This window comes from Aquarana catesbeiana, linkage group LG10, assembly GCF_042186555.1.
Source record: "Aquarana catesbeiana isolate 2022-GZ linkage group LG10, ASM4218655v1, whole genome shotgun sequence".
Taxonomy (NCBI): domain Eukaryota; kingdom Metazoa; phylum Chordata; class Amphibia; order Anura; family Ranidae; genus Aquarana; species Aquarana catesbeiana.
The window spans coordinates 164,129,206-164,273,384 of NC_133333.1; the positions used below are offsets into that span (position 1 = coordinate 164,129,206).

The following is a 144,179-nucleotide window of genomic DNA, read 5'->3' on the forward strand; positions in this document are numbered from 1 at the left end:
CAGTGGCTGCATTTTATGGGGCACAGTGGCTGCATTTTATGGGAACAGTGGCTGCATTTGATGGGCACAGTGGCTACATTTGATGGGTACAGTGGCTGCAATTGATGGCACAGTGGCTGCATTTGATGGCACAGTGGCTGCATTTTATGGGCACAGCGGCTGCAATTGATGGCACAGTGAAGCTGCAATTGATGGTGTTTTTTCAGTATTTTTAAGATATTTTTCAGTTTGTTTGCGCCCCCAAAAAATTTTGAGCACCAGCCGCCACAGCCTGCCTGCCATACTATTTTTTCTCCCTTGGACATGGCTCCCTTAACCCTCGTTTCCTGTTATGTCTAGGGTTGGGCACAGGCTGCATATGATGGGCACAGAGGCTGCATATGATGGGCACAGAGGCTACATATGATGGCCACAGGCTGCATATGATGGGCACACAGGATACATATGAGTGGCACACAGGCTACATATGATGGGTCACAGAGGCTGCATATGATGAACACGCAGGCTGCATAAGATGGGTCACAGAGGCTGTATATGATGGGCACACAGACTACATATGATGGGTCACAGAGGCTGCATATGATGGACACACAGGCTACATATGATGGGCACAGAGGCTACATATGAAGGACACACAGGCTACAGATGATAGGCACACAGGCTGCATATGATGGACACACAGGCTACATATGATGGGCACACAGGCTACATATGATGGGCACAGAGGCTGCACATGATGGGCACAAGTTGCATATGATAAGAACAGGCTGCATATAATGGGCACAGAGGCTGTATGATGGGCACAGGCTGCATATAATGGGCACAGAGGCTGCATAGGATGGGCACGGAGGCTCTATATGATGGGCACAGGCTGCATATGATGGCCACAGAGGCTGCACATGATCGGCACAAGCTGCATACGATGGGCACAGAGGCTACAATTGATGGTCACAGAGGCTACATATGATGGGCACAGAGGCTGCATATGATGGGCACAGAGGCTACATATGATGGCCACAGGCTGCATATGATGGCCACAGAGGCTGCATATGATGGACACAGTGGCTGCATTTTATGGGGCACAGTTGCTGCATTTGATGGGCACAGTGGCTGCATTTGATGGCACAGTGGCTGCATTTTATGGGCACAGTGGCTCCAATTGATGGCACAGCGAAGCTGCAATTGATGGTGTTTTTTCAGTATTTTTAAGAATTTTTCAGTTTGTTTGCGCCCCCCCAAAATTTTGAGCACCAGCCGCCACTGCCTGCCAGCCATACTATTTTTTCTCCCTTGGAAATGGCTCCCTTAACCCTTGTTTCCTGTAATGTCCGGGGTTTAAACTCCGGAATTAAGTGCTCCTTGGTGTTTAGTTTCCTTAAAACATACCTCCCAGATATTTGCTTATTACAAGAAACTCACATCACTGGTAGCCGTCCCTAGGTAGGACATTATTACCATGACACTTACTCTTCCTATGCCAGGGGAGTAAGTGTACTTTCCATAAATCCCTTTCTTTTACACTGGTGGATTTGCATCTGGACCCCGTGGGACAGTTTGTGATTCTTCATGCTGTCATTGGGAGTGTGCCTTTGGTGATGGTGGGACTATATATCCCTCCGCCAGCATCTCTGGCGGTGTTGCACAGGATTTCTCAACTCATAGCAAACTTTTCTACTGATAATGTGGTTTTGGCAGGGGATTTTAACATGCCCCCCTGTCCTAACTTGGATAGGCTGACTCTGGACATGGTTGTGGAATCCCCGCTCTCCAGATGGGTTCCTACATTCGACCTCACGAATGTCTGGCAATGGAAAAATCCCCTTCTACGGAGCTATACTTGTAAATCTGCCATGTATGCGGGCATGTCTCATATAGATCTTGTTTATGTCAGTGGCCCTGTCTTAGCTAAGGTACAAGAGGTTTCCATACATGCCCATTTTGTTGCGCCTCAATGTTCTACTGTCACGGTACTACTTACGGTGAGCCCACAGGCGAGCAGGAGACACGGGATCCCCCAGGGCGTGGAGTCTAAGGGCCAGTCGTTATTCTGCCAGGGACCCCCTCACGAGGGTTTGGGCTTAGCTGCGTGCTGACCCCAGGTCATGACCCCCGGGTTCTCCCCGTTCGCTAGGAAGGTACCAAAAGACACTGTCAGACAAGGATGGATGGATGAAGCAAAGGAGAGCTGGATAGCGAGCCAAGGTCAGGGCGGGCTGCAGACAAGGTAATCAGAACAAGCTGAGTCGGTACACAAGAGATCAGTTCACGAGAGGTTAGATTAAGGCAGGTTACACGAAGGGAGCTCAGAAACAAATGTTGCTCAAGCAACCAGAACTAGCCTGAGAGGGATTTAAATAGAGAAGTACATGAGGGGCTGAACAGGAAGTAGCAGGAAGGAATCCTATATTAAGCAATAGGTGAGGCCGGCGACGCCCATAACTGCAGAGTGCAGCAGAGCTGAACACAAGCTAGTGGAACAACAGGTGCCAGCCGGCCTACAGCAGGAAAGGTGAGACACAGATCAGCTCCGCAGCTGATCTGTGACAGTACCCCCCTTATAAGGTCTCCTACACGTCTGGGGGCTGGCTTGGAGGGAAATTTCAGATGGAATCTGTCACCAAACGTGGGGCTGAGACATCGGTGGCAGGAACCCAAGACCTCTGCTCCAGACCATAGCCCTTCCAATCAATCAGATAGAGTAGCCTCCCTCGGGAATACTTGGAGTCCAATATTTCTTTAATCTCATACTGATCTGTGGTATCAGCCACAGGAGCGGGGTGAGAAGAAGGGCAAGAGAAGCGATTGAGGACCAATGGCCTGAGCAGGGAGACATGGAAGGCGTTGGGTATCCTGAGATGAGAAGGCAAACGGAGCTTGAAAGCAACTGGATTGATCTGACGGAGAATAGAAAATGGACCAATGAAGCAAGGGGCAAATTTCATTGAGGGCACCCGGAGTCGGATGTGCTTGGTAGAGAGCCAAACTCTATTGCCAGGCAGGAACTTAGGAGCCGGACAGCGATGCCAATCTGCTGCCGTTTTATGCCTGGGAGCAGCTAAATGAAGATCTCAGAGACTTCTTTCCAGATTGAGTTGAAGGACCTTTGAGTTTCAGCTGCTGCTGGTACAAGTGGAGAAATGGGAACAGGAAAGGGAACAGATGGATGCTGCCCCTAAACAGTGAAGAAGGGAGATTTTCCAGAACTTGCATTGGAGTCATGGTTTAAGGCAAACACTGCCCAGGGCAAAAGGTCCACCCAGTCATCTTGGTGGGCTGAGATGAAGGCAAGGAGAAAACATTCTACATTTTGATTGACACGTTCCGTTTGCCCATTGGACTGGGAATGAAAGGCAGATGAAAAATCCAGTTTAATCCCAAAGGAGCTGGCCAAGGCTCTCCAAAACCGAGCAGTAAATTGAACTCCTCTGTCAGAGACGATATGTGAAGGCATCCCATGAAGACGAAAGATCTCTTTAATGAAAGTTGTGGCAAGACTGGGAGCAGAAGTTAGGCCTGGGAGAGGAATCAAGTGATACATTTTGGAGAACCGATCCACTACTACCCAGATGACAGTAGAACCTGTTGAGGGGAGCAGATCAGAGATAAAATCCAAAGAAAAACAACGCCAAGGTATATTGGGAACTGGTAAGAGCAAAAGCAACCCAACAGGGGTGGACGTGGAAGATTTGGAAAGTACACAAACTGTACAAGCTTGAACGTATTCCTTAACATTCTTACAAAGAGAAGGCCACCAGTAATGACGCTGAAGAAGGTCATAAGTACGAGGTATGCCAGGATGTCCACAGAACTTGGAGTCATGTGCCCAAGCAAGCAGTTTGGGACGAAGTGCGGGAACTGAGTAGTGGCTAGAATACAATGCGGAGGGATGATGGGACCAGTATCTAGGTGATTCTCAGAATTGTTGACATCAAACAATTTGGACAAGGCATCGGCTCAAAGGTTTTTGGCACCTGGATGAAAAGTAATGTTAAAGTTGAAGCGGGTGAAAAAGAGGGACCAGCGAGCTTGACGTGGTTTCAAGCGTTTTGAGGATTGTAAATACTGCAGATTTTTATGATCAGTATAGTTGTTATCACAATGGGTAGAACCCTCTAGAAGATGTCGCCATTCTTAAAGAGCTAGTTTAATAGCGAGTAGCTCACGGTCCCCAATGGTATAGTTCTTCTCCGCATCAGAAAACTTATTGGAAAAGAATCCGCAAGGCTGAGACTTGCCCTTCTGAGCTTGGAGTAGGACGGCACCTACTGAAGAGGCATCAACCTCCAAAGAAAAGGGTTTTGTAGATGTAGAAGAATTGGGGCGGAGAAGAAGGCTGCCTTGAGTTTGAGGAAAGCGTCAATGGCTTCAGGGGACCAGAGCCAGGCATTGACACCCCTGCAAGTGAGAGATATAATAGGGGCCACCAAGGTGGAGTAGTTACGAATGAATTGGTGATAGTAATTGGTGAAGCCCAAAAAGCGTTGGGTGGCTTTAAGACCAGAGGGCTGGGGCCACTCAGAGATGGCCTGAAGTTTGGCTGGGTCCATGAGGAGGCCCTGTGATGAGATTATGTAGCCCAGAAGTGGAACTTGTGTTTGTTCAAATAGACATTTCTCCAATTTTGCATATAGACAATTGTCCCGTAGACGCAAGATATTCATAATATCTCCCGATATCCAGGAAGTAGCAGAAAGGAATAATTTATTAAGCAACAGGTGAGGCCGGTGACGCCCATAGCTGCAGAGTGCAGTAGAGCTGAACACAAGCTAGTGGAACAACAGGTGCCAGCCAGCCTAGAGCAGTAAAGGTGAGACACAGATCAGCTCCGCAGCTGATCTGTGACATCTACCCCCACTGACTGCCTATGGCACCTGTCCCGGTTCTGGGTCTCAGACGATCGTGTCGTCCCAGATGCAAAATTGTCCCTGTGAGAGTATTGGGAGGCTAACCTGCCTGCCACGTATCTGGCCTCTAGTTGGAAGGCCTTTAAGGTCCATGCTCAGGGCCATTACCAAGCTCTGACCCAGGCTGAGCAGAGGGCCACCCCCTTGGAAACAGAGTATTCTGCAGACAGATGAGATCACACGTGGGGATTTGCGCTGTGCCCTGCGGGAGGTGATGCTGCTTCGTGTTGCAGCTGCTAAGAAATTGTTGCTACATGAGTCACAGAGCGTTTTTGAGCAGGGTGACCGAACCGGGTGCCTTCTGGCGTGGTTGTCCAGAGAACAGGGGACAACAACAAGTATTGCCAATATTAAAGACGCCACGGGAAATCTGCTGTCTGATCCCAGGAATATTAATGGCCTGTTTGCCTCCTTCTACATGGCTCTCTATTCCTCCAGAGTGGGGTACTCTGTGGATGAATTTTATGATTTTGTGGATGATATTCACCTTCCATTGCTTTCTGAGGAGGCACACCGGGGGCTTGACGCTCCACTCACCCTGAAGGAGCTTCAGTGTTCTATTAGTTCCCTGCAGTCAGGGAAGACCCCGGGGGATGATAGCTTCCCTGCGGAATTTTAAAATACCCTGGCCAGTAGACTGTTAGAGGTTCTCTCTGCCTCCTTTGAGTCTTCCTCCCTGCCCCCTCTTTGTCTAGGGCTATTATTGTGGTGGTGCCTAAGCCTGGCAAGGATCCAGAACTCTGTTCTTTGTATAGACCCATTTCACTCCTCAATGTGGATGCAAAGATCCTTGCAAAGGTTTTGGCGACCCTCCTCAATAAAGTCATCCTGTCCCTGATCCACGGTGACCAAATCAAATACAGTGATTGTGGGTTCGATGGCCGGGGGGGGCTTTGACTCAGTGGAGTGGGAATACTTATGGCTTATTCTACACAAATTTGGTTTGGGGCCCAACTTTATCTCTTGGCTACGTTTACTCTATTCGGCCCCATCGGCCAGAGTCCGTACAAATAGTATGTTGTCAGCCCCCTTTACCCCTCCATCAAGGCACCAGGCAGGGCTGTCCCATCTCCCCGACCCTATTCTGCTGGCTATTGAACCATTGGTGGTGCGTCTAAGAATTTCAGGGGAGGTGCAGGGCATTTCATTCCCCCCACTAGTCGAAAAGGTATCCCTATACGCTGATGACACGCTTCTATATCTCAGAGATGCCCAACAGTTGTTGAAGGCGGCTCTTGCTATCATTGACCCTTTGGCTCCTTCTCAGGGAACAGGGTGAACTGGGACAAATCGCATCTGTTCTCCCTGTCTGATGGGACTCCACCAGCTGATTTACAGGTCCCCCTTAAATGGTTGTTGCGATTTAAATACCTGGGAATTTACATTCAAAATGACCCACAATGCTACCTAGAGGATAATTTATATCCAATCTTCTAACAATTCCTTTGGTGCTGTTCGGTGTGGAAAGCTTTGCCACTGACTCTGGTAGGGAGAGTAAATTTAATTAAAATATCCTTCCTTCCCGAAGTTCCTCTGTCTTCTGTCACACCCCGGTCCCTATCCCCAATGCCTTTTTTGTTAAATTAGATCAGGTCATCACCTCCTTTGTCTGGGCGGGCTCGACCCATAGAGTGGCTAAGACTACACTGCAGCTTTCATTGACGGAGGGTGGGCTGTCTCTGCCTAACTTTAAGAAATATTACTGGGTGGCGGTGCTGGTTACTGTGAGGTGGTGATTTGCCCAAGACCTATTCAATCCGGCGGTTAATTTGGAGCCGGCGCTCCTAGGCTCCTATTCAGAACTTAGTAATCTGGTATACAGAGGCCCGAGATATAGCTCCCAGGTCACTACCCCCATGAAAGTGACGATTGCAGCCTGGAAGCGAGTTACCCTCCATCTACAGGACCCGGGAACTGTCTCTCCGCATACCCTGCTGTGGGGCAACCCACAGGTCTGGGCTAGATATGAGTTTCGGACGTTGCACCATATTTTACCTGAGGGACATCTTCTTAAGTTTGTAGGGATGAAACGTCAATTTAAATTTCCTCCCTGGATGTTCCTTAGGTACTTGCAGCACAGACATGCTGCCCGGACAGTTCCTTGATGGGGTGGTTCTTGCTACCCACTCGGTTGAATCCCTTCTCACGGCTAATAATATTGATCGGACTTTGTCCTCCATTTATCTCAGACTCACATGCAGAGACACCTCTAAAATGCTTATATTGTTTAAATGTGGCAGCGGGACGTCCCTGCCTTGACGGAGGAGGATTGGATTGAGGGTCTGCAACACTGCATTCCACTTATGATATCTGCCGGAGATCGCTTTGTGCAATTGAAGTTCTTACATAGGGTGTAGTATACTCCCCACAGGCTGTTCATTATTTACCTGGAACAGGGGACACATGGCATGCCCAAAATGCAGGCAGTCAGTGGGGACCTTTATTCACATGGTGTGGTCGTGCTCTCTCCTTCAGATCTATTGGCGAGCAGTATTCGCTGATGTTAACAGGGTTGCTGGGCTTCACTTAGATATGTATCCGCTTGTCTTCCTCCTGGCTATCACTGATAACCTGGCCACTACTAAACATATTAAGTTGTTTGTGTTTTATGCTGCTTACTACTCCAGGAAGGTAATTTTATCAAAATGGAAGCTCCCTGACCCTCCTATGCCTTCGGCTTGGAAGGCCCTAATGAATCCCGTACTACCTTTATATAAGATTACTTATCTGGGACACAATTGTCCACAAAAATTCAATAAAATTTGGTCATCATGGGCAGAGGCTAGGCACATTACCATATAAATGGTTAATGGATCTTCGTGGGTTGTACTTTGATCCTGTGCTAATTTAAAATATTTGGGCTCCCACTCTCCGGGGCTTATAGATGCTACTTATGTCTCCCGTTGCTCTTTATTGACTGTGGTTCTCCTGTTCCTTTCCCTTTACAACTATTTTCCTGTCGGGTTGCCACCCCCCCACCCCCCACTTCTCTTCCTTCAGGATATCCCTATTTTATCACGATTTTATCCCTATTCTCTGCTGGTTTATGGAATATCTGCTGCCCAATATTTGTTGAAGAACAGCGCCACAGACGGGATTGCATACAACCAACCAGTCGTACGGTTTACTTTACTTTTTTTCCTATTACATGAGTTGTAATCTTGTCTCACTGAGCTTCTGTATACTTTACTTATGCTCTTATTTACAAGTGTATTGTACTATTATTTCAATAAAGTTTCCCTCTGTTAAAAAAAAAAAAATCACCTATCCTTTTTAATCTGCAGCTCTGTAATTTTTTGAAAATGCAATGCAATGTAGCTACCTGGGGGTGTTCTGCCTCCCAGAATCTTAATTTCCTGCTTGTGTGATTGGCTTACTGATTTTTACAGAAGTCTGCACTAAGATACAAGTCAGATATCAGGCATCCCCTAAAACAAAAATGTCATTTTTGGTGAGATACTCCCAATAGAAAATCACATCTAAAGTAATGCAGGCCCAGCAGCTTTCCTCATTAGTGCCCTGCAGGTGCAGCAGCTGATTTATAATTATGAAACTACTCCCTTTAGACTTACTTTCCCACATGGATACAGACAAACACACAGGGATTTCTTCAGAATAACAAAAGGTAGAAATTTGCAACAAAGTTTGTTAAAATCTTTGCAATGTACATAGATCACCCAGGGGGAAGGTTTTTTCTCAACAAAAGTGGAGTTACGCTTTAAAGGATAAGTTTAGTTTATGCAGATAAAAAAATTGTGCATTTATTTATTTTGGAGACTGTAAATCATTGTACTGGTGCCATGCAGCTCTCCTGAAGATATGTAATTGTATCTGTGTGCTTGTACCTCCCGTACGGACAAGCAGATACACTGACAGGAAGAATCAATTAACTACCATGGCGCTCCACAGTGCCATGTTAGTTCATTGAGAACTACAAGCTGACAGCCACAAAGGATGTTGGGGCTTGTAGTTCATTCACACACAGAGCTGAGTGAATGAATTACGTGGCCATGTGGCTCTGTGGCCGCTGCGATTATTTCAAAAAGTGACAGCTAGTGCCGGGAACTTCTCCCCGTACTGCTGTCACACAGAGACAGCAGATCCCTGAGCAGTTGCAGGAGGGGGAACGTGTTACATGTTCCACTCCAAATACAAGTGGAACATGTAACATGTTCCCAAAGGTGAAACTTATCCTTTAATCGGGAAAATAATTAAGACCATTAGAAGGAGCTGACAACCATAGAAAATAAACGTATTAGGAAAAGTATGGTGAGAATTGGTGATGGCTAAGCAAATGCTTGTGAAATTTGTTCAACTTCATCCCCCTCTAGACATATAACCCAAGTGTTAACCAGGACAGGGGTTTTCAGTGCAAACATCTTGGCATGATTAAATATTAAAGTATAATGAATGCAAAACAAGGCACCCTTTAAAATTATGCACAATCTTGAAGCACTCCATTCTAAAATGTAAAAAACTAAATGAATAGTTTTACAGTCTCTATCACAGCAACATCAACACACGGGCCAACCAGCATTAAAGGTGATTTTTTTCCTCCACCTTTGCAAGCTGGTATTGTGGCCACAATGTGGTATTTTCCTGACATACCTTCAATGATAAGTTCATTTTAAAAAATACAAAATAAATGCACATTTTCTTTTGCAGGTAAAAAATGTGCATGTATTATTATTATTTTCTATTATTATAATTTGTGGAGCCTGTAATGCGTTGAAGAATGCTTGTGAAATTTGTTCAGCAATTTTGTATAAATAGACCCCTTGGTCTTAAATTGTTTTAACTGTGCAGGTGTACCCATCATTAATTTATATACGCCCCCTTATTCAATGTCATTTACTTATCTGTGTCTAGCAGCTTGATTCAGGAGGACAGAGGCAAATTCTGACCATGACTGCTTTCTCAAGTGTCACCGCAGAGTATATAGTGCAGTGCAGAGTATACAATACAGTGTAATGCAGTGTGAATAACACAGTGTAGTGCAATGATTATAATACAGTGCAGCGCAGAGTATATAATACATTGCAGTGAAGAGTATATAATACAGTGCAGTGCAGAGTATATAATACAGTGTAGTGAAGTGTGAATAACACAGTGTAGTGTAGTGTGAATAACACAGTAAAAACAGAAATGGCAGGCGCACACACCTAGTGCATTACCAGAGATAATTTAATAACAAGAATTTTTTGTATAAAAGTGGATACTCACAAAATGCAACTGAAAAAAAGGCCATAAACAAAGTGCATAGAGATGCACAGAACACGGGGGTACAGCTAACGCGTTTTGGGGGCGCACCCCCTTCCTCGGAGCTAGGCTAGCTCTGAGGAAGGGGGTGCGCCCCCCCAGAAACAGGTTAGCTGTACCCCGTGTTCTGTGCATGTCTATGTGCTGTGTTTATGGCCTTTTGTCAGTTGCATTTTGTGAGTACCCACTTTTATGCAAAAATGTCTTATTATTAAATTATCTCTGGTAATGCACTAGGTGTGCGCACCTTCCTTTTCTGTTTTTCTTGTAGTTCCTTTCAGATTACCCCATCTGAGGAAGGCAGCATCCACATAGTTTTGGGATACCATATATATCTTTCACACCACCATTTTATCTGACATCTGTTACTGCTCACCTTGGAAGACCTATTAGCACTGGAAATTACTGTGTTTTTTGTGAATAACACAGTGTTGTGGTGCTACTGAAGTGTTGGTGTGTACAACACTTCTGTGTCACCACTGATCCCATGTTTTTTTTCCATTAATCTTTTATTTTTTTCCTTTTTTTTTTTTTATAGCAGTATCAGGTTCTGTTGCTGCATTATTAGTACTCCCCCTTCTGTGTCACAGGTGTTATTTCTTCTGCATCAGCACAGCTGTGGTATACATTTTTTTTGTATTGATTTTTTTTATTTGGCGGCGCAGCAGCACTAACAATATTAAGGGCATAGTTGCTGTTCCCCCTTCAGTGCTGCAGGTGTTTCTCTTTCTGCGTCAGCAGTGGTTCCCTTTTTTCTGGGGCTTTTTAAAAAAAAAATTTCAAGGGCAGCAAAAAAAAAAATGTCTCCATAATTGCTGTTCCTTCTTTTGAGTTGCAGGTGGTCTTCCTTTTCTGTGTTACCACTGTTTGTTTATTTTTGGCCTTTCTTCATTTTTTTGTACATTTATTTTATTTCCGTTTTTTGCAGCAGCAGCAGTGAAAAAAAATCCTCCACAATTGCGAGACCCTTATTTTATTTAGCACAAAAGTATTGCACCCAAGCACCATATTCCCTTCCCACACTCTATAACAAAGAGTTTTAAAAATCCCCCCCAAAAAATAAAAAACAATAATAAAACGGTTTATAGTGCACCAAGCACAAAAGTATTGCACCCAAGCACCATATGTTAATCCTACACTCTAGAATAAAAAGTTATGAAAATCCCCTAAAAAATCCCCATCATGTCCAAAAGGCCAACAAGGAGAGGCAGACGCTCACAGGCCACTACTAGTTTGCCTTCCACAGCAGCTGCCAAAGCGGCCAATTCCACTGGCTCCTTGTTCACAGCTACTCCTTCCGTAGCCCCACCATCATGCACGGAGGAGTCACCTGAATTATTTGATCATAGTGTCGGTTACATGCTGCTGGAGGATGCGCAACAATTTAAATGCTCCAATGTTGGTTCCCAGGTTGAGGAAGGGAGTAACATGAGTCTTAGAGAGAGGGGGTGCAACATAAGGACAATAAACTAGCAATCATGTTCCCTCAGCTGCAGCATATTGCCAATTTGCTCCAGTGACGAGGACAGAGGTTATGATGAGGTCACTGACTGTAGTTGGGTGCCTGAGAGAACAGAGCAAGAAAGTGAGGAGGAGGAGGAGGCACAACTCCAATGAGGCAGGATGTCCTCCAGGGGCTGGCTTAAGGGAAGCCACCCTATTGCATCACACCACAGAGCTCCACAGGTGCAGGGCGCTGATGACTCCCCTCTGACTTCCAAAAGTTCATTGGTAAGCTTTTTTCAACACATGTGCAGCAGACTGCAGCGTTGCTGTTTGCAATCTCTGTCTGAAGCGGATCAAGCGTGGCAGAACACCAGCCGCTTGGGCACCACATGCTTGACAAGACATACGATGACCTGCCATGCAGTCTGTTGGCAACAGCCCTTGAAAGACCCACATCATCAAAAAATGCACCTCAGATGCTCCTCATCTGGGATCCCTACCCTTACTATACCTCAAGTCTTCTCAAAAACCTCCACTGAGAGGAATGATGGTATAGCAATGGGTGCCACAGGTACTTGCACCCAATCTGCTAGCAGTACACCACCTGATGATTTCTCCAGGCAAATTTCTCTACCCCAGTTGCTGAACCGTAAAAAAACAATACTGTCCCAGCCATCCACATGCGTCTAAATGCTAGCTAGACCAAATTGCTAGCACTACAACTGCTGCCTTTTCATCTGGTAAACTCTGCCCCCTTTTGTAAATTTGCAGAATGTGCTGTACCACCGTGGCAGGTTCCAAAAAGAAATCTCTTTTCACGTAAGGCCATTCCAGCTCTGTACCGTCATGTGGAAGCAATGTTTTGGCCTTGTTGGACAGGCAGTCAACAGCAAGGTTCACATTACTGCTGACTCATGGTCCAGCTGGCATGGTCAGGGACATTACATTTCCTTCATGGTGCACTGGGTAACTGCTGGCAGCTGGGAAGGAAGCAGGATGGGGTTCAGTGCTGGAGCTTGTTCCACCACCATATCTCTAAAAAGCTGGTGGTGATTCTGCCACATCTGTCTGCTCCACCCCCTTCTCTTCTTCTTCCTCTATGGCCTCTTCTGCTGAATTGTCCTCTGAACCAGTAGTGCTCCCTAAGCGTTCAAGGGGCTAGGCAAGCAATCAGGCTAAAAGATGCCATGTGGTGCTTCAGTTGGTCTGTCTAGGGGACAGGAGCCACATCGGGGCAGAGATTCTGTCAGCTCTGCAGGGGCAGGCTCAGAGGTGGTTGACGCCATGGCAGCTGGAGCCAGGAATAGCTGTATGTGACAATGCCACCAACCTTCTCTCCGCCCTCCGACAGGGACACTTGACACATGTTCTATGCTGGGCACATGTCCTGAATTTGGTAATGCTGTGTTTCTTGAACAGGTACCCAGGCTTACAAGATCTTCTGAGGCAGGCCAGAAAAGTCTGTGGCCATTTCCAATGGTCATACAATGCTAGTGCTCGGTTGGCTGACATTCAACGGGAATTCAACCTGCCCACCGACCGCCTCATTTGTGACATGCCCACCAGGTGGAACTCAACACTGACAATGCTGCAGTGGCTGCACACTCAGCAGAGGACCATCAATGAGTACCTGTGTGAGTATGTCACAAAGACAGGCTCAGGGGAGCTTGACTTCTTTTTGCCACGTCAGTGGCTACTGATAAAGGATGCATGCATTGTCATGTCACCATTTGAGGAGGCCACAAGGATGGTGAGCTGTGACAACGCATGCATCAGTTACACTGTCCCTCAAGTCTTCCTGCTGGAGCACACAATTTGGGGAATCATGGACAGGGCACTACTCTTCCTCCCACTACTTTTCCTCCAAGGGGAAGAAGAGTAGAACTTCCTTTCCTCTCAAGGCCCCCTTTATGCAGATAGCATTCCTGCGGGGCCACGAACACACAGGAGGAAGAGGAGGATGATAGTGTCAGCATGGATGTAGAGGATAACATACAGCAGTCTTCAAGGGACGGTTTTCAGTCCAGAGAAACCCAAGGAGTTGTACGTGGCTGGGAGGAGGTAGTTCCTGACAATGTAATCCTTAGTGACATGGGGGCTCCCAGATCCCAGCCCCCCGATGTGAATGGGTATCAGGTACATTGTACCCCTAACCATTCACCAAAAAAGTGTACAAAAATAAGAAACACAGTAAACAGTCTTTGAGAAGTCCTTTATTAGAAAAAAAAGTAGTGTCCCTCGATGTATCCATCGTCAATCACACAACATTAGAAGGGGCGGTGCCACCAGGTGACGTAGTCGAGTGGCCCCGCACCTTGCCTATAGAAGAGCTGTTAAAGCAGGGAGGAGGCAAACAGCTGGGAGGCCTCCCAGCGACATGATTGGTGGTGTATTACATCGAGGAACACTTTTTTTTCCTTTACTAATAAAGGACAAAAACTATTTACTGTTTTTCTTACTTTTTGACACTTTTTTGGTGAATGGGTAGGGGTACAATGTATCCGCTACCCATTCACATAGCTGGGGATGGGATCTGGGTGCCCCCTTGTTAAAGGGGGCTTCCAGATTTTGATAAACCCCCGCCCGCAGACACCGACAACCACAGCCCAGGGTTATCGGGAAGAGCCCCCCCTGCCCCAAAGCACCCACCCCCCATGTTGAGGACATGTGTCCCCGTATAGATCAGGAGGGGGGCGCTCGCTCGTCCCCCCCCCTATCCTGACCTGCCAGGCTGCATGTTCGGATAAGAGTCTGATATGGATTTTGGGGGAGACCCCACGCCATTTTAAAAAAAAAAAATTGGCGTGGGGTTCCCTTTAAAATCTATACCAGACACGAAGGGTCTGGTGTGGACTGGGGGGACCCCACGCCATTTTTTAAATTTTTTTAATCTGTATTGACAGGAGCCAGCAATAGATTACAGCTGGGAACAACTTTAATTTAAATTTTTTCCTTTAGATATGTCATTAATACAGCGGCATGTTCTATACATTGCACAGATGCACTACTTTATAAGCAGACTAAGGGGATCCCCCAGACATGATATTTAAAGGAATATTTAATTTTTATGGTTTCACTTTAAGCACCATTAAAATCACTGCTCCTAGTCCCAACTAGATTGGCTAAATTTTACCCACAATCCTCCCCTCTATGTTTCAGGGGATGTGGCCACCTGGGCTCCCTCCTACACACTTTTTAGGAGTGCCCAAGAATTAGAGGCTATTGGAACAAAATCTTCTATCTAATACGCAAAGTCACTGGCAAGGCGGTCCCACAAACCCCAACAATAGCACTCTTAAACCAAAAAGTCCCCAAAATTCCTAAATATGACCAAATTCTAATCCACTATATTCTCACTGGAGCTAAACTTACCATAGCCCGGGCATGGAAACTTCCTAAGGTCTCCTTCCACTTAACCAAACAGAAAGTCTCCTGGATCATGTACCAGGAAAAAATTTCCAGCATTATCCTGGATAAGACTGAAAAATTCAAACACATATGGGAACCATGGGCCTGTCATATTGGCGTGACCCTCTAGTCCCTAATTCAACCATAACTTTGTCTTTTAAGTTCCCCCACACTGATGCCTCACACCTAGGGATGAGCCGAACACCCCCCGGTTCGGTTCGCACCAGAACCTGCGAACGGACCGAAAGTTCGCACGAACGTTAGAACCCCATTGACGTCTATGGGACTCGAACGTTCGAAATCAAAAGTGCTCATTTTAAAGGCTAATTTGCATGGTATTGTCCTAAAAAGGGTTTGGGGACCCGGGTCCTACCCCAGGGGACATGTATCAATGCAAAAAAAACTTTTAAAAACGGCCGTTTTTTCGGGAGCAGTGATTTTAATGATGCTTAAAGTAAAAAAAAAAAAGTGAAATATTCCTTTAAATATCGTACCTGGGGGGTGTCTATAGTATGCCTGTAAAGTGACGCGTGTTTCCCATGTTTAGAACAGTCCCTGCACCAAATGTCATTTTTAAAGGAAAAAATCTCATTTAAAACTGCTTGCGGGTTTAATGTCATGTCGGGTCATGGCAATATGGATGAAAATCAGTGAGACAAACGGCATGGGTACCCCCCAGTCCATTACCAGGCCCTTTGGGTCTTGTATGGATATTAAGGGGAACCCCGCACCCAAATTAAAATAAGGAAAGGTGTGGGGCCACCAGGCCCTATATACTCTGAACAGCAGTATACAGGCGGTGCAAACAAGACAGGGACTGTAGGTTTGTTGTTAAGTAGAATCTGTTTGTAATTTTGAACATTTTTAACGTGTTTAGCTCCAGCCAAAAAATCTTTTCTAAGCTTTTTGGAAAACATAGGGAAGGGTTATCACCCCTGTGACATTTGTTTTGCTGTCTTTCCTCCTCTTCAGAAGATTTCACCTCACTTTTTTGTCCCAATGAAAAATGTTTTTTGAAAATTTGGGTTTTTTTGTGGAACAAGGATTGGAAAGCATCAGTGGAAAGGAGAAATTGTTTTCCCATATTAACTCTTACAGGAGAGAATTTCCCTTCCTAGGGGTAGATTTCATCTCACTTCCTGTTGTCTCCTTCCGTTTGCAAGTAGGAGTCGTTTGTAAGTTAGATGTTTGAAAGTAGGGTCCTGCCCTATATACTCAGCAGAAATTTGGGCCTTAGGTGTTGCTGTGGCCACAACACTGTAAGCCCTCACAGGGCCCTGCTGTGAAATATTAGATCAAGAATTGTAATTACATGCCCCTGTTGAACAGGAGCTGAAAAATTAGGCCTTAGGCACTGGTGCTGGTGCCACAACACTGCAACCCCTCACAGACACTCTAGTTGGAACGCAGGAACGAGCCCTGCTGCAAATTATTGCTTCAAAAATTGTAATTACACGCCCCTGTTAGACAGGGGCAGAAAAATTGGGCCTTAGGCACTGGTGCTGGTGCCACAACACTGCAACCCCTCACAGACACTCTAGTTGGAACGCAGGAACGAGCCCTGCTGCAAAGTATTGCATCAAAAATTGTAATTACACGCCCCTGTTAGACAGGGGCAGAAAAATTGGGCCTTAGGCACTGGTGCTGGTGCCACAACACTGCAACCCCTCACAGACACTCTAGTTGGAACGCAGGAACGAGCCCTGCTGCAAAGTATTGCATCAAAAATTGTAATTACACGCCCCTGTTAGACAGGGGCAGAAAAATTGGGCCTTAGGCACTGGTGCTGGTGCCACAACACTGCAACCCCTCACAGACACTCTAGTTGGAACGCAGGAACGAGCCCTGCTGCAAAGTATTGCATCAAAAATTGTAATTAAACGCCCCTGTTAGACAGGGGCAGAAAAATTGGGCCCTAGGCACTGGTGCTGGTGCCACAACACTGCAACCCCTCACAGACACTCTAGTTGGAATGCAGGAACGAGCCCTGCTGCAAAGTATTACATCAAAAATTGTAATTACACGCCCCTGTTAAACAGGGGCTGAAAAATTGTGCCTTAGGCACTGGTGGTGGCGCCCAGAACCAAAAATGTTCTTACAAGCTATCAGCGTGATGATTGAGGAGGAAGAGGATAATTACTCAGGGATAGTCACTCAGCATCAGCATAGGCAGTCTTTGAAGGGATCTGAGATTTCAAAAAAAATTATTCGGTTACATCAGCATCAGGTGCTTGGTAGCTGGTGGTGATCCAAGACTCATTCATTTTTATGAAGGTCAGCCGATCGACCGAGTCGGTGGACAGACGCACCCTGTGATCGGTTACCACGCCTCCAGCAGCACTGAATGTGCGTTCCGAAAGAACGCTGGATGCAGGACAGGCCAGTAGCTCAATTGCATACTGTGCAAGCTCTGGCCAGTGATCCATCCTCAAGACCCAGTAACCCAGAGGATTTTCGGTGGGAAAGGTGTCCAAGTCTGATCTTGCCCCTAGGTATTCCTGCACCATGTAAAACAGACGCTGGCGATGGTTGCTGGAACCGATCATACCTTGGGGCTGCGGACCAAAAAATTGTCTGAACGCATCGGTCAGACGGCCACCTTCTCCACCGCTCCTTCTTTGACTGACCGAAGCCTCAGCAACACGTTGTCCAGAAACAGGAGTTTGTAACCTCCCAGTCTCTGGGAACGCGTTGCACAGACCTTTCTGCAAGGCCTCCCGAAGATGTTTCATCCTCTGCTCCCTCTGCGATGGCAAGATAAGGTCCGCAACCTTACCCTTGTAACGTGGATCAAGGAGGGTTGCCAGCCAGTATTGGTCCTTCTCCTTGATACCACGAATACGAGGATCCTTACGCAGGCTTTGCAGGATCAGGGAGGCCATGCAGCGTAGGTTTGCTGAGGCATTCGGTCCGGAGTCCTCTGGGTCACTAAGAACGACATGGTCCGCAGCCACCTCCTCCCAGCCACGTACAAGTCCATGTGTTTCTTGGGACTGATCCCTTAAAGACTGCTGCTGATGCTGAGTGCCAGGCTCCACCTCCATACTGACACAATCTTCCTCCTCCTCCTCTTCCTCCTCGTCCTCTTCCTGTGTGATCGGCGGGCACGCAGGAACACTGTCTGGATAAAGGGGGCCTTGAGAGCTAAGGAAGTCCTCCTCTTCCTGCCTCTGTTCTGCCTCAAGTGCCCTGTCCATTATTCCACGCAGCGTGTGCTCCAACAGGTGGACAAGGGGGACAGTGTCACTGATGCATGCACTGTCACTGCTCACCATCCTCGTGGCCTCCTCGAATGGTGACAGGACAGTGCATGCATCCCTGATCATGGCCCACTGGCGTGGGGAAAAAAAACCAAGCTCCCCTGACCCTGTCCTGGTGCCATAGTCGCACAGGTACTCATTGATGGCCCTCTGCTGCGTGTGCAGCCGCTGCAGCATGGCCAACGTTGAGTTCCACCTGGTGGGCATGTCACAGATTAGGCGGTTCTTGGGCAGGTTAAACTCCTTTTGGAGGTCCGTCAGCCGAGCACTGGCATTATATGACCGGCGGAAATGCACACAGACTTTCCTGGCCTGCCTCAGGACATCCTGTAAGCCCGGGTACCTGCCCAAGAACCGCTGCACCACCAAGTTAAGGACGTGAGCCAAACAGGGCACATGGGTCATTTGTCCCTGTCGGAGGGCAGAGAGGAGGTTGGTGCCATTGTCGCAAACCACCATTCCTGCCTTAAGTTGGCGTGGCGTCAACCACCTCTGAACCTGCCCCTGCAGAGCTGACAGAACCTCTGCCCCAGTGTGGCTCCTGTCCCCCAAGCACACCAGCTCAAGCACCGCATGGCATCTTTTGGCCTGCGTACTTGCGTAGCCCCTTGAACGCCTACGGAGCACCGCTGGTTCCGAGGAAGAGGCCATGGAGGAAGAAGAAGAGGAGGGGGTGGAGGAGAGAGGTGTGTCACAATCAGCATTTTGGAGGCGTGGTGGCGGAACAACCTCCAACACTACTGCACCTTGTCCTGCATCCTTCCCAGCTGCCAGCAGAGTCACCCAATGCGCCGTGAAACTTAGGTAACGTCCCTGTCCATGCCTGCTGGACCATGAGTCAGCGGTAATATGCACCTTACCGCTGACCGCCCTGTCCAGCGAGGCATGGACATTGCCTTCCACATGCCGGTAGAGAGCCGGAATCGCCTTCCGTGAGAAAAAGTGGCGTTTGGGTACCTGCCACTGAGGAACCGCACATTCCACAAACTCACGGAAGGGGGCAGAGTCTACCAACTGAAAAGGCAGCAGTTGAAGTGCTAGCAATTTTGCCAAGCTAGCATTCAACCGCTGGGCATGTGGATGGCTGGGAGCAAACTTCTTTCGGCGGTGCAGCAGCTGGGGCAGGGAAATTTGCCTGGTACAATCTGACGTCGGTGTACCAAAAGCAGATTGCCCACAAGTACTTGGCTGTGACACACCTAATTCTACACCTTCATTCCTCTCACTGCAGGTCTCAGAGAGGACTGAAGGTCTAGTGGGGTTGGAAATCTCAGCTGATGAGGAGCAAGGAGAGATCCTCTTTGTTCTTTGGTGTGGGTCTTTTAGATACGCTTGCCAACGAACTGCATGGCAGGTCAACATATGTCTGGTCAAGCATGTGGTACCCAAGCGGGAGATATTTTGGCCACGCGAGATACGCTTGAGACATATGTTGCAAATAGCAGCGGTGCGATCTGATGCACTCGTCTCAAAAAAGGCCCACACCAAAGAACTTTTTGAATAACGCGCAGAGACTGCAGCGCCCTGCACATGTGGAGCTTTGGGGTGTGATGCAGTCAATGTGCTGCCCTTAGGCTGGCCCCTGGAGGGCATCCTGCCTCGTTGGTGATGTGCTGCCGCCTCCTCCTCCTCCTCCTCCGCCTCCTCCTCCTCCTCCTCTCTCCTATCAGGCACCCACGTTGAGTCAGTGACCTCATCATCCCCTCCCTCCTCATCACTGGAGCAAACCTGGCAGTATGCTGCAGCAGGGGGAGCATGACTGCCAGATTGCTGTCCTTCTTGGGCACCCCCTCTGTCCGCGCTCATGTTACTGCCTTCATCGAGCTCAGTATCGTCATCAGAGCCTTCCAAACGCTGGGCATCCTCCTGGAGCATGTACCCAACACTGTGGTCAAACAGTTCGAGGGAATCCTCATGAGGACATGGTGGAGCTAGGGAAGGAGTCACTGATGACATTGAGCTGAGGGAAGAGGCCGCTGCTTTGCCAGACAAAGCACCCTGGGCATGGGTGAGAGAGGATGAGGAGGATGAGGACGGCTTGGTCATCCACTCGACCAAGTCTTCCGCATGTTGCGGCTCAACATGGCCAGCTGCCGAAAAAAAGGCCAAGCGTGTCCCATGGCCACGTGCTGATGAGGATGCACCGTCTCCACGACCAGCACTAGACACAGAGCCTGCTTGCCCTCTCTTATTGGCTTGTGACTGTCTGCCTCTCCTTCTTGGCCTTCCAGACATACTAATGGCCTGTAGCTGCACTAAGCTGGGATAGAACACCTGTAATTTTCTTCAAGTAGCTTTATATACTGTAACCAGACAAGCCTGCCTGTCAGTAGGAAGATAACAGGAACGGATCTAGCTGAACACTGTGAGCAGGACGCACTGTACTAAATGTAAATAGTCTAGCTGCCTGACCGTGGTACTAATAGGATCAAATAGAACACCTGTAATTTTCTTCAGGTAGCTTTATATACTGTAACCAGACAAGCCTGCCTGTCAGTAGGAAGATAACAGGAACGGATCTAGCTGTACACTGTGAGCAGGACGCACTGTACTAAATGTAAATAGTCTAGCTGCCTGACCGTGGTACTAATAGGATCAAATAGAACACCTGTAATTTTCTTCAGGTAGCTTTATATACTGTAACCAGACAAGCCTGCCTGTCAGTAGGAAGATAACAGGAACGGATCTAGCTGAACACTGTGAGCAGGACGCACTGTACTAAATGTAAATAGTCTAGCTGCCTGACCGTGGTACTAATAGGATCAAATAGAACACCTGTAATTTTCTTCAGGTAGCTTTATATACTGTAACCAGACAAGCCTGCCGGTCAGTAGGAATTTAACAGGAACGGATCTAGCTGAACACTGTGAGCAGGACGCACTGCACTAAATGTAAATAGCAGGAACGGATCTAGCTGAACACTGTGAGCAGGACGCACTGCACTAAATGTAAATAGCAGGAACGGATCTAGCTGAACACTGTGAGCAGGACGCACTGCACTAAATGTAAATAGCAGGAACGGATCTAGCTGAACACTGTGAGCAGGACGCACTGCACTAAATGTAAATAGCAGGAACGGATCTAGCTGAACACTGTGAGCAGGACGCACTGCACTAAATGTAAATTGCAGGAACGGATCTAGCTGAACACTGTGAGCAGGACGCACTGCACTAAATGTAAATAGTCTAGAAGATAACAGGAACGGATCTAGCTGAACACTGTGAGCAGGACGCACTGCACTAAATGTAAATAGCAGGAACGGATCTAGCTGAACACTGTGAGCAGGACGCACTGCACTAAATGTAAATAGCAGGAACGGATCTAGCTGAACACTGTGAGCAGGACGCACTGCACTAAATGTAAATAGCAGGAACGGATCTAGCTGAACACTGTGAGCAGGACGCACTGCACTAAATGTAAATTGCAGGAACGGATCTAGCTGAACACTGTGAGCAGGACGCACTGCACTAAATGTAAATAGTCTAGAAGATAACAGGAACGGATCTAGCTGAACACTGTGAGCAGGACGCACTGCACTAAATGTAAATAGCAGGAACGGATCTAGCTGAACACTGTGAGCAGGACGCACTGCACTAAATGTAAATAGCAGGAACGGATCTAGTTGAACACTGTGAGCAGGACGCACTGCACTAAATGTAAATAGCAGGAACGGATCTAGCTGAACACTGTGAGCAGGACGCACTGCACTAAATGTAAATTGCAGGAACGGATCTAGCTGAACACTGTGAGCAGGACGCACTGCACTAAATGTAAATAGTCTAGAAGATAACAGGAACGGATCTAGCTGAACACTGTGAGCAGGACGCACTGCACTAAATGTAAATAGCAGGAACGGATCTAGCTGAACACTGTGAGCAGGACGCACTGCATTAAATGTAAATAGTCTAGATAGAAGATAACAGGAACGGATCTAGCTAAACTGAATACAGTGTATATATATATATGCAACACCTGGGATGCATATATATACACAATACACTGTAAGTGCAGCTAACTGACTGACTGTTCTGCCTAATCTATCTAACTCAAATCAAATGACACTGTCTCTCTCTCTCTCTATCTCTCAGCACACCGGAACACACACTACACAGGGCCGCCGTGCAGGCGGCCTTATATAGTGTGGGGTGTGTACTAAATCCCCTGAGCCATAATTGGCCAAAGCCACCCTGGCTTTGGCCAATTACAGCTCTCTCTACTGACGGCGCTGTGATTGGCCAAGCATGCGGGTCATAGTGCATGCTTGGCCAATCATCAGCCAGCAATGCACTGCGATGCCGCAGTGAATTATGGGCCGTGACGCGCCACACGAATTTAGCGCGAACGGCCCATAACGTTCGCAATTCGGCGAACGATCGAACAGCCGATGTTCGAGTCGAACATGGGTTCGACTCGAACACGAAGCTCATCCCTACTCACACCCCACTCCAGCTCTCCTCGAAGCAAAGGCCTTCCTCCCCCACCCTTCCTATACCCCCTCTTCTTCTCTTCCTAATTCTATCTCTCTCCTTCTCCTTACCTCCTCCTCTATACTCCTCTCTCCCACCGGATCAGAATGGTGGGATGTGAAGCGGAGGTTACAAGATTTATCTCTTTTATCTCTAGGATTTGTTTGGTTCTCATACAATATATTCTAACTTGGTCACCCACCTTAGTTTAAGCTCAGAATTTAGCAGAACAGATACTGGCTCAGAGAGGATGACTTCTAAGCTTTTTTGTTATCATAAGGAACCCATTTGTGCTGCCTCATACTTTACGAAGAAACTAGGACATACTTATCATCCAGGGACCAGAAGCTGTTGAAGCCCGGACACAACATGATCCCAAAATAGGGTGTCTGGATTTCAAGGCGGATGGTAGCTTAGTTTGCATACCAAACAGGGTTCCCACCTTGTCTATGATTATCCTTGTTGCATAGAAGCTATATATATGAATACTTCCTTGGCATTGTATCTCTTGTTAATTTCTAGTTCATTGTTTTCTACATGAACAAAATCAGTTGTCTTTTTGATCCCCCTGCGTGGGAAGAGAATTGTTATTTTTATTATTTTACTTCAATAAACACTTTAAAACTGAAAAAAAAAAAAAATGTTTTTTGTTGCATTGATACATGTCCCCCAGGGCAGTACCTGGGTCCCCATACACTTTTTATGGCAATAACTTGCATATAAGCCTTTGAAATTAGCACTTTTTTTTCATGTGCACTAACGCACTTCACTATACTGCCGGAAACATGCACTAACGCACTTCACAATACTGCAGTAAACACACACTAATGCACTGCAATATACTGCCGTAAACGTGCACTAACGCACTGCAATATACTGCAGTAAACATGCACTAATGCACTGCAATATACTGTGGTAAACATGCACTAACACACTGTAATATACTGCGGTAAATGTTCACTAACGCACTGCAATATACTGCAGTAAACATGGATATCGTTTGTACTGAGTTGCAGCGGAGGGGGGAGGCATTGGTGGCTAACCCATTGTAAACTGCTCACAACAGCTGAGCTGAGGCCCAATCTATGTATAATAATGTGGTTTTATCAGTGTCAGAGAAAAAAAATATACTTTCTACAGTGGAGTTACTTTGGGGAGGGAGAGAATACAGGTCACCTATTGGTCCTGGTGGCTAGAGCGCAGCGGGAGGATTCCTCCATAACTGCGATTCAGTCTTTGACCAGAGAAACATGCACAGTTAACTCTGACATTTTGGATGTATTTCAGCACTTTTATACTGATTTGTATGCCACCAAAACTCATGCTACACCTTTTGATCTAGATCGCTTCTTGCAGCCCTGCCCCTTTCCTCGAGTATCTACTGAGGATAGGGAGTGTTTGAATTCCCCGATTACTGACCAAGGCCTTGGCGAGTGCACCTGCTCACAAGTCTCCAGGCTCAGACAGTCTCCAGTACTCCAGGTATGGGTCTGTTCTTCTCCCACCACTTTTGCGGGCTCTACACCAGGCGGCTAAAACAGGTCGGACGCTCTGACGTCACCTCGTACTCCATTCATATGCCCAGAGGACGGGTTGTCTGCTTGTGCTCCGGCCGGCACAGCAGTCTTCTGGCTCTTTTTAATCTGCATCATTGTAAGTGTGTTTTCTTCATTTTAATCTAATAAACAATACCAGGTTTACACTATGGAGTATTTATATTTTTTTATGCACCGTGGGATCCTCATGATGATCTGATTGGTGGGAAGGGATCGCCTGGCATCTCTGACTGTGCCTGATGTCCTTGGAGCCATTGGGTGTTTCCTTACACGCATTCCCTGATCCTCTGTTATGGGGGATCATGGAACTCTGGTAAGAGTTAATTTCTGCTGATCTGGTGGTGGATTCAACACAGCTTTTTCATCCAGTGTCTTTGAGGAAGGCTTGCTTGAATTATATGGACTTTTTATTTTTGCACAGGTGTTTTTTTTCCTTTTTTTCATTTATTTGTTAACTAGATTGCTTTTTTCATAATTACAATCTAAGTATATATTGTGGATTTATAAATTTATATTAATGTATATTATTTTCCTAATCCATTACCTACGAACTTATCAATGTTTGGTTTTATTATCAATGCATCTATGCACATTCAAGTTTTGGGGAGTTCTTTATTAATTTATTTTTATGAATTTTTCACCACTATTAGATGCATTTATTAGATCAGTTTGATTTTTTGGTCAATAATTTTTGGATAGCGCGATTCTAATTTTCCAATCTTCTTTCTTGTATTAATGTTATACATGAGAATTGCAGCTTCTGAGGCGTCACAGTTTTGGATACAACTCCTCTCAATTTTTTATATTTTATTTTATTTGTCTTTTTGATATTTTTTCCATATTCGGCTAAAACAGGTCACTTGCCTGATTTTATGAAGGAGGTCATTAATGTGGTGTTCCCTAAGCCAGGCAAAAACAGACACTTACAGGAGTCATAGCGTCCCATTTCATTACTCAATACGTACGTAAAACTGCTTGAGTTCTAGAGAATAGGCTTTCAAAGGTAATTTGTCAACTGGCTGATCGTGACCAGTCTGGGTTTATCCCTACACGCTTGACTGCTGATAACATAAGATGTTTGTTCCTTAACCCGCAGGTGCCAGCTGATAAACTTGGAGGTAGGACCATTCTTTCTTTAGACGCTGCCAAGGCCTTTGACAGTGTTGAATGGGAAATCCTGTCACGGTTTGAACTGGGAGTCCATTATCCCCTCTTTTGTTCGCCCTATACTGCAGTAAACAAGTACTCATGCACTGCAATATACTACCATAAACGTGCGCTACCACACTGCAATATACTGCAGTAAACATGCACTAATGCACTGCAATATACTGCCATATACGTGCACTATCACACTGAAATATACTGCAGTAAACATGCACTAGCGCACTGAAATATACCGTAGTAAACGTGCACTAACGTACTGCAATATACCGCAGTAAACGCTCACTAACATATTTAACTATACTGCAATAAAAGTACTCTGGTGCACTATAATATAATGCAGTATCACTGCCCTGACAATCTACACTGACGCACTGCAGTTCGCCCAACACTAATCAGCAGGGGAACTGTGAACAGATTCCCTGATGAATTGAAGCCGAACAGTACGGGTGTCACTTTTGTGGTGTCTATTTAGTTTTGGCCTCCCAGAACCATGTAAGATCTGTGGGCAGGCGGAAGCAAATGAACATACATCTGTATGTCCATTTATATCTGCCAGCCTTCGATCTGTCTGTTTCCCTATTTTTTTCAGACCTGGCTGGACTCTAAGGTAATCAAATGTAAACAAACTTATGTCTGTTTACATCCACCTGCTTATAGACTAACATGGAGCTTCTGTTCGGATCCACCTGAAAATTTGACTGGCAATTCTGATTGGACCACTAGTGTAAAAAGGAACCATAAGGATACATTGCAGACTTTATTTGATCCGAGCTCCTTAGCGAGATTAACAAAAACAGAGGGAATAGTGGAAGAAGCTCATGCTTGCTTTGGGCATTCAAGGGAAAGCCTATTGTGTGGGAGCTCTGAGTATGTGTTTGTTGGTTGTTAAAGCGGAACTTCCCAATCTCAATTAACATTGACCATTTTGAATCCTTTCTACTAGCATTAGTAATAAATAGGAAAGTATGTCATATTTACTTGTGTTTGCATTTTAGTCACTTCCTGGTTTCCATGCATAGGCAAATAATGTCATACATCCCGGGAGTCTTCAGGAGAGCAGGAGGGGTTTTCTCAGATGAACACACCCTCTTGCCTGTATGCCTGAGCTAAGGGCAGATGGATTCCAGAAAGTAAATGCTACATGAATCATCTGCCCATACTCAAGATGGACATGGCTAGAAATGCTCGGGGGGTGTTCTTGTACATGATTTCTCAGAAAAATAAAGCATGGAGGGATGGATGGGGGAGCTTGATTTTAATATTAAAAATGAATAAAATAGTGCTTTGATTTGTGGTGCTAAGATGCAGTGTAGTTCCACTTTAAGCTATGTTGTATTATGTTGTATTATTATCACAGACTAAAATCTTTCCCAAGTTCACTGTTTCCCACACAATTTGACCAGGGGAAATATTGTAACCAATGAAAGCTGAACTCCAGCCAAACATAAAAATATGTACACTATGTCGAATAACCCAGGTGGAGGATTAGTATTCCTTTCTTGGAATGTGAGGGGTATGCGTGACAAAATTAAATGTGGAGCGATTTTTCAATACTTCTCTAGATTGAAGCCACATATGATATGTCTCCAGGAGACGCATTTGCAACCAGACTCTGTCCGCCTGCTGTGCTCATGCAAATTCCCTACTCAGTTTCCCTCCATATACTTTCTTCAATGGAGTAACTGTGCTGATATCTACTCATACCTCTGTCTCTGTTTGGAGCAGCGGATTTACAGAGATGGTAGATATGTTTTTTTATTGTGTAAACTTCAAGGATTTCTATGTATTGAAGCGGCTATTTATGCCCCCCCCCCGCCATTCTCCTCGGACCCTCTTAAGAAATTGGCTCAATTCATGGCATTACACCCTAATACTCCTGTTTTGCCCATGGCCGATTTTAATAATGTTCTTAACCCTCAGTTGGATAGATTCTCTGCTGTTCCACGAATCAGACCCACCGCTAAAAGCAGGACTGCCTGTACCTCCTTGCTTTCTGAGCTGGGTTACTGAATACGTACGTAAAACTGCTCGAGTTCTAGATAATAGGATTTCAAAGGTAATTTGTCAACTGGCTGATCGTGACCAGTCTGGGTTTATCCCTACACGCTTGACTGCTGATAACATAAGATGTTTGTTTCTTAACCCGCTGGTGCCAGCTGATAACCTTGGAGGTAGGACCATTCTTTCTTTAGGCGCTGCCAAGGCCTTTGACAGCGTTGAATGGCCCTATCTCTGGGAAATTCTGTCCCGGTTTGGACTGGGAGTTCAACTTTATAAAATGAGTGCAGGTCCTCTATTCTGTGCCTTGAGCTTGGCTTCGTATTAATGGCTCCCTTTCCTCCCCACTCCTGTTACATAGGGGCACTCGACAAGAGTGTCCATTATCCCCTCTTTTGTTCGCCCTAGTTGTGGAACCCTTGGCGATAATGATTCGTGAGAACCCTGATATTGTTGGAGGACAAAGTGTCCCTTTATGATGTGCTGTTGTAACTGGGAGACACTGGCGGTTCTCTAGAAAAAAAATGGAAAATATTACTAGATTTGGTGAATTCTCTGGATTTACCATAAACTGGTCAAAATCTATTCTCATGCCTCTCGATCCACTGGTTTCACCCCTTCCCGCTAGTGCCTCCCAGATTGCGGTAGCTTCTTTGTTCAGGTACCTGGGAGTGGTGTTATCGCAGAACCCGTCTGAATAGCTAAAACTCAATTTAACCCCCCCTATTGGATAAACAAAGGATTAAGTGTCAAAGTTGGTGTAAACTGGCATGATCAGTTGTGGGATGAGCAAATTTGATAAAGAGGGTCTGGGCCCCACAGCTCTTATATATTTTTCATAACTCCCCTATGTGGATATCTAATGAATGGTTTAAACGTATTGATTCACAATTTTGTGATCTTATCTGGAGGAAGAAGCAGGCTTGTGTTTGCTTAAGTACCCTGCAATATGGTAAGGATAGGGGGGACTGGCAGTTCCACATTCTAAAATGTATTTCCTAGCGTCTCAATTGCAACAACTGGTTTGTTTGTCCAACTCTAAATTGACAGCTGATTCTCATTTGGAGATGGATCTCCCTAGTATTCCCCCTCTTCTCCAACGGCAGATCTGCTTAGGAGAGTCTGACAAGCAGCTAGGGAGGCAATGGGTTTATTTACTAAACCTATAGAGGGCAGAATTAGTCACAATTCTGCAGAGAAACCAATCAGATTCTAACCTCAGCTTGCTTAAAGCAGAGTTCCGCCGAATTTTTTTTTTTTTTTTTTTAAAGTCAGCAGCTACAAATACTGCAGCTGCTGACATTTAAAATATGGACACTTACCTGTCCAGGGCGCCCATGATGTCGGCACCCTAACCTGATCTGTCCCTCGGTACTCGGGTGGAGGCGCCGCCATCTTTGGTAAGGGAATCAGGAAGTGAAGCCTTGCGGCTTCACAGCCTGGTTCCCTACTGCGCATGCGCGAGTCGCGCTGCGCGATCCCACTGGTCCCTGCTGTCTTCTGGGAACTGTGTGTCTCCCTGAAGACAGCGGTGGGGATGGAGGAGGCGTCAGACATGGCGTAAATATCCGCGGATAGTGCGGCTATCTATGCCCAGAAGTGGGAGCAAATACCTGGATCAGACAGGTATCTGCTCCCCCTCCACCCTGAAAGGTGCCAAATGTGACACCGGAGGGAGGGAGGATTCCGAAAAGTGGAAGTTCCATTTTTGGGTGGAACTCTGCTTTAATTAAGCTTTAGCAATAAAACCTGGAAGCTGATTAGTTTCTTTGCAGAAGTGTGACTAGTTTTGCCCTCTCTAAATTTAGTAAATAAACCCAATTGTCTATTAATAGCCCTATGGAGTTTACTCCCTTGTGGAAAAACCCTAATTATCCTGAACTATGTAAACTACAGGGATTTTCCTCATGGAGGCAGCAAGGGGTCTGGTACTTTCACCAACTGTATAGTGGTAGTACCCTAAAGGCATATGATCAGCTGTGTGTGGAGTTCTTGTTAAAACATAAACAATTTTATCAGTATCTCCAACTTCGACATGCAGTGCAGATGCAGGCACAAACGTTCCCCTTAGCTATATCTAGCTCCTTGCTATTGTTGGAGATCCGGCAAGCTACAGCTCGCAGGGGTGTGATTTCACGGGCCTACTCTGTATTGCTGGCCTCTATTCAAGATCACACATTATTAAAAAATAGAGCTCATTGGGTCACTGATATCGGCGCTATAGATGGTGATCAATGGGACATGGCCCAACCCTACCCTAGAGGCGCTCCCAGCTGTGTCTGTGTTATCTGCCATAAACTCTCACAATTATTCATCCTACACAGAGCTTATCGTATGCCTGATAAACTATTTGATTGGAGCCGGTGAGACTCTTCTTTATGTCCGAAATGCTCGGTGGTCAGAGGGGACTTCATACACATGATATGACGCTGCCCAAAGCTTGCCCGCTATTGGACTGAGGTTGTGCAGGTTATTTTTTAACCTAGCCCAAACACCTATACCTCTTGATCCTTTGGTGTGCTTGTTAGGCACAATTGATGTTGAAATGTATCCAAAAGGTATTTATACTATGGTGACTAATTTAGTGCACCTGGCTAGAAAGCTGATCGCCCAATTTTGGTTGGCTGCCACTGTGCCTACTAAAGCGCAATGGATCGCCTATATTAATTCCCTTTTACCCAGAGAACAATTAGCTTATCGTCATTGAAAAGCGGTAAACAAATTTAATCTCATTTAGCAGAATTGGCTTGACAACCCAAGCCTTGCCCCATCAAAACTAGTGATGGATAGGTTATTACAATTTTAAACCCACCTAGAGTTACAATGGTTTAGGCCTGAGTTTGGGAATTTCTAAGTTTTATATCCGACAGCAGACAAAAGAGGCTGTCCTGCGTAATTGTCTACAAAATGGCTACACCTGCAGAGGTTTAACAATCTAAGACCAAAGGATCTATTAATAAAAAAAAAACGCTGAACAAATTTACAAGCATTCGCCTAGCCTAGCATATCATCAGCTCAGTGGCCTTCATTTTTTTTGGTGAGAGAGATGAGGGGGCATTAATAAGAGAAGAGGGGGAATTGTGCGAGAGCTGAGGGGGGCACTAGTAAGAGAGGAGGGTGAAATTGGTGAGAGAGCTGGGGGGGCACTAGTAAGAGAGGAGGGAGGAATTGGTGAGAGAGCTGGGGGGGCACTAGTAAGAGAGGAGGGGGAATTGGTGAGAGAGCTGGGGGGGGGGCACTAGTAAGAGAGGAGGGGGGAATTGGTGAGAGAGCTGTGGGGGGGGGCATTAGTAAGAGAGTAGGGGGGAATTGGTGAGAGAGATGGGGGGGCATTAGTAAGAGAGTAGGGGGGAATTGGTGAGAGAGATGAAGGGGCACTAGTAAGAGAGGAGGGGGAATTGTGAGAGAGCTGGGGGGGGCACTAGTAAGAGAGGAGGGGGGAATTGGTGAGAGAGCTGGTGAGGCACTTGTAAGAGATGAGGGAGGAATTGGTGAGAGAGTGGGGGGGGCACTAGTAAGAGAGGAGGGGGAAATTGTGAGAGAGCTTGGGGGACACTAGTAAGAGAGGAGGGGGGAATTGGTGAGAGAGCTGGTGGGGCACTTGTAAGAGAGGAGGGGGGAATTGGTGAGAGAGCTGGGGGGGGCATTAGGAAAAGAGGAGTGGGGAATTGGTGAGAGAGATGGGGGCATTAGTAAAAGAGTAGGGGGGAATTGGTGAGAGAGATGGGGGGGCACTAGTAAGAGAGGAGGGGGGAATTGGTGAGAGAGCTGGGGGGCATTAGTAAGAGGGAAGAGGGGGATTAGTGAGAGAGCTGGTGGGGCATACGTAAGAGAGGAGGGGGCATACGTAAGAGAGGAGGGGGGAATAGGTGAGAAAGCTGGGGGTGGGCATTGGTGAGAAAGCTGGGGGAGCATTGCTGAGAAAGCTGGGGGGGGCATTAGTGAGAGCTGGGGGGCACTAGTAAGAGAGGAGGGAGGAATTGGTGAGAGAGCTGGGGGGGCACTAGTAAGAGAGGAGGGAGGAATTGGTGAGAGAGCTGGGTGGGGCACTAGTAAGAGAGGAGGGGGGAATTGGTGAGAGAGCTGGGAGGCATTAGTAAAAGGGAAGAGGGGGGATTAGTGAGAGAGCTGGTGGGGCATTAGTAAGAGAGGAGGGGGCATAAGTAAGAGAGGAGAGGGGAATAGGTGAGAGAGCTGGGGGTGGGCATTGGTGAGAAAGCTGGGGGAGCATTGCTGAGAAAGCTGGGGGGGGCATTAGTGAGAGCTGGGGAGGCATTAGTAAGAGAGGAGGGGTGCATGGGTGAGAGCTGGGGCGGGGGGGCATTAGTAACACAGTGTAAAATACTGTTAGGAATACCCGCTGGTAACCAACCGTCACCCATCATCCTGGCCAACTAGATAGCTTACAACAGGAATCAATTGAAACACATGAAATAAGGGGGTGTAGCAGGACAAGAAGCTTTTGCATGGAAAGGGCAGCACTCATTGCTGTCTTTCTTAAAAAGGGGCACTTCTGTTCATGGTTTTATAGAAAGATAAAAACATTTGACAACTTAATGTTAATCGTCTACAAGAAGGTTGCTAAATTCCAATTGCAGAGATAAATAAGAACCAGCTAGTTGGGTCCCAGATATAGAAACTGAGTCCTGTGGGTAATTTCCCGAGCCAACTTAGTCAAGGAAAGAATTGGTTGTAGGGAGAAGGCCTGAGGGCTACAAAACAAGATTGCTCTCTTTTTGAGCTGTGACCTGTGTATGCTATGGAATGCTTACTTAAAGCGGAGTTCCACCCAAAAATGGAACTTCCACTTTTCCGGTTCCTCCCCCCCTCCGGTGTCACATATGGCACCTTTCAGAGGGGAGGGGGGAGCAGATACCTGTCTAATACAGGTATTTTGCTCCCATTTCTGGGCATAGATACCCGAGCCGGTATCTACGCCACTTCCTGTCCCCCTGCTGTCTTCTGGGATACACACGGGTCCCAGAAAACAGCAGGGACCAGTGGGATGATGCAGCGCGAGTCGCACATTGCGCAGCAATGTACCAAGAAGTGAAGCCGCAAGGATGGCAGCGACAGCACTCGACAGCCGAGGGATAGATCGGCTTTGGGTGCCGACATCACAGGCGCCTTGGACAGGTAAGTGTCCTTATTTTAACAGTCAGCAGCTGCAGTATTTGTAGCTGCTGACTTAAAAAAAAAAAAATAGGCAGAACTCCACTTTAACATAACTTTTGGAAAATGGTGAAGCTACTTACTATAAAGCTATATACAGTAATTGCCCAAGTGGCTGGATGAATCCTTCTCACAGCAAACATGGTTTTGACACTAATGCCGCGTACACACGAGCGGACTTTCTATCCTACTTGGTCCGGCACACTTTCCGACGGACTTTGTCCGCCAGGTGTGCCGGACTTTAAAACGAACGGACTTGCCCACACACGCCGGGATTTTCCGGCGGGCTAAGTCCGCCCGTCTTTCCGACGGACTTTCGCCGGAGTTCCGGCGGACTTTCAGAATGAACGGACTTGCCCACACACGGACAAGTCCGTTCATTTTGAACGTGACTCAGGTGCGACGGGACTAGAAAAGGATGTCAATCTTGCCGCTTTTATCGGCTAGATTGACACCTTGCGAGCCCCGTCGCGGGGCATACCAGGCCCTTAGGTCTGGTATGGATTATAAAGGGGAACCCCGCTACGCCGAAAAAACGGCGTGGGGTCCCCCTAAAATCCATACCAGACCCCGATCCGAGCACGCAGCCTGGCCGGTCAGGAAAGGGGGTGGGGACGAGCGAGCGCCCCCCCCCTCCTGAACCGTACCAGGCCGCATGCCCTCAACATGGGGGGTGGGTGCTTTGGGGGAGGGGGGCGCCCTGCGCCCCCCCCCCCCCCCAAAGCACCTTGTCCCCATGTTGATGAGGACAAGGGCCTCTTCCCGACAACCCTGGCCGTTGGTTGTCGGGGTCTGCGGGCGGGGGCTTATCGGAATCTGGGAGCCCCCTTTAATAAGGGGGCCCCCAGATCCCGGCCCCCCACCCTATGTAAATGAGTATGGGGTACATGGTACCCCTACCCATTTACCTAGGAAAAAAGTGTAAGTAATAAAACACACCACACAGGTTTTTAAAATATTTTATTAAACAGCTCCGGGGGGGGGGTCTTCTTCCGGCTTCGGGGGTCCCTCCGCTTCATCTTCTCCCGGCGTCCGGTTGGTTCTTCTCCGCTCTCCGGCCTCTTCTCCCGGTGTCGCAGGTCTTCGGCCGGCCCCTCCGCTCTCTTCATGTAGCTCTATTGCGAGCGGAGGTCCGGACTTCTGGGCTTCTTGGCTTCTTGGCTTCTTGGCTTCTCTTCTCTTCTCTTCCCCCAGATGTTGACACGACGCTCTCTCCGGCTGGACTGGTCTCTGAGGGCTGCGTTGTGACTTATATAGGCGGAGACCCCGCCCCCATATGATGTCACAGTCCCTGGGCATGCTGGGACTGTGACGTTTTAGGGGGCGTGGTCGACCACGCCCCCTAAAACGTCACAGTCCCAGCATGCCCAGGGACTGTGACATCATATGGGGGCGGGGTCTCCGCCTATATAAGTCACAACGCAGCCCTCAGAGACCAGTCCAGCCGGAGAGAGCGTCGTGTCAACATCTGGGGGAAGAGAAGAGAAGAGAAGCCAAGAAGCCAAGAAGCCAAGAAGCCCAGAAGTCCGGACCTCCGCTCGCAATAGAGCTACATGAAGAGAGCGGAGGGGCCGGCCGAAGACCTGCGACACCGGGAGAAGAGGCCGGAGAGCGGAGAAGAACCAACCGGACGCCGGGAGAAGATGAAGCGGAGGGACCCCCGAAGCCGGAAGAAGACCCCCCCCCCCGGAGCTGTTTAATAAAATATTTTAAAAACCTGTGTGGTGTGTTTTATTACTTACACTTTTTTCCTAGGTAAATGGGTAGGGGTACCATGTACCCCATACTCATTTACATAGGGTGGGGGGCCGGGATCTGGGGGCCCCCTTATTAAAGGGGGCTCCCAGATTCCGATAAGCCCCCGCCCGCAGACCCCGACAACCAACGGCCAGGGTTGTCGGGAAGAGGCCCTTGTCCTCATCAACATGGGGACAAGGTGCTTTGGGGGGGGGGGCGCAGGGCGCCCCCCTCCCCCAAAGCACCCACCCCCCATGTTGAGGGCATGCGGCCTGGTACGGTTCAGGAGGGGGGGGGGCGCTCGCTCGTCCCCACCCCCTTTCCTGACCGGCCAGGCTGCGTGCTCGGATCGGGGTCTGGTATGGATTTTAGGGGGACCCCACGCCGTTTTTTCGGCGTAGCGGGGTTCCCCTTTATAATCCATACCAGACCTAAGGGCCTGGTATGCCCCGCGCTCGCCGCAATAGGAAGATTTGTTTTTCCTATTGCAGCGAGCGCGAGATGCAATACCATCCCCTCGTGTCGCATTTGGTCTGTCGGACCAGCCTACACACGAGCGGGCTTTCCGTCGGACCAGCACACACACGAGCGGACTTTCCGCCCGAAACTGAGTCCGACGGAAAGATTTCAAACATGTTTAAAATCTAGGTCCGGCGGGCTTTTGGGAAGAAGTCCGCCGGAAAAGTCCGCCGCCACCCACACACGGGCGGATTGTCCGGCACACTCTGGTCCGCCGGACCAAGTATGCCGGAAAGTCCGACCGTGTGTACGCGGCATAAGGATCTCGTTGATAGCACTTTATTGAAGTACATAGGGTCTACTCAGAATATTAGAACAGCAGGCATAGCTCCCAACTGTCCCTGATTTTGAGGGACTGTCCCAGATTTGGAGCAATGTGCTTCTGTCCCTCATTCCTCCTCATTTGTCCCTCATTTTGGCCTGATCTATATAGATGTTTTTATGTTTTTAAAATGCACTTTTTATCTATCAAAAAGTGTTTTCCAGCACTAAACCTTTCGTGTGATTTCTAAATTGCTGCATTTGTAAATTCCAAAAGCCAATATAAAGGAATAGTAGTGGTAAAAAAGCACTTGTGGGTTTAACCAATCTTGTTTTTTTTTTGTACAATTCTCCTTTAAGGGGGCGTGGCAGGGTGTGTTTCCTATGCCTGCATGCTTTTGCTGATAGGTGTCCCTCATTCCCATCTCAAAAAGTTGGGAGGTATGACAGCAGGTATTAATATATATATATATATATACACAGTATACCATAGTCTATAGTTTGAAAAAATAATATTCACTACAAAAATGATCAAGTTGAAACATTTTGTTTATAAACTTAGCTTACAGTTCCCTTCATCCCAGTCAAAGGGAAAACTAGTCCTGGTAAAATGTATGCTAACATCAAAATTTTTTGCCTTAAATTAGTATACCTGTGCAGGTTTAGATATAAAAAGTTATATTTGGCCCTTTCACACTTGAGTGACCTGTCCAGCCACTTGGGACTGCAAAGTTGCATGTCAAGTAGTGCCCCATGAATTCTGCGTCCTCAAGTCACAGTGACTTCAAAGTTGTCCCTGCACTACTTTGGTCCGACTTTGATGCATATACCTGCTTCAAGTCGTGTCAAAATCGCAGCAAAATCGTTTCAAAATCACGGGGGAAATTGCGGTAAAGATCTAGCAAAATTGTGCGACTTTTAAGTCACACAAGTGTGAAAGGGGCCTTATCCTTATTTACTTTTGCATGTACTCAACTCTTCGGCTTGTCTTAGAGGTCAGAGTATGTAGTGTGTGAGGTGACACTTGAGAAAAGCAGCCATGGCCAGAATTCGGGTAACCTCTGTCCTTCTGAATCAAGCTAGACAAAAATAAAAAAGTGACATTTAATAAGGGGGCATATATAAATGAATGATGGCTACACCTGCAGAGGTTTAACAATTTAAGACCAAAGGTTCTATTTATAAAAAAAAAAAAATGCTGAACAAATTTACAAGCATTCGCCTAGCCTAGCATATCGTCAGCTCCTTCTAGTGGCCTTAATTTTTTTTCTGATTGAGGTAATGCTGCATTAGGACCACTAGAAGGAGCTGATGATTATAAACCATAGGAAAAATAGGTGAGAATTTGTGACGGCTGGGCAAATGCTTTTCAGATTTGTTCAGCAAATTATTTTATAAATAGACTTCTAAAGGTTATCATTCGAACGCAAGTCTAGTCATGACTAGTTGAAGATAAAATAGTTATAATTTTTAAAATACACTGCTTGACATAGAATGTATATTTCCAGAACCAAGAAATATTGATATTCATACATGTATGCAATTAAATTATCTGTGGAGAAATGTGTTGGCGTCTCTGTGAATAGCTCTGGCAGCCTTCAGGCCACTTTTAATAGCTGTGTCAATCCAACCATGGGGAGCTGAAGTGTGTTCTCCAGCAAAATATATTCTGCCTTCAGGTTGAGCCAGGTACTCAAACAAATTAGTATTCTGATACGGGATGAAATAGGCGAATGCACCCATGGAATATGGATCCAGGCTCCACTTCTTTACCACAGTCTTAGGACAAAGGCGTCTGAGCTCTTTCTCTGGTCTCAAGTGGATGGCAGCCAAGTCTTCAAAAATAATGTCAATGCACTCTTCATCACTGAGGGATAGGAAGAACAATGACTCATCTGCCCAAGTGTATGATGCAAGGAGGACCCCTCTTCCTCCGGTGAAGTTGTGACTTGGGTAATAGATAGAACGCGATGGGCGATCAGTGTTACTACTCCCACCAACTATACCATCCTTTTCCCAGAACCTCTCAGTACAACCCAGTAAGATTTTTGTGGAACTTGCATAGTAGATGTTACCTAAAGCAAAATCCTTCTCATTGGACAAAGGAGGACTGAACTTAATACGTTTGGTTGCCTTTGCTGTGGATGTTATGATTACATAGTCCGCGATTATGCTGGTGGGAGGAGTGGTCCTATCTTTACGGTAGTAGACGATCACTGATTTTTCATTCCTCATGACTTTAACTACAGTGGATTTCATTCTGATCACATTTCCCAAATATTTGGCCAAGGCCAAGGGCAATTGATCGAAGCCTCCAGTGATCTCATCTAACCTGGTGAAATAGAATATTTTTTGAATTAGGTGATACTTATCTTATATTCATTTCTATAAGTCAGTAAATATATTAATTTAGCCATCTAACCTTTTACCATCCACATAACGCATATGGCGGCGCCAAAGAGGGGGGTCTTTAACACCTACCAGCTGCACATTTGCATCAATGGGCAGCTGAGGTTTCTGTACTGAAAAAACACACCCTGAGCACACCGAGCATGATGACTAAGCTGACAAAGACAGGTCCCAGTCCCTAGTAATAATGGAGCTGGAAGGACTAGTGTCCACTGATTTTTTGTTTTTTATCAACCACTTGCTGACCAGCCGCCATCATTATACTGTGGCAGGTCAGCTCGTTCCCACGTGAATCGCCATAGCTGTATGTCGGTCCCTTTAAAAGCTATAGCAAGTACACACGCCCGATGCACGGTGGGGGAGCTGATGCGCGTGGCCGCAATGTCCACCGACCACCCGCGATTGCTCCACAGAGAGCCAGAATGGGGATCTGTCAATGTAAACAAACAGATCCTAGTGATTAGGAACAGTGATCTCTCTGTACTCCCAGTCAGCCCCCCCCCCACACAGTTAATAACACCTCCCAGGGAACACATTTAACCCCTTTATCACCCCTTCCCTGCCAGTGGCATTTGTACAGTAATCAGTGCATTTTTATAGCACTGATCGCTGTATAAATGTCCCTGGTTCCAAAAAAGTGTCCGATCTGACCACCGTAATGTCGCAGTCCCACTAAAAATCACTGATCACCGCCATTACTAGTAAAAAAAAAAAAAAAATGCCATAAATCTATCCCCTATTTTGTAGATGCTATAACCTTTGCGCAAAACAATCAATATATGCTTTTTTTTACCAAAAAGTAGAAGAATACATATTGGCCTAAAGTGATGAAGAAATTAATTTTTTTGGATATTTATTATAGCAAAAAGTAAAAAATATATATATATTTTTTTCAAAATAGTCGATCTTTTTTTGTTTAAGAATCACATACCAACAAAAGAAAGCTCTATTTGTAGGAAAAAAGGACGTCAATTTTGTTTGGGTACAGCGTCGCACAACCGGGCAAATATCAGTTAAAGTAACGCAGTGCCGAATCGCAAAAAATGGCCTGTCATTAAGGGGGTAAATCTTTCCGATCCTTGAGTGGTTAAAGAACTTGTCAAAAATGGTGTCTTTGTTTTTATTAACACTTTTTTTGGTAATGACCCCTCCCTCATTTATATGAGGGAGGGGGTATCTGGGTGCCACCTTATTGTTAAAGGGGGCTTCCATGTTCCGATAAGTCCCCCTGGCTAAGTACCCCTGTATGTTGAGGGCATGTGGCCTGGTATGGTTCAGTGAGGAAGGGAGGCACCCATATGCTCTTTCCCCTTTTCCTGGCCAGCAAGGCTGCATGTTCGGATAAGGACCTGGTCTGGGGTGGATTTTTTTGAGGGACCTTATGTTTTTTGGGGCGTTTCTTTTGTGCGGGGCTTCCCCATAACATTTGTGCTTTTGGTGGGATCCTCATTAATATTCATGCCAGACCCTTATCCTAGATTAAGGTCTGATATATATGTTAATGGGGGACCCCAACACAAAAAGAATTGTGGAAAAATGTAACTTTGTCCAAAACTTTTTTGGATAAAGTAAAGAAGGGTTAGAACCCCTGTCATTTTTTATTGAAAGAAAGTAATGGAAAATCTTTAATTTACAGTAACAACTGTCTAAGAGGGGATTTCTTCTCTCCCTGGATAGATCTCCTCTCCATGTTAGGAAATGAGGGCAAATCTCCCTAATGAAACACAGACAGCAAATAATAAACTGACTTGGGCTTTAACCCTTTACTACCGTATCCAAACTATTATGAAAAGTTATGACTATACACTTTAAGAATATTAAAATTACCTCATCCTTTGGAAAAATAGGTACGTTGCCAGATGCAGACGAGCTTTGTTCCTTTTTAGATTTTTCTTGTACATGCACAGTAAAAGGTATTTCTGTGTTCTCCCCTAGTACCCTGGTATTTCTGTGATCCCTAGACATCATTGACCAATATGGTCATGTTCATATATGGCCAATGACATCACACGGGAGACCCCACACCCATGTATATACCAGCTGTCATCTGTTCACCCTGTCATTTGGTGGGAGGCAAACAGTCTAGACGTGTCCTGACAGGCACTTTTTATTTCTTTGTTTGACAAGTTGACAGGCATCTTAATTTTACATGGATCTACATCCCTCGACAACATAGTTGACAGTGGATGTACATTGTGGGACATTTTGTTTTTGTTTTTCATTAAAAGACTTGTCAAATACTGTTTATGTTCTTTTTTACTGTTTACATTTAAAATTTACATAGTACCCCTTACTCACATGGGGAGGGATATATAGTTGCCCCCTTATTATTAAACTTGGCTTCCAAATTCACTTATCCCCCGCCTGCATACCCCCACGATCACTGGGCTAGGGTTGTGGGGAAAAGGCCCTTGTCTTTATCAACATAGTGACATCAACAAGTTGCTTTGCCAGCGGGTTACTTTGCCAACGTGCCTGTTTTTTGTGACGGAGTTCCCCATAAAAACCATACTAGACTCAAGAGTCTGGTATGCATTTTGAGGGAGACTCTACACAATTTTTTTTCAATCTGTGAAACTGTGATACTGTTTAAATTGCCAGCAAATGACATTTCATTGTGGATCTTAGGGGTTTGCTATTTATTTTGGGGGATGTTTGGTGGCTCTGTTTCATTTTTCTTTGTAAAAAAAAAAAGCGAAGAGGGAAATGTCATTTGCCAGCGATTTAAAACACTTTTCTACTTTGTAAATGCCAGTGCTTTCAAAAATAAGTGCTCTTAGATTCATGGAATTTTTTTATTTTTTTTGCATTGGTACATGTTCTCCAAAGCAGTGTCCACACCCATCCCCCATGCCATTTTTGACAACCCTTTGCCTATTAGCCTAAAAAATGGGCATTTTTGATTTCACAGATTCGGCTCCCTTTGACTTCAGTGGGGTTTGGCATCGAAACTCCTTTGAAGCTTGCTGAACCCTGCTCAAACCAAATCCAGCTCACCATTCTTTAAGCTCTTGGTATATATACTGTATATTTGTATAAAGGATAATACCGGGAATATGTCGCATGTTTGCATTTCCTTTTCTTTTACTGTACCTTGGTGATTTAAAAATATACGCATCCATAACTGCTTCGAAAAATGAGACGTAGGGCTGACCATTAGTATTCATGAAGTTTCCAAGCATCTTAATAGCACCAGCACTTAAACGTCCTTCATCCACCAGGATAGACTATTGCAGAAAAAAATAAAAGCACAGTATTAGGGTTTTGCAAAGATAGGACCTTACTAAACTTTAAAGTTCATGTACGGAGAATACATGTGGCGAGCTGCAGCTATTTCACAATTTTTACATTAATTAGAATGATTTAGCTAGCTTCCACCCGGCCTATAGAAAAATAACGGCCAGGCGGGACATTTGTTGATCCGGGTGGATGTCATATGACATCCTCCCGGATCACGCCTCGCATGCGGCCATGCTGCAGTGCAATCTGTCTGATGGGCATAGCCGATGACTAATCAGTGTACCAGCCCGCTGCTAGTACCATGTGGTCGCTGTAACCAATCACAGCAGATCATATGACAATCGTAAACAATGAATGGCTTCCTTTCATGCCATCCTTTGTATACAATTATGTTGCTAGCTGTGATTGGTCACAGTGATCACATGGTACAGACAAGGCCAATCACAGTCCATCTGTACCATGTGATTAGATGTGACCAATCACAGCTAAGCACAACAAAACACACTGAATGAACCAGTTTCATTCAGTAAAAATGGTTGCTTATAACAGTGAAATTCACTTGTATGTGTTCCACATATATTGTAAAGGTGGGAACAATAGTAGGGATACATTGAGAAGGGGGCAAGCGGACAGCCACCGGAGTTTTGCATTTTACACTTATTTTTAACAGTAAACTGAGTTTATATAGTGAAATACAGTACTTAGAACTCCGTCTGACCGTTTAGATGTTGAATTTTAAAAGCAGAAAACTTCTGTCTGATTAGCAAACCTGTGAGATCATCAGGCTTGCGCTGCTTTTAAAATTCAACATCTAAACAGTCAGATGGAGTTCTATGTACTGTATTTCACTATATAATCTCAGTTTACTGTTAAAAATAAGAGTAAAATGCAAAACTCCGGTGGGTGCAACAAGATGTCCGCTTGCCCCCTTCTCAGTGTATCCTTACTGTGGAGGAGTGCGGGGGTGTAGAAAGATTGCGGCGACGAAACGTCACTTCCGTTACACATTCTGATGGGTCGCCTAATCTGATGAAACACCCGCTAATGTGGAAAGCAAAATACACATTTAGCGAGATCCCTGCGTACAGTCAATGGATATTTGTGCTCTCAGTGTTATTGTTTTGGCCTAATAACTTTACCTGAAGGGAAACTTTGTCAAGTGAGTCCAAGATTCCAGAGCAGTTTTCTCCAGCAACGTGTCTTACAAACTAAAGAAAGAAAACGAGAAGTTACAATGAAGACTAGATTTCCGTAAAGGTCAGGTTATATCATGTTTTGGGCTTCTGATCCTGTTTACCCATCTGCATTGACTTTTTTACCAGTTCCTGTCTGTATTTGTATGTTGCTCCTAGTAATGACTCCATCTGCTCTTGTCTGCCTTCTTTGTACTGACACTCTATTTCCTGTTTCTGTGTCCTTATTAGTCTAGCTAGGAATATACTTTTAGTTTAAGACACAAGAAATACCCAGCACTTTAGTACCACCATAATCCCCAAACAATCCCCACATGCAGTAAAGATTAAACAGTAATGAAATATAATAAATGTGCAAAAACAAATCATACTCAAAATTCAAAAGTGCAAAATTTGTGTAAATAAAAAGCACAATAACAGATTAAATATAATAGTATAAGATATATGTAATATAGCACTTCTTTATACAGTCCACTTGAAGTGAAGCACAGTCCTTTAAAATTAAATCAATCTGCTGCATTAAAAACAATGAACCCATACCTCCCAACATTTTGAGATTGGAATGAAGGACACCTACTAGCAAACGTATGTAGGCATAGGACACGCCCCTGCCACGCCCCCTTAAAGGGGAAATAACAAAAAAATGGTTAATTAAATCCACAAGTGCTTTTTTTTACCACTACTATTCCTTTATATTGGCTTTTAAAATTGAAAAATGCAGCAATTTAGAATTTGGATGAAAGGTTTAGCACTGGGAAACACCTTATGGAAGATAAAAAGTGCATTTTATATACAACTATATAGATCTGACCAAAATGAGGGACAAATGAGGAGGAAAGAGGGCCAGGGGGACATCCAAATCAGGGACAGTCCCTCGAAATCAGGGACAGTTGGGAGCTATGAATGAACCATAATGTCTATATAAACACTACAGAGTTCATATATAGTATAATGGTGATCCAACTCCAAAGAGGAAATCCCAGCACTGTCTCCAGTGTCAGAAAAGGCTCCACACAGCACCACAGTGATACAGACAAACTGCTTACCAAACAGCAATGACCCTCAAATTATAGAGTGGTCACTCATGCACAATTGTTATTCTACTTTCAAGCATGATAGGGTTGCTCTCCAGGCTTCTATCGGTGGAGGCATCAAAATCCAGGTTCACCAGACAGGTCTTAGGCAGTAATACTCCAAGGTATCTTCAACATCCAGTCTTCACATATGCACAGATCACTTGTCTCACCATAAATTGAATTATACCTCATAGGAGCATAAAGGATGCTACCAGTGTAACACAATTTCAAACCACTTTATAATAAAGTTAATCAGACTTACATAAGTATATCCCAAACAATAGGTGTGACGTCCGGAGTGATGATGTCACAAGTCTCACCTACACATTTTCGTCACCATTTTACGTCATCAGGGGCAATGAAATGCGTAGGGTGGGACATGTGACATCATCACGCCAGAGGCTGCGGCCCTTCTATGGTGAGACAAGTGACCCTGTGCCTGTGTGGAGACTGGATGTTAGGGATACCTTGGAGTATTACCACTTAAGACCCAGCTGGTTAAACCTGGATCCTGGTTACTTCATTGGTAGAAGCCGGGGTGCAGCTTTATCTTGCTTGGAAGTGGAATAACAAGTGAGCATTAGGGATGAGCCGAACACCCCCCTGTTCGGTTCGCACCAGAACATGCGAACAGGAAAAAAGTTCGTTCGAACACGCGAACACCGTTAAAGTCTATGGGACACGAACATGAATAATCAAAAGTGCTAATTTTAAAGGATAATATGCAAGTTATTGTCATAAAAAGTGTTTGGGGACCTGGGTCCTGCCCCAGGGGACATGGATCAATGCAAAAAAAAGTTTTAAAAACGGCCGTTTTTTCAGGAGCAGTGATTTTAATAATGCTTAAAGTCAAACAATAAAAGTGTAATATCCCTTTAAATTTCGTACCTGGGGGGTGTCTATAGTATGCCTGTAAAGGGGCGCATGTTTCCTGTGTTTAGAACAGTCTGACAGCAAAATGACATTTTGAAGGAAAAAACTCATTTAAAACTACCCGCGGCTATTGCATTGCCGACAATACACATAGAAGTTCATCGATAAAAACGGCATGGAAATTCCCCAAAGGGGAACCCCGAACCAAAATTTAAAAAAAAAAATGACGTGGGAGTCCCCCTAAATTCCATACCAGGCCCTTCAGGTCTGGTATGGATATTAAGGGGAACCCCGGCTAAAATTAAAAAAAAAAAATGACGTGGGGTTCCCCCTAAATTCCATACCAGACCTGAAGGGTCTGGTATGGATTTTAAGGGGAACCCCGCGCCAAAAAAAAAAAAAAACGGCGTGGGGTCCCCCCAAAAATCCATACCAGACCCTTATCCGAGCACGCAACCTGGCAGGCCGCAGGAAAAAAAGGGGGGGACGAGAGTGCGGCCCCCCCCCCCTGAACCGTACCAGGCCACATGCCCTCAACATTGGGAGGGTGCTTTGGGGTAGCCCCCCAAAACACCTTGTCCCCATGTTGATGAGGACAAGGGCCTCATCCCCACAACCCTGGCCGGTGGTTGTGGGGGTCTGCGAGCGGGGGGCTTATCGGAATCTGGAAGCCCCCTTTAACAAGGGGACCCCCAGATCCCGGCCCCCCCCCTGTGTGAAATGGTAAGGGGGTACAAAAGTACCCCTACCATTTCACTAAAAAACTGTCAAAAATGTTAAAAATGACAAGAGACAGTTTTTGACAATTCCTTTATTTAAATACTTCTTCTTTCTTCCTTCAACTTTTGGTTCTTCTGGTTCTTCTGGCTCTTCTGGTTCTTCCTCCGGCGTTCTCGTCCAGCATCTCCTCTGCGGCGTCTTCTATCTTCTTCTCCTCGGGCCGCTCCGCACCCATGGCATGGGGGGAGGCTCCCGCTCTTCTCTTCTTCTTCATCTTCTTCTCTTCTTCTCTTCTTCTCTTCTTCATTTTCTTCTCCGGGCCGCTCCGCATCCATGCTGGTATGGAGGGAGGCTCCCGCTGTGTGACGGCGCTCCTCGTCTGACAGTTCTTAAATAACGGGGGGCAGGGCCACCCGGTGACCCCGCCCCCCTCTGACGCACGGGACATGACGGGACTTCCCTATGGCATTCCCCGTGACGTCACAGGGAAGTCCCGTCAAGTCACCGTGCGTCAGAGGGGGGCGGGGTCACCGGGTGGCCCCGCCCCCCGTTATTTAAGAACTGTCAGACGAGGAGCGCCGTCACACAGCGGGAGCCTCCCGCCATGCTAGCATGTGTGAGGAGCGGCCGGAGAAGAAAATGAAGAAGAGAAGAAAAGAAGAAGAGAAGAAGAAGAAGAGAAGAGCGGGAGCCTCCCCCCATGCCATGGGTGCGGAGCGGCCCGAGGAGAAGAAGATAGAAGACGCCGCGGAGGAGATGCTGGACGAGAACGCCGGAGGAAGAACCAGAAGAGCCAGAAAAACCAGAAGAACCAGAAGATGAAGGAAGATAGAAGAAAGAAGAAGTATTTAAATAAAGGAATTGTCAAAAACTGTCTCTTGTCATTTTTAACATTTTTGACAGTTTTTTAGTGAAATGGTAGGGGTAAGTACCCCCTTACCATTTCACACAGGGGGGGGCGGGATCTGGGGGCCCCCTTGTTAAAGGGGGCTTCCAGATTCCGATAAGCCCCCCGCCCGCAGACCCCCACAACCACCGGCCAGGGTTGTGGGGATGAGGCCCTTGTCCTCATCAACATGGGGACAAGGTGTTTTGGGGGGCTACCCCAAAGCACCCTCCCAATGTTGAGGGCATGTGGCCTGGTACGGTTCAGGAGGGGGGGGCCGCACTCTCGTCCCCCCCTCTTTTCCTGCGGCCTGCCAGGTTGCGTGCTTGGATAAGGGTCTGGTATGGATTTTTGGGGGGACCCCACGCCGTTTTTTTTTTTTTTTTTGCGCGGGGTTCCCCTTAAAATTCATACCAGACCTGAAGGGTCTGGTATGGAATTTAGGGGGAACCCCACGTCATTTTTTTTTTTTAATTTTGGCCGGGGTTCCCCTTAATATCCATACCAGACCTGAAGGGCCTGGTATGGAATTTAGGGGGACTCCCACGTCATTTTTTTTTTTAAATTTTGGTTCGGGGTTCCCCTTTGGGGAATTCCCATGCCGTTTTTATCAATGAACTTCTATGTGTATTGTCGGCAATGCAATAGCCGCGGGTAGTTTTAAATGAGTTTTTTCCTTCAAAATGTCATTTTGCTGTCAGACTGTTCTAAACACAGGAAACATGCGCCCCTTTACAGGCATACTATAGACACCCCCCAGGTACGAAATTTAAAGGGATATTACACTTTTATTGTTTGACTTTAAGCATTATTAAAATCACTGCTCCTGAAAAAACGGCCGTTTTTAAAACTTTTTTTTGCATTGATCCATGTCCCCTGGGGCAGGACCTGGGTCCCCAAACACTTTTTATGACAATAACTTTCATATTAGCCTTTAAAATTAGCACTTTTGATTTCTCCCATAGACTTTTAAAGGGTGTTCCGCGGCATTCGAATTTGCCGCGAACACCCCAAATTGTTCGCTGTTCGGCGAACTTGCGAACAGCCCATGTTCGAGTCGAACATGAGTTCGACTCGAACTCGAAGCTCATCCCTAGTGAGCATGAATGACTTCTCTATAATTAGAGGGTCATTGCTGTTTGGTAAGCAGTTCGGCTGTATCACTGTGGTGCTGTGTAGATCCTTTTCTGACACTGGAGACGGTGCTGAGTAGGGATGAGCCGAACACCCCCCGGTTCGGTTCGCACCAGAACCCGCGAACGGACCGAAAGTTCGCACGAACGTTAGAACCCCATTGACGTCTATGGGACTCGAACGTTCGAAATCAAAAGTGCTCATTTTAAAGGCTAATTTGCATGGTATTGTCCTAAAAAGGGTTTGGGGACCCGGGTCCTACCCCAGGGGACATGTATCAATGCAAAAAAAACTTTTAAAAACGGCCGTTTTTTCGGGAGCAGTGATTTTAATGATGCTTAAAGTAAAAAAAAAAAAGTGAAATATTCCTTTAAATATCGTACCTGGGGGGTGTCTATAGTATGCCTGTAAAGTGACGCGTGTTTCCCATGTTTAGAACAGTCCCTGCACCAAATGTCATTTTTAAAGGAAAAAATCTCATTTAAAACTGCTTGCGGGTTTAATGTCATGTCGGGTCATGGCAATATGGATGAAAATCAGTGAGACAAACGGCATGGGTACCCCCCAGTCCATTACCAGGCCCTTTGGGTCTTGTATGGATATTAAGGGGAACCCCGCACCCAAATTAAAATAAGGAAAGGTGTGGGGCCACCAGGCCCTATATACTCTGAACAGCAGTATACAGGCGGTGCAAACAAGACAGGGACTGTAGGTTTGTTGTTAAGTAGAATCTGTTTGTAATTTTGAACATTTTTAACGTGTTTAGCTCCAGCCAAAAAATCTTTTCTAAGCTTTTTGGAAAACATAGGGAAGGGTTATCACCCCTGTGACATTTGTTTTGCTGTCTTTCCTCCTCTTCAGAAGATTTCACCTCACTTTTTTGTCCCAATGAAAAATGTTTTTTGAAAATTTGGGTTTTTTTGTGGAACAAGGATTGGAAAGCATCAGTGGAAAGGAGAAATTGTTTTCCCATATTAACTCTTACAGGAGAGAATTTCCCTTCCTAGGGGTAGATTTCATCTCACTTCCTGTTGTCTCCTTCCGTTTGCAAGTAGGAGTCGTTTGTAAGTTAGATGTTTGAAAGTAGGGTCCTGCCCTATATACTCAGCAGAAATTTGGGCCTTAGGTGTTGCTGTGGCCACAACACTGTAAGCCCTCACAGGGCCCTGCTGTGAAATATTAGATCAAGAATTGTAATTACATGCCCCTGTTGAACAGGAGCTGAAAAATTAGGCCTTAGGCACTGGTGCTGGTGCCACAACACTGCAACCCCTCACAGACACTCTAGTTGGAACGCAGGAACGAGCCCTGCTGCAAATTATTGCTTCAAAAATTGTAATTACACGCCCCTGTTAGACAGGGGCAGAAAAATTGGGCCTTAGGCACTGGTGCTGGTGCCACAACACTGCAACCCCTCACAGACACTCTAGTTGGAACGCAGGAACGAGCCCTGCTGCAAAGTATTGCATCAAAAATTGTAATTACACGCCCCTGTTAGACAGGGGCAGAAAAATTGGGCCTTAGGCACTGGTGCTGGTGCCACAACACTGCAACCCCTCACAGACACTCTAGTTGGAACGCAGGAACGAGCCCTGCTGCAAAGTATTGCATCAAAAATTGTAATTACACGCCCCTGTTAGACAGGGGCAGAAAAATTGGGCTTTAGGCACTGGTGCTGGTGCCACAACACTGCAACCCCTCACAGACACTCTAGTTGGAATGCAGGAACGAGCCCTGCTGCAAAGTATTACATCAAAAATTGTAATTACACGCCCCTGTTAAACAGGGGCTGAAAAATTGTGCCTTAGGCACTGGTGGTGGCGCCCAGAACCAAAAATGTTCTTACAAGCTATCAGCGTGATGATTGAGGAGGAAGAGGATAATTACTCAGGGATAGTCACTCAGCATCAGCATAGGCAGTCTTTGAAGGGATCTGAGATTTCAAAAAAAATTATTCGGTTACATCAGCATCAGGTGCTTGGTAGCTGGTGGTGATCCAAGACTCATTCATTTTTATGAAGGTCAGCCGATCGACCGAGTCGGTGGACAGACGCACCCTGTGATCGGTTACCACGCCTCCAGCAGCACTGAATGTGCGTTCCGAAAGAACGCTGGATGCAGGACAGGCCAGTAGCTCAATTGCATACTGTGCAAGCTCTGGCCAGTGATCCATCCTCAAGACCCAGTAACCCAGAGGATTTTCGGTGGGAAAGGTGTCCAAGTCTGATCTTGCCCCTAGGTATTCCTGCACCATGTAAAACAGACGCTGGCGATGGTTGCTGGAACCGATCATACCTTGGGGCTGCGGACCAAAAAATTGTCTGAACGCATCGGTCAGACGGCCACCTTCTCCACCGCTCCTTCTTTGACTGACCGAAGCCTCAGCAACACGTTGTCCAGAAACAGGAGTTTGTAACCTCCCAGTCTCTGGGAACGCGTTGCACAGACCTTTCTGCAAGGCCTCCCGAAGATGTTTCATCCTCTGCTCCCTCTGCGATGGCAAGATAAGGTCCGCAACCTTACCCTTGTAACGTGGATCAAGGAGGGTTGCCAGCCAGTATTGGTCCTTCTCCTTGATACCACGAATACGAGGATCCTTACGCAGGCTTTGCAGGATCAGGGAGGCCATGCAGCGTAGGTTTGCTGAGGCATTCGGTCCGGAGTCCTCTGGGTCACTAAGAACGACATGGTCCGCAGCCACCTCCTCCCAGCCACGTACAAGTCCATGTGTTTCTTGGGACTGATCCCTTAAAGACTGCTGCTGATGCTGAGTGCCAGGCTCCACCTCCATACTGACACAATCTTCCTCCTCCTCCTCTTCCTCCTCGTCCTCTTCCTGTGTGATCGGCGGGCACGCAGGAACACTGTCTGGATAAAGGGGGCCTTGAGAGCTAAGGAAGTCCTCCTCTTCCTGCCTCTGTTCTGCCTCAAGTGCCCTGTCCATTATTCCACGCAGCGTGTGCTCCAACAGGTGGACAAGGGGGACAGTGTCACTGATGCATGCACTGTCACTGCTCGCCATCCTCGTGGCCTCCTCGAATGGTGACAGGACAGTGCATGCATCCCTGATCATGGCCCACTGGCGTGGGGAAAAAAAAACAAGCTCCCCTGACCCTGTCCTGGTGCCATAGTCGCACAGGTACTCATTGATGGCCCTCTGCTGCGTGTGCAGCCGCTGCAGCATGGCCAACGTTGAGTTCCACCTGGTGGGCATGTCACAGATTAGGCGGTTCTTGGGCAGGTTAAACTCCTTTTGGAGGTCCGTCAGCCGAGCACTGGCATTATATGACCGGCGGAAATGCACACAGACTTTCCTGGCCTGCCTCAGGACATCCTGTAAGCCCGGGTACCTGCCCAAGAACCGCTGCACCACCAAGTTAAGGACGTGAGCCAAACAGGGCACATGGGTCATTTGTCCCTGTCGGAGGGCAGAGAGGAGGTTGGTGCCATTGTCGCAAACCACCATTCCTGCCTTAAGTTGGCGTGGCGTCAACCACCTCTGAACCTGCCCCTGCAGAGCTGACAGAACCTCTGCCCCAGTGTGGCTCCTGTCCCCCAAGCACACCAGCTCAAGCACCGCATGGCATCTTTTGGCCTGCGTACTTGCGTAGCCCCTTGAACGCCTACGGAGCACCGCTGGTTCCGAGGAAGAGGCCATGGAGGAAGAAGAAGAGGAGGGGGTGGAGGAGAGAGGTGTGTCACAATCAGCATTTTGGAGGCGTGGTGGCGGAACAACCTCCAACACTACTGCACCTTGTCCTGCATCCTTCCCAGCTGCCAGCAGAGTCACCCAATGCGCCGTGAAACGTAGGTAACGTCCCTGTCCATGCCTGCTGGACCATGAGTCAGCGGTAATATGCACCTTACCGCTGACCGCCCTGTCCAGCGAGGCATGGACATTGCCTTCCACATGCCGGTAGAGAGCCGGAATCGCCTTCCGTGAGAAAAAGTGGCGTTTGGGTACCTGCCACTGAGGAACCGCACATTCCACAAACTCACGGAAGGGGGCAGAGTCTACCAACTGAAAAGGCAGCAGTTGAAGTGCTAGCAATTTTGCCAAGCTAGCATTCAACCGCTGGGCATGTGGATGGCTGGGAGCAAACTTCTTTCGGCGGTGCAGCAGCTGGGGCAGGGAAATTTGCCTGGTACAATCTGACGTCGGTGTACCAAAAGCAGATTGCCCACAAGTACTTGGCTGTGACACACCTAATTCTACACCTTCATTCCTCTCACTGCAGGTCTCAGAGAGGACTGAAGGTCTAGTGGGGTTGGAAATCTCAGCTGATGAGGGGCAAGGAGAGATCCTCTTTGTTCTTTGGTGTGGGTCTTTTAGATACGCTTGCCAACGAACTGCATGGCAGGTCAACATATGTCTGGTCAAGCATGTGGTACCCAAGCGGGAGATGTTTTGGCCACGCGAGATACGCTTGAGACATATGTTGCAAATAGCAGCGGTGCGATCTGATGCACTCGTCTCAAAAAAGGCCTACACCAAAGAACTTTTTGAATAACGCGCAGAGACTGCAGCGCCCTGCACATGTGGAGCTTTGGGGTGTGATGCAGTCAATGTGCTGCCCTTAGGCTGGCCCCTGGAGGGCATCCTGCCTCGTTGGTGATGTGCTGCCGCCTCCTCCTCCTCCTCCTCCTCCTCCTCTCTCCTATCAGGCACCCACGTTGAGTCAGTGACCTCATCATCCCCTCCCTCCTCATCACTGGAGCAAACCTGGCAGTATGCTGCAGCAGGGGGAGCATGACTGCCAGATTGCTGTCCTTCTTGGGCACCCCCTCTGTCCGCACTCATGTTACTGCCTTCATCGAGCTCAGTATCGTCATCAGAGCCTTCCAAACGCTGGGCATCCTCCTGGAGCATGTACCCAACACTGTGGTCAAACAGTTCGAGGGAATCCTCATGAGGACATGGTGGAGCTAGGGAAGGAGTCACTGATGACATTGAGCTGAGGGAAGAGGCCGCTGCTTTGCCAGACAAAGCACCCTGGGCATGGGTGAGAGAGGATGAGGAGGATGAGGACGGCTTGGTCATCCACTCGACCAAGTCTTCCGCATGTTGCGGCTCAACACGGCCAGCTGCCGAAAAAAAGGCCAAGCGTGTCCCATGGCCACGTGCTGATGAGGATGCACCGTCTCCACGACCAGCACTAGACACAGAGCCTGCTTGCCCTCTCTTATTGGCTTGTGACTGTCTGCCTCTCCTTCTTGGCCTTCCAGACATACTAATGGCCTGTAGCTGCACTAAGCTGGGATAGAACACCTGTAATTTTCTTCAAGTAGCTTTATATACTGTAACCAGACAAGCCTGCCTGTCAGTAGGAAGATAACAGGAATGGATCTAGCTGAACACTGTGAGCAGGACGCACTGTACTAAATGTAAATAGTCTAGCTGCCTGACCGTGGTACTAATAGGATCAAATAGAACACCTGTAATTTTCTTCAGGTAGCTTTATATACTGTAACCAGACAAGCCTGCCTGTCAGTAGGAAGATAACAGGAACGGATCTAGCTGTACACTGTGAGCAGGACGCACTGTACTAAATGTAAATAGTCTAGCTGCCTGACCGTGGTACTAATAGGATCAAATAGAACACCTGTAATTTTCTTCAGGTAGCTTTATATACTGTAACCAGACAAGCCTGCCTGTCAGTAGGAAGATAACAGGAACGGATCTAGCTGAACACTGTGAGCAGGACGCACTGTACTAAATGTAAATAGTCTAGCTGCCTGACCGTGGTACTAATAGGATCAAATAGAACACCTGTAATTTTCTTCAGGTAGCTTTATATACTGTAACCAGACAAGCCTGCCTGTCAGTAGGAAGATAACAGGAACGGATCTAGCTGTACACTGTGAGCAGGACGCACTGTACTAAATGTAAATAGTCTAGCTGCCTGACCGTGGTACTAATAGGATCAAATAGAACACCTGTAATTTTCTTCAGGTAGCTTTATATACTGTAACCAGACAAGCCTGCCTGTCAGTAGGAAGATAACAGGAACGGATCTAGCTGAACACTGTGAGCAGGACGCACTGTACTAAATGTAAATAGTCTAGCTGCCTGACCGTGGTACTAATAGGATCAAATAGAACACCTGTAATTTTCTTCAGGTAGCTTTATATACTGTAACCAGACAAGCCTGCCTGTCAGTAGGAATTTAACAGGAACGGATCTAGCTGAACACTGTGAGCAGGACGCACTGCACTAAATGTAAATAGTCTAGAAGATAACAGGAACGGATCTAGCTGAACACTGTGAGCAGGACGCACTGCACTAAATGTAAATAGTCTAGAAGATAACAGGAACGGATCTAGCTGAACACTGTGAGCAGGACGCACTGCACTAAATGTAAATAGTCTAGAAGATAACAGGAACGGATCTAGCTGAACACTGTGAGCAGGACGCACTGCACTAAATGTAAATAGTCTAGAAGATAACAGGAACGGATCTAGCTGAACACTGTGAGCAGGACGCACTGCACTAAATGTAAATAGTCTAGAAGATAACAGGAACGGATCTAGCTGAACACTGTGAGCAGGACGCACTGCACTAAATGTAAATAGCAGGAACGGATCTAGCTGAACACTGTGAGCAGGACGCACTGCACTAAATGTAAATAGTCTAGAAGATAACAGGAACGGATCTAGCTGAACACTGTGAGCAGGACGCACTGCACTAAATGTAAATAGTCTAGAAGATAACAGGAACGGATCTAGCTGAACACTGTGAGCAGGACGCACTGCACTAAATGTAAATAGCAGGAACGGATCTAGCTGAACACTGTGAGCAGGACGCACTGCACTAAATGTAAATAGTCTAGAAGATAACAGGAACGGATCTAGCTGAACACTGTGAGCAGGACGCACTGCACTAAATGTAAATAGCAGGAACGGCTCTAGCTGAACACTGTGAGCAGGACGCACTGCACTAAATGTAAATAGCAGGAACGGATCTAGCTGAACACTGTGAGCAGGACGCACTGCACTAAATGTAAATAGCAGGAACGGATCTAGCTGAACACTGTGAGCAGGACGCACTGCACTAAATGTAAATAGCAGGAACGGATCTAGCTGAACACTGTGAGCAGGACGCACTGCACTAAATGTAAATAGCAGGAACGGATCTAGCTGAACACTGTGAGCAGGACGCACTGCACTAAATGTAAATAGCAGGAACGGATCTAGCTGAACACTGTGAGCAGGACGCACTGCACTAAATGTAAATTGCAGGAACGGATCTAGCTGAACACTGTGAGCAGGACGCACTGCACTAAATGTAAATAGTCTAGAAGATAACAGGAACGGATCTAGCTGAACACTGTGAGCAGGACGCACTGCACTAAATGTAAATAGCAGGAACGGATCTAGCTGAACACTGTGAGCAGGACGCACTGCATTAAATGTAAATAGTCTAGATAGAAGATAACAGGAACGGATCTAGCTAAACTGAATACAGTGTATATATATATATGCAACACCTGGGATGCATATATATACACAATACACTGTAAGTGCAGCTAACTGACTGACTGTTCTGCCTAATCTATCTAACTCAAATCAAATGACACTGTCTCTCTCTCTCTCTATCTCTCAGCACACCGGAACACACACTACACAGGGCCGCCGTGCAGGCGGCCTTATATAGTGTGGGGTGTGTACTAAATCCCCTGAGCCATAATTGGCCAAAGCCACCCTGGCTTTGGCCAATTACAGCTCTCTCTACTGACGGCGCTGTGATTGGCCAAGCATGCGGGTCATAGTGCATGCTTGGCCAATCATCAGCCAGCAATGCACTGCGATGCCGCAGTGAATTATGGGCCGTGACGCGCCACACGAATTTAGCGCGAACGGCCCATAACGTTCGCAATTCGGCGAACGATCGAACAGCCGATGTTCGAGTCGAACATGGGTTCGACTCGAACACGAAGCTCATCCCTAGTGCTGAGATTTCCTCTTTGTAGTTGGGTCATCATTAACACACGCGAGACAGATGGGCGCAATATTTGTATTTTAGTCCTTTCAAACTGATTTCCACCATAAAGAAGTCACCAAAGTGATCCACTCAATATAAGTGTATTGTGTGTCAACAAATTTACAGTATATGTGAACCCTCACCTTGTAACACATCATATTCAGGTTAAAATAGAATGAAAGGCAAATTTTTTTTATATATACATGTAGCGCCCACCTACTTAGGTGTGTGCTAAAGTAGTCGGTTAGGATTAGTGTCAGGTAAAATTGCCAGTGTTTTACCCTGTTGGTGTAAGCTGGTTAGTTAATGTGGTTGAGAGGTTTGTTAGAATAGAGGAGGGTGTGGCCACCTACACTCTGCCCTGGAAGATCTCCATCACTTTCCCTGAAATGTTCTGGAAAGTGGGTGGACTAAAGGAGAAGAGTGGCAGGTAGTTGTTGGAGACGAGAAAGAAGGAAAGAAAGGGCGCATCAGCCATGTGCATTATCTTTTGGATTAATTATATTAAAACTAATGATAAAAAGAAACTATTTACAAACAGTAGTAGAAGATCTCAAGTGTGTAAAAACAATCTTCCAATCACAGCATGCAGTCAGGGAACAACAGAGCCCACCGGAGGTGCCGGAAGAGCTCACAAAGGTCACTGCTGGCTGACACGTTTCAAGGGTAAAGTCCCCTCTTCCTCAGAGCACTGCAGTGAGCAAATTTAACAAGCACTCTGACCCATTGGGGTTGTCAGTCAGGAGCCTCAGACAAAATGAGGATGTCATCATTCGGAAGGCAGACAAGGGCGGCAGTTTGGTCATTCAAAATAAGGAAGACTATATAGCCAAAGCAATGAGATTATTGGGGGACATGGACACCTATATCAAACTGAAAGGCGACCCTGTTATGGAGTATACTAAAGATCTGAAAATTCTCCTGGATCAGGCTCTACTCGATGCGGTTCTTACCAAAAATGAATATTATTTCCTCTATAATAGGCATGCACTGACCCCGCATTTTTACCACATTCCCAAAGTGCATAAGAGTGAAGTGGATCCCACGTGTAGACCCATCATTGCAGGGATTGATAGTATCTCCAGTAATGTGGGTTGCTACATTGATCATTTATTGCAGGTAATAGTGACCAATCCCCTGTCCTTTGTTAGGGATTCCAGCCATATTCTGGAGATCCTATCCAATTACAAATGGCAGCCTAGGTACAGATGGCTCTCTTTGGATGTAGCTTCGCTTTACACGTTTATTGACCATATATATGGCTTAAGGGCTGTAAATTACTATCTTTTTGATGAAGGGACGCTCAGTTCTGTGCAGGCCAAATTCATGCTGGACTGCCTAGAGTTCCCGCTTACGCATAACCATTTTTCTTTTCTTGAAGAGCAATATTTGCAAATTAAGGGTACAGCTATGGGGGCCAGGTTCGCCCCTAGTTATGCCAACATCTTTATGGGTTATTGGGAGGAATTGTTTATCTGGAACAATAACCCCTTTGGAGCAAACCTGGTCCTCTTTGCCAGATACATTGATGATATTATCATTTGGGATGGGACAGATCAGGAATTACATCTATTCCTTGAGTATTGTAGTGACAACCCCTTTGGGATCAAGTTCACTCATGTCATCAACCAAGATTGTCTGGTATTTTTGGATCTCGAACTTAGAAGTGATCCAGATGGTAACATCCCCTCCAAGACACATTTCAAACCCAGTGGTGGCAACTGCTTTATGCATGCTGACAGTAATCATCATCCTAGATGGATTAGGAACGTCCCATATGGACAGTTCTGCCGTCTAAAGTGCACAAGCACTAAGAAGTGTGATTATCTGGAGCAGAGCAAGATCCTTAGGAACAAATTTCTGGACAAGGGGTACGATCCCGCTCTAGTAGAGTCTGCCTTTAACAAATATGCCAATCTATATGAAGAATCTTTCGTACTTGATTCACGGCCTACTTCCACTACCAGTCCAGACACTATACAAACTCGTTTTTCCACACAATACACGAATAAAGCTTTTGTAATACAGAGCATTTTAAGGAAGAACTGGGGCATCTTCAAGCATGATCCAGTGCTGAGTAAGCACCTTTCAGATAGACCCAACATAGTGTATAGGAAACCTCGAGATTTAAGAAGCCTGAGAGCTCCTAGTATGGTGAAGAGAAATTATAATAAGTCCACTAATGTGTGGTCCACTATCTTCAACCAGAAAGGTAGCTACAAATGCAGTGTCAGGAACTGTGGTACATGTCAGTACATGTCACACAGAAAAAAGACAGTAATTGGTAGCGATGGCAGGATCCACCACTTGAAGCAGTTTATTAACTGTGGGACGGATCATGTGGTCTATGGCATTATTTGCCCGTGCGTGCGTCTATATGTGGGTCGCACCTCTTGTCCCATGAGAGTACGTATTGGTGAGCACAAGTGTGACATCACCAACACTAGGGTGAAATATCCGGTTCCTCGACATTTCCAGGAAGTCCACCATGGAGATCCATCTGGTATGAGAGTCTTTGGGATCGAGTTTATAGGAGGAGGTCTGGATAGAGGTAGAAGGCACCAGAGGCTTTGCAAACGCAAAGTTTACTGGATCTTCACCCTCGGCAGCATGACCTCTAGGGGGCTCAATGAGGATCCAGAGGTCCATAAAATTGTTTAACAACTTTACAACTCCTTTCTGGCCTCGATTTTTCTCCCCAGATTTTGGTCATCATGTTGATGTCTGTATGTATGTTTAGTTAGGCTTTAAGTTCCCTTATGTTGAGCAAAAGCTATACCAATTTAATATGTTTCTGTTGTGTTTTGGCATCAGCACCATTGCTGCTGTTTTTGTCATTCCATCTATGAAGTTCTTCTATTTCATGAAACTTGTCATTTTATTGCCATTTGACATTTGTTAGTTCACAACATATGCTGCTTGCAGTAACTATAAAGAGAGATACATTTATGTAGGAGTTTTATGTAAGATTGATATGTATTGTTTTGTCAATTAATTAATTTATTTGTTGTATATATTAACAAATGTTACTGCACGCTGCTATCATACAGTGCAGCATATGTTTATCTCCTTCGGCATCATCCCCTGTTATGTGTGTGTGTATATATATATATATATATATATATATATATATATATATATATATATATTTTTTTTTTTATTATTATCTTAATGCACTTTTTTTTATGAAGTTTTAATGCGCATTTTTTGAGCACCCCCCACATGCTATTCCTAGCTAGATCCAATCCCCTAAATGCGACTAGCTAATATATGAGGCACGGTTGCATAAGATTTCGCTTCATTAATATTAACTTTGTTTTGCTTATATCATTGCCAGATTGGCAATTGTGCATTCCTGCTGAGCGCTCTAAAATCATTGCTTTCTATTGGCCTATTAGTATTCCCCCTTCTGCATATTAAAGTTTATTTGACCTGCCTAATGTGCCTCTAGCAATATGGCGCCAGCTCACTCCCCGCCTTTCCATCGGATTTTCCGACACACAAAGTTTGAGAGCAGGATATAAAATTTTCCGACAACAAAATCCGTTGTCGGAAATTCCGATCATGTGTACACAAATCAGACGGACAAAGTGCCACGCATGCTCAGAATAAATAAAGAGATGAAAGCTATTGGCCACTGCCCCATTTATAGTCCCGATGTACGTGTTTTACGTCACCGTGTTCAGAACGATCGGATTTTCCAACAACTTTGTGTGACCGTGTGTATGCAAGACAAGTTTGAGCCAACATCCGTCGGAAAAAATCCTAGGATTTTGTTGTTGGAATGTCCGAACAAAGTCCGACCTTGTGTACGGGGCATTATTATTACTGTTATGGTAATTTCTAGAGTTTTGCATTTCCATCAACATTATTATATGTATTACGGATTATTTTTAGTTTCTGAGTAGTTATTTATGTATGTATTCATTTATCTATTTGCTGGTACACCCACCTAGTTAGGTGAATAGAAGGGAGGGGCCTCCATGATTGAGTCTGATTGATTGCAGGTGCATGTGGGCATACTTTTATGCATACAGTTAAAATAAAAGGGGAATACCGAAGGAGGACTCACTGAATTTCTCTGAGGAAGAGGGGACGTTCCCCTCGAAACGCGACATCCAGCAGTGACCTTTGTGAGCCTTTCCGGCACCTCCGGTGGGCTCTGTTGTTCCCTGACTGCATGCTATGATTGGAAGATTGTTTTTACACACTTGAGATCTTCTACTACTGTTTGTAAGTAGTTTCTTTTTATCATTATTTTTTAAATAAAATTCATCCAAAAGATAATGCACATGGCCGGAGCGCCCTTTCTTTCATTCTTTCTCGTTGTTTGCTAGGATCCCCCATCCTTGAGGGAAGCCTGTGTTCATACACCGCTTGTTCGGCCACCCGCTTGTGCACAGGAGCCTTTTTGCCTTTTTTCTTCATTAATAGTTTTTGGAGACCCCTCTGAACCAATCATTGTTTGCTTGGGCAGGGGCGGGACTGTTATAAAAGCTAGGGTCACATGCTCTTGGGTGAGTTAGGGTTGGAGATTGAGAAGAAGAAGACAGCATGTAGAAGCTGGTTCAGCTTGGGCGCTCTCCCCTCTAGGGAGGGGAATGTGCCATGTGGGGAGGAGAGATGGAGGAGCCATCAGGAGGAAGTTGCTATTCCACCCGCTCATGGAATGGCGTCAAAATTTTACCCTCAAAAATCTCTATAGGCAACATTTAAAAAATTCTACAGGTTGCATGTTTTGCGTTACAGAGGAGGTTTAGGGCTAGAATTATTGCTCTCGCTCTAATGATCGCGGTGATACCTCACATGTGTCGTTTGACCACTGTTTTCATATGCATGCGCTACTCATGAATGCGTTCGCTTCTGCGCACGAGCTCATCGGGACAGGGCATTTAAAAAATTTTTTTCTTATTTATTTCACGTGATTTTATTTATTTTTACACTGTTTTTAAAAAAAAAAACAAGAAAAAGACAGCATGTAGAGGCTGGTGCAGCTCGGGCACTCTCCCCTCTGGGGAGGGGAACGTGCCATGCGGGGAGGAGAGATGGAGGAGCCATCAGGAGGAAGTCTCTACTACTAAACAGGAGGAAGACTGGGTGATCGACCCTCCGTGGCAAACATGGACGGTTGATCAGGAGAACAAGTGAGTGTTAAAGTGCGGGTCATGGAGGAGGGGGTGCAGGTCTTCGGCCTTAGAGAATCTATACCTTCAAAAGAGTGTTGGAGTGTGGGTCAATGAAGAGGACTGTGCAGGGATTTGGCCTTAAAGTATTAACACTCAGGAGAACAAGTGAGTGGAAACCAGGGGAAACAGTATTTCCAAGAGACTTAAAGGTGTTAAAGTGCGGGTCATGGAGGAGGAAGTGCGGATCTTCGGCCTTAGAGAGTCAATACCTCAAAAAGGTTGTTGGAGTGCGGGTCAATAAAGAAGTCTGTGCAGGGAGTTGGGCCTTAAAGAATTAATACCCCAGGAGAAATCCAATCAGTCGGCCAAAAGAACTTTATTCAGAGTGATGTTCTTTGGAAGTGCTGTACGGTTGGGAAGTAGTAGTTAACAGGAGGAAGGAAAGCTGCAAGGTATGACTGGAAGCAAGTGCAGGTTAAGAGTTATTCAGAGTGGCTCTATATAATCTGGACTATGTACTCTCAGGACTTACTTCACTTAATGCCAAATCTGTAAGAATTATTCAGAGTGATTCTGTACCACAGTACCGCAATAAGTGCCGGAAAAGAATAAAGTTTAATGTTCAGCTGTTCTGGACTGTCTGCTGTGTCATTCGTGCAGGGGAGGGTAATGGAGCTACACTAACAGAAAGGAATGAACTACCAGCAGCTCCTACGGGGGTAGTGCACTACATGGAGGTCCCACCGAGATTTTACTTTTCTGTTAGTCCGCTACCCCTAGCAACCCCAGAGACAGAATCTGCAAACCAGTGACTGTATTCCAGGTAGTCTCAAGGGACCATCGCTGGCGGTACCTTGCCATTTGTACAGAGGTGTCTGGCATGGGTACAGCGCCAGCACCGCCACTGTTTGCAACAATTATCCTGCTCCACAGAATGTGATGGGAGTTGTGGATGTCGCTGTAGCCCATGGATAAAACATGGACACCAAGGGAGGTGTGGCGGGGAATCAGGGAGATGTTGGTTCCTTACAGTGGGGCATCGCAAGTAACATTTCTACTGTGAACATAGTGACAGCTGCTGTAACCTGCAATTCTCAGTGCCTGCCACCAGGTGTCCCTGGGGTGCATCAAGAAAATGTGTTACAGTTCCTCGCGCCCTGAACCAACGAGTGGCAGAGCATGGTCAGAGCACTTCCGCTATGCCAACTGATCAGCAGGACCAAATCCTCATGGACACCGGCATCCGCCTGGAACTCACCGGAGGACTGGCGCTTTGAGTAGTAGAGGGTGTGGAGAGACTTTGTATGTTGTGCCCTGGCTGTCAGAAGCCTACAATTGGAGTCTGCTCCTGGGCTCGCTGTGGACATTGAGGGACGCAGTTAACATGCCTGGGACCTGTACAGCAGGAGGTCCGATACTACTTCGCTAGTTCTACTACCGGACTTTGTTTTCCTCAAGTACAGATGACCGGAGGGGCCAGAGAAGGCCTAGTGTCACCTGTATCTGCAACGGAGGCGTTCCTGTCTGGTTCAAGGGATTCGGAGGTGACGGAGGTTCAGATAGGACCTTTTGGGGAAGCCTGTGGCCTGGCCAGGGACCCGGGGACTGTGGGTGTAGTTGGGAAATCCCCGGAAGAATCCCCTGAAGAGCCGGTCAGTTTAAGTAAGCCCCTTGTTGAACCCGTCCGGAAGAAGCCGCAGTTAATAGAGGGGGATCCCTTGGGTGAGCCGGATGGGGTAGATAAGGGCCGGGCTGTGGACTGGGGATCACCAGAAGTGCTGGACAAGTACGGGTCCATGGAACGCCTCTTTGAATGGTCGTCCCCAGAGGAAGGTAACTCTAGTGAGGATGATGAACTGTTCTTAGAAAGCTCTACGTCAGTGGAGGCTTCCACCGGAGATACAGGGAACACATCTCTCTTTATAAAACATTCCATACCCCCCATCAGACTTTGATCTAAAATCACAAAGACTCTCTCTCCTGGAGCATCTTCTTATCAGCAACGGACTATCAGGCCCCCGGATTCGTGTGTTCCAGAGAGATGTTCAAAAGAGGGTTGAGCAAGAGTGGGGTTTTGATCACCCCTATGTTCCTGAACAGATAATGGATATTGTTGAAGCTTCTCGGAACAATGGGAAGGTGATTTGGTGTGGGACTATTTGCATGTGCCTAGGCCTCAGCGCACACCTGATAGTGAAGTGTGGGTCCGATTTCAGGACATTTATAAAGAATGGAAACTGGGGAGAGCTATTTACAAAGACAGAGTTTTGGACCTTAATGCTGGCCAATACACCCGCAGTTATGCTATATCTGTGAAAGGAACAGGAGACTCTCGCAAAAGACTGCCCGACCCCCGTTATTATCTGTAAGCAAGACTCTGGTATAAGGAGCCGCCACAGATATGTTTAAAGTTGTTTTTTATTTACTGCAAGTGCGCAGCTGGGTTAGGGTGGGCTATCCCATGGACTTCCTACACAGGGCAACAGCTTCAGTGCCTACCTGGCCAGTAAGGACACTATTTCTCTGTCAGTCCCTTTGCTAGTTTTGTTAAATAAAATGTTATGAACTCCCATTGGAGTCATTCAGAAAGTATTTGGCTCATGGACTTAAGTGTAACTGACCTGGCGTGTCTACTCAGGCTCTGTCCTGCAGGAGTCCCCAGACTCCTTTTGAGGGGATGGTAGTCCTGGTAGTGTCACTCATGCCAACAAGAATTGTATAATAGTAGATAGAATACAGAATAGGATGTATGTCTATGTGTTTTTTTTTCCTGCAGGTATCTTCTGGAAAGATGGCTGTCTGAGATGATATTACAGATGAAGACCTGGAATAATTAAAACATTCCTCCTTCGGGAGTAGTGTATTGATTCTTCTTGTATTGACTGTAGATATAGGGACCTATAGTTAGGAAATTGCACAGTATTGAAATTGTGATTTTGTGAAGATATTTATGTTTATTTCTTTTATGTTACACACACATCACCACAAAGTATGGAAATATGAGATGCCTCGTGTTAGAAGGTAGGTAGGACTGTTTCCTGGTCTGTGGATTCCCTTTCCACAACTGGGGACAGTTGTGATTTCAGGGGGGGTGTATGTAGCGCCCACCTACTTAGGTGTGTGCTAAAGTAGTCGGTTAGGATTAGTGTCAGGTAAAATTGCCAGTGTTTTACCCTGTTGGTGTAAGCTGGTTGGTTAATGTAGTTGGGAGGTTTGTTGGAATAGAGGAGGGTGTGGCCACCTACACTCTGCCCTGGAAGATTTCCATCACTTTCCCTGAAATGTTCTGGAAAGTGGGTGGACTGAAGGAGAAGAGTGGCAGGTAGCTTTTGGAGACCCCTCTGAACCATTCATTGTTTGCTTGGGCAGGGGGACTGTTATAAAAGCTAGGGTCACATGCTCTTGAGTGAGTTAGGGTTGGAGATTGAGAAGAAGAAGACAGCATGTAGAGGCTGGTTCAGCTCGGGCACTCTCCCCTCTAGGGAGGGGAATGTGCCATGTGGGGAGGAGAGATGGAGGAGCCATCAGGAGGAAGTTGCTATTCCGCCCGCTCGTGGAATGGCGTCAAACTTTTCCCCTCAAAAATCTCTATAGGCAACGTTTAAAAAATTCTACAGGTTGCATGTTTTGCGTTACAGAGGAGGTTTAGGGCTAGAATTATTGCTCTCGCTCTAACGATCGCGGTGATACCTCACATGTGTGGTTTGACCACTGTTTTCATATGCGGGCGCTACTCATGAATGCGTTCGCTTCTGCGCACGAGCTCATCGGGACAGGGCATTTAAAACATTTTTTTCTTATTTATTTCACGTGATTTTATTTATTTTTACACTGTTTTTTTTTTTAAATTGTGTCACTTTTATTCCTATGACAAGGAATGTAAACATCCCTTGTAATAGAAAAAAGCATGACAGGTCCTCTTAAATATGAGATCTGGGGTCAAAAAGACCTCAGATCTCATATTTACAATAAATGCAATAATAAAAAAAAAGTCATTGAAAAAAATGACATTGAAAAAATATGCCTTTAAGACGTATGGGCGGAAGTGAGGTTTTGACGTCGCTTCCGCCCTGCAGTGTCATGGAGACGAGTGGGACGTCTCGTCTCCATGCACAGCTAGGCAACAGACGCGATGGCCTCCGCCGCTGCCGACAGCTCCGGTAATTGGCGGAGGGCACCGGATCGCGGCGGAAGGGGGGACCCCCTCTCCTGCCACTGATAAAAGTGAATCCACCGCAGAGACTACTTTTATCTTGTAGCCGACCGCCAGACGAAAACGGGGATACCGGGGTAATGGCAGCCAGCTGCTGCCATAACAGCGATATCCGTCCCCAAAAAGGACGTACATCGGCGCGCGGCGGTCGGCAAGTGGTTAAAGAATTAACACTCCGGAGAACAAGTGAGTGGAAACCCGGGGAAACAGTATTTTCAAGAGACTTAAAGGTGTTAAAGTGCGGGTCATGGAGGAGGAGGTGCGGATCTTCGGCCTTAGAGAATCAATACCTCAAAAAGGGTTAATAAAGAAGTCTGTGCAGGGAGTTGGGCCTTAAAGAATTAATACCCCAGAAAAAATCCAATCAGTCGGCCAAAAGAACTTTATTCAGAGTGATGTTCTTTGGGTATACTTGGAAGTGCTGTACGGTTGGGAAGTAGTAGTAAACAGGAGGAAGGAAAGCTGCAAAGTATGACTGGAAGCATGTGCAGGTTAAGAGTTATTCAGAGTGGCTCTATATAATCTGGACTATGTACTCTCAGGACTTACTTCACTTAATGCCAAATCTGTAAGAATTATTTAGAGTGACTTTGTACCACAATACTGCAATAAGTGCCGGAAAAGAATAAAGTTTAATGTTCAATTGTTCTGGACTGTCTGCTGTGTCATTCGTGCAGGGGAGGGTAATGGAGCTACACTAACAGAAAGTAATGAACTACCAGCAGCTTCTAAAGGGGTAGTGCGCTACATACAGTATAAAAACATTATAAATACTTTTTTAGTTTTTCTCTCTTTATAAGTGATCATATGATCTCAGTTTTCAGCTGCAAGGGGCTTGGAGAGCTAGGGGTAGAGAAAGAGAAGTACACAGATTTTCCCAGTGAATGGCTGTGTGGGTTGTGGGGTGGGAGAGGGGGAAAGGAAGCAATACAAAGAGAACCGGATACTTTTGAATACAGGTACCTGGTACAGTAGGCACATATCAGGAATATGACATGCTGGGGCAACATATTCTTTAAAGAACTTTTTCACGCTGTCTGAAGAAGTGTTATATACTGTACATACTGTATATATATATATATATATATATATATATATATATATATATATATATATATATCTGTCTATCCAGGAGGCTACTTTATTAGGTACACCTTGCTAGTACTGGGTTGGGCCCCCTTTTGCCTTCAGAACTGCTTTCATTTTTTATGGCATAAATTCAACAAGATGTTGGAAACATTCCTCAGAGATTTTGGTCCATATTGACAATATGATAGCATCACGCAGTTGCTGCAGATTTGTCGGCTGCACATCCATGATATGAATCTGCCCTTCCATCACATCCCAAAGGTGCGCTATTGGAATGAGATCTGGTGACTATGGAGGCAATTGGAGTACAGTGACCTAATTGTCATGTTCAAGAAACCAGATTTGAGTTTTGTGACATGGTGCATTATCCTGCTGGAAGTAGCATCAGAAGATGGGTACACTGTAGTCATAAAGGGATGGACATGGCCAGCAACAATACTCAGGTAGGTTGTGGTCTTTAAACAATGCTCAGTTGGTACTAAGGGGCCCAAAGTGTGCCAAGAAAATATCCCCCATACCATTAGACTTCCACCACCGGCCTGAACCACTGATACAAGGCAGGATGGATCCATGTTTTCATGTTGTTAATGCCAAATTCTGACCTTACCAGTAGAGCTGCACAATTAATCGTCAAGAATCGTTATCGTGATCTTTACTAAAGTGTTTCACAATTCTTTCTATTAAAGTGTTTCACAATTCTTTCTATGCAAAGAATTCTCTCCACTCTTCTGAAGCCACAGCCCTCAAAAGAAAGGAAGAGAAAAACTGGGCAGTCTGCCAAGAATCCAAACATTCTTTATCAGTTGAACTAAGTATAAACATTGCAACAATTTGTCAATGGAATAGACTGTGTGTGTGTGTGTAAGTGAAAAAAGTTTAACCACTTAAACACTAAACCTTTTTCTGACATTTGTTGGTTTCAAGCTAAAATAATTTTTTTTTTTTTGCTAGAAAATTACTTAGCACCCCCAAACATTATATATATTTTTTTAGTAGACACCCTAGAGCAGTGAAGGTGAACCTTGGCACGCCAGATGTTTTGGAACTACATTTCCCATGATGCTCAACTACACTGCAGAGTGCATGAGCATCATAGGAATTGTAGTTCCAAAACATCTGGGGTGCCAAGGTTTGCCATCACTGCCCTAGAGAATAAAATGGTGGTTGTTGTAATATTTTATGTCACGCTGTATTTGCGCAGCAGTCTTTCAAATGCAATGAATTAAAAAAATAAAAAAAAAACTAACCAGTAAAGTTAGCCCATTTTTTTTTGTATAATGTGAAAAATTTTACATCGCGAGAATCGTGAGAGAATCGTGATCTTTTTATTCTAAGCAAAAAAATCGTGATTCTCATTTTGGCCAGAATCGTGTAGCTCTACTTACCAGGCAACATTTTTCCAATTTTCTATAGTCCAATTTTGGTGAGCCTGTGCGAATTGTAGCCTCAGTTTCCTGCTCTTAGCTGACAGGCGTGGCACTTGGTGTGGTCTTCTGTTGTTGTAGCCCATCTGCTTCAAGGTTCGATTTGTTGTGCATTCAGAGATGGTATTCTGCATACCTTCTTTGTAATGAGTGCTTTTTTGAGTTACTGTTGCCTTTCTAGCATCTCAAACCAGTCTACCCATTTCCCTCTGACCTCTGACATCAATGAGGCATTTTTTGTCCATACAACCTCTGCTTACTGGATATTTTCTCTTTTGTTGGACCATTCTCTGAAGAGCACTGAAAAGGATTCGGGCATAAGGGGGGAACTCTGATGTAAAGGGAAACATTGCAGACCATAATGTTAGGGGAAATATTGCAGACTCTGATGTAAGTGACAACTTTTTGGACTGTGATGTAAAGGTGAACTTTGGAGTCTGCTGCTTTATGTTAATATTGTTAAAGTTGATTAATAATTATTTGTGTAACTTAATTCTGCATAAAATATTTAACAGTATCATTTCATGAGAAAATTTACAAGGGCGTGTTTAGGGGCGGAATTAGGGGCGGGGCAGGGTAGGGGTTGGGTGGCGAGTAACTCTTAAGGCCTGGCTAGTAGCTCAGGACTTGAAATGTTGAGCCCTGCTGTGTGTGTGTGTGTGTATATATATATATATATATATATATATATATATATATATATATAAAATATATACACATATACACAGTATCTCAAAAAAGTGAGTACAGCCCTCGCATTTTTGTAAATATTTTATTCTATCTTTTCATGTGGCAACACTGAAGAAATTACACTTTGCTGTAATGTAAAGTAGTGAGTGTACAGTTTGTAAATTTGTAACAATGTAAATTTGCTGTCCCCTCAAAATAACTCAACGTACAGCAATTAATGTCTAAACCGCTGGCAACAAAAGTGAGTACACCCCTAAGTGAAAATGTCCAAACTGGGCCCAATTAACCATTTTCCCTTTCCAGTGTTATTTGACTCATTAGTATTACAAGGTCAGGTGTGAATGGGGAGCAGGTGTGTTAAATTTGGTGTTATCGCTCTCACTCTCTCCTACTGGTCACTGGAAGTTCAACATGGCACCTCATGGCAAAGAACTCTCTGAGGATCTGAAAAAAAGTATTGTTGCTCTACATAAAGATGGCCTAGGCTATAAGAAGATTGCCAAGACCCTAATACTGAGCTGCAGCACGGTGGCCAAGACCATACAGCTGTTTAACAGGACTGGCTCCACCCAGAACAGGCCTTGCCATAATCGACCAAAGAAGTTAAGTGCACGTGCTCAGCATCATATCCAGAGGTTATCTTTGGGAAATAGACGTATAAGTGCTGCCAGCATTGCTGCAGAGGTTGAAGGGGTGGGGGGGGGTCAGCCTGCCAGTGGTTAGACCATACAATGCACACTGCATCAAATTGGTCTGCATGGCTGTCATCCCAGAAGGAAATCTCTTCTAAAGATGATGCACAAGAAAGCCCGCAAACAGTTTGCTGAAGACAAACAGACTAGGGACATGGATTACTGGAACCATGTCCTGTGGTCTGATGAGACCAAGATAAACTTATTTGGTTCAGATGGTGTCAAGTTTGTGTGGCGGCAACCAGGTGAGGAGTATAAAGACAAGTGTGTCTTGCCTACAGCCAAGCATAGTGGTGGGAGTGTCATGGTCTGGGGCTGCGTGAGTGCTGCCGACACTGGGAAACTACAGTTCATTGAGGGAACCATGAATGCCAATATGTACTGTGACATACTGAAGCAGAGCATGATCACCTCCCTTTGGAGACTGGGCCGCAGGGCAGTATTCCAACATAATGACTCCAAACACACCTCCAAAACGACCACTGCCTTGCTGAAGAAGCTGAGAATAAAGGTGATGGAATGGCCAAGCATGTCTCCAGATTTAAACCCTATTGAGCTTCTGTGGGGCATCCTCAAACGGAAGGTGGAGGAGCGTAAGGTCGCTAACATCCACCAGCTCCGTAATGTCATCATGGAGGAGTGGAAGAGGACTCCAGTGGCAACCTGTGAAGCTCTGGGGAACTCCATGTCCAAGAGGGTTAAGGCAGTGCTGGAAAATAATGGTGGCCACACAAAATATTGACACTTTTGGTGCAATTTAGACATTTTCACTTAGGGGTGTACTCACTTTTGTTGCCAGCGGTTTAGACATTAATGGCTGTGTGTTGAGTTATTTTCAGAGGACAGCAAATTTACACTGTTATACAAGCTGCACACTCACTACTTTACATTGTAGCAAAGTGTCATTTCTTCAGTGTTGTCACATGAAAAGATATAATAAAATATTTACAAAAATGTGAGGGGTGTACTCACTTTTGTGAGATACTGTATATACTCTGACCCTACACATGCTCTCCTGTTCTGTTCTATCCTGGATTTACACTGTACTCCTGTCATCACATCTCTTCACCCAAGAGCCCCAAAACGCCTAGATACGACCAGTAGCTCCCTGCTATCCATGACAGTGTACCAGTACCTGGGACATAGTATTTTCTGAGACACAGTGATTACCTTGTATACCACTTTTAAAAATAGATCATCAACGGATATTCCTTCTTCCTCAGGGGTCAATGCGAACCCAAACAGGTTTGGCATCTTATCAACATCCTTTTGCAGTTGTCTTATGTTATTGAACAAGTATACATTGTTGTCATTAGACATGATGAAAGGGTTCATTTGCAATTGAAACTGATGAATTAATTCCCGTATAAGCCTGTAAAAATTAACAAATGCACGTTTTACAAATTTTACATACTAAGGTTAATAACACTTTCTGGGAAAGATCTGGACTCTCTGCACTTATTGATAGAGTGTAACATTCTATAGTGTGAGTTTTTAATGTAAAAAAATCTGAATCCTCTAGGAATTGTCAGCCTTAGTTTTTAATTATCGAAAGAAACAAAGATGAAAATTTATATGTAAAATAAAATCTTTTTTTAATCAATATAAAAGAGCTTTTTATAAATACCTGTGAGATGGAGGAATACGCATGGGTCCCAGTTCTCCATACCAGCCCTCTGGATCTCTATAAGTCAGTACACGACCTCCTATGCGGTTACTGGCCTCCAGCACTGTCACCTGAAGTATAAAAGATAGAGTCAGTGGCTGCCTGTCCATAGGGGGCGCTCAGGCGCCGCCCCCTCAAGCTAAAAAATTTTTTTTTTAAAAAAAGGTCACTTTAACCCCTTGCCGACTGGCTCACGCCGATATACGTCAGCAGAAGGGCACGTACAGGAATATTAACGTACCTGCAGGTTGCCCTTTAAGATGCGGCATTGTGGGTGCACCCGCCGCAAGCTCCGTGAGTGTGATCGCGGGTCCCGCGCACTCGATGTCCGTGGGGATACCCACGATCGTCTCACGAAGAGGAAGAACAGGGAAATGCTGATGTAAACAAGCATTTCCCCGTTCTGCCTAGTGACACTGACACTGATCAGTGTCCTGTCACACGTAGCCCAGCCCCCCCCTCCACAGTTAGAATCACTCCCTAGGACACACTTAACCCCTGCAGCTCCCTAGTGGTTAACCCCTTCACTGCCAGTCACATTTACACAGTAATCAGTGCATTTTTAATCGCACTGATTGCTATAAATGTGAATGGTCCCAAAATAGAGCCAAAAGTGTCTGATCTGTCTGCCATAATGTCGCAGTCATGATAAAAATAGCAGATCACCGCCATTACTAGTATAAAAAAAAATTATAAATAAAAATGTCATAAAACTATCCCCTATTTTGTAGACTATAACTTTTGCGCACACCAATCAATAAATGCTTATTGCAATTTTTTTACCAAAAATATGTAGAAGAATACGTATCGACCTAAACTGAGGAAAAAAAAATGTTTTATATATTTTTTGGGGATATTTATTATAGCAAAAAGTAAAAAATATTGCGTTTTTTTTCAAAATGTCGCTCTTTTTTTGTTTATAGCGCAAAAACCGCAGAGGTGATCAAATGCCACCAAAAGAAAGCTCTATTTGTGGGGAAATAGGACGTCAATTTTGTTTGGGAGTCACTGCGCACGACCGCACAATTGTCAGTTAAAGCGACGCTGCGATCTGTGGGCCGGGGGTGAAGTGGTTAAGAGTGACCGGGCGGCGGACATGCAGCGGTCTATGGGAAGCTTCCCAGCCTGCAATCAGCTGGCTGATTTGCCCGTGTTTAGTGGCTAGGATTGGCTGCGAGGCGGGGACCGGAGGAGAGGACAGTGGGCATTACTATGGGGGTGGAGTCGACTGGGACAGGAGGACACCAGAGGAGAGGACAGTGGGCGGTGCTTTAACATCACTTCTGGTTTCCCGGCCAGAGGGGGAGGAGTCGACTGGAGTGCGTGTGCATGCGTGCAGTGGATTCAGAGAGAGGAGCGCATGAGAGGCTCCTCTGAGCCTGAGGACAGGGGGGATGGATGGAGTAAGCGGACTGGTCCTGTGCAGACTGCAGAGAGAATAAGAGCCAGAGACAGCCTGGCGGCACCAGCACTTCCTAAACCAGCAGTGAGAGAACTCAGGGCAGGAGTCGGCATCAGTTCACAGCACCGCATACTTACCAACTGTCCCAATTTCCTGGGACATTTCCGGGATTTAGACTATTTTCCTGATTTTATTGTTTCCCGGGAAATGTCCCGAGGAATCCGTTTTTTTACGATTTTCTGCCGCCGCCACTAGAGGTCCGTGGCCGGCGGAGACATTGTCTCCACCGGCCGCCATTTTTTAGAAGACCAGGAACACCAGGAATATGGCTGGGCGGCTAGATGGAGCTCCTGTGTCACCGCCCACCCTCCGCCCTGTTCTGCCCCGCCCCACCTACCCCCCCGTCCTGCTTCGCTCCGACCTGTTATGGAAAGGGGCGGGGGTTGTATAACCACGCGGCCGGCGGAGACCTACTAGTAACCTGATGTAAGGGGGGCACCGCTGGGGACATCTGATGTGAGGGGGGCTCCGCTGGGGACACCTGATATAAGGGGGCACTGCTGGGGACACCTGATGTAAGGGGGGGCACTGCTGGGGACATCTGATGTAAGCGGGGGGCTCTGCTGGAGACATCTGAAATAAGGGGGGGCTCCGCTGGGGACATCTGATGTAAGGTGCGCACCGCTGGAGACACCTGATGTAAGGGGGGCACTGCTGGAGACACTTGATGTAATGGGGGCCTCCGCTGGGGACATCTGATGTAAGGGGGGGCTCCGCTGGTGACACCTGATTTAGGGGGGGCTCCGCTGGTGACACCTGATTTGGGGGGGCTCCGCTGGTGACACCTGATGTAAGGGGGGCACCGCTGGGGACACCTGATGTAAGGGGGGCTCCGCTGGGGACATCTGATGTAAGGGGGGGCTCCGCTGGGGACACCTGATGTAAGTGGGCTCCGCTGGGGACACCTGATGTAAGGGGGGCTCCGCTGGGGACACCTGATGTAAGAGGGCTCCGCTGGGGACACCTGATGTAAGGGGGGGCTCCGCTGGGGAATGTAAGGGGGGCACCGCTGGGGACATCTGATGTAAGGGAGGGCTCCCCTGGGGAGACCTGATGTAAGGTGGGCTCCGCTGGGGACACCTGATGTAAGGGGGGCTCCACTGGGGACATCTGATGTAAGGGGGGGCACCGCTGGGGACATCTGATGTAAGGGGGGGCTCCGCTGGGAACATCTGATGTAAGGGGGGCTCTGCTGGGGACATCTGATGTAAGGGGGGTCCTGCTGGGGACATCTGATGTAAGGGGGGCTCCACTGGGGACATCTGATGTAAGGGGGGCTCCGCTGGGAGCACCTGATGCAAGGATGGACTCTGCTGGGACACCTGATGCAAGGGCGGACTCTGCTGGGGGCACCTGATGCAAGGACGGACGGCTGGTGGCAGGTGACGTGGCAGGGATCCCACTGATTCGGCATTATAGTGAGTTGAATGATTTTATTTTATATTACAATGTAATAATAGAAATAATGCACTTCAATCATCCTGACACCATAACAACCATGGTGCCGGGATGATTGAAGTGCTAACACCAGGTGTTGTGAGTATCTTTATCTGCTGATTGTTAAACTTTCTGGAATACACATATTTCTATTGTTGTGTAGGATCTGGGGCTGCTGTCCCTCCATCCCTCTCCCCCCTTTCCCTCTCCCCCCTTTCCCTCTCCATCCTTATTCATCTCAGACGCTAACCACACCCCCTTTGAGCCACGCCCATTCAAGACACGCCCACTATTTTGCCTAAACCACGCCCATTTTTCCACCACGGCGCGTACCCCCATGCCACACCCACAAATGCATGCCCCGCCCCCTAATTATAATAAGATTCCGCCTACAGCCAAAAAAGTGTCCCTAAAATTTTTTTTACAATGTTGGCAACTATGGCACCACCGGCAAATAGGCTGCATGTGTGACTCTGGCACATTGTGCAGACTGCAAAGAGAGAAAGAGCCAGAGACAGTCTGGGGAGGAGGAGGCGGCACCAGCACTTCCAGAACCAGCAGTGAGAGAACTCAGGGCAGGGGTCAGCATAAGTTCACAGCACCGCCGGCAAATAGGGCTGCATGTGTGACTGTGACTTGTATTATTCATCTCCCTCATGTCAGTGAGAACAGCGATGTGTCTCTCCCACACTGCTATCTGTATAGTTCCCAGCAAGAGGTCTGGCTGGGTGCTGTTTTACCCAAATGCAGCTGGAAGCCGATTTGCCTGCTGCCCTGTCACTCAGCTCTGCACCTATCTCCCCCTGAAGTCCAGGCTATGCTGGGGAGTACGATGTACAGCCTGGAGAATAAAATGTCTGCTGGAGCAAGAGGGGTAGAGCCAGTAGCCCCTCTTGTCACAGTTGTGTACACTGATCCCTGTTTACCATCAATGGTGAACATGAGTGCAAAGCGGGTAAAAGCAATGCAACATGTGTCATGGAACATGGGGGGTAGCAGACCCTGTATGTATGTGTGTGGGGGCTTTACTTCATTTAATGGGGGGCCCCTGTGTGTCCTGAGCAGGAACAGTGTACTCACAATGGGGGAGCTCCTGTCATGTGGATTAGGGGGACTGCACTCATATTAAGAGAACCCTGCATGCCTGGATGTCATGTGTATATATACAGTAGCTAGCTGTATACACTATATACACACATTGTGAGTACATCTGTCCTGTATACAGGAAGGAAGAAGGTAGGTGTATATAGCTATACACTACCCAGGACAGATGTACTCACAATGTGTGTATATTATCTGTGTAGTAGTGTATACAGCTATATATACCCACATGTTCTTCCTTCCTGTATATAGAGACCTAGCTCCATCATCATTGACTATAGATATACATCATTTGTCCTGCTACTGTATATATAGCTGTATACAGGACAAACTATGTATATCTGCAGTCAGTGATGATGGAGGAAGGTCTATGTATACAGGAAGGAAGGTTGGGTATATATAGCTGTATATGAGATGGCACTGGTGGTCACAGATGAGACGGCACTGGTGGTCACAGATGAGACTGCAATGGGAGGGGGACCTGTGTAAGTTCACCTTACAGAATTTTCTGTAAGGTGAACTTACACTTTAAGTAGCCATGTGACAGACTCAAGCAGAAGGGGAGACCAATGAGAAATGCTATATACCAGGCTTTGTGAGAAATGCTATATACCAGGCTTTGTGAGAAATGTTATATACCAGGTTTTGTGAGAAATGCTCTATACCAGGCTTTGTGAGAAATGTTATTAACCAGGCAGAACATCGGGTGTTTGTCCGCAAACAAACTTAACATATGGGGAGTTTGCGGTAAATTCGAGCACCGCAGAGTGCCCCATAATGCACTGAGAGATCGCAGTGCATTGACCGCTGCTGATTGGCCAAAGCATGCACCTGACCTGCATGCTTTTGCCAATCACAGCGCAATCTGCTGGGAGAGCCATGATTGGCAAAAGCCAGGGTGCCTTCGACCAATCATGGTTTAGGGGGCTAAGTCCACGCCCCACACTATATAAGGCTGCTTACAAGGCTGCCGTATGTAGTGTGATAACATGGAGGGATTGAGAGAACTTGAGCTAGATTAGGCAGGTTAGTTAGTGGTGTGCAGGCAGTTTAATATATATATATATATATATATATATATATATATATATATATATATATATACACACACACACAGTCAGGTCCATAAATATTGGGGCATCGACACAATTCTAATCTTTTTGGCTCTATGCACAAAATGAAACAAACACAATGTGCTTTAACTGCAGACTTTCAGCTTTAATTTGAGGGTATTTACATCCAAATCAGGTGAACGGTGTGAGAATTACAGTTTGTATATGTGCCTCCTCCCACTTTTTAGGGAACAAAAGTAATGGGACAATTGGCTGCTCAGCTGTTTCATGGCCAGGTGTGTGTTATTCCCTCATTATCCCATTTACAAGGAGCAGATAAAAGTGTGCTATTTGCATTTGGAATCTGTTGCTGTCAACTCTCTATATGAGATCCAAAGAGTTGTCACTATCAGTGAAGCAAGCCATCATTAGGCTGAAAAAACAAAACAAACCCATCAGAGAGATAGCAAAAACTTTAGTTGTGACCAAATCAACTGTTTGGAACACCCTTAGAAAAAAAGAACGCACCGGTGAGCTCAGCAACACCAAAAGACCCAGAAGACCACAGAAAACAACAGTGGTGGATGACCGAAGAATTATTTTCCTGGTGAAGAAAACACCCTTCACAACAGTTGGCCAGATCAAGAACACTCTCCAGGAGGTAGGTGTATGTGTGTCAAAGTCAACAATCAAGAGAAGACTTCACCAGAGTGAATACAGAGGGTTCACCACAAGATGTAAACCATTGGTGAGCCTGAAAAACAGGAAGGCTAGATTAGAGTTTGTCAAACAACATCTAAAAAAGCCTTCAAAGTTCTGGAACAACATCCTATGGACCAAGATCAACTTGTACCAGAGTGATGGGAAGAGAAGAGCACAGAGAAGGAAAGGAACTGCTCATGATCCAAAGCATACCACCTCATCAGTGAAGCATTGTGGTGGTAGTGTCATGGCGTGGGCATGTATGGCTGCCTATGGAACCGGTTCTCTTGTATTTATTGATGATGTAACTGCTGACAAAAGCAGCAGGATGAATTCGGAAGTGTTTCGGGCAATATTATCTGCTCATATTCAGCAAAATGCTTCAGAACTCATTGGACGGCTCTTCACAGTGCAGATGGACAATGACCCGAAGCATACTGCAAAAGCAACCAAAGACTTTTTTAAGGGAGAAAAGTGGAATGTTATGCAATGGCCAAGTCAATCACCTGACCTGAATCCGATTGAGCATGCATTTCACTTGCTGAAGACAAAACTGAAGGGAAAATGCTGCAAAAACAAGCAGGAACTGAAGACAGTTGCAGTAGAGGCCTGGCAGAGCATCACCAGGGATGAAACCCAGTGTCTGGCGATGTCTATGCGTTCCAGACTTCAGGCTGTAATTGACTGCAAAGGATTTGCAACCAAGTATTAAAAAGTGAAAGTTTGATGGATGATTGTTAATCTGTCCCATTACTTTTGGTCCCTTAAAAAGTGGGAGGCACATATACAAACTGTTGTCATTCCTACACCATTCACCTGATTTGGATGTAAATACCCTCAAATTAAAGCTGAAAGTTTGCAGTTAAAGCACATCTTGTTTGTTTCATTTCAAATCCATTGTGGTGGTGTATAGAGCCAAAAAGATTAGAATTGTGTCGATGTCCCAATATTTATGGACCTGACTGTATATATATACAGTGTAGTCAGTGTATAATATATATACAGTGCAGGCAAATATATATATTCTCACAAAAGTGAGTAGACCCCCACATTTTTGTAAATTTTTTATTATATCTTTTCATGTGACAACACTGAAGAAATTACACTTTGCTACAATGTAAAGTAGTAAAGTAGTGAGTGTACAACCGTTATAACAGTGTAAATTTGCTGTCCCCTCAAAATAACTCAACACACAGCCATTAATGTCTAAACCACTGGCACCAAAAGGGAGTACACCCCTAAGTGAAAATGTCCAAATTGGGCCCAAAATGTCAAAATTTTGTGTGGCTACCATTATTTTTCAGCACTACCTGAACCCTCTTGGGCATGGAGTTCCCCAGAGCTTCTCAGGTTACCACTGGAGTCCTCTTCCACTCCTCCATGATGACATCATGGAGCTGGTGGATGTTAGAGACCTTGCACCCTCTGTTTGAGGATGCCCCACAGATGCTCAATAGGGTTTAGGTCTGGAGACATGCTTGGCCAGTCCATCCCCTTTACCCTCAGCTTTTTTAGCAAGGCATTGCTCATCTTTGAGGTGTGTATGGGGTCTTTATGTTGAAATACTGCCCTGCGGCCCAGTCTCTAAAAAGGAGGGGGTCCTGCTCTGCTTCAGTATGTCACTGTATATATTGGCATTCATGGTTGCCTCAATGAACTGTAACTCCCCAGTGTCGGCAGCACTCATGTTGCCCCAGACCATGACACTCCCACTACCATGCCTGACTGTAGGCAAGATACACTTGTCTTTGTACTCCATCTGAACCAAATAAGTTTATTTTGGTCTCATTAGACCACAGGACATGGTTCCAGTAATCTATGTACTTAGTCTGCTTGTATTCAGCAAACTGTTTGCAGGTTTCTTGTGCATCATCTTTAGAAGAGGCTGCCTTCTGGGACAACAGCCATGCAGACCAATTTGATGCGATGTATGGTCTGAGCACTGGCAGGCTGACCCCCCACCTTAAACCTCTGCATCAATGCTGGCAGCACTCATACGTCTATTTCCCAAAGACAACCTCTGGATATGACGCTGAGTTCTTCTTATAGCCTAGGCTATCTTTATGTAGAACAGCAGTTCTATTTTTCAGATCCTCAGACGGTTCTTTGCCATGAGGTGCCATTTTGAACTTCTAGTGAGCACTATGAGAGAGTGAGAGCGATAACACCAAATTTAACACACCTGCTCCCCATTCACACCTGAGACCTTGTAACACTAAAGGGTCACATGACACCGGGGAGGGAAAATTGGCTAATTGGGCCCAGTTTGGACATTTTCACTTAGGGGTGTACTCACTTTTGTTGCCAGCGGTTTAGACGTTAATGTTGAGCTATTTTGAGGGGGCAGCAAATTTACACTGTATACACTCACTACTTTACATTGTAGCAAAGTGTAATTTCTTCAGTGTTGTCACGTGAAAAGATAACAAAATATTTCCAAAAATGTGGGGGGTGTACTCACTTTTGTGAGATACTATATATACCATGCAGTGTATATATATATATATATATATATATATATATATATATATATATATATATATTTATATATTTATACACACACACACACACACACACCACACACATATATATATATATATATATATATATATATATATATATATACACACACACACACACAGTGCAGTCAGTGCAGAGTATATACTACAGTGCATTGAAGTGGTTAAGGGGAACCCTATGCCAGAATTAAGAAAAAAAAAGACATGGGGTCCCCCCAAAATCCATACCAGGCCCTTTGGGTTTGGCATGGATTTTAAGGGAAACTCCATGCCAAATTTTTTTTAAAAATTGGCGTGGGGTCCCCCCCCAAATCCATACCAGACCCTTAACTGAGCAAGCAGCCTGGCAGGCCAGGAAAGGGGGTGAGTGCCCTCCTATTGAACCATACCAGTCCGCTTGCCCTCAACATGGAGAGGGTGCTTTGGGGTTCCCCCCAAAGCACCTTGTCTCCATGTTGACAGGGACAAGGACCTCTTCCCGACAACCCTGGCCATTGGTTGTTGGGGTCTGTGGGGGGCGGGGGGCTTTTTGGAATATATATATACACACACAGTGCAGTCAGTGCAGAGTATATACTACAGTGCATTGAAGTGGTTAAGGGGAACCCTATGCCAGAATTAAGAAAAAAAAAAGACATGGGGTCCCCCCAAAATCCATACCAGGCCCTTTGGGTTTGGCATGGATTTTAAGGGAAACTCCATGCCAAAATTTTTTTAAAAATTGGCGTGGGGTCCCCCCCCAAATCCATACCAGACCCTTAACTGAGCAAGCAGCCTGGCAGGCCAGGAAAGGGGGCGAGTGCCCTCCTCCTCCCCCCCCCAAATCCATACCAGACCCTTAACTGAGCAAGCAGCCTGGCAGGCCAGGAAAGGGGGCGAGTGCCCTCCTATTGAACCATACCGGTCCGCTGGCCCTCAACATGGAGAGGGTGCTTTGTGGTTCCCCCAAAGCACCTTGTCTCCATGTTGACAGGGACAAGGACCTCTTCCCGACAACCCTGACCATTGGTTGTTGGGGTCTGCGGGGGGCGGGGGGCTTTTTGGAATCTGTAAGCCCTCTTTAACAAGGGGGCCCCCAGATCCCAGCCCCCTATGTGAATGGGTATGGGGTACATTGTACCCCTACCCATTCACCAAAAAAAGTGTCAAAAAGTAAAAACCACAATAGACAGTCTTGACAATTCCTTTATTAAAAAAGAAAAAAAAAGTGTCCTGCGATGTCCATGCATCTTCAAACACGCCGCCCGACCTAAAAAACAGAAGAAAAAAAAGCTCTGCCTCGATGGGAGGCCTCCCAGGGACTGCTGTCTCTTGGCTGTGAGAGCTGTTATATAGGCAAAGGCGGGGCCACCCAGTGAGGTTACTGAGTGAACCTGCCACCTTCTGATGTCATGTGACGTCAGAAGGGGGCAGGGTCATCTGGTTACATCAGTGGGTGGCCCTGCCCTTGCCTATATAAGAGCTGTCAAAAGGGAAAAGACAACAGTTGCCGGGAGGCCTCCCATGGAGGTGGAGTTTTCTTTTCTATTTTTCGGGTCCGTCATGATTGAAGATGGATGGACATCATGGGACACTTATTTTTGATTTCTTTTTTAATAAAGAAATTGTCAAAATGTGTCTATTGTGGTTTTTACTTTTTTTGGTGAATGGGTAGGGGTACAATGTACCCGATACCCATTCAACATGTGGACCCCAAAGCACCCTCCCCATGTTGAGGGCATGTGACATGGTATGGTTCAGGAGGGGGGGTGCGCTCGCTCACCCCCCTATCCTGTCCTCCAGGCTGCATGCTCGGGTAAGGGGTCTGGTATGGATTTTGGGGGGGAACCCACGCCATTTTTTTTTTTAAACTTTGGCATGGAATTCCCCTTAAAATCCATACCAGATCTGAAGGGCCTGGCACGGACTTAGAAGGGGAGCCCATGCTGATTTTTTCCTTGATTTTTAATCTATATTGCCGGGAGCTGGCAATACATTAGAGTCACGAGCAAGTTTAAATTACATGTTTTCCTTTAGAAATGTCATTTTGCTGCGGCACCATTCTACATTTTACACAGATGCGCCACTTTACAGACAGACTAAGGGAACCCCCAGGCACGATATAAAGGAATTTTTCATTTTTTATTGTTTCACTTAAAGCATTATTAAAATCACTGCTCTTGAAAAAACGGTTGTTTTAGAAACTTTTTTTTTGCATTGATACCTGTCCCCTATGACAGTACCCGGGTCCCCATACACCTTTTATGGCAATAACTTGCAAATCTTTAAAATTAGCACTTTTGATTTTTCATGGTTGTGTCCTATAGACTTTAATAGGGTTTGCATGTTCGCTCAAACTTTTTGCCTGTTTGCATGTTCTGGTGTGAACTGAACCGAGGGATGTTCGGCTCATCCCTAGATGTCACCCCCTGCACTACAGCAGTCAGGGAAAGGCAAGTATATTCTAACTATTTTTTCCATCACAGATACTATTTTGCAGCATTTTTAGGAGGGGAGGCAAGAGTGAACTTTGTTACTGATGAAGAAGATGTGCTTTAACTGTAGCAGAAAAAAATAGGTCTGTTCTGGCAGACAGGACTGTGCTGTGTGGCAGAGCTGTGAAAAGTCAAGACCGGATGGACAGAAATACAAATCCTTCGGCAGGTAAAACAGCTCCCATGTAGTTCATCTGTATATTCAGTTGTTTGTCTGGAATTCAACTTTGATTACAGTATATTGGCATCCTATCTTACCTTTAAACACTAATACCACTGTAAACCCCTTTTTTATATGACAGCCACACATCTAGATAAAGTCTAATTTGGTTACAGCTATTAAATCACACCTAGTTATGTCATTTGACTGCATTTATTATTGTATTTGCAATGATTCCAAACAATAGTTAGTCAACAATTAATCTTCTTCTTAGAATATATCATAGAAGACTACTTTAGGCAAGCCTAAATATTGCATTGTGTAACCTGTTTTTATAATTTATTATGTTTCCTTCCTTACTATTTCCATAATACAAAGAGATTGTAGCTACATGTCTTTTTATTAGCTGAGGTTTAAAGCAGTAATAAAATGCAAAAGCAAACATTTATTATATTGCAGCTTACTTACTTACTTAGATGTGATGGATGCATTTGTTTTAATATTTAGGCTTTTTTTCTATTTTCATTGGTTGATCGAACCAGTAAGTCTGTTGTTTTAGCTGTCTTGCAGATGTATCAGTTACAGGGATGAGACAAACCATTTAACACTGACAGAGGTGGTTACAATGGTCAGCTTTTATTTATATACCTGTATTAAACCTTTATTCTGAAAAGAAAAAAAATTGTTCACTGTAACAGTTTATAAAGTATTAGCTAGAGTTCGGCTTCAATTTGTTAAGGCATCTTGATCTGCTAGTAGATCTAAAGCAGCCCATAGATTAGCCAGATTTTTTCGTTTACCAGCGGGTTGAACTAAAAAATAAAAAAAAAAAAAAAAAAAACTGACTTGATACCCCCATCCACCCACTCAATGTGCATGGGGGAATCCTCCGCACTGAGATTATAATTTAGCAACAAGTACAATCGGCGCAAACAGAATGGATAAAACACAAAATAAATTGCTAGCTGAACACTTAGAGAATATTCACATGACCCCGGAGACGCACAATTCAAAAATGAAGTGCAGCGCAAAAAAAAAAACAAATCAAAATAAATGAAAGTCCAAAAGATTCTTAGAAAGAACCACAAAGCCCAGAGAGCAGCAAAATCATCCATGTGTGGAAACAGAGATCCGAAGGCAGGATATGGGTGACAATCCCTCCACCAACGAGTTTCCTGCTCGCTCACCTTAATGGATGGACCCCTGAACTAACAGGAGGTCATAAATGCATGTCCCCCTTAATTGGGGTGAAGACCAGCGATGTAGAAAGCACCCTCCGAGCAATTACCATGCACATGTGGATAAAAACAAATCTAAGTGCTCTCTACTAAAACTTGTCAGGCTTTATTAACCACTTGCCTACTGGGCACTTAAACCCCCCTCCTGCCCAGACCAATTTTCAGCTTTCGGTGCTCTCACACTTTGAATGACAATTACTCAGTCATGTAATACTGTACCCAAATGAATTTTTTGTCCTTTTTTTCATACAAATAGAGCTTTCTTTTGGTGGTATTTGATCACCTCTGGGTTTTTTATTTTTTGCGTTATAAATGAAAAAAAGACCGAAAATTTTGAAGAAAACAACGCATTTTTCTTAGTTTCTGTGATAAAATTTTGCAAATTATTAATTTTTCTTCATAAATTTTGGCCACAATTTATACTGCTACATATCTTTGGTAAAAATAACCCAAATTAGTCGATATTATTTGGTCTTTGTGAAAGTTAGAGAGTCTACAAACTATGGTGCAAATCATAAAAAAATGATCACACTTGATGTACTGACGGCCTACCCCAAAGGACCCCTTTTTTGAAAGTAGACATTCCAAGGTATTTAGTAAGATGGTGAGGTTTTTTATGTTGTCATTTTTTTCCCACAATTCTTTGCAAAATGAAGATTTTTTTTTTTTTCCCCACAAAATTGTCATTGTAATAGGTTATTTCTCTCACATGGCATGCGTATACCACAAATAACGCCCCAAAATACATTCTGCTACTCCTCCTGAGTATGGGGATACCACATGTGTGGGACTTTTTCACAGCCTGGCCACATAGAGAGGCTCAACATGCAGGGAGCACCATCAGCTGTTCAAGGAGCATAAATTACACATCTAACTTGTTGACTACCTATTACAATTTTGAAGGCCCTGGAGCAACAGGACAATGACACGTGACACTGACGTGGCACTGATGACAGATGGCACTGATACGTGGCACTGATGACACTGACGACACTGACGTGGCACTGATGACAGATGGTACTAATATGTGGCACTGATGACACGTGACACTGACAGATGGCACTAATATGTGACACTAATGACATGTGGCACTGATGACAGATGGCACTGATGAAAGATGGCACTAATACATGGCACTGATGACAGATGGCACTAATAGGTGGCACTGATGACAGATGGCACTAATACGTGGCACTGATGACAGATGGCACTGATGACAGATGGCACTAATACGTGGCACTGATGACAGATGGCACTAATACGTGGCACTGATGACAGATGGCACTAATACGTGGCACTGATGACACGTGACACTGATGACACGTGACAGTGATGACAGATGCCACTGATACGTGGCACTGATGACACGTGACACTGACAGGTGGCACTGATGACAGATGGCACTAATATGTGGCACTGATGACAGATGGCACTGGGGACAGATGGCAGTGGGGAGGGATGGCACTGGGGACAGATGACACTGACTTGACTTTTTTTTCCTTTTTTTTTTTTTTCTTACTCACTGCTGCAGCGGTTCGCTCTCCCTCCTCACACGCTGTCTCTGTGTGAGGAGGGAGAGCCGGCGATGAGAGATGATCTCATATGTTTACATATGAGATCATCTCTCATTGGCACCGCCGATCGCACTGTAAACGGCCGCTGTGATTGGCCGTTTATGGCGATCTGTGACTGGCTGTGTCCAAGGGACACGGCCAGCACAGAACTTCCTCGATGCACGCCTGCGGGAGCGCGCATCGCAGAAGTAAACAGCAGGACGTCCAGGGACGGACGGCCACCCGGCAGGTAGCGTCCGCGCTGCAGCCGTCTTTCGGCTATAGCACGGGGGCAAACTGGTTAAAGCATAAAAGTTACACTCACATGTAAAATGATATGCACTGGCTCATAAACACAGAAAGGAGCTTCGTATTTCTTCCGTCTCACAGGATGGAAGCGGGTGACGTCATCCAAACGTAGCTCCTCCCCCATATGCGCTGCGTCCAATTGGACTACATCAACAGATTCTATGTATTCTGACATAGAATACGCTGATCAGTGCTGATCGAGCGGAAAACACCCACCAGGGCAGTTGTACAGAAGTTGATCAGTAGATCAACTTTTGTTCAACTGCCCTGCCCATATACGGATCAAAATTTGGCTAGTCCCCAAAGAACCAGACAATTTTCAATGCATGTATGGCCATCCTAACATCCCCCCCCCCCCAGACGGACAATGCTGCTGTCAAGGTGTCCCTTTGCTCCTTCATCAAGAGTTGAGGAACTCTAATACAGGAGGTGTATTACTGGCCAGATCACCGGGTGAAAACAGAGGGCAAAAAAGCCTAAAAAAATTAAAACGAATACAGTAACCATATCTAATGATTGGTATGCCACAATTTATTACATTTTTTGGTTTTGGGTTTAATAGTACTTTAAATTATTGCTTTTTAACAAAAACAATCAAATGTAATCTGTTCATGCCATGATTATATATGCATTGCTCAAGGTTCAGACCCCAAGTTTGGCTATGGTGGTTAAGCAGATTGTGGGGACAGAGCACAATATCCGGTTTATGAAGCTCATCATGCACAAACTGCTCTAAGATACACTGACACTTGTGCTTTAATGTGAAGGTTTTGTTCTACTTTAACCTTTCCTTTGTTTGATAAAAAAAACATTTTGGCTATGCCTGCACTTTCAGGTGAAGGCCTTAACAGTGCTTAGTACATTTACAGACAGGGCCCTCTGATTGTTTTAGATTGTAAGCTCTAACGAGCAGGCCCTCTGATTCCTCCTGTATTGAATTGTATTGTAACTATACTGTCTGCTCTCATGTTGTAAAGTGCTGCACAAATTGTTGGATCTATATAGATCCTGTATAATAATAATAATAATAACTGTATGGAAAGGAGTTACTACCAATATCTATGAGTACCTTCTGACAAATTCATCAACTTACTCTGTGACCGGCATCCTGTAATACTTTGGCCGCTGATAATCCGGACATCCCGGCACCAACAATTACAATGTGTTTCCGATTCCATCTAGAGACAGAAGGCAATCCACGTATGGCAATATCCATTATATCTTCATACTCCGGATCCTGAAGACACTCTTCCAACAAGTCTGAATTTTTGCTGCTTTGACCAAATGCTCCAGCCCAAACCAGCAGACTGAGAAATACTGAGGGAACAAAGAGATTACAATGTACTGTAGAAAATATTTTTACTAACCAACCATAAAAATATGAATATATGTAATGGAGACCCCACCCTGGGAACTTTTTTTGTTTGTTTCTTAAGCCTCATACACACGCTCGGATTTTCAGCAGACAAAGCATCAGACTTTTGTCCGAAGAGCGTGTGCCTGGATTTTGTCTTGCATACTAACAGCACACAATTGTCGGCCAACAAACACGAACGTAGTGACGTACTACGTGGAATTTGTTGGCGCAATGTTGGCCAACAATTGTCTGATGGAGCATACTAACGGTCAGATTTTAGGCAAACAGTCTGTCATCACACAATTCCCAGTCGAAAATCCGATCATGTGTATGAGGCAAAAGTCCAAAGTACAAACACGCATGCTTGGAATCAATGCTCACCAAACACGACATTAGCAGGGGGTGCCCAAAGGGTGGCTCTCAAGAGCTGAAATTCCACGTAGTACGTCACTACGTTCGTGCTTGTTGGCCGACAATTGTGTGCCGTTAGTATGCAAGACAAGTTCCTGGCACACGCCCTTCGGACAAAAGTCTGAAGCGCTGTTGGCCAACAATCCGATTGAGTGTACGATTGTATGGAATTTCAGCAGTACGATGCATTGATGTGTCATTTATTGTGAATGGTACTCCAATCCATTGTACAGGAGAGCCCATCACACGATGCATGGCAGCACACCACAACCCATATACTATGCGTTGCATTGTGCTACGTTTTTACAAAAGTGTCATGTGTTTTTCTGTTGTGATTCGTCGGAAGCCCATTAACAATTATAGGCCGCCTAACTTAACACACGCTAATTAGTGCCATAATGTGCGTTGTATTAATGCACCACAACAGAAGTTGAAGTAGACATATATACAGCTAAGCCAGACATAGATGGTGCAATTTTCTTTTCTGTAACCTGCTGGGAGAACACACTGTGTTTATTGCTAGCTGCTATGCTGGCAATAATCACAGGAAAAATCCAACAGGCTGTTTGTACCGAGTTGATTGTTCAACTTGGGGAAATACCCCCTCCCATACATAGTTTGAATCTTAGCTCACTGTCTATGGCCAGCTTTATTGAAAAGTCTTGTTTAGGGTTATAAGGACTAAGAACAGCCAATTGACCGTCAAACATATGCATGAATGTCGCTCCATTGACTGCTCACACTGTTATCTTACTTGCGATGAGTGCAGAGAATAGGACTACTGCATCTATATTTTTGGTAGGCTAATTTATAGATAATTCTGCTAGAAACCTGTGTTATTATCTTTGGAGACAAATTCTGGTCAGTTTCCCCACTATGGCCCATCACAAGAATAATAATTAAAAAAAAATGTTCCTTGGGGTTCTCTGGAGTGCTGTTATTTGTATATTTATTTAAAAAAATATTTTTTACTGATTTTAACAAGGTCCATATAAAAATAATTCTCACGTAAGTCAGCTTCACCGTTTCTACACATATAAAATGAGACACATGTCATTGTCTAGTTCTACATAATGCTCTAACCACAGCAACAATCCTTAAACACAGAAAGCAATATTAATTGGTATATTCCCATCAGCTGTATCATATTTTTGCTCTTTATCTTCCAATAGAACCCAGACTGGGGAATAGAACTATATCATATTACATATGGAGCTACTTCAAAACATACTGTTAAAAAGTTGTATAAAAATTACTAAAGCGCTGATGTGAATGATTGCATCAAATTGTGAACCAAAAATTATATTAACATGAACAAATGATAGTGACTGCTATTATTGTGTTATGTGCTGATATCACAAAAAAGTGAATATATAAAAAAAGTTAATAAAGTGCTACCATCAACCTTAATATAGCACAGTGATCCAATAAAGGATGTGATCCTATAAAAAATAAATAAAATAATCATATATATGTGTCCACTAAACCACACCAGATATAAATTAATTACTGTTCTTCCAAAATGCTTGTAGATTTCTGGAGATACTGGGAAAGACGTCAAATACCACTCACTTGTAAGATAAAACACAAAAAGACAACGATACCCAAATGATCAGGTGTGTAGTCTTTGATGATGTTCACATGTGGTGGATTGCTTTCAAACCTTCATTGCTTTCAATCCTTCATAGATCGATATCGCTCAAACAAAATAAAGGACATGAAGGTGAAGGTTTGAAAGCAATCCACATGTACACACTATAGTTTTTTTTGTGCAACCCGCAGAGTTGTCAGCTCCTGTCGGAGCCGCTGTACTGACCATGCAAGGTTAGTTCATCGATCTCTCTCTCGCTGAGCTATTGTGTTCTGACAGGGGGGCGGCCCCCCACCAGAACACTCCGATCAATGCTCTTCGACATTGGCTGAGAGTGCTGATCTGTAGTCGGTCGGCTGCAGGTTTTCCAGAATGCACATCTGACAGAAGCCGGCTGAACAGCTGGCTTCTGTCGAACAGACAGACAAACACACGGGCAGAATGTCGGCCCATATTTTTGGTACCGGCAAATGTCTTCCGACTTTCTGTCTGTGTGTACAAGGCTTTAGGCTCCAAATGGAGAGATATATTAAACCCATTTATCCTATTCAAATTTAGATGTGTATTTTTCAGTATGCTCATCAACCTATCATTGGCCATAATCCAGTTAAGTTTATTTTTGACAAGGTCTAGAGGAATTTAGGATTTATGAAAACATGTAGTAATCTCAATTCTGGTAGTTACTGGATCCCTGGGGACATCGGAAAAGTTACTTCAAAGCAAAGCATCCTCTTTGGACTTTTGAGATTGACCAAGGTCACTGTGAAGTTGAGCACATATACGATAATCCAAAAGCCCTGAACATTTGGGCATTATTATTTATTTTTCAGTTACAAATGGCCAACACAAAACAACAATACAAACCTTGCAATTACCGTAAAAGAGATTAGCAAAAAAAAATTTATTAGGCAAAAACAGCAGAGGAACCTCCATTTATCAGCTTTGACATAGAAGGAAACAACAAAATGATTTATAGTCTAGGTGTGTGCTAGCTTGTTCTTAAAATAGAACTCCAACAAAGAAGTTAAAATGATTTAGAACCCTTTTTGTCATTTAAAGTGATTGTAGTCTTTTTTTTTTTTTAATAACAAACATGTTATACTTACCTCCTCTGTGCAGTAGGTTTTGCACAGAGCAGCCTGGATCCTCCTCTTCTCAGGTCCCTCTTCTGTGCTCCTGGCCCCTCCCTCCTGTTGAGTGCGCCCACAGCAAGCAGCTTGCTATGGGGGCACCCGAGCCGAGATACAGCTCCGTGTGCCCAAGTTCAGGTTACCCTGCTCATACACTACATATACTGAGCCCTGGGTATGTGTGTGTGCCCATATGGCAGCAGTAACTTCAGTCCCTTGGAATAAGAAGGCCTTGATTCTTCAGCTAGCTTTAGTTTATGCACTGTTTGGTAGAGTGAAAATGCAGTATGCTGGCAGTTTCCGAGTAGCAAGGTGGACATTGTGACTGCTTAACAGGGTGCAAGGTTCTACAAGTGCAGGCAAAATAGGCAATGTGTCTGCATGCAGTGTCTCTGTATCTCTGTAAAATGGGCAATCCTGCAGCCAAGGCCCAAGTGAAATGTCCTAGAACAGGCAGAATCTTTGGGTTGCCCAGCTGGCTACCTCACAACCGGAACGCTCCATGCCATCTATACAGGTGCACCTGGAGAATGCACCTTGGATGATGTCCCTGACCGGCCATGGATGTGTGGGAGGAACAGCACACCAACCCAGGAAGGCAGCACCTCTCTCCCGGGTCTGGTCTTCTCCCTTGCCTCGCTGTGTCTCCCCCCTCCCAGGCAGCCTTGTGGTGTCCTCCTTACTTTTTCCCCAGAGCATGCTGGGGTGTGTATTTTGTCCCCAGGGATAACAGTGGAGCTGCTTGAGTTGGGGACTAGATGTCCCAAGATGCATTGCTGTAGTCATCCTTGGGTTTCATTGGTTCTCTCCCCCTGCCAATAGGGAAGCAGGGGAGGGAGCAGAACGGGCGGACGGTCTCTCTGCAAGCACCACCCACATACAGTGTGAGGTGAGGAGAGGGAGGGGGAGAAATTCCCCCACAGGTGCTGAGAGGCACGCTCTTCCTTATGAGAGCCTGTCAGTGTCTGTGTCCCGGCAGCAGCAGGAGAGAGGTACAGGCCGAGGGAGAATTGAGCGGCACCCGCTACATTAGTAACCTCTTCATTTTCAATATGGACACTAGCATGCAAAAATAAAACAGACGATCATTCGTCCGATAATCTCATTAGGCTTTAGACAGCATTCAGTAGACTGGAGATGGCTTAGGACATCTTTCAGGATTGTATTGGTGCCTAAATCCCTGTCAGTAAAGCTGACCATAGAATAATCAAAATTTGGTCAGTTCAGAAGAGACCAGCTGAATGTTAATCCATGTGTGGTTGTCCCTATCCAACATAAGTCGGTTGTTAGATTGACTTCTGTCAAACGGTAATGTTGGAAAACTGTCGGTTGCAGTCACTGATCAGAGTATTCTGACAGCGGAGAGTCCCTCTTTCAGAATATAATATTTTGTCAGAAGGAATTCCTCCATCTATCTCATTTGTGTGGCTGGAGGAATCATTTGTGGCCAGCTTAAGATTTCTTTACTGACAGATATGTCAGTAAAGAAATTCCTCTATAGGGGACATCAACAAATACCTAATGTGGTTCTAAAATCTTGCCCACGCTATACAAAACTAAAATGAACATTTGCTGGTATTCAACTTTAACAAAAAGTGACTAGGCTCACTTGGCTTACACTAAAGATCAATAAGGAGTTTTGCTTCATATATTTGAAATGAACGGTAAAAAATAAAATGTTTTACGGATCATATTCTCCCGTGGGTCACATTGCTAAACTCAAACTCCAGGCTCTGCCCCCCAGTCGGCCCCCTCTCAATCCCAGAGGCCCCGCTTGTGTAGGAGTATGCTATGTTCTATTTTGAATAATTACCTTTTCCAGATGTCTTCAGGATAGCCACATGATGAGCAGGGTCCTCTTTCCCCTCATATCTTATCCAGCGATAGACAGTCCTCGATGATGCATCCTTACACTGTGAGTGCAGGGTGCTGTGTTAGCGCCCCGTCGGGGGTGGGTCCATAAAAACTTGCACTCACCATATGTCCTGTTCTGAGTTCAATGACAATTCGTGACAAAAAAAATTACAGTGGGGGACAATACCTTTTAGGATGTGCTTATTGCAGCCTGAGCTGTTTTTTTTTTAAACATATTGGACAGCTTTAAAAAAAAAAATCACAATTTTGTTACGCTGGGATCATATAAAATTAAATAAAGAAGAAAAATACATGAATAAATATAAAAGCAGCTGACACAATATGAGAGGAAAGCACAATAAATAATATAAAAAATGGTGTAACGCAGGGATATGCAATTAGCGAACCTCCAGCTATTGCAAAACTACAAGTCCCATCATGCCTCTGCCTCTGGGTGTCATCCTTGTGGCTGTCAGAGTCTTGCTATGCCTCATGGGAATTGTAGTTCTGCAACAGCTGGAGGTCCTCTAATAGCATATCCCTGGTGTAGCGCTAATCATAACTGCGTGATAGTCCAACGTGAGCTTTCAGTGTAATGAATAGATTATACATCAACTTCACTTAAAAGTCTATAGTAACAGTAATAAATCTTGCAAAATCCACTTGTAAGGACACCACCACCAACACCCAATTGTAGAGTTTAAAAATCGTAGAGTTTAAAAAAGGTTACACTCACATTTCAGTAGTTGACACAGGCAAAAAAAGGAAACGCCCGGCGTTTCCAACCAACAAAATGACAGCTGCGTCCCAGCACACAATTCGCGTCACGCGTCAGCCAATGATGCGTGGCGCAACTTGTGTGCTGGGACGCAGCGGTCATTTTGTTGGTTGGAAGCGCTGAGCGTTTCCTTTTCTTGCCTGTTATCAACAACTGAAATGTGAGTGTAACCTTTTTTAAACTCTACAATAAAAGATGATTAGGATGTCTGCACTATGAAGTGTTTTTTTTTTCCCTCTACTGGGTACTACATGTGGTGGAGGAGCTGTTACACTCATTCCCATGTGGTTGTGGAGCTGATATTGAGAGGCATCTAGGCTTGCTGGTATCTATCTGAAGGAGCTGCAGTTTTTTATTCCCCATGGTGCTAAGGAGCAGTTATTGAAAAATACCTAGGCTTGTTCAATTTACCGAAGGGTAAGAGGCAGTGTGTTTGGTTGTTGGTGGCGATGTCCTTACAAGTGGATTTTGCAAGATTTATTACTGTTACTATGGACTTTTAAGTGAAGTTGATGTATAATCTATTCATTCCACTGAAAGTTCACTTTGGACTATAACACAGTTCTCATTAGAGCTACACCATTTATGTTATTAAAAAAATATAACCCAAACTGAGCTTTAGACCCCTTTCACACTGTGCCGCCACCGGCATCCGCTGTAAAGAAAAATTTAAAAAAATAGTAAAGTACACCATAAAAAGGGGGGAAAAAACACACACAAAAGTAAAATATGCTCATCAGGAGCAAATTAAAGCCCATTGCACCTCTAAAAACAGTCAAATGGCACTTTCAATCACCTTAATTTATTCTTCTGCATTGACAAAGCAATTTACTAAAATGGTAAAATTTCAGTAAAATGTAAAAAAAAATAAATAAAAAGCAGATATTTTCTAAAAGCAAAAACTGTAAATGTTTCTCATTCCTAATAACAAAACAATATATTAACAAAAATAGCAAACAACACTTACCAAACTTCTCCATGTCTTTCTTCTGTTTGTGCAGAACTAACACTGTAGATTTGCACTGTGTTTTTATTACTAACTTAATGGGAGGAGCGACCCTTGGATAATGTAGTGATAAATCACCAATATGCTAATTTGATCTTATATAGCATACAACTGGTGATGTTACAACACACAGTAAGGTTTATGTGTAATCTTCGTTGACAGATGAAAATAGTTATGATGGTATTGGAAGCAATTGACATTGTCTACTATTGACTGTCTAGATATTCATTATTCACTATTGTTTTTTGAGCCCTCTTTTGGGGGGTTGTGGGATTATGAAGAATGGCCCTCCCCAAACAGGATATTGCACTAAAGCTGTGGGTAAATAACTGAACCAGAACCTTCGCTAAGTGGAAGAGTGGCTTTGATCAGAAAGTTGGCAGTGCCTCCACCCAGGGCAGGTCCTGTGTATGCAGGGTATTCCCTTTCTTTGAAATTAACCAGTATTCTATTCAGAGTAATTGGGAACAGAGGATCTGCTGCAACCAGAACATAACATTACAGAGGTTGTAAACCCAGTTTAAAAAAACCTGTAAGAGAAAGGCATAATGAGCTAGTATGCATCACATACTAGCTCATTATGTAATACCTTAGAACAAAGCTCTCTCCACAACGCTCGCACACCGCTGAGACGGCTGACATTTTTCTTGGATTTTCTTCTGGGTTTGTTGTGATTAGTGGGAGCCGTGATGACGTCACACCCGCGCATTCACGCGGGAGCCGCCGTTCACGGTATGGCACCCGTGCCGTTCCTTCAGAGCGCATGCATCAGTGATGTCACTGGCTGCATGTATACTAAATATCTCCTAAACGGTACACGTTTAGGAGATATTTTTACTACCTATAGGTAATTCTTATTATAGGCTTACCTATAGGTAAATGTAAGCAGAGGAAGTTTACTTCCTCTTTAACCATAAGTATATAGAAGCACACTAGTGTGAAAATATTACAAACTTTATATAGGAAAAGATTAATTATAGTACTTACAACCAATATACAAATGATATTATCAGCAAAGGGCCTAACAACAGACCTGGTGGAATTGTGCATATATACAGTGCCTTGAAGTATTCACACCCCTTTGAAATTTTCCACATTTTGTCATGTTACAACCAAAAATGTAAATGTATTTTATTGGGATTTTATGTGATAGACCAACACAAAGTGGCACATAATTGTGAACTGGAAGGAAAATGATAAACGGTTTTGAACATTTATTACAAATATGTGAAAAGTGTTGCATTTGTATTCATCCCCTTTACTCTGATACCCCTTGCTAAAATCTAATGGAACCAATGGCCTTCAGATGTCACCTAATTAGTAAATAGAGTGTAATTTAATCTCAGTATAAATACAGCTGTTCTGTGAAGCCCTCAGAGGTTTGTTAGAGAACCTTAGTGAACAAGCAGCATCATGAAGGCCAAGGAACACATCAGACAGGTCAGGGATACATTTGTGGAGAAGTTTAAAGCAGGGTTAGGTTATAAAAAAATATACCAAGCTTTGAACATCTCATGGAGCACTGTTCAATCTATCATTCGAAAATGGAAAGAGTATGGCATAACTGCAAACCTATCAAGACATGGCTGACTACCTAAACTGACAGGCTGGGCAAAGAGAGCATTAATCAGAGAAGCAGCCAAGAGGCCCATGGTAACTCTGGAGGAGCTGCAGAGATCCATAACTCAGGTGGGAGAATCTGTCCACAGGACAACTATTAGTTGTGTACTCCACAAATCTAGCCTTTATGGAAGAGTGGCAAGAAAAAAAATTGAAAGAAAGCCACAAGAAGTCCCATTTACAGTTTGTGAGAAGCCATGTGGGGGACCATGTGGAAGAAGGTGCTCTGGTCAGATGAGACCAAATATGAACTTTTTGGCCTAAAAGCAGAATGCTATGTGTGGCACAAAGCTAACACTGCATATAACCCTGAACACACCATCCCTAGCGTGAAACATGGTGGTGGCAGCATAATGTTGTAGGGATTCTTTTCTTCAGAAGGGACAGGGAAGCTGGTTAGAGTTGATGGGAAGATGGATGGAGCCAAATACAGAGCAATCTTATGCCCCGTACACACGGTCGGATTTTCCAACGGAAAATGTGTGATAGGACCTTGTTGTCCGAAATCCCGACCGTGTGTAGGCTCCATCACACATTTTCCATCGGATTTTCCGACACACAAAGTTTGAGAGCAGGATATAAAATTTTCTGACAACAAAATCCGTTGTCGGAAATTCCGATCGTGTGTACACAAATCCGACGGACAAAGTGCCACGCATGCTCAGAATAAATAAAGAGATGAAAGCTATTGGCCACTGCCCCGTTTATAGTCCCGATGTACGTGTTTTACGTCACAGCGTTCAAAACGATCGGATTTTCCAACAACTTTGTGTGACCGTGTGTATGCAAGACCAGTTTGAGCCAACATCCATCGGAAAAAATCCTAGGATTTTGTTGTCGGAATGTCCGAACAAAGTCCGACCGTGTGTACGGGGCATAAGAAGAAAACCTGTTATGCCGCGTACACACGATCGGACTTTACAGCATACTTGGTCCGGCGTACCGGATTTCGTCGGACAATTCGATCGTGTGTGGGCTCCAGCAGACTTTGTTTTCTCAAAAGTTTGATGAACTTAGATTTGAAACATGTTGGCCACATGTTTTAGTTGCTCAACATTAGCGCTGTCTAGTGTGATGATTTAGTCTAATTTTGGATTATTTTCTAACACAGTGTTCACATTTACGTATTTTGTTTGAGACAGCTGCTTTGCCTTATCCCTGGTCTCCTCTCTGCTTAACGGCAAAGTGGAGTCTAATTTAATTTTATTTATTTATTTATGAATGGTTTTGAATATTTATATAGCTGCAAATTGATGTTCATTCACATTTATGCACTCTTGAATATTTTTATACATCTGCATTTCGGATCAGCATAGTGACCTGGCGCTGAGTAGTGTTTCTGCAGGTCTGGTGAAACACTTGTAGTTTTTTATGTTTCAAATCTGTCCGACGGACTCGAGTCCGGTCGAAAAGTCCGCTCGTCTGTATGCTAGTCCGACGGACAAAAACCGACCCTAGGGCAGCTATTGGCTACTGGCTATGAACTTCCTTGTTTTAGTCCGGTCGTACATCATCACGTACGAATCCGTCAGACTTTGGTTGATTGTGTGTAGGCAAGTCCGTTCATTCGGAAAGTCCGTTGTAAAGTCCGTCGAAAAGTACGCTGGACAAAGTCTGCCGTAAAGGCCGCTCGTGTGTACGCGGCATTAGAGTCTGCAAAAGACTTGAGACTGGGGTGGAGGTTCACCTTTCAGTGGGACAACGACCCTAAACATACCACCAGAACTAATGAAAAACAAGAGAAGGGAGCACCAACGTAGTGAAATTCCATTAAAAATATTTATTAAAAAGTAAAAAGTGACACAAAACTTACTCAAAGCACAATATGTATCATATGGACTGAACGCCTCCAGGGCTGCTGGCGTGCTCCAAACGTGCAAGGGGACCAGAACGTGTCCATGATGGCTAGGCTTTCCTTGAACTTAATACCTGAGCGCAGGAGAGTTACTTTTTATACAGCCAGAGCTACAATGGAAAGGTTTAGATCAAAGCATATTCACGGAGTTAGAATGGCCCAGTCAAATTCCAGACCTAAATCCAATTGAGAATTTGTGGCAATTGAGAATTTGTGGCAAGACTTGAAAATATTTTGCAAAGAAGAATGGGCAAAAATGTCACTCTCTAGATGTGCTGTAATTGCATCGAAAGTAGGTTCTACAAAGTATTGACTCAGTGGGGCTGAATACAAATGCATGTCGCACTTTATTTGTAAAAAAATGTTGAACCATTTATCATTTTCCTTCCACTTCACAATTATGGGTCACTTTGTGTTGGGTATGAATACTTTTTCAAGGCACTGTACTTGGGTGTATATAGTTATGAATAAATTAATTAATAAAGATACCTCCAAATGAATATTGCAAAGTTTAGTTGCAGGGGACCCTGGGGATGATCGCGATGCAGTGTACGACTCAGTGTAGGACACATTAAGACAAGATCAGTGTTGATGGGGAGATCCTCCAACCATTGTCCAATCAGCCTTGAATGCAGCTTCTCACCAGCAGAAACGGTGATGCACAGTGGCGGCCATAATGCAGGGCGCAGGGGCACCGCCCCCTATCCATGCGTCCGTCCCCCTAATCTACATGCCGGGCGCTGGATGCATGGATTCCAATGAGGTTTTTTTTTTAAGCATGTGATTAGAGTCAGAGGCTCTAATAGGCTTCAAAAAAGGGTGGACTCGGGCCGCAGAGCACTGCGCCCCAATCCCACGCAGTTGTGTGACAATAGTGAATGAATATTTGCTATTGTCACACTGATTCTGCTCCCAGTCAATCAGGAAGCAGGTCCTGAGACCCGTTTTTCGATTGGCTGAAAGGATAAACTATCCTATTGGACTAAGAGGAGGAGGGAGGAGACGCACGGCTGCCGGGATGCCAAGGAGGAGACGCAGGGGAAGCCATCGCCTGGAGGGAAGAACTGCCAGCGCCATTGATGGGGTAAGTGCGAGGGTGGTAACTGACCGAGAGGTGGTTGCGGGTCACCTGACTGACCCACCGGGGGGTTTGACTGTGAGTGCATTGTTTGCCGCCCCCCCCACCCAAAAAAAATATACCACCAGCTACCACTGGTGGTGGGGTAATGGAATTCAGAGTCAGACTATCTACTGTGTCTTAGCCCCTAGTAGCTTCATATTTGCCATGCAACTGGACCTCTAAATACCAAATAGCTGTCGGATGTCTAACCTGGCTTATGCTGGGAATTAAACCCCAAGCTAAAATTAGCTATAGAATCCCAGACCAGAAAGCACAGGGTTAAGTAAAATAACAGAAGCTGCATATAAACCCTAATATATTAAACAGGTTTACCTACTAAAATACTGGAAGGTGACCACTACACAAATACAGTGGACCAGACCTAGCTATCTGGCACTCTGCATGTGAGATAATAAAAATAGGACAGAAATACAATATATTTTCAAACGTTTTGGGACACCTGCCTTTACATGCACATAAACTTTAATGGCATCCCAATCTTAATCCATAAGGTTCAATATTAAGTTAGCTCAGCCTTGACAGCTATAATAGCTTTAACTCTTCTGGGGAGGCTGTCCACAAGGTTTAAAAGTGTGTCTATGAGTGGAGATGGGCCAAATGACCCCCTGTTCGGTTTGCACCAGAACTGTCGAACACCGCAAAAGTTCGGAGCTGAAAAACGAACCCCATTACAGACTATGGGACCTGAACTGGAAAAATCAAAAGTGCCCATTTTGAAGGCTTATATTCAAGTTATTGGGCATACAAAGGTTATGGGGGGTCCGGATCCTTCCCTGCTGGACATGTATTAATGCAAAAAAAGCTTTTAAAAAATATAATTTTTAAATGAGTAGTGATTTAATGATGCTTAAAGTGAAACTATAAAAATGAAAAATTCCTTTAAATATCGTGCCTTGGCAGTCCCCTTAGTCTGCCTGTAAAGTGGCTCATCTGTACCGTGTATAGAACCTGTTGCAGCAGAGATTACATTTATTAAGAAAAAAATGCCATTTTCCCTTTTAAGCTTTCTTTTTTGTAATCAATGGCTTGGGGAGCCAGTCTTTATGATGAGGCCACAATTTAGTGCACTCGAAACAAGATTAGAGATTTTTTGGATAAATTCTGGTCTCTGTTTCATAGACTTTGGATAGAACTAACAGGGCTTTGGATGTTGGTGGTGCCTTCTCACGGAAACCCTATAAAGGTACTCTTGATGATAGCAAGAATTGGCCTTGCTGTAAAAAATTTAAATTATATGCACCTGTCAAACAGGTGTGGAAAAATTGGTCCTTGGGCGTTAATTGTGCCCATGAAACCTATACCAAAAAAATTTCTTCCAGATAAAATCAACACCCACAAAGCTAGGCAGCCTAGACAATCTTTCAGAGATTCCACATATTAAAACCACTTAATATGCAACTTCGGCATCAGGGGCTTGATAGCTGCTGCAGGAATGATTCATCTTGATAAATGTCAGCCGATCAACGGAGTCTGTGGATAGACACACTCTTTTATCTGCCACAAAACAGCAGTACTGAAGCCCGTTCGAATTGCGTGCTGGATGCAGGGCAGCCCAGCAGCTCAATTGCATACCGGGCAAGTTCTGGCCAGCGGTCTATTCTCATGACCCAGTAACCGAGTGGATTGTCAACTGGAAAGCTCTCCATGTCTGTTTTTGCCCCTAGATAATCTCCCACCATATGATGCAGACGCTGCCAATGGGATGTGAAAGTTGACAGTCCTGGGTGCTGAGGACTCAAAATATTTTGAAAAGCATCACTGAGGCAGCCCCCTTCTCCACCGCTTTTCTTTTGACCAGCAGAAGGCTAAAATCTAGCTTTTCTATGAGACTGTCGGGGACCTGCCCCACACATGGATTACTTAAGCAGGTGAGCTTGATTGCCTACCATTTCACTGTGTGTTTGACACCAGGGAGGTAACACACACAGCCTATTAACTGGATACAGACACACGTAAGTTATGCACATTGTCTCCTTTTTTCAGCCCTTTCCCCTTTTTTTTTTCTTTCTTCTTTCTTTTTTACTTTTGACTCATGCAATATACCCACTCACCATGGTGTATGTCTGTATTTTTTTTATACATACACAACACTCATTATTATATACACATATCAATATTTTTTTTTTCTCTTTCAAACACTCATCATGTTTTTTCACTTTTCACATTTTCTCATTTTTTTACTTTTTTCACTGTTTTTACACATATTTTTCTCGTTTTCATACATTTTCTTTCAGAACACCATACTTTCAATCATCCCCACACATGTGGAATGTGTTGCAGCAATCGGGCATGCTATGTGAAGGTTTTCTTGGCTGGAGTGGGGTTCCTTGCCTCAGCCCTGGAACAGACAACCATTTGGGGTCCCATCCTCCTCGATGCTAGGCAAGCACAGTGCTATAGCCGACCTGTGAGTACAGATCTCTTTCTCCCCATGAGGTCCTTTCTCCCTTTAAAGGGGTAGAACATATTTATTAATATTACATATTTATTTATATTCACAGTTTACTTCTGTACCCAACTCCTGATAAATGGCATATAGCCATGAAACGCGTCGAGTTTCCATGGGGTGCTCAGACAAGTCCGGCTCATTACTTATTCACTGACCCATATATACTTATTATACATCTAAGATCCATTGAGTACTATGCAATTATTAATATGTATGTGTACCTATCTTATAGCAGCTCTTTTGCATATGATGTACTAATGCCTGATAATATGAAACACCCTGTATTATATTTATTAACATTTACTATCTTTTATGTGCTGCCTAGCTAATGTATATGTATCTATTATGTTTATGCCATTGTGCATGTATACATATGAAAATACTTTTTTACTATTGTTACAAATAAAAAATAATTACAATATACTCTACCTCCACAAGTCAATTGCCTCATTTAAAGTCCCACATTCCCCTTTTTCATGTTCTATGAGACTGCAACCTACCAGAGTCTGGAAAGGCGTTACACAAAGTCCTCTTTAAAGTGTCCTCAAGATATTTCATTTTCTGCTCCCTCTGTGAGGACAGGATGAGTTCCGAGACTTTACCCTTATAACGGTGGTCAAGGAGGGTTGCCAACCAATAATGATCCTTCACCTTAATGCTAACAATTCTCGGGTCCTTTCGCAGGCTTTGAAGAATAAGGGAGCCCATGCACCGCAAGTTAGCAGAGGCATGAGAACCAGAGACCTCGTAGTCACTGAGGATTACAGTATCTGGAACTGCCTCTTCCCAGCCATGTACTACTCCCAAGGAGACGGAAAACCATCCTATAAGGTTTGATGTATGTCTTCCTCTGCTTTAATGCCTCCAAAACTGCCAGAATCCTCCTCCCTCTCCTCTTGTGTGTTCTGTGGTGTCATAAGAATGGTGTCTGCATAAAGCGGGCCTTGGGAGGAAAAGAAGTCCTCCTCTTCCTCCTGCTGCTCTGCCTCTAGTGGCCTGTCCATTGTGCCACTCAGAGTTTGCTCCAGCAGGAACACAACAGGGATTGTGGTACTGATGCATGCATTGTCACGGTTCACCATCCTTGTCGCCCCCTTAAATTATGACAATACAGTGCATGCATCCTTTATCAGCAGCCATTGGAATGGGGGAAAAAAAGCAGAGCCGTCCTGAGCCTGTCGTTGTGCCATACTCACACAGGTGCTTGTGTGCTGCATGTGCACATGTGGCAACTTTCCCTGTCAAAAGGTGGACAGGAGGTTAGTGCCATTATCGTACACCACCATTTCTAGCTCAAGCTGGTGTGCTGTGAAACACCTCTGGGCCTGCCCGCGCAGAGCTGAAAGAATCACTGCTCTGGTGTGGCTCCTGTCCCCTTTACAGACTAGCTGAAGTACTGCATGTCATCTTTTAGCCTGACTCGTTGAATAGCCCCTTGAACGCTTAGGGGGTGCTGGTGGTTCATAGGACATTTCAGCACAGGAGGGCATGGAGGAGGTGGAGGGGGTGGAGCTGACAAATCTCGAATCATCGCCACCAGCTGTATGGAGACGTGGCAGCAAAACAAGCTCCAGCACTGAGCCCTGTCCTGCATCCTTCCTAGTTGCAAGCATAGTTACCCAGTGTGCTGTGAACAAAATATAAATTCTCTGACCATACTTGCTGGACCACGAGTGAGCAGTAAGGTGGACCTTGCGGCTGACTGCCTTGCCCAACAATGCCACAATATTGCCTTCCACATGATGGCACAGAGCTGGAATGGCCTTACGTGCAAAGAAATAGCGACTGGGAACCTGTCATTGTGGTACAGCACATTCTGCAAATTCACAGAAGGGGGCAGAATCCACCAGACAAAAAGGCAGGATTTGTAAAGACAGCAGCTTGGACAAGCTGGAATTTAGATGCTTGGCACGTGGGTGGCAGTGACTGTATCAGTTTTTGCGTTGCAGCAGCTGGGGCAGAAGAATTTGCCTGCTATACTCTACAGCTGGTGGTATGCTGCTGGCAGACCTGCTGCAAGGACCTGTGACACCCATTCGCTATACCGTCATCTCTGTCAGTGGAGGCTGCTGAGAGGTCATAAGATATAGCAGGGGTAGACCTGAAAGGTGAAGAGTGAGGAGGAGAAAAATTGTGTCCCTTTTGTGTGGCTTTCAGGTGTTCTTACCAAGGGGCTGAGTGGTGGGAGGTTAAATGCCTTGTCAAGCATGTGATACTCAAATGGCTGGTGTTTTTGCCATGCTTGATCTGCTTGAGGCAAAGTATGCAAACTTCAACAGTGTGATCGGCTGCACATGTTCTAAAAAAGGCCCAGACAGCTGGGCTGTGGGAAGTGGGATGGGAGATAACAGCTCCACAATCTGATGGAATAGGGGACTGCACTCTTCTCTTTCATAATGACTGCCTTTGGAGGACAGCCTGTCTCATTGAGGCTGTGTCTCACCCTCACTTTTCTCCTCTGCTCTATCTGGCACCCAAGTCACGTCAGTGACCTCATCATCATCATCCCCTCCATCCTCATCATCACTGGAGCTAATTTGGCAATATGCTGCAGCTGGGGGAACAACATGACTGCCAATTTAATGTTTACCAGTGTCCTCCCCTCTCTGTAGGCACATGTTCCTACCTTCCTCAACCTCAGAATCAACATCTGAATCAAGTAATGGCTGTGCATCATCAGAGGAAATGGTGCCCTGCCTGAGGATGGACCATGCCCACTTTTGCCTGTGCACACAGATGCTGCTAGCCCCCTCACAGTGCCATGGGAAAGTCTGCCTCTCCCTGTTGGCCTCCCAGACATGATAGGGGGGGGCTTATTAACAAAATATAATAGAGGTTGGGAAGAGCGTACATGGATGCACATTAATCAATGGAAAGTGGTGTTTGGTGCACTTTAACTTCAGTACATACTACACAGACACACTCCGCTGACACACTACAATATACTGCAGTAAAACTGCACTGACACACTTCAATATACTGCAGTAAACGTGCCGTGGTGCACTTGAATACATGCACTAACGCACTGCAATATGCTGCCGTAAACATGCACTAAAACGCTGCAACATACTGCAGTAAATGTGCACTAATTTCACTATACTGCAGTAAACATGCACTAATGCACTGCAATATATTGCCATAAACGTGCACTAGCGCACTGCAATATACCATGGTAAACGTGCACTAATGCACTTCACTATGCTGCCATAAACGTCCACTAAGGCACTGCAATATACTGCCGTAAAAGTGCACTAACGCACTGCAATATACTGCCGTAGACTTGCACTAACGCACTGCAATATACTGCAGTAAACATGCAGTAATGCACTTCACTATACTGCAGTAATTGTGCACTAATACACTGCAATATACCGAAGGAAACGTGCACTAACGCACTTCATTGTACTGCAGTAAACGTGCACTAATACACTGCAATATACCGCAGTAAACGTGCAATAACAGACTTTATTTTACTGCAGTAAACGTACACTAATGCACTGCAATATACCGCAGTAAACATGTATTAACACACTTCAATATACTGCAGGAAACATGCACTAATGCACGAAACTTTACTGCAGTAAATGTGCACTAACACACTGCAATATACCACAGTAAATGTGCGCTAACACACCTAACTACACTACAGTAAAAAGTACCCTGACGCAGGGGCGTGACCGGATGTGCAGAAAAGCTGACGCCTTGGAGAGAGCTCCGGCTCACATGCTGCAGAATCCTACCTAATCCTCCTGTTTCCAGTGCCATCCTGTTCAGCAAACCGCTGCCATCAGGTCGGGGACTCCCCCCAATCCCTCTATGCCAGTCAAAGGAGGATCGTACAAGAAACAACAGCCTACTAAGCCCGGAGCTCCCTGGGGGTGACAGGTGCAGTGGCCATCTTGCCTCAGACTCCGGGAGTCGGGCAGACAGTGACAGTGTAGACTGACCTGCGGCTGCTACTAGCCATGGATCAGAAAGGCGGGGACGCCTCACAGCCTGCAAGTACAGACCACCCTCCACCACAGCCATCCTAGCTGCCATAGAGGCCAGCAAGACGACGCTAATGGGCCAGAAAGACACACTGGCAATAGAATGTGGCCTCATAAGACAGGTTCTAGATAAGTTCAGGGGCTGGTTAACTATTGCTGAGTCTTGTATTTCTGACATAGAGGACACTGCTGTCACCACCAACCATAATGTAGAATAATTGCAGCGCATAGTAAAGCTTTTGATGGTTCGTTCTGAAGGTGCAGAAAACACAGACTTCTTATCTGCTTCTTCAAGGCAGCTCGGCATGCATCTATAACATTGTGTAGATTATAAAAAGATACCGTTACTACCAATAACAATTATTTTATTCACATTTATAGAAGATTATACAATGGGTATGAGTGCTCACCAAACTTGTGGTATTGATACTTCAGCGACCGCAACTCCAAGAGGGAGCGAGATGACACACCCTACAATGATAGGGCGGTGAAGCCAGATTCTCCAGCCTGGTCTAATGGACGTTGGACCATATAGAAAGTTTGATATAAAGAGGCCAATGATTGACTAGGAGTACCAAACAAAATTGTTCAAGGAATAAAACCCTTTATATACTCATGACCATAGCAGTATATTTATATATATCATATGTGGCAAATAGTAAGGTGAGTTCAGGTATAAGGCATGGATATGAGACATCCAATTGGCCCATACCCAAACCCCCCACGCAACCATAATAGCCCCTTCACCCCCCCACCCACACACAAAAGGAGCAGAGCCTAGGCAGGAACAGGTGTCCCGTGTATAATAGGACAGTAGGGGTAATCATCCTCATTTACCACTAGGATGGCCATGAACATTGCACTATAAATAAACCAGAAACATGGGGCATAGGGAAGACTACCATTGCCACAGTATTATATACCTGCTAGGTATACACTTGCCAATAAGAAAGTGGGATAAACAGAACCCGAATCCTAAATGCCTATGAATATATGCTAGGGTTATTAAAAACATAAATATATGGGACATTACCTCGAAGTGGCCGTCAAGAACAAATACCCCAAAAAGACAGAGAAGTAGGGTGCAAGTGCACCTCGATCTCAACGCACTCCATGAACCATCTCCGCAGTGTGCGTCTCAATGGCTCCGTTGTCTAAGCGCTATGTTTAAATACACGGTCCCAGCCAGAAGTGAATGAGCCGGAAACGCCAAGTTCCCGGTTACTGATAACAACGATACATGTTTTTCGTCTTTGTTTATCATTATTTTTTGTATTTTAGTTGAGAGATGTCCAGTCTAGTACTATTAACTTGATGGTGGGTATTCTGCGACTGTACTTTTCACCATTGAGAGCGATTTGATCCCCTTGCTGTGTAGGTTATTGTTTGGACGTTTGGGTGCCCCTGGTGAACGAGGAGGTCTCCCTCTCCTCGGTACTCATCCATCTATTACATCTGTTGGGTGGGTGGCGCTTGCACGCTGTATCCCAGGTCTCAGCGTGTATCACGTGACCGGCAACTTGGCGCGTGCGCACTTGCAAGGGTACCCACACCAGAAGTGAGCTCAGTGAGCCGTTTCTGGCTCATTCACTTCCGGCTGGGACCGTGTATTTATGCATAGCGCTTAAACAGCTGAGCCGTCAAGACGCACACTGCGGTGACAGTTTGTGGAGCGTGTTAAGATCGAGGTGCACTTGCACCTACTTCTCGGTCTTTTTGGGGTATTTGTTCTTGACAGCCACTTCGAGGTAATGTCCCATATATTTATGTTTTTAATAACCCTAACATATATTCATAGGCATTTAGGATTTGGGTTCTGTTTATCCCACTTTCTGATTGGCAGGTGTATATCTAGCAGGTATATTATACTGTGGCAATGGTAGTCTTCCCTATGCCCCATGTTTCTGGTTTATTTATAGTGCAATGTTCATGGCCATCCTAGTGGTTAATGAGGATGATTATCCCTACTGTCCTATTATACACGGGACACCTGTTCCTGCCTAGGCTCTGCACCTTTTGTGTGTGGGTGGGGGGATGAACAGGTTGTTATGATTGTGTGGGGGGGTTTGGGTATGGGCCAATTGGATGTCTCATATCCATGCCTTATACCGGAACTCACCTTACCATTTGCCACATATGCTATATATACATATACTGCTATGGTCATGGGTATATAAAGGGTTCTATTCTTTGAACAATTTTGTTTGGTACACCTAGTTAATCATTAGCTTCTTTATATCAAGCTTTCTATACGGTCCAATGTCCATCAGACCAGGCTGGTGAATCTGGCTTCACCGCCCAATCATTGTAGAGTGTGTCATCTCCGCTCCCTCTTGGTGTTGCGGTCGCTGAAGTATCAATACCACAAGTTTGGTGAGCACTCATACCCATTGTATAATCTTCTATAAATGTGAATAGCATAATTGTTATTGGTATTAACGGTATCTTTTTATAATCTACACAATGTTATATATGCATGCCGAGCTGCCTTGAAGAAGCAGATAAGAAGTCTGCGAAATACATCGGCTTTCCGCATGTGCAAGCATCTGCCTTTATCCTGTGTATCGAGTATCAATTATGATCAAATAGTTATGACCAAATGCTATTGTTGTATTGATCATTGACCTACTTTCTGTGACCAAATGTCATTTTTGTAACCTTTCAACTTCTTGACCTTTGTAATAAATTTAATAATTTTATAAACACTTTTTTGTGGTTGTGCTTACCTCAGTGACACTTTTAAACACATCCTTAAAAATCCCACCACCTTATGAGGGAGTGGTGTGCTCTCTCCAATTTTCTCTATATTCACCAGGGATGTGGATGTGTTAAACTGTCTCCAGAAACTGTCCAGCATACTGTATATATAAATCCTGCTACACAATTAGTGGGAATGCTTTAGCAGTCCCACTATTGTTATTAGTTTTTTTTTATTACTATTATTATTTTGACACTTTTTTTTAACATTGAAGTCAATGGGAGCATGCTTCAGATTCTTAAAATCTTCTTCCGCTCCCAAAAGTTTCAGCTCCTTCATACTTTCACCTACAGATGCCAAACAAAATTTAAAATGTTCACAAAATATTCAGCTATCTGGCTATATCTTTTCAGTTTGATATCTTTTACAGTTTTTGTGAAAAAGCTGTTTGTTTAGTGGTCATTTCAGGAAATTTTTGCCATTAAACAGAGTGTACTGTCTTGCTTTTGTTGCCATGGTTACCAAAGCTTCTGTTATACACAGGGGGGGAGGTGGCTGGAGCATCTCAGCTCTGATTACAGAGCCCGGGGGAGGGGACAGACACACCATGTACTGATTTATAATAGAGGAATATGATGGGGCAGTTTTGATGGGGCAAGTCTGATGGGGCAGTTTTGATGGTGGCAATATGATGGGGAAGTTTTGATAGGGCAATTCTGATGGGGCAGTTTTGATGGTGGCAATATGATGGGGCAGTTTCGATGGGGCAGTTTTGATGGTGGCAATATGATGGGGCAGTTTTGATGGGGGTAGATTTAATGGGGCAGTTTTGATGGGGGTAGTTTTGATGGGGCAGTTTTGATGGGGCAGTTTTGATGGTGGCAATATGATGGGGCAGTTTTGATGGGGCAATTCTGATGGTACAGTTTTGATGGTGGCAATATGATGGGGCAGTTTTGATGAGGACAATTTTTATGGAGCAGTTTTAAAGGTGGCAATATGATGGGGCAGTTTTTATGGGGCAATTCTGATGGGGCAGTTTTGATTGTGGTAATATGATGGGGCAGTTTTGATGGTGCAATTCTGATGGGGAAGTTTTGATGGGGACAATTTTGATGGGGCAATTCTGATGGGGCAGTTTTAATGGCAATATGTTGGGGGCAGTTTTGATGGTGGTAATATGATGGGGCAGGTTTGGGGCAATTCTGATGGGGCAGTTTTGATGGGGCAATTCTGATGGGGCAGTTTTGATGCTGGTAATATGATGGGGCAGTTTTTATGGGGCAATTCCGATGGGGCAGTTTTGATGGTGGCAATATGATAGGGCAGTTTTGATGGGGACAATTTTGATGGGGCAATTTTGATTGGGCAGTTTTGATGGCAATATGATGGGGGCAGTTTTGATGGGGGCCGTTTTAGCAATTCAGCTATTCAGCATTCCCACGCATTTTCCCCAGGAAATGCATTTTCTAGTCATTATTAGGGATGAGCTTCGTGTTCGAGTCGAACCCATGTTCGACTCGAACATCGGCTGTTCGCCCGTTCGCCGAATTGCGAACTATATGGGCCGTTCGCGCTAAATTCGTGTGGCGCGTCACGGCCCATAATTCACTGCGGCATCGCAGTGCATTGCTGGCTGATGATTGGCCAAGCATGCACTATGACCCGCATGCTTGGCCAATCACAGCGCCGTCAGTAGAGAGAGCTGTAATTGGCCAAAGCCAGGGTGGCTTTGGCCAATTATGGCTCAGGGGATTTAGTACACACCCCACACTATATAAGGCCGCCTGCACGGCGGCCCTGTGTAGTGTGTGTTCCGGTGTGCTGAGAGATAGAGAGAGAGAGAGACAGTGTCATTTGATTTGAGTTAGATAGATTAGGCAGAACAGTCAGTCAGTTAGCTGCACTTACAGTGTATTGTGTATATATATGCATCCCAGGTGTTGCATATATATATATATATACACTGTATTCAGTTTAGCTAGATCCGTTCCTGTTATCTTCTATCTCTAGACTATTTACATTTAATGCAGTGCGTCCTGCTCACAGTGTTCAGCTAGATCCGTTCCTGCTATTTACATTTAGTGCAGTGCGTCCTGCTCACAGTGTTCAGCTAGATCCGTTCCTGTTATCTTCTAGACTATTTACATTTAGTGCAGTGCGTCCTGCTCACAGTGTTCAGCTAGATCCGTTCCTGCAATTTACATTTAGTGCAGTGCGTCCTGCTCACAGTGTTCAGCTAGATCCGTTCCTGTTATCTTCCTACTGACAGGCAGGCTTGTCTGGTTACAGTATATAAAGCTACCTGAAGAAAATTACAGGTGTTCTATTTGATCCTATTAGTACCACGGTCAGGCAGCTAGACTATTTACATTTAGTACAGTGCGTCCTGCTCACAGTGTACAGCTAGATCCGTTCCTGTTATCTTCCTACTGACAGGCAGGCTTGTCTGGTTACAGTATATAAAGCTACCTGAAGAAAATTACAGGTGTTCTATTTGATCCTATTAGTACCACGGTCAGGCAGCTAGACTATTTACATTTAGTACAGTGCGTCCTGCTCACAGTGTTCAGCTAGATCCGTTCCTGTTATCTTCCTACTGACAGGCAGGCTTGTCTGGTTACAGTATATAAAGCTACTTGAAGAAAATTACAGGTGTTCTATTCCAGCTTAGTGCAGCTACAGGCCATTAGTATGTCTGGAAGGCCAAGAAGGAGAGGGACAAAAAAGTGAGGTGAAATCTTCTGAAGAGGAGGAAAGACAGCAAAACAAATGTCACAGGGGTGATAACCCTTCCCTATGTTTTCCAAAAAGCTTAGAAAAGATTTTTTGGCTGGAGCTAAACACGTTAAAAATGTTCAAAATTACAAACAGATTCTACTTAACAACAAACCTACAGTCCCTGTCTTGTTTGCACCGCCTGTATACTGCTGTTCAGAGTATATAGGGCCTGGTGGCCCCACACCTTTCCTTATTTTAATTTGGGTGCGGGGTTCCCCTTAATATCCATACAAGACCCAAAGGGCCTGGTAATGGACTGGGGGGTACCCATGCCGTTTGTCTCACTGATTTTCATCCATATTGCCATGACCCGACATGACATTAAACCCGCAAGCAGTTTTAAATGAGATTTTTTCCTTTAAAAATGACATTTGGTGCAGGGACTGTTCTAAACATGGGAAACACGCGTCACTTTACAGGCATACTATAGACACCCCCCAGGTACGATATTTAAAGGAATATTTCACTTTTTTTTTTTTTACTTTAAGCATCATTAAAATCACTGCTCCCGAAAAAACGGCCGTTTTTAAAAGTTTTTTTTGCATTGATACATGTCCCCTGGGGTAGGACCCGGGTCCCCAAACCCTTTTTAGGACAATACCATGCAAATTAGCCTTTAAAATGAGCACTTTTGATTTCGAACGTTCGAGTCCCATAGACGTCAATGGGGTTCTAACGTTCGTGCGAACTTTCGGTCCGTTCGCGGGTTCTGGTGCGAACCGAACCGGGGGGTGTTCGGCTCATCCCTAGTCATTATTATTATTTATTAGTGGGACTGCTTTAGCAGTCCCACTATTGTTATTCGATTTTATTTATTATTTTTATTATTCCGTACGTTTTTTGGCTCTGCGTAACTTCTGCATACTTTCAGCTATTAAAACCATTTAACTATCAAAATGTTTGTCTCTTTTAGCTGATATGTGCTCTTTTTCAACTTTTTTTCTACCATTTATACTTTTTAAAATATTAAGCTTTTTATCACTTTTTTTTTAACATTGAAGTCAATGGGAGCATGCTTGAAATCCTTAAATTCTTCTTCCGCTCCCAAAAGTTTCAGCTCCTTCATACTTTCACCTAGAGACACCAAACAAACTTTAAAATGTTCACAAAATATTCAGCTATCTGGCTATATCTTTTCAGTTTGATATCTTTTACAATTTTTGAGAAAAAGCTTTTTGTTTAGAGGTCATTTCAGGAAATTTTAGCCATTAATCAGAGTGTACTGTGTTTGTTTTGTTGCCATGGTTACCAAAGCTTCTGTTATACACAGGTGGGGAGGTGGCTGGAGCATCTCAGCTCTGAATACAGAGCCCGGAGGAGGGGACAGACACACGATGTACTGATTTATAATAGAGGAATATGATGGGGCAGTTTTGATAGGGCAATTCTGATGGGGCAGTTTTGATGGGGCAATTATGATGGGGCAGTTTTATTGTTGGCAATTATGATGGGTCAGTTTTGATGGTGGCAATATGATGGGGCAGTTTTGATGGGCTGGAGCATCTCAGCTCTGAATACAGAGCCCGGGGGAGGGGACAGACACACGATGTACTGATTTATAATAGAGGAATATGATGGGGCAGTTTTGATAGAGCAATTCTAATGGGGCAGTTTTGATGGGGCAATTATGATGGGGCAGTTTTATTGGTGGCAATTATGATGGATCAGTTTTGATGGTGGCAATATGATGGGGCAGTTTTGATGGGACAATTCTGATGGGGCAGTTTTGATGGTGGCAATATGATGGGCAGTTTTGATAGGGCAATTCTGATGGGGCAGTTTTGATGGTGGCAATATGATGGGGCAGTTTTGATGGGGACAATTTTAATGGAGCAGTTTTAAAGGTGGCAATATGATGGGGCAGTTTTGATGGTGGCAATATGATGGGGCAGTTTTGATGGGGCAATTCTGATGGGGCAGTTTTGATGGTGGCAATATGATGGGGCAGTTTTAATGGGGACAATTTTGATGGGGCAATTCTGATGGGGCAGTTTTGATGGCAGTATGATGGGGCAGTTTTGATGGCGGCCATTTTAGCAATTTAGCTATTCAGCATTCCCACGCATTTTCCCCAGGAAATGCATTTTCTAGTTTTAATTTCAATAATTTTATTCCGTACGTTTTTTGGTTCTGCGTAACTTCTGCATACTTTCAGCTATTAAAAGCATTCAACTATTAAAATGTTCGTCTCTTTTAGCTGATGTGTGCTCTTTTTCAACTTTTTTTCTACCATTTATACTTTTTAAAATATTAAGCTTTTTAACACTTTTTTTTAACATTGAAGTCAATGGGAGCATGCTTGAAATCCTTAAATTCTTCTTCCGCTCCCAAAAGTTTCAGCTCCTTCATACTTTCACCTAGAGACACCAAACAAACTTTAAAATGTTCACAAACTATTCAGCTATCTGGCTATATCTTTTCAGTTTGATATCTTTTACAGTTTTTGAGAAAAAGCTTTTTGTTTAGAGGTCATTTCAGGAAATTTTAGCCATTAATCAGAGTGTACTGTGTTTGTTTTGTTGCCATGGTTACCAAAGCTTCTGTTATACACAGGGGGGGAGGTGGCTGGAGCATCTCAGCTCTGATTACAGAGCCCGGGGGAGGGGACAGACACACCATGTACTGATTTATAATAGAGGAATATGGTGGGGCAGTTTTGATGGGGTAATTCTGATGGGGCAGTTTTGATGGTGGCAATATAATGGGGCAGTTTTGATGGGGCAATTCTGATGGGGCAGTTTTGATGGTGGCAATATGATGGGGCAGTTTTGATGGGGACAATTTTTATGGAGCAGTTTTAAAGGTGGCAATATGATGGGGCAGTTTTGATGGTGGCAATATGACGGGGCAGTTTTGATGGGGCAATTCTGATGGGGCAGTTTTGATGGTGGCAATATGATGGGGCAGTTTTGATAGGGCAATTCTGATGGGGCAGTTTTGATGGGGCAATTCTGATGGGGCAGTTTTGATGGGGGCAGTTTTGATGGGGGCAGTTTTGATGGGGCAGTTTTGATGGGGCAATTCTGATGAGGCAGTTTTGATGGTGGCAATATGATGGGGCAGTTTTGATGGGGACAATTTTGATGGGGCAATTCTAATGGGGCAGTTTTGATGGCAATATGATGGGGGCAGTTTTGATGGTGGCAATATGATGGGGCAGTTTTGATGGTGGTAATATGATGGGGCAATTCTGATGGGGCAGTTTTGATGGTGGCAATATGATGGGGCAGTTTTGATGAGGTAATTCTGATGGTGGCAATATGATGGGACAATTTTGATGGAGCAATTCTGATGGGGCAGTTTTGATGGTGGCAATATGATGGGGCAGTTTTAATGGGGACAATTTTGATGGGGCAATTCTGATGGGGCAGTTTTGATGGCGGCCGTTTTAGCAATTTAGCTATTCAGCATTCCCACGCATTTTCCCCAGGAAATGCATTTTCTAGTTTTAATTTTATTCCGTATGTTTTTGGCTCTGCGTAACTTCTGCATACTTTCAGCTATTAAAACCATTCAACTATTAAAATGTTCGTCTCTTTCAGCTGATGATGGGACTTTTTCAACTTTTTTTTCTACCATTTATACTTTTTAAAATATTAAGCTTTTTATCACTTTTTTAACATTGAAGTCAATGGGAGCACGCTTCAGATCCTTAAAATCTTCTTCCGCTCCCAAAAGTTTCAGCTCCTTCATATTTTCACCTACAGACGCCAAACAAACTTTAAAATGTTCACAAAATATTCAGCTATCTGGCTATATCTTTTCAGTTTGATATCTTTTACAGTTTTTGAGAAAAAGCTTTTTGTTTAGAGGTCATTTCAGGAAATTTTAGCCATTAATCAGAGTGTACTGTGTTTGTTTTGTTGCCATGGTTACCAAAGCTTCTGTTATACACAGGGGGGGAGGTGACTGGAGAATCTCAGCTCTGATTACAGAGCCCGGGGGAGGGGACAGACACACCATGTACTGATTTATAATAGAGGAATATGATGGGACAGTTTTGATAGGGCAATTCTGATGGGGCAGTTTTGATGGGGCAATTATGATGGGGCAGTTTTGATGGGACAATTCTGATGGGCAGTTTTGATGGTGGCAATATGATGGGGCAGTTTTGATAGGGCAATTCTGATGGGGCAGTTTTGATGGTGGCAATATGATGGGGCAGTTTTGATGGGGCAATTCTGATGGGGCAGTTTTGATGGTGGCAATATGATGGGGCAGTTTTGATGGGGACAATTTTAATGGAGCAGTTTTAAAGGTGGCAATATGATGGGGCAGTTTTGATGGGGGCAGTTTTGATGGTGGCAATTTGATGGGGCAGTTTTGATGGGGCAATTCTGATGGGGCAGTTTTGATGGTGGCAATATGATGGGGCAGTTTTAATGGGGACAATTTTGATGGGCCAATTCTAATGGGGCAGTTTTGATGGCAGTATGATGGGGCAGTTTTGATGGCGGCCATTTTAGCAATTTAGCAATTCAGCATTCCCACGCATTTTCCCCAGGAAATGCATTTTCTAGTTATTATTTATTATTTAATTTTATTCCGTACGTTTTTTGGCTCTGTGTAACTTCTGCATACTTTTAGCTATTAAAACCATTCAATTATTAAAATGTTCGTCTCTTTCAGCTGATGATGGAACTTTTTCAACTTTTTTTCTACCATTTATACTTTTTAAAATATTAAGCTTTATATCACTTTTTTTCAACATTGAAGTCAATGGGAGCATGCTTCAGATCCTTAAAATCTTCTTCCGCTCGCAAAAGTTTCAGCTCCTTCATACTTTCACCTACAGACGCCAAACAAACTTTAAAATGTTCACAAAATATTTAGCTATCTGGCTATATCTTTTCAGTTTGATATCTTTTACAATTTTTGTGAAAAAGCTTTTTGTTTAGAGGTAATTTCAGGAAAATTTAGCCATTAAACAGAGTGTACTGTGTTGGTTTTGTTGCCATGGTTACCAAAGCTTCTGTTATACACAGGGGGGGAGGTGGCTGGAGCATCTCAGCTCTGATTACAGAGCCCGGGGGAGGGGACAGACGCACCATGTACTGATTCATAATAGAGGAATATGATGGGGCAGGTTTGATGAGGCAGTTTTGATGGTGGCAATATGATGGGGCAGTTTTGATGGGGCAATTCTGATGGGGCAGTTTTGATGGTGGTAATATGATGGGGCAGTTTTGATGGCGGCAATATAATGGGGCAGTTTTGATGGGGCAATTCTGATGGGGCAGTTTTGATGGCAATATGATGGGACAGTTTTGATGGGGCAATTCTGATGGGGCAGTTTTGATGGGGCAATTCTGATGGGACAGTTTTGATGGGGACAATTTTGATGGGGCAATTCTGATGGGGCAGTTTTGATGGCAATATGATGGGGGCAGTTTTGATGGTGGCAAAATGATGGGGCAGTTTTGATGGTGTCAATATGATGGGGCAGTTTTGATGGGGCAATTCTGATGGGGCAGTTTTGATGGTGTCAATATGATGGGGCAGTTTTGATGGGGCAGTTTTGATGGTGGCAATATGATGGGGCAGTTTTGATGGGGCAATTCTGATGGGGCAGTTTTGATGGTGGCAATATGATGGGGCAGTTTTGATGTGGCAATTCTGATGGAGCAGTTTTGATGGCAATATGGTGGGGGCAGTTTTGATGGGGGCCGTTTTTAGCAATTCAGCTATTCAGCATTCCCACGCATTTTATCCAGGAAATGCATTTTCTAGTTAGTGGGAATGCTTTAGCAGCCCCACTATTGTTATTCGATTTTATTTATTTTTATTATTATTATTATTATTATTATTATTATTATATATTATTTAATTTTATTCCGTACGTTTTTTGGCTCTGCATAACCTCTGCATACTTTTAGCTATTAAAACCATTCAACTATTAAAATGTTCGTCTCTTTCAGCTGATGATGGGACCTTTTCAACTTTTTTTCTACCATTTATACTTTTTAAAATATTAAGCTTTTTATCACCTTTTTTAACACTGAAGTCAATGGGAGCATGCTTCAGATCCTTAAAATCTTCTTCCGCTCCCAAAAGTTTCAGCTCCTTCATACTTTCACCTACAGACGCCAAACAAACTTTAAAATGTTCACAAAATATTCAGCTATCTGGCTATATCTTTTCAGTTTGATATCTTTTACAGTTTTTGTGAAAAAGCTGTTTGTTCAGTGTTCATTTCAGGAAATTTTAGTCATTAAATAGAGTGTACTGTGTTGCTTTTGTTGCCATGGTTACCAAAGCTTCTGTTATACACGGGGGGAGGTGGCTGCAGCATCTCAACTCTGATTACAGAGCCCAGGGGAGGGGATAGACACACCATGTACTGATTTATAATAGAGGAATGTGATGGGGTAGTTTTGATGGGGCAATTCTGATGGGGCAGTTTTGATGGTGGCAATATGATGGGGCAGTTTTGATGGGGACAATTTTAATGGAGCAGTTTTAAAGGTGGCAATTCTGATGGGGCAGTTTTGATGGTGGCAGATTTGATGGGGGTAGTTTTGATGGTGGCAATATGATGGGGCAGTTTTAATGGGGCAATTCTGATGGGGCCGTTTTGATGGTAATATGATGGTGGCAGTTTTGATGGTGGCAATATGATGGGGCAGTTTTGATGGTGGCAATATGATGGGGCAGTTTTGATGGGACAATTCTGATGGGGCAGTTTTGATGGTGGCAATATGATGGGGCAGTTTTGATGGGGCAATTCTGATGGGGCAGTTTTGATGGTGGCAATATGATGGGGCAGTTTTGATGGGACAATTCTGATGGGGCAGTTTTGATGGTGGCAATATGATGGGGCAGTTTTGATAGGGCAATTCTGATGGGGCAGTTTTGATGGGGCAATTCTGATGGGGCAATTCTGATGGGGCAGTTTTGATGGGGCAGTTTTGATGGGGCAATTCTGATGCGGCAGTTTTGATGGTGGCAATATGATGGGGCAGTTTTGATGGGGCAGTTTTGATGGGGACAATTTTAATGGAGCAGTTTTAAAGGTGGCAATATGATGGGGCAGTTTTGATGGTGGCAATATGATTTGGCAGTTTTGATGGGGCAATTCTGATGGGGCAGTTTTGATGGCAATATGATGGGGGCAGTTTTGATGGCGGCCGTTTTAGCAATTCAGCTATTCAGCATTCCCACGCATTTTCCCCAGGAAATGCATTTTCTAGTTTTATTTCTTTATTATTCCGTACGGTTTTTGGCTCTGCGTAACTTCTGCATACTTTCAGCTATTAAAACCATTCAACTATTAAAATGTTCGTCTCTTTCAGCTGATGATGGGACTTTTTCTACTTTTTTTCTACCATTTATACTTTTTAAAATATAAAGGTTTTTATCACTTTTTTTTAACAATGAAGTCAATGGGAGCATGCTTCAGATCCTTAAAATCTTCTTCCGCTCCCTAAAGTTTCAGCTCCTTCATACTTTCACCTACAGACGCCAAACAAACTTTAAAATGTTCACAAAATATTCAGCTATCTGGCTATATCTTTTCAGTTTGATATCTTTTACAGTTTTTGTGAAAAAGCTGTTTGTTTAGTGGTCATTTCAGGAAATTTTAGCCATTAAATAGAGTGTACTGTGTTGCTTTTGTTGCCATGGTTACCAAAGCTTCTGCTATACACAGGGGAGGGAGGTGGGTGGAGCATCTCAGCTCTGATTACAGAGCCCGGGGGAGGGGACAGACACACCATGTACTGATTTATGATAGAGGAATGTGATGGGGCAGGTTTGATGAGGCAGTTTTGATGGTGGCAATATGATGGGGCAGTTTTGATGGGGCAATTCTGATGGGGCAGTTTTGATGGTGGTAATATGATGGGGCAGTTTTGATGGCGGCAATATGATGGGGCAGTTTTGATGGGGCAATTCTGATGGGGCAGTTTTGATGGCAATATGATGGGACAGTTTTGATGGGGCAATTCTGATGGGGCAGTTTTGATGGGGCAATTCTGATGGGACAGTTTTGATGGGGACAATTTTGATGGGGCAATTCTGATGGGGCAGTTTTGATGGCAATATGATGGGGGCAGTTTTGATGGTGGCAAAATGATGGGGCAGTTTTGATGGTGTCAATATGATGGGGCAGTTTTGATGGGGCAATTCTGATGGGGCAGTTTTGATGGTGTCAATATGATGGGGCAGTTTTGATGGGGCAATTCTGATGGGGCAGTTTTGATGGTGGCAATATGATGGGGCAGTTTTGATGGGGCAATTCTGATGGGGCAGTTTTGATGGTGGCAATATGATGGGGCAGTTTTGATGGGGCAATTCTGATGGGGCAGTTTTGATGGTGGCAATATGATGGGGCAGTTTTGATGTGGCAATTCTGATGGAGCAGTTTTGATGGCAATATGGTGGGGGCAGTTTTGATGGGGGCCGTTTTTAGCAATTCAGCTATTCAGCATTCCCACGCATTTTATCCAGGAAATGCATTTTCTAGTTAGTGGGAATGCTTTAGCAGCCCCACTATTGTTATTCGATTTTATTTATTTTTATTATTATTATTATTATTATTATTATTATTATTATATATTATTTAATTTATTCCGTACGTTTTTTGGCTCTGCATAACCTCTGCATACTTTTAGCTATTAAAACCATTCAACTATTAAAATGTTCGTCTCTTTCAGCTGATGATGGGACCTTTTCAACTTTTTTTCTACCATTTATACTTTTTAAAATATTAAGCTTTTTATCACCTTTTTTAACACTGAAGTCAATGGGAGCATGCTTCAGATCCTTAAAATCTTCTTCCGCTCCCAAAAGTTTCAGCTCCTTCATACTTTCACCTACAGACGCCAAACAAACTTTAAAATGTTCACAAAATATTCAGCTATCTGGCTATATCTTTTCAGTTTGATATCTTTTACAGTTTTTGTGAAAAAGCTGTTTGTTCAGTGTTCATTTCAGGAAATTTTAGTCATTAAATAGAGTGTACTGTGTTGCTTTTGTTGCCATGGTTACCAAAGCTTCTGTTATACACGGGGGGAGGTGGCTGCAGCATCTCAACTCTGATTACAGAGCCCGGGGGAGGGGATAGACACACCATGTACTGATTTATAATAGAGGAATGTGATGGGGTAGTTTTGATGGGGCAATTCTGATGGGGCAGTTTTGATGGTGGCAATATGATGGGGCAGTTTTGATGGGGACAATTTTAATGGAGCAGTTTTAAAGGTGGCAATTCTGATGGGGCAGTTTTGATGGTGGCAGATTTGATGGGGGTAGTTTTGATGGTGGCAATATGATGGGGCAGTTTTAATGGGGCAATTCTGATGGGGCCGTTTTGATGGTAATATGATGGTGGCAGTTTTGATGGTGGCAATATGATGGGGCAGTTTTGATGGTGGCAATATGATGGGGCAGTTTTGATGGGACAATTCTGATGGGGCAGTTTTGATGGTGGCAATATGATGGGGCAGTTTAATGGGGCAATTCTGATGGGGCAGTTTTGATGGTGGCAATATGATGGGGCAGTTTTGATGGGACAATTCTGATGGGGCAGTTTTGATGGTGGCAATATGATGGGGCAGTTTTGATAGGGCAATTCTGATGGGGCAGTTTTGATGGGGCAATTCTGATGGGGCAATTCTGATGGGGCAGTTTTGATGGGGCAGTTTTGATGGGGCAATTCTGATGCGGCAGTTTTGATGGTGGCAATATGATGGGGCAGTTTTGATGGGGCAGTTTTGATGGGGACAATTTTAATGGAGCAGTTTTAAAGGTGGCAATATGATGGGGCAGTTTTGATGGTGGCAATATGATTTGGCAGTTTTGATGGGGCAATTCTGATGGGGCAGTTTTGATGGCAATATGATGGGGGCAGTTTTGATGGCGGCCGTTTTAGCAATTCAGCTATTCAGCATTCCCACGCATTTTCCCCAGGAAATGCATTTTCTAGTTTTATTTCTTTATTATTCCGTACGGTTTTTGGCTCTGCGTAACTTCTGCATACTTTCAGCTATTAAAACCATTCAACTATTAAAATGTTCGTCTCTTTCAGCTGATGATGGGACTTTTTCTACTTTTTTTCTACCATTTATACTTTTTAAAATATAAAGGTTTTTATCACTTTTTTTTAACAATGAAGTCAATGGGAGCATGCTTCAGATCCTTAAAATCTTCTTCCGCTCCCTAAAGTTTCAGCTCCTTCATACTTTCACCTACAGACGCCAAACAAACTTTAAAATGTTCACAAAATATTCAGCTATCTGGCTATATCTTTTCAGTTTGATATCTTTTACAGTTTTTGTGAAAAAGCTGTTTGTTTAGTGGTCATTTCAGGAAATTTTAGCCATTAAATAGAGTGTACTGTGTTGCTTTTGTTGCCATGGTTACCAAAGCTTCTGCTATACACAGGGGAGGGAGGTGGGTGGAGCATCTCAGCTCTGATTACAGAGCCCGGGGGAGGGGACAGACACACCATGTACTGATTTATGATAGAGGAATATGATGGGGCAGGTTTGATGAGGCAGTTTTGATGGTGGCAATATGATGGGGCAGTTTTGATGGGGCAATTCTGATGGGGCAGTTTTGATGGTGGTAATATGATGGGGCAGTTTTGATGGCGGCAATATGATGGGGCAGTTTTGATGGGGCAATTCTGATGGGGCAGTTTTGATGGCAATATGATGGGACAGTTTTGATGGGGCAATTCTGATGGGGCAGTTTTGATGGGGCAATTCTGATGGGACAGTTTTGATGGGGACAATTTTGATGGGGCAATTCTGATGGGGCAGTTTTGATGGCAATATGATGGGGGCAGTTTTGATGGTGGCAAAATGATGGGGCAGTTTTGATGGTGTCAATATGATGGGGCAGTTTTGATGGGGCAATTCTGATGGGGCAGTTTTGATGGTGTCAATATGATGGGGCAGTTTTGATGGGGCAATTCTGATGGGGCAGTTTTGATGGTGGCAATATGATGGGGCAGTTTTGATGGGGCAATTCTGATGGGGCAGTTTTGATGGTGGCAATATGATGGGGCAGTTTTGATGTGGCAATTCTGATGGAGCAGTTTTGATGGCAATATGGTGGGGGCAGTTTTGATGGGGGCCGTTTTTAGCAATTCAGCTATTCAGCATTCCCACGCATTTTATCCAGGAAATGCATTTTCTAGTTAGTGGGAATGCTTTAGCAGCCCCACTATTGTTATTCGATTTTATTTATTTTTATTATTATTATTATTATTATTATTATTATTATTATATATTATTTAATTTTATTCCGTACGTTTTTTGGCTCTGCATAACCTCTGCATACTTTTAGCTATTAAAACCATTCAACTATTAAAATGTTCGTCTCTTTCAGCTGATGATGGGACCTTTTCAACTTTTTTTCTACCATTTATACTTTTTAAAATATTAAGCTTTTTATCACCTTTTTTAACACTGAAGTCAATGGGAGCATGCTTCAGATCCTTAAAATCTTCTTCCGCTCCCAAAAGTTTCAGCTCCTTCATACTTTCACCTACAGACGCCAAACAAACTTTAAAATGTTCACAAAATATTCAGCTATCTGGCTATATCTTTTCAGTTTGATATCTTTTACAGTTTTTGTGAAAAAGCTGTTTGTTCAGTGTTCATTTCAGGAAATTTTAGTCATTAAATAGAGTGTACTGTGTTGCTTTTGTTGCCATGGTTACCAAAGCTTCTGTTATACACGGGGGGAGGTGGCTGCAGCATCTCAACTCTGATTACAGAGCCCGGGGGAGGGGATAGACACACCATGTACTGATTTATAATAGAGGAATGTGATGGGGTAGTTTTGATGGGGCAATTCTGATGGGGCAGTTTTGATGGTGGCAATATGATGGGGCAGTTTTGATGGGGACAATTTTAATGGAGCAGTTTTAAAGGTGGCAATTCTGATGGGGCAGTTTTGATGGTGGCAGATTTGATGGGGGTAGTTTTGATGGTGGCAATATGATGGGGCAGTTTTAATGGGGCAATTCTGATGGGGCCGTTTTGATGGTAATATGATGGTGGCAGTTTTGATGGTGGCAATATGATGGGGCAGTTTTGATGGTGGCAATATGATGGGGCAGTTTTGATGGGACAATTCTGATGGGGCAGTTTTGATGGTGGCAATATGATGGGGCAGTTTTGATGGGGCAATTCTGATGGGGCAGTTTTGATGGTGGCAATATGATGGGGCAGTTTTGATGGGGACAATTTTAATGGAGCAGTTTTAAAGGTGGCAATATGATGGGGCAGTTTTGATGGGGCAATTTTGATGGTGACAATATGTTGGGGCAGTTTTGATGGGGACAATTTTGATGTTGCAGTTTTGATGGCAGTATGATGGGGGCAGTTTTGATGGGGGCAGTTTTGATCCAAGAATAGGCAAAAAAGGGTAAACTGTACACATCAGAACATACAGTGTTACAGACAACTTTCAATGTGCATATATTCCAGAGTAGTAAATTGGTTCAATACCCCCTGTCTGAGCGGTGGAGGGAGGGGGTGGGAACATCCTATACTGGAGTCCCACTACCTGGGGGTAGCGCTCTATACCTTTCTCAGTAGAGGAATTAGAATTGTTCAGTCCAGGGTAACCAGATCCGGTCAAATTTCTGTGGGCATCCCCTGTTTATGTAGGTCATCTTATACATAGGTAATACAGCATTTATAGAGTAGTCCCATGAATCCACCTTTGGGGGAGAAGGCAAGGCCCATTTCTTTAGGACTTCCTTCTTGGTGTAAAATAGCAAAAATGAGACAAGCAACTTTGTATAACGGGGTCTCTGATCATCCTCATGGATGCCCAACAGAGCTAATTCGGTCGACACTGGTAGTGTTAGTTGTAGACGGATGTTGATACTCTCAAAGACCTCAGCCTAAAATGTCAGAACCAGGGGACAGGCCCAGAACATATGTATATACGTGCTATCAGGGGATTGGCATCTGGGGCAGTTTGGTGACCTATGAGGGTAGATCTGATGCAGTCTCTGCGGCATGTAATATATTCGATGTAAAAATTTAGTTTGCAGCAACTTATCTCTAGTGGATACCACCAGTTTAGACCCATCCTCAAAGCATTCCTCCCAGGTCTCCATGTCTAGACTAGGAATGTCAGCATGCCACTTTTTCCACAGGGCATTTATTTTAGGTGAATCAACTCCTAGCAGGGCAAGATACAGTGTAGAGAGGCTTATAGGCCGGGGCAATTGGGCTCTGGCTGCATGCCTCAGCTGATAATATCTGAATAACATTCTCCCTGAGAGTCCATATTTTTCTGCTAGATCCCGGGAAGGAGAGCAGTGTCCCCGATTGGATGATATCTTGGAGGACCTTAATCCCATATCAAGCCCATAACTGCGGGTCCAGTATTGTCCTAAGATAAGGGAGTGAAGGGTTCCCCCACAATGGGCAGAAAGGGGAGTATTGGTGTGGATGTATGAATCTTTTCCTAGCAGCTGCCCATACTTTGAGGGTCACTTTAGTGGGGCCTGTGAGTGAAGGGTAAGCAGAGGGTCCTCTATATACTAAGTTCCCTAGTTCTCTAAGGGAGCCCAAAATAGCAGCTTCCAGGCAGGTAGCTGCATTCATCTGTGATTGCTCAAACCACCATATCACCGTGACTAGTATCACTGCCCAGTAATACACCAGTAGGTTGGGTAGCGCAAGACCTCCACAGTGCACCAGGAGCTGTAGGGTCAACCTGGCCAACCTGGGGGAGGATCCCTTTCATAGAAACAAACCTATGCACATGTCCAACTCTTTGAAAAAGGAGGCGGGAAGCCATAAAGGACAATTCCAGAATATGTAGTTAAATCTAGGTAGATATAGCATTTTCAGCACATTAATGCGACCTAGTAGATTAAGTGGTAATTCCTTCCATCTGGAGCAGTGCTCTTTGAGTCTCGTGACAATGGGCTGAAGGTTAAGACGACAAAAGGCTTGGAGGTCCCTGGTTACTAGAATTCCCAGATATTTAAACTCCTCTACCCAGAGCAGCAGAGTCGACGACGCCACTGCTTGGGCCTGAGGATCTATCAGAAATATGACTGATTTGGACCAATTAATCCTAACCCCGGAAAACTGCCCAAATTCATTGAAAGTTTCCAGTGCCGCTTGCAATGAGGCCTCAGCGTCATGCAAGTAAAGCAATGCGTCATCCGCATATAAGGAGATTTTCTCCTCCAGAGGGCCAACTCTGAGCCCTTGAATATTGCTTGACTCCCGAATCAGGATAGCCAGCGGTTCAATAGCCAGAGCAAGCAGGCAGTCCTGTCTGGTGCCCCTCTGGAGGAGAAAAAAATCGGAGAGGGTGTCATTTGTATGGATTCTGGCCCTAGGGGATTTTTAAAGCAGACCTAGCCGTTGAAGAAACTTAGGGCCAAAACCAAAGCGCTTCAGGATCTCCCAGAAGTATTCCCATTCCACGGAGTCAAAAGCTATCTCCGCGTCTAGGGAAGCTATCACTCTGGTACCTCCATTATCATGAGTGGTGTCAAGGTTAAGAAAGAGTCTACGGATATTAATATCGGTGCCCTTACCCGGCATGAACCCCATCTGATCTTGATGGACCAGATCCTCAATCACCGTTGCCAGCCTGAGAGCCAGGATTTTAGCCAAAAGTTTGGCATCGGCATTTATCAGGGATATGGGCCTGTATGAGGCACAGTCCTCAGGGTCCTTACCGGGTTTGGGCACCAACACCACCACCGCCTCGGACATAGAATCTGTTAGAGAACCAAGAGTGGAGAATTGTGAGAGGAGGGAGGTTAATCTGGGGAGCCAGCAGCTCCTGGTAGACCGAGTAAAACTCTATAGGTATACCATCCGGACCAGGAGCCTTCCCTGACTGCATGCAATACATGGCCGTTTGTATCTCCTTCAACGTTAGGTATTCATCCAGGGTCTTGCTTTTGTCTGGGTCAAGTGTAGGAAATGGGATCAGGTCTAGGTAATCAGACAGGTCATTGGCAGTATAATTCACTTTTGAAGAGTACAGTTCTTGGCAAAATTGTAAAAATTGATTACTAATTGTCTCAGGGGTGGTCAAGAGTGTGCCGTCCGTGTCCTTCAGCCTACCCACATGCGTCGTTGCGTATTTTCCTTTGGCTAACCAGGCTAGGAGCCTACCATTTTTGTCCCCATATTCAAATACCCTCTGGGCACTGGCTAACATAGATTTCTTAGTAAGATCAACCCGCAGCAGGGATAGTTCCCTAACAGTGTATTGCCAGGAGACATAGTTATCCGAATTTGGGGTTCGGACATATAATTGTTCCTTTTACTGGGCCTGATCCTCCAGCTGCCTGAGAGACTACACAGATGCCCTCTTTTTACTTGTGATCTTTTTAATGTACTCACCCCTCACCCAAGCCTTAAACGCATCCCATAATATTAGAGGTCCAGAGGAGTCTGCATTACTTAGCCAGAAGTTGCATAATGCCTCAGGTATATCCTCTTGAATCTCTGTGTCCATAATCAAGTATTTGGACAATCTCTATACCCTCTGGCCCCCAGGTGAAGCCGCCTGAACCGTGACCATCAGTGGAGCATGATCTGAGATGCCACGAGGGAGAATCTCAGTGGATGTCACCTCTCTTAGCAGGTCAGGGGAGGCAAAGGCCATGTGGCCATGTCTATGTGGGACAGTGTCCGATAAGTGGTGGAGAGGCAGGTAAACTGGGCATCAGAAGGGTGGGAATGTGCCAGAGATCCGTTAGGTGGAAAGAGGATGCCCATTGGGCTAAACCGGTGGAGGCAGGGGGTGAAGGCCGGAATCCATCCAACTCGTTAGATATTACCAAATTAAAATCCCCTACAAGCAGTACCCTACCCACATCATATTGTGTAACAGTTTGCATCAAAGTATGAAGTAAGGTAATATCAGCAGGGGGAGGCAAACATATTCCCACTATTACGTATGGAGTTCCTTCTATTAGTGCATGCACAAGAACATACCTGCCCCAGGGATCAGTTCTGACTGCCAAAAGTTGGAAGGCCGGGGATTTGTGCACCAGAACGCTCACCCCCCTAGTGTAGTTAGATTAGGAAGCATGGTAATGGGCACAGACCCAGGCTCACCTTAAACCCAGGATCCTGGTACCCACTAGGTGGGTTTCCTGCAAAATACATATCTTGGGATTATGCTGCTGAATATATTTAAGCACTAGGGACCTTTTTATTGCAGAATTAAGGCCCCTAACATTCCAAGACAGCACTGTGAAATTAGCCATATTCCCTGCATAAACATAAGTAGAGGATACTAACTTGCCATAACATTGTGAGCCCATCCTTGGGTGTGCAGCACCCCACAATCTTTCATGCTCTACAAACTGATGCTAATTGACCACATGGCGGATGCACACCCACAGACGTCCATTTATATAGCAAAAAAAGCACATAGACCAACCAGGTATAACATGAATGAACTTGAAATCAACAAAACAACATTCTTGCGGACGGCAACGGCCATCCAATCCCCCCCCCCACCCTGTGCACCCCCAAACAGCTAAGGGGAATGGGCCTAACAAATAAATGAGAACAAAGTCAGGAAAATCGGGAGGCGTGAACCCAATTAGGACATTTCTATGTTTGTAAGTGCAGCTCAACAAAAAATAAAAGAAATAAGAAAAAATAACAAAAGGTAAAATCTGCTGGTTTGAGTTGCTGGAAAACTAGAAACTCGGACAGTCAGAACATGTCCAAGAGAGCCATCTGGGTCATGTCAAAGTACTCACATAAGATCAGTTGCACCTGGACTCCATATCAGGATACAGTACAGGGAGGGTCACCTGGAAACAACATAACTGAGCACAACAGCGGCTAAATGAACTCAGGACCATATTCCCAGGCTAGTCCTGCACATAGCATCTCCCTCACCTCCTCAGATTCGAACCTCCAAACCGCAACTCCAATTGGATTTAGTCAAAAGTGAGGCTTGGGGGAAGAGGGTAGTGTCTTCAGCCAAGCGCCGGCGTCTTTAGGGCTGGTGAAGATGCGCACTGTTTCTCTATCGATTACTCGCAGCTTCACCGGGAACAGGATGCTGTAGCGAATCCCTTTAAATCGAAGAGCCGCTTTCACAGCGTCGAAGGAGCGACGCTGCCTCTGTGTCTCCAGTGTATAATCCGGGAACATCATAAGCTGGGTGTTGCGATATGGGATGTTGCCCGCCATGCGGACCGCCCTCAGCAGCTCATCTCTGTCCCAGAAATTCAATAAACATAGAATAAATGTATGAGGGTGCTCCCTCCAGTCCCGGCCTCGGCGGTACTCGGTGGGCCCTCTCCACCGTAAAGTAAGGTGAGAGCTGGGCCGCTGGAAGTATGGATCTTAGCAGGTCTTCTGTAAAGACAGTGGGATTGCGCCCCTCTAACCCCTCCGGGAGACCTACAATACAGAGGTTGTTCCTTCGGCTTCGATTTTCCGCATCCTATGCCCGATACCTTTGTTTGGAGTGCCCTGATAGAGGCCTCGTGGTCGGTCACCGTGTCCTCCACCTCACCAACAAGCTGCTCCACAACCGTTATCCTGGAGCGGATCTTGTCCAGATCTTGCCTCAGCAGCCCCGCATCTAATTGCACAGCCTCTACTTTGGATGTAAGTGCTGTTTGGCAGGTTGTTATAGCCGCCATCACCTCCGGTATACCAGGTAGAGCGGCCTGATTCTCCTCATGGTCTGTCTGTGATGCCATATTGCTAAGGCGTGGATCTGAGGACGGGCCACTTCAGCCTCGATGCTGGGGGGAAATTTCAGCTTTTTGCCCCGTTTCGGGCCCCCAGGGGTTCTAGAAGGCATGCAGAGGCTATCAGTCCACTTATGTGCAAGTTTTACCCGGATACAGATCTAAATACAGATTCTTCTCCAGCAGAGCTCAGAAAGCACGTCTGCTCAGTCCGCCATTCCGGCCACGCCCCCGAGGTGGTATCAATTTAAGTCTATTCATACCGTTTAGCTCTGGTAAATATATATATCCCTCCTCCCTTCTCCAGTGACATTCTTTATGATTTGTTGGAAAAACTAGCACCTCACTCCTTGTCTAAGCTGCTTAAAGAGGGAAACAATATTCTAAACTATTCCCTGGATACCTCTAATCCACAACGGGCGCTTAATCAATATTTGCCAACATTCCCCAAAATTTTTTAGGGACACCTTTCATGCCATGTGTCCAGCAAGCCATTGTAGGCGGAGAATGTACTTTAATTAGGGGCTGGGCATTTGTTTAAAATGGGTGTGGTTTTACAAGAAGCATATAATTAACATATTTGTTTTTTGTTGCAGGCATATGTACAGCGCTTACAATTTACACAGTGCTTTGCATACGGTATGTAACATTTAAGGTTTAAAACTACTGTATATACAGCAGGGACGTGTGGTGTGGCATTCCCCGTGACGTCAGAGGGGGGCGGGGTCACCCGTTACGTAACCCTGCCCCCTTCGGATGTTACGGGAATGCCACAGGGAAGTCCCCGTCAAGTCCCCGTGCGTCAGAGGGGGGCGGGGTCACCGGGTGGCCCCGCCCCCCCCCCCGTTATTTAAGAACCGTCAGAAGAAGAGAAGCGTCACACAGCGGGAGCCTCCCTCCATACCATCATGGATGCGGAGCGGCCCGAGGAGAAGAAGATTCGAAGACGCCGTGGAGGAGATGCCGGACAAGAACACCGGAGGAAGAACCAGAAGAACCAGAAGAAGAAGAAGATGGAGGAAGAAACCGAAGGACGATAGAAGATAGAAGAAAGAAGAAGCATTTAAATAAAGGAATTGTCAAAAACTGTCTCTTGTCATTTTTAACATTTTTGACAGCTTTTTTGTGAAATGGTAGGGGTACTTTTGTACCCCCTTACCATTTCACACAGGGGGAGGGCCGGGATCTGGGGGTCCCCTTGTTAAAGGGGGCTTCCAGATTCCGATAAGCCCCCCGCCCGCAGACCCCCACAACCACCGGGCAAGGGTTGTGGGGATGAGGCCCTTGTCCCCATCAACATGGGGACAAGGTGTTTTGGGGGGATACCCCACAGCACCCTCCCAATATTGAGGGCATGTGGCCTGGTACGATTCAGGGGGGACGCAGCTCTCTTGTCCCCCCTCTTTTCCTGCATCCTGCCAGGTTGCGTGCTCGGATAAGGGTCTGGTATGGATTTTTGGGGGGACCCCACGCCGTTTTCTTTTTTAATTATGACGCGGGGTTCCCCTTAAAATCCATACCAGACCTGAAGGGTCTGGTATAGATTTTAAGGGGAGACCCCACGCCATTTTTTTTTTAAATTTTGGCCGGGGTTCCCCTTAATATCCATACCAGACCTGAAGGGCCTGGTATGGAATTTAGGGGGACCCCCACATCATTTTTTTTAAATTTTGGTTCGGGGTTCCCCTGTGGGGAATTCCCATGCCATTTTTATCAATGAACTTTTATGTGTCTTGTCGGACCGGCAATTCATTAATAGCCGCAAGTAGTTTTAAATGACTTTTTTTTTCTTTGAATTGTCATTTTGCTGTCAGACTGTTCTAAACACGGGAAACATGCGCCCCTTTACAGGCATACTATAGACACCCCCCAGGTATGAAATTTAAAGGGATATTACACTTTTATTGTTTCACTTTAAGCATTATTAAAAATTATTAAAATCATTAAAACTTTTTTTTGCATTCATCCATGTCCCCTGGGGCAGGACCCAGGTCCCCAAACACTTTTTATGACAATACCATGCATATAAGCCTTTAAAATTAGCACTTTTGATTTCTCCCTTAGACTTTTAAAGGGTGTTCCGCGGCATTCGAATTTGCAGCAAACACCCCAAATTGTTCGCTGTTCGGCGAACTGGCGAACAGCCGTTGTTCGAGTTGAACATGAGTTCGACTCGAACTCAAAGCTCACCCCTACTTCTGACAAGAAATCAGAGGCACTGTGAGTTCATCCTCTCAGTCTGCTGAAAATATGGACACTAGCCAGCTTATATTTAAAGGGTAAGTTCACCTTTGTACACTTTTTTTTCTTTTAAATTCCAGCTCCCCTATCCACCAAAATAGCATTCATGTACTTTTTTTGCAAAAATATCAAAGCTTCCCATTAAATCTACGGTCACTTACTTTTCTTGTGCTCATCCATGTATCCAGACATTTCCATTAATAATGTCTTCTTCCTGATCAAACTTTAGGTTATGACACAGGAAGGAGTTGACCAGCTGACCTCATTAGCACACACCCTGCATCATCCACCCTCCCATTTAAGGGCGGCACAGTGGTCTAGTGGGTAGCACTCTCGCCTAGCAGTAAAAAGGGTCACTGGTTTAAATCCCAACCACGACACTACCTGCCTGGAGTTTGCATGTTCTCCCTGTGCCTGTGTGGGTTTCCTCCGGGTACTCCGGTTTCCTCCCACACTCCAAAGACATGCTGGTAGGTTAATTGGCTTCTCTCCATAATTGGCCCTAGTATATAAATGTGAGTTGGGGACCTTGGATTGTGGGCTCCTTGAGGGTAGGGACCGATGTGAGTGTGCGATGTATGTGTGGAGCACTGCATAAATTGACGGTACTATATGGGTGCCTTAAATAAATAATAATAAAATAGATCAGCATCTTAATGAGATACAATGTACAGGGATAGGGACAATTGTAGACACGCAGCCACACTCACTCAGGATGGATTGGTGTCTTTATTCAACCTTACTAACAATGTAACTATTCCCAGGTGCACATTTTTTAAATGAAATGCAATCAATCCAGAGATTGATATCAATCAATTAATCAATACAGAGATTAAACTGTTTATCCCATCCTCCAGGTTGTTTATGAACAAATTAAATATGATTTGTCCCAGCACAGAACCCTGGGAGACCCCACTTTCCACCCCTGATCATTCTGAGTACGCCCCATTTATCATTACCCTATAAACTCGCCCTTGTAGCCAGTTTTCAATCCATGTACTCACCCTATGGTACATGCCAACGGACCCTACTTTGTACAGTAAAGGTTTATGGGGAACTGTGTCAAATGCTTTTGCAAAATGCAGATACACCACGTCTACAGGCCTTCCTTTATCTAGATGGCAGCTCACCTCCTCATAGAAGCTTAATAGATCAGTTTGGCAAGAAAGATTCTTTGTGAATCCATGCTGATTACTGCTAATGATACCGTTTTCTTTACTAAAATCTTTTATATAGAGCCTTATCCTCTCCAGGAGCTTGCATACTATTGATGTTAGGCTAACTGGTCTGGAATTCCCAGGGATGTATTTTGTCCCTTTTTTAAATATTGGTGCTGCATTGTCTTTTCTCCAATCAGCTGGTACCATTCCCGTTAGTAGACTGTTGTTGGTATCAGTGGATGAAATAGTGCCCCAGGGGCCTGATAAAAGCAAGCAAAGGGCCGCATCTGGCCCCCCGGCCGCAGTTTGGAGACCACTGGTCTAGAGGAATTGAGGATTTTTGAAAACGTGTAGTAATCTCAATTCTGGCAGTTATTGGATCCTTGGGGACATCGGAAAGTTACTTTAAAGCAACGCATCCTCTTTGGACTTTTAACTTTGACCAAGGTCACTGCGCAGTTGAGCACATATACAATAATCCAAAAGCCCTGAACATTTGGACATTATTATTTCTTTTCAGTTCTGATCCAGTTTTCAATTACAAATAGCCACCACAAAACAACAATACATACCTTGCAATTAAAAGTTATTAGCATAAAAAAAAATTTTCAGCAAAAACAGCAGAGGAACCTCCATTTATCAGCTTATGCAAGTAAACAACAAAATGATTTATAGTCTAGGTGTGTGCTAGCTTGTTCTTAAAATAGAACTCCAACAAAGGAGTTAGAATGATTTAGAACCCTTTTAGTCATTTAAGGTTGTCTGTATCCCTTAAAGAGAAACCCCCTTCACTTCCTGTTGTGTCATTAGGAAAGAAAATGAGGAGATTGTGTCTTAAGCCTACTGCACACAATTAGAAAATCATACGAAAAATACAGTTTTCAAAGTGATCGTACAATAATCTGATTGTTAGTACACCGCTTCCAAGAGCTGATCGCGACAGTTCGTCCGTCAAACATGAAATGTTTCTTGTACGATACCAGATCGACCGATTTTCATTTAATCAGCACAATTTTTGTCAGAAAATGCAATGCAATACAATACAATACATTACATCACTTCTGGATTTTTATTCTGTCGTACAAGAATTTTCTGAACTTTAGTGTAGCGCCACCCCTGCAGGAGCCGCTTGAGTATATTTGGTTCTGTTCTCTGCCTCTCAACCCCAAGAACAGTCTCAGCCCCGCTACCACACCTGGCAATAACATTAGTGTGAACACCACCAATGAAAGACACACTTTATAGTAAAACACAGAAATAGTCTTTACTGTGAAATTTCTTTGGCAATGGTAACCAGTAGCAATACAGCTGAACAGTAGACAAATATATCTGTGTAATAATGACTGAGAATCAAGAGCAATGATACTGTCTGGCTGCTTTCAGGGGACTCCTGAAAGCAGAGGCAAACACTTTAACAGTTGACAGATAACAAAATGGCAAACACTGTGACTGACCACCACTCTACTAAATTGGACTCTGTGAGTCCAGGTAGGAGGAGGGCAGAGGAATGACCACTTCTTATGTCAGACCTCTCCCTTCTGTCCTCTGACACCACAGTCTTATACACTACATATACTGAGCCCTGGGTATGTGTGTGTGCCCATATGGCAACAGTAACAGCAGTAAGTAGCAGTCCCTTGGAAGAAGAAGGCCTTGAATCTGCAGCTAGCCACTTTAGTTCATGCACTGGTAAAGTGAAATGCATTATTCTGGCAGTATCCGTGTAGCAAGGCGGACACTGTGACTGCTTAACGGGGTGAAAGTGTGACCCAGGTTCTACAAGTACAGACAAAATAGACAACATTGTCTGCATGCAGTGTCTCTGTATCTCTGTAATATGGTATCACCAATCTTGCGGCCAAGGCACAAGCGAAATGTCCCGGAACAGGCAGGATCTTTGGGTTGCCCGGCTGGCTACCTCACAACCGGAATGCTTAATGCCGCCTGTACAGGTGCGCCTGGAGAATGCACCTGGGAGGATGCCCCCGACGGACTATGGATGCGTGGGAGGAACAGCACACCCAAGAAGGCAGCACCTCTCCCCTGGGTCCGGTCTTCTCCCTAGCTTCGTGGTGTCCTCTCATTCCTTTTTCCCCAGAGCATGCTGGGGTGTGTAGTTTGCCTCCAGGGATAACAGTGGAGCTGCTTGAGTTGGGGATTAGATGTCCCAAGATGCATTGCTGCATTCATCCTTGAGTTTCATTGGTTCCCTCCCACTGCCAATAGGGAAGCAGAGGAGGGAACAGAACAGGCGGCCGGTCTCTCTGCAAGCGCCACTTGCATACAGTGTAAGGCGAGGAGAGACAGGGGGAGAAATAACCCTGCAGCTGCTGGCAGGCATGCTCTCCCTTTTGAGAGCCTGTCAGTGTCTGTGTCCCGGTAGTGGCCAGCGAGAGGTGCGGGGCTGCGGGTGGGCTGAGCAGCACACGCTACATTAGTAAGCTCTTCGTTTTCGATATGGACACTAGCATGAAAAAAAAAATGGACGATTATTTGTCCAATAATCTCATTGTGTATACCAGGCTTTAGACAGCATTCAGTTCATTAGTAGACTGGAGATGGCCTAGGACATCTGTCAGGATTGTATTGGTGCCTAAATCCCTGTCAGTAAAGCTGGCCATAGAATAATCAAAATTTGGTCAGTTCAGAAGAGACCAGCTGAATGTCAATCCATGTGTGGCCATCCCTGTTTGACATAAGTCGGTTGTTAGATTGCCTTCTGTCAAATGGTAATGTTGGAAAACTGTTGGTGATCAGTGGCTGCAGTCACTGATCAGTGTATATTGACAGCGGAGAGTCCCTCTTTCAGAATATAATATTTTGTCAGAAGGAATTCCTCCATCCATCTTGTTTGTGTGGCTAGATTAATTTATTGTGGCCAACTTAAGATTTCTTTACTAACAGGGATCTTGTACAAAATTTCTCCAAAGGGGAAATTAACAAATACCTAATGTGGTTCTAAACCTTCCCCACTCTATACAAAACTATAATGAAAATCCAATGTAAAAATGCATATAAAAGCAAAGGAGAAGGCCTTCAAAAAATACAAGGCTGAGGAATCATCATCAGCGTTCAGACTTTACAAAGAATGCAACAAGAAATGTAAGGGTGCAATTAGGGAGGCTAAGATAGAACACGAAAGACACCTGTATATAAGCAGTAAAAAAGGGAGGACAGACCATATTGGCCCATAAAGAATGAGGAAGGAAATCTGGTTACAAAGGATGGGGAGATGGCGAAGGAATTGAATGTATTCTTCTCCTCAGTCTTCACGAAGGAATCGGGGGCTTCAGTAACCAAAACTGTAGTGTTTATTCTGATGACACATCGTAGGAAGCACCCTCATGGCTAACAGAGGACAGAATTAGAGATAGACTTGGAAAAAACTTTAATAAGTCACCGGGACCAGATGGCTTGCATCCGAGGGTCCTTAGGGAACTCAGTCAAGTAATTGCCAGACCATTGTTCCTAATTGTTACTAACGGTCTACTAACGGGAATGTTTGACAAGTAAAAATGCTCAGATACCTCAAAATGACAATATGTAGTCCATAATAGTCCGATGGCAAATATGGGGGAGAAAAAAATAGGTGAGTCTGTCAGGGCTGCCACCACGAGGACCAGAAGCAGGTTCCCGGCGAAGCTAGAGAAAAAAACAAGGAGAGGGCGCCTCTGAATATATATCAGAGGCGCCCCTCTCCTTGTTACTAACAGGAATGGTACCAGCTGATTGAAGAAAAGCCAATGTAGCACCAATATTTAAAAAAATGCCAAAATACATCCCTGGGAATTACAAACCAGTTAGCCTAACATCAATAGTATGCAAGCTCCTGAAGGGGATGATAAGGGACTAAATACAAGATTCTAGTAAAGAAAACTGTATCATTAGCAGTAATCAGCACAGATTCATGAAGAATCTTTCTTGCCAAACCAATCTATTAACCTTCTATGAGGAGGTGAGGTGCCATCTAGATAAAGGAAGACGTGGTGTATCTAGATTTTGCAAAAACATTTGACAGAGTTCCCCATAAACGTTTACTGTACAAAGTAAGGTCCATTGGCATGGATCATAGGGTAAGTACATGGATTGAAAAATGGCTACAAGGGTGAGTTTATAGGGTAGTGATAAATGGGGAGTACTTGGAATGATCAGGGGTGGAAAGTGGGGTCCCCCAGGGTTCTGCGCTGGGACCAATCCTATTTAATTTGTTCATAAACGACCTGGAGGATGGGATAAACAGTTCAATCTCTGTATTTGCGGACGATACTAAGCTAAGCAGGGCAATAACTTCTCTGCAGGATGTAGAAACCTTGCAAGAAGATCTGAACAAATGAATGGGGTGGGCAACTACATGGCAAATGAGGTTTAACCACTTAAGCCCCGGACCATTTGGCTGGCCAAAGACCAGAGCACTTTTTGCGATTCGGCACTGCTCCGCTTTAACTGACAATTGTGCGGTCTTGCAATGTGGCTCCCAAACAAAATTGACGTCCTTTTTTCCTTTTTACAGGGAGCGGTCATCAGTGTCATTATCATTAGGCAGAACGGGGAACGGGGCTTGCTTACATGAGCATTTCCCCGTTCTTCTTCTCTGTGAGAAGATGGCGGGTATCCCCGCGGACATCGAGTCTGCGGGACCCGCGATCACACTCACGGAACTCGCAGCGGGGTTGCGCGCACACTGCTGGCAGCGCGAATGCGACCACACAGCGGCAAATTTAAAGGGATGTACCTGTATGCCCATTTGCCTGTCCGTGCCATTCTGCCGACGTAAATGTTCGTGCGGCGGTCGGCAAGCGGTTAATGTGGAAAAATGTAAAATAATGTATTTGGGTGACAAAAATATGAATGCAATCTATACACTGGGGGGAGAACCTCTAGGGCAGGGATATGCAATTAGCGGACCTCCAGCTGTTGCAGAACTACAAGTCCCATGAGGCATAGCAAGACTCTGATAGCCACAAGCATGGCACCCAGAGGCAGAGGCATGATGGGATTTGTAGTTTTGCAACAGCTGGAGGTCCGCTAATTGCATATCCCTGCTCTAGGGGAATCTAGGATGGAAAAGGACCTGGGGGTCCTAGTAGATGATAAGCTCAGCAATGGCATGCAATGCCAAGCTGCTGCTAACAAAGCAAACAGAATATAGGCATGCATTAAAAAGGGGATTAACTCAAGAGATAAAGCGATAATTCTCCCACTGTACAGGACTCTGGTCCAGCCCCACCTGGAGTATGCTGTCCAGTTCTGGGCACCAGTTCTCAGGAAGGATGTACTGGAAATGGAGCGAGTACAGAAAAGGGCAACAAAGCTAATAAATGGACTGGAGGATATTAGTTATGAAGAAAGGTTGCGAGCACTGAACTTATTCTCTCTGGAGAAGAGACGCTTGAGAGGGGATATGATTTCAATTTACAAATACCACACTGATGACCCCACAATAGGGATAAAACTTTTCCGCGGAAGGGAGTTTAATAAGACACATGGCCACTCATTAAAATTAGAAGAAATTACATTTAACCTTAAACTGCATAGAGGGTTCTTTACGGTAAGAGTGGCAAGGATGTTGAATTCCCTTCCACAGGCAGTAATTTCAGCAGGGAGCATTGATAGTTTAAAAAAACTATTACAGAGGGGGGGCAGGAGGCGGAGCCTAGCGGAGCAGACATGCATTGTTAGAGCTCCACACCGCTGAGGAGAGAAGAGAAGGACAAAGCGGAGCCTGCAGGCTCAAAAGGTATCCATTTGAACCTTTTTGCCCCTGGGAACAAACTGTGAAAGTTTGGGCAGGAAATATGGTACTGGGAGGAAACCGTGGCAGAAATAAAAATCACCTCACAAAGAGCTCACAGGCACTCACTGCAGCTGAAGCAGCTCCAGTCACCTCACAAGATACAGCATCAGGGCGCTCTCACAGACAGAAAATGTCACAGCAAGACTCTCCATTTGAGTCAAATACAGAACAAATCCTCTCACAAACTTCTCCACAAGCCTCCTCAGCATCCCCAGTAATATTATTACAATTTGAAAAGATGCTTCATAAGGCTTTAAAACAAACCTCAGACCAAATAACAAAAAGCCTAACCAAAGAAATAAGAGAGCTGGGAAACCGCACCGCAGCCCTAGAAATAAAAATGGATGAAATTGAAATTACAACCCAAGAAAATATAACAGAATTGGAACAATTAAAAAAAGAGAATTTAATACTTCAAACTAAGCTCGAAGATTACGAAAATAGAGCCAGACGTTCAAACTTGCGCATAAGGGGAATACCTGAAACTGTGACAGACCTGCAATCTACTATTACTGCTCTATTACAAGAACTAAAGCCAGATATCCCTATTGAACGTTTAGAACTGGACAGAGTACACAGAGCCCTCACAGCCAAAAAGAAAGATGGACCCCCACGTGATATAATCACAAAATTTCATTATTACAGAACGAAAGAACAAATACTAATTGCTGCAAGAGAAAAAAAGGAACTTAATTTTCAAGGACACAATTATCAAATTTTTGCTGACCTATCCCAACTTACTATTACTAAAAGACGATCCATGAAACCCCAACTAATGGAACTGCAACGCCACAACATTATGTATCAATGGGGCTTCCCCTTTTCAGTCAGATTTAACTACCAAGGTACAATTTACAGAAGCAGATCAGCAGATGAACTACAACAAACCCTTTTAAAATTAAATCTGACAGAACCCACAAGCAGCAACACTCCCACACGCAGAAGAATGGCATCATCTTCACCTTCAGGCAGCACCCAGAAAATTTCAGAACAAAATGGGAATCATCATTCTCACAAAAGAGGCCGTTATGCCACATCATCCATGGACCAAGAAGATTCAATGGACTGACATCCTAATTCCTGATATCTCTTCATTTATTATACTAAGAGATGGTTCTCTATAAAAAACCTGTATTTATAACTGAATGTAGCTGCATTCTGATAGTCACACACTGTGTGGGATCATGTTACATTCCAGTTATATTTCTTATTACTTCTGATTCATATAGCCTTAGAATATATAAGTGAAATAAGGAAATTCTTGTTCAGTTATATATTATCAGGTAATAACAATAGATTTATTACTTTTTAGGACATATATGTTCAATAATCCAGAAGTAATGGAAGCTTTTTCTTTCTTTTCTTAAAACAAATATATTATTACCTAACTAGTTCCTAGAATTATGTTTTTGTTTATTCTAATCTGAAGCAATACAACCTCAATTTTATGAGTTAACATATCTAAACAGTTGCATATGAATAAAATATGTAATTGTTTACTCTAAAAGGGTTAAAATCCCAAAATAATTCAAACTATCTTCATCAATACCAAAGTTATTAACAGTACCTTTCTAACTGAATTATTTAGCCTAGGGCAAGACTAACCATATACAACCACCCTGGAATAAATAATTTCAACAAAAACTATATTCTGCACTCCAATTAATGAAACATCATTTTGATGTCTTTTGACATAGCACTTCTCTCCTGTAAGTGGAAGATCCGTGTACCCCCATTAGCCCTCCTCATTCTCCCAACCATATTATGTGGGAGTGTGACGAAGGCACTTATTCCCCTGAGAGAGATAATTATTCTCTTTCACGGGTAAATTGTGATTACTTGCAAAAAATAATTTATACAATGTATCATCTAATCTCATATGTTTTTTGTTTACTCTTTACTCCAGAATTCACTGGTTTCTTTTCTATCTATTCATCTCTTCAGTCCACACAGGTTGATCTGCGCAGTCAGCTCTGCATAACAAAAAGTAAGTCAAAACTATTTGATCTATTGCCATGGCACCACTGAATATACTTTCCCTGAATGTTCAGGGAATAAATGTCCCTCAAAAAAGGACCAAAGCCTTCCGTACTTTCCATAACAAGAAGGCTCACATAGTATGCCTCCAAGAAACACACTTCACTAAAGATTCTACTCCAAAATATATTTCTCCTTTTTATCAACAAATTTACACGGCTTCTGCCTGTACCAAGCAAAGGGGAACTCTAATTGCATTTCACCGATCCACACCATTCACCTTATCATCAGAAATTAAAGACCCAGAAGGTAGATACCTGATACTCATGGGTTATATAATGGATACAGCAATCACGGTGATTTCCTACTATGCTCCTAACAAACAACCTACACCATTCCTCTCACATATATTACAAGTGATTAATACACACAAAATAGGAACAGTGATAATGTGTGGGGATTCGAACCAGGTCCTCCTCCCATTTCTAGATAAATCACCTTTTACACCATCCAAAATAACCTCTAGATTACCTTTTTCTCAACTTCTTTCCAAATACAATCTGGTAGATTCGTGGAGAGAAAGTAACCCAATGAAAAAGAAATTCACTTATTTCTCGCACCCTCATCAAACCTTCACCAGAATAGATCATATTTTTCTAACAATAGGAATGATACCAGAAATTATTGCATCAGATATAATTCCGATTCCGTGGTCTGACCATAATGCAGTATACACTACTATAGCCTCAGCCATACCAAAAGCGCATGACCCAACGTGGTACTTACCGGACATAATGCTCAAACACCCACTACATCAGATGGCCATTGAACAAGCTTTAAAGGAATATATATCAATTAATAATACAACAGACATCTCCCCAATAACACTGTGGGAAGCTCATAAGCCTGTCTTGCGTGGTACAATACAAAGACAAATGGCACTATTTAAACGGGAACGCAAAAATCTAGCAAAAAAACTAGAACTCAATTTTAATGCAGCCTACATATCATTTCAAGATAATCCATCTCAGAGTACAAAATCTCATCTGGAAAAATCTAGATTGGAATACGATCTATTTCTCACTGAGTCAGTTGATAAATCCCTCAAACGCTCCAAACACAATTTCTACATGAATACAAACAAACCAGGTACATATTTGGCTCGGGCATTAAATTCAACTAACAAATCTTTCAAACCAATACGTTTGAAATTATCAAAAAATGTTTACACTTGTAATCCAGTTAAAATAGTCCATAAATTTCACTCACATCTCGCAACTTTATATAAGACAAACAATGAATTTAATCCTACAGAGGCTGAATCCTTCTTCTCAAAAATAACCTTACCTGAGTTATCTCAGAATCAAAAAAGCAGTTTGGATGAGCCTATAACTATAGATGAAGTTGCTAACGCCATAAAAGACCTAAAACTTAACAAAAGACCAGGCCCAGACGGCTACTCGGCTTTATACTATAAAACATTCTCAGAAATACTCTCTCCCATTCTCACTGAAACTTTTAACAAACTTCTAGATGGAAATTCTTTTCGGCAAGAAACACTAATGGTAATTGTTTGTATGATCCCAAACCCCTTTCTGATGATACTTCCTGTGTGAATTATCGGCCTATCTCTCTGTTAAACCTCGATATTAAATTATTAGCAAAAATAATAGCAAAACGCCTTAATAGCATTGTAGGAAAATTAATACATAGAGATCAAGTAGGCTTCATGCCAAATAGACAGGCAGGCGATAATATACGCAGGGCAGTGTTATTGGCACATATTGCTAAAAAACGGAAAATCCTTTTATGTTTTCTATCTCTCGATATTAAGAGGGCATTTGACACAGTATCCTGGCAATATATGCAATATTCATTACAAAAATGGGGTTTTGGACCCCACTTTTTAACATGGATCAAAGCATTATATAATAAACCCAAAGCCTATATAAAATATGCTGGATACAAATCTGAAGCCTTTAATATCGAAAGAGGTACCCGACAGGGTTGCCCATTATCTCCCTTATTATTTGCCCTTATACTCGAACCCATGGCCCAATACATCAGAACAAACCAAACTATAACTGGCATTGAAGTAGGAGGTATTACACACAAATTATGTATATTTGCAGACGATATATTACTTTTTCTATCATCACCACAGGTCTCTGGTCCTAACTTAATACCAGCTCTTGATGGATTTGCAGCCCTATCCGGCCTTATGATTAATCCTAAGAAATGCCTAATGCTTAATATTTCACTCACAAACATGGAATTGATCCCGGCTAGGGCTGCACTCCCATTCACATGGGCAGAAAAATCAATCCCATATCTTGGAATTCATTTAACAGCATCTCATTCTGACTTATTCTCAACCAATTATCCTCCTGTATTAAGACAGATCACAAATCTAATAAAACAATGGTCGCAACTTCCTTTATCCTGGATAGGGAAGATTAATGCAATCAAAATGACTATTCTACCCAAATTGCTTTATCTATTCAGAGTCCTCCCTATTCCAATTCCTTCCTATTTTTTGAGAATAGTACAAAAAAGAGCAACTTCGTTTATATGGGGCTCTTCTAAACCACGTATACCTATACACACACTACATCTTCCTAAAAATAAAGGAGGCCTGGGATACCCTAATTTTACTAACTACTACAGAGCAGCACATTTGGCCAGTCTGTCCAAATACCATGCAAAACAGGAAATCCCATTATGGGTATTTATAGAGGCTTCAGAAAATGACCCTCTATTAATATCAAATTTATTATGGCTTGATCCTAAAGACCGCTTTAAAATTCATAATCCCATAACTAAACACTTCTTATCTCTCTGGGATAAACTAAAAACCAAATATCAGTTACAATCTCCACACAATCCTCTCCTTTCTTTTATCAGAAATCCGGCCTTTTATCCGGCATGGATCTACCCAAATTCTTTTAAAGCTTGGACAACATCAGGCATTCAGACACTAAATGACTTCATAGCATCTAAATCATTCCTTTCATTCCCATCGCTTAGAGAAAAATATGATCTACCAAACTCTGAGATATTTAGATATCTCCAAATCAAAAATTTCTATACACCATTCCTAAAGGGGGATACACCATTATCCCAATTATCCATTTTTGAATCAATCTGTACAAAAGATCCATTTGCTAAAGGTACAGTTTCATCACTTTATAATCAATTATATGGAGTAGCAAATCTTAATAGACCCTTTTACGTTCAGAGGTGGGAGGAGGACCTGGGACGAACTTTAGAAGACACGGACTGGTCTAACATATGGCTCACATCTAAGTCATCTTCACCCAACATCTTAGCACTGGAGACAAATTATAAAGTCCTAACTCGCTGGTACCTTGTACCCGCTAGAGTGGCAAAATATTCACCTAATACCTCAGCTCTTTGTTTTCGAGGATGCCCAGAAATAGGCACATATTTACACATATGGTGGACGTGCCCAGTAATCCAAACCTTCTGGAAGGAAGTCTTCGTGATTGCATCTAAAATATTTAAAAAAATAATACAACCAGATCCATATTTAACTTTACTTAATCTAAAACCGGAATGGTTAACACTCTCTCAATTCAAACTTATGATCCAACTAATAACGGCTGCAAAACAAACAGTGGCCAAGGCATGGAAATCTCCTACATTGGTACTAGCAGAAACAATTCACAGAATGAATAATACAATGTCCCATGCTAAGATGGTAGCCATCGATCAAAATCAAATTCCAAAATTTGAAAAACTTTGGCATCCTTGGATAAAACAACAGTTCCTGTCAAACTTCAATGACTCTGTCCTGTTGCCATGGTAACAGATTAAATGACTTACAGAGACACCCATTCTAAGGCTTCAAAGAGAACTAAAAAGAATAATACATTGACGAGCGGGACAACCTTGTGGACCATACCTCTACCTTTCAACCCTTTTTCTTCTTTTTCTTTCCTTTTCTCCACCTTACGATTAAAGCTCATTATCAGAATTTATTTGACCTATATACACTCTACTTGTAAACAATATGTATAGTAGGTATAAATCATTTAAATACCTACAAAAGTAACTAAGGAAATGATATATATCTTTAATTTAGGTTTACGTAAACCCAATGTTTAATATTTGAAATTTCATTATATTTACCTATAGAAACCCTACTGTAAAACAATGAGCTTACTTTATAGATCCTTGTAAACTTACTTTATGTATCTTTATAACATTGTATACTCAATAAACTTCTTTTGACAAGGAAAAAAACTATTACATAAGCAACTGAAGGACCACAACATACAGGGATATACAATGTAATACTGACATACATAGGTTGGACTTGATGGACTTTTTTCAACCTCACCTACTATGTAATTATTTGCTGTTATTCAACTTTAAAGTGGAGGTCCTCTGAAAAAAAAATATTAAAAGCCAGCAGCTACAAATACTGCAGCTGCTGACTTTTAATATATGGACACTTACCTGTCCAGGGAGCCCGCGATGTCGGCAGCCAAAGCCGATCCGTGCTTCGGCTCTCGGCTGCTGCCGCCGCCATCCTCGGTAAGGGAATAAGGAAGTGAAGCCGTGCGGCTTCACTTCCTGGTTCCCTACTGCGCATGCGGAAGTCGCGCTGCGCATCCTCTCGGGTCCCTGCTGTGTTCTCTGTCTCACAGAATACAGCGGGGGAGGACGGGGTAGGCGCTGGAAGTGGCATAGGTCACCGCAAGCGCCGTGGTGAGCTATGCCAGGAAGTGGGAGCAAATACCTGTATTAGACAGGTATCTGCTCCCCCCCCCCCTGAAAGGTGCCAAATGTGACACCGGAGGGGGGGGGAATCCAAAAAGTGGAAGTTCCATTTTTGGGTGGAACTCCACTTTAAGAAAAAGTGACTAGGCTCACTTCGTCTACCCTGAAGATCAGTAAGGAGTTTTGCTTTATATATTTAAAATGAACAGTAAAAAAACATGTTTTAAGGATCATATTCTCCAGTGAGAGTTTAGCAATGTGACTGTTAAAGCCCAACTGTGAGCTCTGGCCACCAGTCGGCCCCCCTCAATCACAGAGGCCCCCCTTGTGTATGCTATGCTCTATTTTGAATAATATTTACCTTTTCCAGATGTCTTCATGATAGCCACATGATGAGCAGGGTCCTCTTTCTCCTCGTATCATATCCAGCAATAGACAGTCCTCGATGATCCCTCCTTACACTGTGAGTGCAGGGTACTGTGTTAGCACCCCATCAGGGGGTGGGCAGTGTTAATTTTAGTCGACTAAAATGTACTGGAATATATGTACTAAATATGACTAAAACTAAAACAATTGCAGAAGACTAAAATGGGACTAAACTAAAATGCCATTTTAGTCCTAAGACTAAAATTAACACTGGGGGTGGGTTCATAACACCTTGCACTCACCATATGTCCTCAGTCTTCTGAGTTGAATGACAGTTTGTGACAAAAGAAAAAATACAGTGGGGGACAATACCATTAGGATCTCCTTATTGCAGCCTGAGCTGTTTGTTTTTTTTTTAAATCTTCTGGATAGCTTTAAAAAAAATGAAACCAAACTGAGCTTTAAGGTCATCAAATGTGCCTGTCTCTCCCTGTTGCAGCACCACATGGGGCCCAATCCTCTGCCTACTGTTACTGGCTCTAAAACACATTCTTATATGGGTTGGCCCTTGCTGGCATGTGATTGTAGCAGATTTACACAAGTTCTATAGAATGCTTACCCAGCCTGTTTATTGTTACTATGACCCATTATTTTCTCTTGATCCACTGTGAGCCTGGCATTGGTGTTTTATTTTTTCAGTGCATTTGGCATGATAAAATGTGGTGTTCATTTTCTACTCAATAAATGCTTGTATGTTTTGCGTCCCTGTATGCTACACCTGATAGAGAAAGATGACTGTTCTCAAATGTTATACTTGTTGGACATTCTGCTACCTAAAAAAAATCTCTAGATAAGGTTTCTGCACAATATGCCTCATTGCTTCTTTCTGAATATTCTACATGTTTGACCTGTGAAATGGCATGCAGGTGTCTTAAAGAAGCAGGGGAGGAGGAGTACATCTATTACATAGTTATCCTGCGAGTTCAACTATATGATAAAAAAACAAAATTAGGTAAAACCTGCTTGCAACCTCAAGATTTTTCAAGTGACCCTGACAGCACAAGGTAATTTTATAGTTCAGAGCATACCTGTAAATCAATAGAATATACTTTCCTTTCGGGCAGCCTGTTTGTTAAAACTTCACATCCTCACTGCACCCCCTACAAGCACTTCAAAAACACATCTTAACACATGTATTTACTATTTTTTTTTTTTTTTTAAACAATGATTTTTATTTAGTTTTTCTGCATACAAAAAAAAAAAGGGGTGAACAGCGTATATCGTGCATCAACAGGTAACATAGACTGTGATAAAGATAATTACAGCCAGGAAAATCGTGCATTAACCCTACAATTGTAACACCTATGCATGACCCATGAGGGCTATCATGTGGGACAGAAAATATTGTCTCCTATCACCAGCCACCCCCTTGGGATCTCGCTGTGACTTGGTGGTGGAGTCATCCTCACAAATCCACGTACATTTCCATTTTGTTTTTATTTTTCCCCCCCTCCCCCTCATTTTATTTTATGCATATTATCCGTTGAACCTCCAAACACAACCTAGGAGAAGGAAATGCATTTGTCTATACAAGTAAGATGAGTATTAATACATGGTAACGCTCCATAGGTCGACTATAGAGCGGTTGATTCATATGTACTGTCTAGCTTACTTATTGTAATTTTCGTCTATTCAGGTCAATACCTAGACCAGCCTTTCAACCCATTAATTGGGCTCTCGCGCATGCCCTCCGCCTCCTCGAGGCGTCAGGGGCCCCGCGATGTCATACTTTCTAGTAAAAGAAATGAAAGAGAGGTAAGAGAAAGGGAAAGAAAATGCAGTAGTCAGAGAACTGCCAATGAAAGAGAGAGAAAAAAAAAAAAAGGGGGGGGGGAGGGAGAGGTGAGTAAAGAGGGGAGGTAGATAGTGGGGAGGTGGGGTGAATGCACTCCTACAAGGTGTAAAATGTTTCACTTACTAAGCGTCTTATGAAGT

At 44.4% G+C, this 144,179-nt stretch overlaps 1 protein-coding gene across 1 annotated transcript; it reads right to left on the minus strand.

Annotated features, from left to right (window-relative positions):
- Window positions 1-35,208: 35,208 nt before the first annotated feature.
- Window positions 35,209-91,783, minus strand: LOC141110998 (L-amino-acid oxidase-like). Its single transcript, XM_073602882.1, has 7 exons — window positions 91,661-91,783; window positions 84,666-84,889; window positions 69,527-69,636; window positions 69,070-69,271; window positions 41,942-42,010; window positions 40,656-40,789; window positions 35,209-37,485 (listed from the first exon to the last, which is right to left on the minus strand). Exons 1-7 carry the CDS (start codon window positions 91,671-91,673, stop codon window positions 36,702-36,704), a joined length of 1,536 nt encoding a protein of 511 aa, XP_073458983.1. The 5' UTR covers window positions 91,674-91,783; the 3' UTR covers window positions 35,209-36,701.
- Window positions 91,784-144,179: the final 52,396 nt, after the last annotated feature.

Coding starts and splice junctions, on each gene's coding strand:
- LOC141110998 (XM_073602882.1), bottom strand. Junction 69,272..69,526: donor CGTATTCCTCCATCTCACAG/GTATTTATAAAA, acceptor TAATTTTTACAG/GCTTATACGGGAATTAATTC. Junction 37,486..40,655: donor TATATTTTTAAATCACCAAG/GTACAGTAAAAG, acceptor CTATTTCACCAG/GTTAGATGAGATCACTGGAG.